General features: G+C 38.3%; 1 protein-coding gene across 1 annotated transcript; it reads left to right on the top strand.

The window, feature by feature from the left end:
- The first annotated feature begins 32,911 nt into the window (after positions 1-32,911).
- Positions 32,912-95,803, top strand: LOC139740345 (divergent protein kinase domain 2A-like). Its single transcript, XM_071650939.1, has 5 exons — positions 32,912-33,663; positions 68,055-68,199; positions 68,761-69,067; positions 84,664-84,894; positions 95,613-95,803. Exons 1-5 carry the CDS (start codon positions 32,912-32,914, stop codon positions 95,801-95,803), a joined length of 1,626 nt encoding a protein of 541 aa, XP_071507040.1.
- The last annotated feature ends 48,376 nt before the right edge of the window (positions 95,804-144,179 follow it).

The raw sequence follows: 144,179 nt of genomic DNA, 5'->3' as shown, positions 1-144,179 counted from the left end.
ACTGCCGATACCTTTATATACGGGTTCCTGGTCTCTGAATGCCGATTGGGGCACAGCTATTAGTTTGGATAGAATCCCCGAGCTTTGTCCGATGGTGACAATTTTACAAAGGAAAACAAGAAACTATCTGAGTGTTTGGACTGTGATTAAAAACAAGATTATTCATCGGCAGAGCTCGAGTGATTACTATAAGAGGATAGGCCTTATCTTGATATCCCAAGAGATCAGTATATTGAAAAGATAGGGATAAAGCGATTATATATACCTCCGTTGAGAGTTCACCAGCCTGTCAAGGTTAGCCCTTTATCTATAGTGTATACTGGCTGACATCTATACTTTGCTTTTCTTCCATCATTTTTTTCTTTCAACTATAAAACGTATGTATTTTATTCACATTCTAGATCGTTATATACATATTTTGACATCTAAAACAGACCCAATGATGAAACGAAATGTAAGCTCTTTTTGTCATAGCAATTAAAATTGGAGTGATTTCAAGAATGAGAATAAAAAATAATAACAATAACTTCTTTTATTCATTTCTGGAGATATTGTACGATTCCGGAGTGATTTTGTTGATGAATTTTAAGATAATATTGACATAACTTACTGCTAAAAACTACTCAAGATTACTAAATCCTCGATGCCATCTATAAACGTTATTGGTATCTTAAAAACCCTGTTTCATTATTCTATACAGTAACCTCATTGGGGTTATCCCACGAGAACTACACCCAAGAGTCATACTGCCCACGAGTTCGACTTAGAAAAAAAGTCCATGAGTTATACGGCCCATGAGCTCGACACTAGGCAAACAAGACCCACAAGTCTGACACTGGGCAAAAAAAAAAAAGGCTTACGAGTCAATGCAAGGCCCACGAGTTCGACACTATATGCAAAAATAGCCAACGAGACCGACTTTATAATAATTATCACGGGGCTTAATGTATCGGTCTTGTTGGCTTTTTTGCGTAGTGTCGGACTCATGGGTCTTATTTGCCTAATGGGCAGTTAGATATGACTCTTGGGCTGTATAATGAATCGTGGACTCAGTCACTCGTGGATGTCAAACTCGTGACGTGCACCTGCGTAATTACTTCTCAGACCGAAAAATAACAGGAAGATCTAGCGAATTCGGACAAAATATAATGTCCGGCTCTCCCTCTATCCCCTTTATTCCTTACAACAACTTACTCATTTTCTCTTTGAGATTTCTTTCTCTTGACATTTTTATTTTCTGCTAAACAAAAATACAGCTTTATAGGTTATACTCTACAATTTCCTGAATGTTATATTACTATAAGATTTCCTTTTTTTATATAGTATTTATAATTACACTTTACAACCACAGTTAGTTGATACTTCTATCTCGGCATTATACATCCTCACAACGCTATGAGATTGTTTTTCTTGCATTCTCTTCAATGTCCATGGTGTAAAACAACGACAAAGCAAGAATGATTCTCAGCATGAGAATTACACATACAAGTCTGTTAAAAAAGGAAGAAGAAGAAGAAAAGTTAAGGAAAAGAAAAAAGCCAACCGAAACGACATTCGAAAGTGTGACAGTCATTTTTGAAAATAAAATGATTATCAAAGGCTATTCCTGGAGACATAAAATGGTCTCCGCTGCTTCGGATTGAAGTGGTCAAAGAAAGAGTGCGAATGTCGGTTTGTCCTGATGAGTGAATTAAACTGAATGAATTGAATTCCATATCTCACAAAATGAGTACATAATGGACTTGATCAAACGCTAACTCTATTGCATGTTACAAAAGTCTTTACACTTCATAAGAATCTAACAGCGACTCTTTCCTCCTGCATGTCGCCAGCATGCTCTCAAGGGGCAAAGGTACTGAGATTTTCAGGTATTCTTCAAAACTTTTTATAGACAGTCACAAAGCCAATAGAGTATTTCAGCAAACATTCTTCAAGGTCAGGTGCTAAAGATCTTTCAACGTGTTCAAAACAAAGAGTGCGAGAAAATGAAGAAAATGAACAGAGAGGTATACAAGCTCTTCTTATAGCATAATGTGGTTGTTCCAGGACAAAGATTCTCCTGTAAAAGGGAGAAAAGGTATTTGTTGACCCCCTTTTGACGTCCATCCAAACCCTTTGGCCAGCTATTTTCAGGGTTTAGTTTGTATGCTCTCTCCAAACAACTATTGGTTGGAGTGTTATTGGGCTTATTGTGGCAAGACAAAGGGTCAGTGGTCTTTGATGTCACCTTTGACTATTTCGATGACATTTTGCCGTCTTATTCTCGATACTCCGGCTACTATTTACTATTCACTATACAGGAACACATTCGGATGCACGGTGTGGGGTCGGACGCATAATGCAGGCTTTCTCTTCTTCCCACCCCTCCCCTGAAAGGTACAGAAAATACTGTCTAAAACTCAAATTCCACTTTTGTTCGACAGCAGTTTGTTTTGTTCAGTGCTATTTTTTCTTCTTCTCCTTCAGTGTTGACTCTTGTTTGTTTGGTTAAAGGTTAGCCTACAATTCTGGTTTTCGAAGTTTGCAATTGTTCTACAGCTTAGGCCTACCAGAGTTGAGTTTATGGTATCAAACGCTCATCATTAGGGGATTACCCGATACATCCCACTTTGACTTTCCCTTCAACACCCCTCCACCATCATCGCAAGGGGGTCTACCTGTGATCCATGTACCCTAAGGTAAGGGGAATACCCTGCACGTGCAACCCTTCCGTCACTGATCATAGGGCCTATCTACAATAATTTAACCAGCTATCATAGACACTGTAGACAATGTTTTATGTGATTCTATTGCTGCGAAGATATCAACATATGACAGAAATGTCAATTATACCATTCACAGAAAAAAGGAAGTGATGGAATTATGAGGGACAAGGCGAAACACGGGGCGAAAAAAAAACCACCACAATATAGCATCAACATGGCAATAACAAAAACTTACAGGAGTGACAAAAGCAGACGACTTTCATACTAAGTACAATGTACTCGGTAATACTAGTAATAATAAACGTGCAATGACAAAACCAACGATATACTACTGGTAATCACTAGAACTGCGGTCGGTCTTAGTCAAAGAAGAAGCTATAGCGCTACTCTTTGGTCTTAGTGGTTACGAAGTGCATTGGTTAAGCCATGCATTGTTCATTCTGCCCATTGTGTCCATATGATATTCCTGTGTTTTCGATCCAGAACCGGCTTATGATACAATTTTTGTAACGATAGTACTGGTATACCTTGTGGTCCCACTATTCACATTCGCTGTATAGTCGCGCATAGGCCTTAATATTTTTCGATACTTCGACAATACCTACAATGTATCCGATCTGGACATACGACAGTAGGCCGGCTGCTGGGGGACATTGCGTTCATTGTGACCGAGCGGACACACCTCTTCTCCGGATCGACGAGGATACACACATGAAATTCAAAACCCAAAATCTTCTTTTTCAAAAGGCCGACTAGCTGTGTGTGGATCCCAGGTACCGTTTCAAGTACACTATCTCCCATCGTCCGCCATCCTTGTTGATGTTGATGTTTACTTCAGTCAAACATTGTGGGCGACGTTTTCTAGGGACGTTGTGTAAGGCTAGTTTTCGAATCACGTCGTGATGCCCAAGGGGCAGGCTTATTCTTTGCTTGTCCACCCCACTACAGCCTTGCTCTCTCCTGCTACTCTACCATCCGCACGGCATAAGGAGCATTACCAGTTCTCTTAACAGTACTGTCACTGAAGATTCATGAACTTCTCAAATCTGGAACGCAGAAGGTCAAGACATTGAACACTGGGCAAATGCTGATCTTTGAAAGTTTGATGATGTGGTAAGTATGCCCGCTGGTGTGCTTAATTAACCATTAATATACCGGTAGTCTACTAGTATCTTGCATTTAGCTATAGGACCTAGACAAGAATCTTTGTGATCTTATTGTGATCTAGGGTTAGCTTGGGAATTGCCCATCATATGCACTTTCATGTGATGCATAGGATTATATATTATATATCCCCCCCCCCAAAAAAAAAAAAAATAAATAAATAAATAATAATTCTAAATCTTGTTCATTTCACTTACTAGTAAATGACCAAAGGCAATGTAAATCTTTCTATGAGATTAACATTCCCTTATCCACCTTTCATGGCTTACTCATGGATCTCTACCATAAAAACTATTGCTCTTCTTGACTAGCAAACCAGTCCAAAACTAAAGCATGCCATTGAACAAAAAGGATGTATACATCAAGTTACAGGAGTACGACTGAGTTAGGGAACTGAGGGAGATGAATAATGTGAGTGTAAATCTATGAATTAAATGAGGTTTGATGTTACATCATGGATTAGTTGTCTGCCAGATTCAGAGAGAGAAAGAGCAAATTTGATCACAATAGCACATGCTTAGGAACTTGCCAGGCTGTCAGAGTGTCATGTGCTACCGATGATTGTACAATTGACACTTTTACTGGTTCTTAAGCCTGGAACACATTCAACTTCCTAATTTCAAGTGCCCTCTCCACCTAAACCCCTTCTGTAGTAATTAAAAAGGCTTTACAACTAGTCTCAATTATCCTACACTGTACAACCCATATGAGATATATTATACATATAACAAACAAGCTCGCTTTTAAGTAGGTTCCGTCATATTTCTTTAGCGTTATACATAGAACCAAACGTACGATGATTGACCACTATATGTTTTATATTCTTACATTAATTTACTGTACATCCAAGCTGGATATTATGATTCACTATGTTTTTATTATATTTGATGTACATTCCTTCATTGAGAAGTATGAAAATAAATTGAAATTGAAAAAAAATTGAAATATTAATTTGTATATTTTTCCTTAGAGCAATTACACTGTCCACTAAGTTGTGGCTATTTCCTAAAAGTAACAGAAGTTACTTACAGAATCACATTCTGCAATTGTAAATGTAAAGAGAGCTTGAGAGCACATGGGACATACATATTTATATTGATCTTTTTTCCATAGATTTGATGCTTGTAGCCCTCATCTTGCATGTTTGAATGCATTCTTTCATATATAATGCATTAATCCTTTATTGTCCTGTTTAGGCATTGTGAGCATGTTTATGTACTTATGGGAAAGATTTGCATACTACATCTATCCTTGCTTTAGACAACTGTATACCAGTTGCTTCTTTGAAGCCCCCCCCCCCCCCCCCCCCCATGCCATTTTACATTGTATAGTTGTACTAGATTTCCGGTTGCTTTCTGGGGATGTCACACTCTTCTGCGTTTATCCGCTCTAACTGATGTTGGTCAGAACAAGCAGCATGTAAAGACCCTGTCTTTTGTGTTTAGGCCAGCGGCTGTGACAAATCCATTCATAGCGGCCTTGTGGTCATGTGACAGCAGTCCATCTGCTTTTGTTTATTCCTGGCTAAATTGGGTTATTATGAATGGGTAAACCTATCATTAGGATTTGTTACAGCTATTTTACTCCATGTTATCATGGAATTGTCATAGTTTGTCTAAAGTGGATGTGTAGATGAATGGAACGTTTTGTCTGCTAACAATGCCACACTGGGGCTACAAGATGAGTGCCCAATAGGCATTCAGAAAAGTGTATTGTAAACAAAACCATAAAAAGACCAGACAAAAGAGGAAAAAGAATGAAGAGGAAATCTGGATGGATTTTCTCCTTTTAGGATTGGTACCAATTGAATCATTTGCATTTCAACCATTTAAAAGTATTAAAAAAACAAAAAGAAATACTTTGATAATACTTGCAAGGTATGTCAGTGAGCTATATATAACTGAACAGCTAGTGCAACTATCACATCTTCTTCAAAGCCTGCAGTGTCCAGGTTTTTTTTTTGTATCATAAAATAAAATATAGAATTACATGCTTATGTATTGAATTTGACTTTTCATAACCACAGGGATCAATCAATTTTTTGATTGACATTATGTGCAGCATTAAAAGGCAGAGAATGGTTGAACTGCCAATAGTTCTTATGTATTTCATGTGTGCTTTACAGTGCAGTTCTGAAGTAAATCCTCTTCAAGTAACAAATTGGAGGTGCTGGTACAGCTTCCAAATTTTTGTTGATAGCAAAAACTACTCCTAACTGTCCCTTCACATGTGTTTGTTACAATCTCATTGGTCAAGAGCTGTCAAACATAATTCATTTAGTATACTGCCATTTTTTTTCTCATTTGTAATCATTAATGACTGTGAGAGACCTTACTTGGCACTAATGGTCCAAAAGCATGTATGCACAACTATATTCATAGAAACTGAGGTTTGATATAATGTACCTACCATCAAACCACTACAGCTGTCATACGGAATCTTGCTGACAGTACATTATCAATATAAATCCATGGTGATTATGCACCCATGGAAGTGTTTTCTATATGGTTTGATATACACAGTTCAAAGCTTGTTTCTCATTAGAGGTAGACTAAATAAACTGTTGGAAAATTTGTCTTATAGCTTATATTGTGGGTACACTGTACTGTCATTACAGCTATTTGTATTGATCTGTGTTGGGTTTAACCCCCGATAAGGTATAATTGTCTGCAGAAGTTGTGCCACTCAATTGATTTGTGGTTGTTTGTTTTCATTGTACCAAATTCTGGTCTTTGCTCCGAGTAGAAGTCACCTTTTGGGGTTTAGCCATGCATCTACAGACATTATCCTCCATTGGTTTTCTCCATTTCTACCCCAAAGCATCTGTTTAGAAGATATTGATCAATACGTTTGACTATTAGGGATTGGCGATAGACAGATAACAAATGCTGTTCATTAAAGGCTAAAAGTCAATTTGTGTCTAGTTGTTGATGTAGTCCAGAAGCCCAAAGCTTGAATAGCTAGCTGTTGAAATTCACAGGAGACTTCCTTCACAGTAAGTGTGACTCAGTTCTTGTGAAGAACCAGTCTTCAAAGAACACGTACCAGTACACCAGTGGTGTGTTAGTATTTCAGTTCTCCTCCAAAGAGGATGGGAACCTTTAAATGAATGTGATATTTGTGTACAGTTATGCTAGTTTATCAACAAATTTTGCAAGGAGTTTCTCCAAACAACCATTAAGGTCCTTGAAATATTCAAGGAATGTTTATTGAAAATATGAGACTCATCTGAGACAGATTTGAACTGAAAATGTTTGCGGAATGATCTCTTGTATGATTTGGATGTCTACTGAATGCTTAAGAGTAGGAAAAAAGTGGTGAATATTGAAAAAAAATCCCTGACTTCCACATGATGTGCTTCACTGGAAACAGACGGAGGGTTCAAGAGGGTGATGTTGCATGGAGTCATGCTTACGCTTCTGCCCTGTTCTATACGTCCGGCTAAAATGGATTCATTTGGTGAGTGTGTCAAAAATGGTCAGAGGTAGATTGCTGTATTAAAGTGTAAGACTAGATCTCGATCTACTTAAGATTGATATGATAGGTCCAGTCCAACATGCGTACACCATACTTATGCCATTTACAGCGAAGCATGAACAGCTATAACTATTTATATTGTACTAAAGAGAGCGCACACAATTATGCACTCGTGATCTACTTACTTTGGTTGACAAGTAACTAGCTTTACGTCGTCCATCTTTGTAATAAAAATGCAGGCAATCATCATGTCATCCAGCAGTGCCCTCCTCTTGAACCCAGGGGGATTGCCTGCCTTTAAAGGGTGAATTGGAATATTGAGAGTATATGACAAGTTATAGCCAGTACAATTAACTCTTATTTCTCCTGATGGGAAACACAATGCACATCTTCAACCAGTTTTATTGTCTGATCCATTGGTTATGATATTTTGGTGAAGGCAAAAGTAAGACCCTGCAACACCCTTTCCTGTCATTTATAAGAGACTTATTAGAGGGTTTTAAGTTCGACATTGAAGATTTCCTGCATTTGTACAGAGACTAACCATACATTCATTATTCTGTTAATCATATTTTGAGAATTGACCATCAAAGGCCACTGCTGATAAGGTAGGTCCTGAAACTTACATTTCAGAGTAGTGAGCTGTCAATTGATCCATCAAAACAAAGTGGTCCTGGCTGTTCTAATTTTACAGGCAAGCTGTCTGCAATTCATATCTCACTATGTCATAATTCTTCCTTCCAGCATTTAATCTTACTCTCTAAAAAAAAAATCGAGTGAAAATATTCACTCTTAAAAGAGTGAATACAAAAAAGAGTGAATTTTGAGTGAAATTGGAGTGAATTTTGAGTGAAAATGTTCATTTTCACTCATTTTGGAGTGACCTCAGGGATCACTTGAAGATTTTGGAGTGATCCCTTAGGTCACTCAAAAACAAGTGAAAATGAACATTTTCACTCAAAATTCACTCCTATTTCACTCCAAATTCACTCTTTTTTGTATTCACTCTTTTAGAAGTGAATATTTTCAGTCAATTTTTTTTTAGAGAGTAGAATGTCTTCAAATTATCAATAGACAACAAGATTCAAAGAATTACAAGTCAGCACTAATCAGTAGAGAATGCTGGTAACTATTTGATCACTTTGAGATAGTGCATTAAACTCTAAAATTTGAATGATTACCCAATAAATATAAAGGATATGAAGTCCAGGGCACCGTTTCATAAAAAGCTGATAGATAGCAACTTTTGCTGGAATGGCAGTTGTCATGGTAATGATGAGAATGTGGCTTCCTGATTGACGGTTGCCATGGGAAGTTGACTTTCCAGCAAGAGTTGCTGTCTGAGAACATCGTTTATGAAATGGGACTCTGGACAATCACCTGCTTCCTCCAGTCTGGGCAGTGGATGCCATGTTGTAGTTCAGCTTTGTTGATAACCACTGACTCACTCAAGGGCTTTTTACACTTGTAAATTTTTGCTTAGCCCCGGACCAACAGTGGGGCTAAGGGGGGGCCTTAGCCCCACCGTTGGTATGGGACTATCCTTAGCCCACTTTCTGTTCACACTCGTTTTTGCCAAAGTGGGCTAGCCCCACCGATAGTACGGTACTATCTGGCCCTGCAAAATAGCAGGGGTTAGCACCGCAATTGCGGTGCCAAGCAAGTGAGTGTAAACAGAACGAAAAAATAATCCTGGGCTAAGCGACGGAGACGAAGTCCGACCCTCACTGACCAATCAGAAACGAGGTAATCAAGTGCTGCCGGTGCGTGCGTGTACGTGTACTGTACACAGCGTAATTATGAATATTCATGTGGTTTGGAAAGTCCGGGGCTAAGAAATACGAGTGTAAAAAGGTCAGTTTTCTCCTTAGCCCCGGACAAGAGATAGTACGGGACTAATTGGCGAGTGCAAAAAGCTGAAAAAATTGGTACGGGACTAACGATAGTCCTGGGTCAGAGAAAGTCCGGGGTTAAGAAACACAAGTGTAAAAAGCCCTTCAGGTGACCTGTCTTAACCTGAAACCTTTTGATCATGTTTCCTTTCTGTTGGCTGTTTTGAGGAGGGGTGGGAGGATTCCTTTTATATATATTTTTTCTATTGTAGAATGTAAAAAGAGTCGATCCCTTCAAAAGGTGGGTAAAATTGAAGAGGTCCAAAGAGGACTAGCTTCAAGGACACACAGCATGGATCACTTGTAGTTTCCTATGAAACATACACATGTATTTTTACAAGTAATTTGTGATTTCCTTCAAACTTATTAAGCTTTCCTTAATAATGCATCTCCTTCCGCTTCCTCCTCTTGTCACTCTTGAAGCAGTGCAGATGACAGCGGGATACTCCGGAGATGATTACATAACATTAATAGTCAATGCAGGAAGACACTGTTGTTCCCTCTCCTCCTACTGTTCACAGTTAAGCCCCCAACATGTCATAGCTTTCTGGAAGATCCCATGTTTCCTTATCCCTTCATATAATGAGCTCAGTCATTTGACAGGGTTCAGTTGTTACTTTCTGAGTGGATACCATTATCTCATTGCTAGTTTCATCATTTTGACCGTTATCACCAACATCATTATCATTTCATGCATACCAGCCTACATGCAGATGATTTTTCAGATGTGTTAATCTCTTGTACTGTCCTTGAGGAGCAAGTAGAAAATGTCATTTGTACCAAGCTCCTTTGACCATAATCCTGCAATATCCTCCCAGATACACTTTGAATCTTTCTTCTCAACCAGCAAAAAAAAAAAAAAATACAAATCAAAGTAAGGATGATGTCATCATGGTGGCATGTGTGCTTTAAAGATATTTATCTTATCCAAAAATTCACTGATTACTGCATTTAAGTTGATCAAGTTAGTAAATATTTTATTACTGCTGATGATACCTACAGTGTACCATGCATGATGCGAGCAGTACTTCAGTCATAATTCTTCATGTGCCATGGTGGAAACCCCCTTTGTGCCACGGTGGAAACCCCCTTTGTGCCACATTGTTCTGAGACACTAACGGTTTCATGCTTTGAGAAAACATTCTCTTTTTCAAGTCTATACTTCTTTAGATTTCTGTTGAGCTGGGCAAATAGTGAGTAAAGTTGTAGAGAAAATGCCAAGCTTTGCTTTGATGTATCATTGTATGACAAATCTATGATTGTTTGTCTTTCACATGACCAGTAGCTACATTACTGCAAAGGCATGACTTTTGCGCACAAAACAGTGACAAAAAATTGGAAATTACTCTCAAATCCAGTAGAGAACACCTCTTGATAGTCAATCACTACATAAAATGCAAGCTATATGTAAGAGGAACGAAAGCGCGAAAAAGGCTTTCATTGTACCGCATCATTTGGTGATTTACCAATCTGATTGGGCGGATTGGTGTGTTTGAGCAGAATATGCGAAGTTGGCACGCCGTCGACTGAGTTGGACATGCGAACGTGGCACATAAAGAGTTAAAAGAGCTAATCAATACTAAATGACTACATGGCGGCTAGAGTTTGATTCTTGATATTTATTTCTTTTTAAATGCTTTGTATCAATTGACAAAGCCCAGGGTTCTCAAAATTCATATTTATGGGTTTTCTGAGTGATTTCAAAACATGTACTAATCACATGTAAGTATCACACAGAAAGAGAAATGTCATCTGTTGTGATGTCACTTCATACTATAAGGGGACAGTTTCATCTCATCAACCTCACCTGAAAATCTTACACATAAAAGGCCGGCCCAATATGAAGTGGAGAGCTGACAGCAAATGACACATTTGGAGCAGTCACAGTCATGTTTATTTTGGCTGGTATTGCAAAATTGGGTCAGGCGATAAATTTGGATGACAGGAGAGAAAAGTGTGAGATTAGGAACTATGGAACCTAGATCTTTTGTGTCTTAACCTAGATAGAGAAGAAATCTTTTCCACACACGGTCTCATTTTCTGTAAATTGACACGCACCATTTTATGAGTCAGTGTGGCACCATTATTACTGCAAATTCCAGCTGGAATCTTATTCTCCGTAAGTTGCTTTGGGTACTATAGTGGGGTTTTTTTTTCACCTCAGATTTGCATTTGTCTGTGTGTAAATAAGAGATGTGTTCACTTCATTGTCAAATGTGCTATGAAAAGATTTAATAGAGTTTCAGTAGTCCGAATTAGGGTTTCTTCAATCACAAACATCCCACAGTTCTTGCCCAACAAAATATCACAGAGTTATACCAACAACAAGGAGACAGTGCATCTGATACACAGTAGCCACATAACATTCCAATCAAGAATTTAACAACTATCAATTCACCCTGAATAATTATTGCAATACATGACTTGAAGATCGATGGTGGCAGTTTCTATTTTGTGACATATTGATTTTTGCTATATACCATAATTCTTCTGTATATTTCAAAGGAATGATATAGTTTTGGTTGAGATGGGGTATCAGGTTTCCAACTTTTTTGTGTGTGAGATAATCAGAAAGCTCTTGTGAAATATGAAAGAACATACAATTCTAAGATGAATTTATAGTTTATTTGATAAAAATTGGTTTTGAAATGGCTTAAATATCCAAAATCAAAGAGGTCAGATGGTTGTACCCATTTTTTATTAAGATCACTTTGTTTTACTTTGTTTTTTGGATATCTCAGCCATTTAAAAACTGATTTTTATTAAATAAACATTTGAATCCTCTTTTAATTTTATGCTCTTTAATATTTCTTAAGTCATTTCTAATATATCTCACAAAAAGTTAAAATCTGAATCCCCATCTCACCCAAAATTATACTATCCATTTAAAACTGAACATGTCTTATAATTAACTGTCATTGTCATGGTGAGAATATTTGTATTAAAGAGAAAAATAATTGCCATTTGATTATATTGTAATGTTATCTCATTAACATACCTTGCTAATTTGTGTTCTGTAGAAGATGAAGTAGATTTTGAAATGAATTGAATTGAAACTGAATTAGATAAAGAACGTACAGATTAAACTTACCGTAAGTGGGATCAAATTTGTGGAACATTATTGATATGGTATTCGTGATAATTACTGCAAAGAAATTCCCATGTCCATTTGCTTGTACAGGATGAACAGTTTTTTATAGAGTCAAGAGGAATATAAAGACTTAAAATCTACAAAATCACTTACTTTATTTTGCATTATACAATACACACACACACACACACACACACACACACACACACACACACACACACAAATGGAGAACTTAAGAGAAGCATAACTCAATGATCATATAAAAATGTTTGCTCTACTTTTTATAAAAGCAGTGAAAGAGAAAAAAACAACAACAACAGCTCTGCAAATTAGTAAGTGTACAGTGTATGATACTGTCATTGATAATACTGTAAAGCAAGATATTTTCACAGCATGAAATTTTCATGAATTTCCACTGGCATTCAGTGCATTCGATATGGTATAGACAAACACTTTCCTGTGCATTTTAAAGGGATAGTACAGTATTGGAGATGAGAATTGGGCTTTTAAGTTTTTGCAAGATACCAAGAAAACACTTATGAAATAGTACAGAGCATACCATTTTAAGAGGAATTCAAAGTTTATTTCATGAAAATCGGGTTTGGAATGACTGAAACATCCAAAAACAAAGTAAATCAAAGTGATCGTAATAAAGTGTGGGTCCCACACTTTATTAGAATCACTCTGTTTTGGACATCTCAGCCATTTCAAAACCAATTTTCATCAAATAAACGTTGAATTTCTTATGGAATCACATGCTCTTTCATATTTTATAAGAGGTTTCTTAGTATCTCACCAAAAAATGTTAGAAACCTGAAATTAGGTCTCAACAAAAACTATACGATCCCTTTAAGTTTGCAAATCTTGGCTCTTGCAAACTTCAAGAAGTTAAAATCACAAAAACATTTCTGGTTTTACAGTATTAACATGTACTATGTCTTTGATGACATGTAGAGTATTGGTATCATAATATGTGTCTTAGACATATATCCAAGAATGAAGATGTGAAAACTAACTAAGTAGTATGGCTAGTTTAAGTGTATTGTTCGGTCATTGAGGATGAAGGAGAACTTGCCAAGGAACAATGAGAATGTAGTACTGAGCATATATATTTATTGTATTACAAACTTTTTTTAGTTCATACCAGGAAGCCTCGGTAGACTGCTGATGAAGGTACACTCAGTCTTTCTAGACTGATTAGCAATATGACCATTTTACTGTCTGGTTTATCTGTACCTCTTTAAATTGATAGGAAATGGGATACTTTAAATAGTGCCATTCACTTTGTTGAGTTGCCCCTATTTAAAATATCTCGGCTTCATCAAATGGGCAGGATTTCAACTCAGCAGGAATGCTGCCAATTACATGCTTGGTAATCAAGTGGAAAATTCTAAATTGTGAAGTTTCATTAGGACTTAGCTGCAACGGATGTCAATTGGACAATAAAAACTTCCGTTTTGCAGTTAAATTAAGCCCAATCCCTGGCATGGCATTGTAGCAACTTTTTTCATAGCATAGCCCCTGTACATTACAAGATAGTGTATTTGTGCTGTAAGTGCCCCAGTGCGTAGATTTTGAACAGCAATGTGTTTTGCGGAACTTTGCTAAGTACCCAGCTAACGGAGAATGAAGGGAAAAAAGAGCATACACTTATATTCCCAATTTCTAACAAATACATGATGCAGCTTCACGAAATATAATTATTAACAATGTCAAAGTTTGAGATAGAATCTATCATAAGATTATTCCTCTTGAATTTTTTCACCTGCCATGAAAGGATCATGTTCACCTGTGAAATCAAAATACTACAAAAGAAAACTTAGCTGAATTAAAAGATTGCGATGAAAAGCAACTGCTCAATGAAAATTATGCAAAATCTGACAATATCAAAGAGGTAAGGACTTTGAATTTACACTGACAAAGTCACTTATCTTGATGTCCTATGGTCTTAAAAAAAGAGCATTGTTTCTAGCTGAAAAGAAAAATCGATATTTTGCCTACAAATCATCTCTCTGAACAAGAGTACCTACGAGACATGTTGGTCATATTTATAAGCAAGACAGCTGTATTAATGGTCAAAAGTATAAATCACAAACGAATGTTAAAATGTTAATTGTTAATATCTTTAAACTGAGATCAGTTATCAGAGACACGCTAGAAAACAGCTTGGGGCAGCGAGATTATTCTTTATGGCGCTTTGAAAACATTTTGACAAGGAATATGCACAATGCGACTTCATACTTACCTTGTAATAGTGCCATGTGATGACAAAGGGTTTAAAAAAAAGAAAAATAGGTGGCAGTTTAAGCAGATGTATTGAATTATCATAGTTTTCATTAATTTCATATTTTTTAATGGCAATGATTGATTTAGGTACCATACCAAAGGAGTACAAAGCAGCGTCATATTGTGCTTTGATGGGAAGTAGTTTATCAGACAGAATTTACAATAATCAGTAATTTCAGTAATGGCAAGTAAAAGGAGGATCACACCAAGTGTAGGATTTCAAGCACAAGCTATGGCTGAAGATAGCAGAATAAATTTCTGAAATAATGCCTGTATACCCACAATGCTTTGGCAACTAGCAAGTAAAGTATACTTGTCTATCTTTAGATCAACCTTGTAATTTAAATGTGAGAAATTAGATCGTACTGGCCTATAACTTCACTGGTCATCATGTTTGGCAGCACTTTAGAGCCTGTCCAAGTCTGGGAGAGGAGACTGGTAGGATCGAGATAGGAATAACTTCTTCTTCTGATTAAGTCTGCCTCCTTCAATAGACTGAAGATTCTTGCAGACTGGTATGGTAGCAAGTATACAACTCATGAGAGACAGGATGAAATGCATGCAGGTTATGGTAAGCCCTGCTCTTAAATTTCATTTCTATAAGAGAAGTTGAATAAAACATTTCCACATTTTACATGAAATGGAAATCACTCCAAGTGTAGTCCCATATACTGATATTTTTGTTAGGAACATTGTAGAGTCAGTTCTTTTAGTTCCATGACAGCTTATATCATAAATTCCCGTGAGATGCTGAAATTTGCATACTGCACGGTCAACAATGTGCTTTTAAACACATCCTCTACCTTAAACCTTAGTGGGGCTGTAAATTACTGTGAATTTGGTTCAAAGGCCTGCTGTACTCCTCGTAAACAAGGGCTACTACCTTTTAGAGCAAACTTTTTCAAATTGAACAGGCGCTGCTTTGAAGTGTCCCTGTTATTGTTATACCTTTTTTATAGCCTGATTGTGTTTGGTTGAAAGAAGCTTTTAATCTCTACTGCCCAAACTGCCTCTGTGAAGTGTTCTTGACTGTGAATGAGCTTGGTGTTGGAAAGATGGGGGAATTGATTACTTGGTAGTAGCATGTGCAACGGGGTGAGGATGCTAATCTATCTGACAGTGTGAGTGAGGTATGGGAGAAATGCTAAATCCTTAGGAGTACAGAAGGAGAGCTTAAGGTCTTCCCATTTCAGAGGATCTGGAAAGGATTTCCACGGGTTAAAAAGGAATGAATGAACTGGCTCTTGAGTTCAGTAAAGTGGTTCAAGGATGAGTTGATTGATTATTTTTGAGAGATAAGATTATTTTTTCAAATACCCTTTTTAAATGCCCAGCCGCCTTAGCGCAATAAATCTTGCAACTCGGAATGGACTTGCAATTCCACTCTTTTCGGCATTTTGGTCTGCACAGGTTAGAAGAATAATCAGACAGTTGATTCAAAACCTTGTTTTGTTACTTTTAGAGTTAAATAAGTTAACCCATTGAAGACTAGTTGCGAGTATACTTAGGCAGGTGTCTATGGGAAACGTGTTATAGCAAAAACAGCTCATCCACAACAAGTTAGAGTCATGGGATGCAATCAAAATGTGTGCTTTAACATCTTTGTAGAGCTTACTTGTTGTTGCTGACATCCATGAACATCCATCCACATGAATTTCAATCAGTTCATACTGTAATAGACTTGTTTATCTTGATGGTAAGCACTCTCTCACTCAGTATGGAAGAGAAAAGCTCAGAAAAAGCTCAGAAAAGTCTGTTCTTGAATCATTTCTACTTCTTATTCAGGAGGAATGTGTCTTAATTAAAAATACAGTACATTCTGTATGAATCTAATGCAAAGAAATACAGATCATAGGTTGATAGGAATTGCCAGTCTGATAGCCCAACATGAAGCATATTCAGTTGGGGTTTTGGACAGAAATGTGTTCATTGTGTGTATGACAAGTTACTCTGTGCTAAATGATTAAATATGACAATGAAATATATGTCTTATATGATGGCATTTGTAGAGAGTTCAACAGAGACTGGAATACATCCAAATACTAATGATATATATGTTTTTTTGATAAGTGCTCTCAGAGAGGAAAACCCAGTTTAATGTCTTTATCACTCAAAAAAAAAGTTACCTTGCTTCAAACATTTAGCCAGGCTATTCTACCACTTGCTAACTTCACTAATGTTATGCTTCATATTTTCAACACATGCAAAAGTCTAGAAGAAGATGTCAAGAGAGAGAGAGAGAGTTGATACTGATTGCAAAGTGCACTAAAAGATTTATTGTGGCCCAGTGGTTTGAACAGCAGACTCTCAATCACAAAGTTCCTGGTTCAAGTTCCCTGGTAGCAGCAGTTGTGCCCCTTGGCACTTTATCCTCAGTGCGTAGTCCTGTGCAGGGGAATTAATGCCGTCGCTCCTGTGGGAGCTTGCTCATAAGCATATAAGTGCCTCTTTCGTAACCATTTTGAATAGCTAAATCCAAATGCTGCTCTGTGATGGTGAAATTTGTTAATCTCAAACTTTTGAGTCCTGCATGATGGACCACCAAGAAAATATCAAGGAGTAGTAGGGATAGATTATCAGCCTAGATCTTGGAAGCAGGTGAACTGACCATTCATAGTTGGCTCTATGAAGGTGAAAGTGCAAGGGCCATGATGAGTGATTTCCTCTCCTTGAAAAGGTCTAATCTGTGATTATTTTGACCTAATTACACCCTATTCATGTCACTCGATGATGAGCTGTTTAAGCTGCCATTAGTCGTCACATTGTGCAATATATTGAGGTCGTTTATCGCCTTGATGCTCCCTTTCAAGATGGTTACAATCCGTGGCTAAAGGACCAAAAGGCTGAACAGAAAGTGAGAGAGATGGAGGAAAGGACTAGAGGGCCATCTTCAAGTAGCTGCTCTATAAGTCAGTCAAGTCCATAAACAGTTTGACCTTTCACACTTTATTATTAGGAAGCTGAAAGGGCTCAGTGAAGTAGGATAACTTACACGCTACGTCTGTCTTGTGTCACTCACCGTGCACAGCTCTTTAGGTGTAAATAGAAGAGAATTACGCTGAACTGAATTTTATGTGGAACATTGAGAATGACAATTGTGTGCTCAAATCAAATCATATATATCAGATGCCTTTTGCAAGTTCTCTCAATGGTTATAGTGTTCCACTTCAAGATGATTTTGTCAGCAGATTGACACATGATGAAGTAAAACCAGTCTTGAATTGTGGAAGGGGTGAATTTAAGTCTTAATCACTTTATATCTTGTTATTTTCTTTCAATTACGAGCTGCTCATCTCCTACCTAGCCACTTTGAGGAAAAAATGTAGGACTCATAAAATATCAACCTCGTAAATATGAATGAAAGGCTGTGAAAAGTTATAGCATGAGTTGTAAACTTAGAATGCTCCAACGAGCTCAGTTTCAATTTGGTGACATGATCTTTGAGATGTCATATTCAGCAAAGGAAAAATGCTAACATCATAATCTCTACCACACACGCTGACAAAAGTCTTGAGCATCCAAATTAGGATAGGAACTATTGGGAACGGAAGAGGCTTGACAGGGAGTGACAACGTTGTCGACCTCTCGGAGGCAAGCCATGAATTTGAAGACCACCCAGAGAAGTTCGGTCCCTGCTTGATCCTAGACTTCACCCCTCGTGTCATCCAATCTCTTTATTTACCATCACAGAATGTAACCACATAACCCTGGCAATGGGTTCCTGAAGGTCTCCAAGTGTGCGTGTTGCTGGGGGTACGTGAGGTTTCTTGTGAGCTGGCTGTCTGTAGGCTACAGTCTCTGGATGAGCTTCATTCTAGACTTTAGTCGAATGCATGAAGGGAGATACCTAGTGCTGTTTTGTTTCGATTTTCTCTATTTTTATTGGGGGGGGGGTAGCTTCAGATGATTTTTGAAGCTCTTCTACTGCTCTTGAAAAGGGTCACTGGAGTTTGCCGCCATAGGATGTGAGATGGAGAACATGCTAGCGATGAGTACTGAGATACTCGGGGAAGACTTTTATCACCGCATTACCGGCTGTCTATGCCATCCCAGCTGAGGAGGGGAAAAAAGTGGCGGGTAATTTACTGCCTCTTCCAGTGCCTCCATAACCCTGCGTGCTACACTTGACAGCATATTCAGGATTTAATGCACTGTGAAACCTGGTTTTCAGGTGGGAATTTTTTTTCTCTTTCTCTGATTATTTGTTGGTTTAAATGTACACATTTCCTTTTCAGTTAAATTGTGGAGATCTCAGCTACTGATATTCCTGTCTTACCTAAACTGGTTTGACAAATTTGAAAAGACAACTCATAGTTAATTTGTTGAATTTGAATTATTATGAATATCATGATTGACTGATAATCAAATGTTGTAATGATATTGGCAATAGACAGACACTTAAAAAGATTATGATAGAAACTTAAAGTAGAGCAGTAATAATGGAAAGTGATTAAAACTATTGGATGGATTTTAAGATAATTTAGTAGTAATGGCTTACTCATTATCCATTATTATATCCCTCATGTGTAGTTCTTGGATTTTAATTGTCTGGAGCACAAAAATGGGGTAGATTTGCTAGAAATTTATGAGCAGGTGAAAGCAGGAGATGATCTATCGAGCATGATACATTACATTTGGGAATGTCATCTTCTGATGGCCTGATCAGGCAGCTAAAATTGAAAATGGATTTTTGTTTTTCCTTCATTTTGGTCCAACAATCTAAATTTTAATCCAGGATTGACTGATTTTGCTACAACACACATTTCCCATAGACAACTGCCTGATATACTTTGGACTAGTCTTTAACAGATTATGATTTAAGTGGCTTAAATGAGCAACCAGAGAGAGAGAAAAAAGAAATAGTGTCAAGCCTTCTCTAATTCAAAGTTGAAAAGCCATGTATGCCAGGTATTGTGTGATATTTTTTAGTGCAACTGAATTAGCTTCTCTCTCCACAAGTGACTAGCAAACAGAATGTAGGTCTTTCTTGAATGACAAAAGTCACTTAATCATGTGGAACATAAAACATTTTGGTAAAGTGTGAGCATGATGTGTACATAATGGTTCATTCATGAGTCATGAGTACATAGAAACATTTCTCATAGCAACATCAGTTAAACATAAAATGATGTTTAAGGTACCTGTCATCACACAGTACATGCATTTGGTTCAAAGATTGTCTGAAAACATACATTTTGGCAATCTCAAGGAATAATGTTGGATGTACTGGATATATTTAGGTGCTGATAAGACATTCAAAGGAAAATTAAAAAAAAAAACAACAAGGAAGCAGGGGAATATGTACTCAGTGCTAGTGTAGATGAACGTATCTTATATTGGTACAACTGCACACATATGCCAGATATACTAAAGATGCAAGTTCATAATTCACAAATGATATTTATGACTCTCAGCTGGAAAATTATGTATGTGCTATTGATTCCTGTGCTTTCAGAAATGAAGCATAAAATTGGGATGGATAAAAGTTGTCTGCTTTGAAATAACAAAGCAAAATTTCTTTTTTTTTCACATTTCAAACATTTTGAAATAGTGGCAAATAGCAAACATCAGTGCAGAGAAATTTATGATGATGCGAGGAAGCAAGGTACAAAGGCCTAGCGCGGATAGTAAATCTCCGCTGTTTGTTCGCATTTGTCATCATTTGTTAGTGAGCCGTTGCCTGAATAACTTGTTTTGCTACCTGAGAAAATCCATCTATTTTTCTCTCATTGCTCTGTATTTCTCTCTACCACTTTGCACACTTGCCTAGAGAAAAAATCCCTCGTGATCACTCACATAGTGTCTGATTTGCAGCTCAATAATAATGCCTTGCTTTTCAGAAAGAGGCAGACATTTAATGCAGCAGTCAGACTAATATTTGCCAAAACTCTGTTTCAACTCTGACTGCGTCGTGCGTGACATCTTTTGTGGGTGTTTTTTATGAGCTGTGCTCCAGTGATTATGTATGTATGCTCTAACCCCATGGCTGCCTATGATGATACATTAAAGTGTCAGCCAATGTAAGACTTAAATGAATTAGGTACAAGCATCACACTCTTTCGCTTACAAGGAGTATTTTTTCCAACTTAACCCTTTTCCTTCAAAAAACTATAGGATCATATGTCAGGTCTATGGAGATTTTAGAATATCATGGAGGACATGCAGGTTAAAGAATACCTTGAGAGGTGCCTCTTTTGTGCTACATAGCAAAATATTGTCCATTTTATTGAAAGATCTATCAATATTAGGATAAAAACAAACATCTTGTGAGGCTCATTGTCAAAGCCCTTCCATGTTTATGTGGAAAGCAATGAAAATCCATATTTTACAAGTTAGCATCTCTTTCACAATCACTGTCCCAGCCTGAGAGGTTCGATATAGGAGGTATTGAACGATATCACTTGATATCGCCTTGATATCGGCTATATGCGATATGGAGAATTGGAGGCGAAGGCCTTTTTTGCCATGTGAAACTTTCACGAAAGAATTATGAGGATACTACAAGTACTAAATAATATGGGGATTTATGAGCCTTTCATGTGCATTTTACTAAACAGATCTTGACTCCTCTCAATAATTTGTGAAATTTTCATGCATGCACAGAGCATAGGTGGGCCTAGTTGGGTGCATTTATAGGCATGCAGCACCTTTACCACATAGCAGCATCAAAGCATCTCTCTTCCTAAAGTCAGACCGTAAATTGTTGACAACACAAAGAATGGGATGGTTTACACTCATTGTTTGAGGACTGAGAGTAATCTTAAAGCTCAAGTCTAAGTCCTTCTTAAGGAGGAGAATAACAGAACAGAAAGAATTCAACAGAATGAATGGCCTTCCATACCTCCGTCAAGAGTCAATTGCTGGTGTTACACTTCATTACTTTGTACTCTGGTGAAATATTTTTACCCTTTAATTATTACCACAGGAGTCAAGCATGGTTATATGTACTCAGAGACACAGTAAAGAAGCTACAAACTGTAGTTTAGGAAAGTGCATAGAAAACCTGTCATGGAAAATCACTGATTAAAACAGTTCAATCCACGAGTAGTAACTTTCAGTGAGAAGTTGTATTTTACCTTAATTTTTTGTTGTAAATACATAAAAGTATTGGATCAACAAGCAAAGAATACATGACTCATTAGACTGTTTCAGTATTGTCAAGTAAATCTATAGATAACATGAAGAAAACACCATCACCGTGGGAAAAATATTCACAAGCAAACATATACTATAAGCCCCTCTGCTTTTGGAACATTTCTTCATGTTTACAATTATTGCAGTTTCCCCCATTACATTTATGCTTTGTGTTTTCTGCCTACATGTCTTCTGTTCTGTTCCAGTGTATACCATGTAGAGATCTTGGTAAACACAACACCAAATGGGAATAGTGATGGGTTTGCTGGAATTTTTTTGTGTTGTTTTGTTATATTTTCAACTGATGTGATATGAGAAACATCAAGGTGTATATCTTGCTTTTTTCTCTCTCATCAAACATAAAATTCTCTATGTTCCGAATAGAAAATTCTCTTTATAAGAACATGCAATATTTTCCTTGTATTTTATATCCATTAGTTCTTCAATGAGGTGTAACATCAGTGACACTCAGTCCATTGCTGCTGATGTGAGTGCACTGTTTGCCATACTACAATGTTATTGGACACAGAGTGGGAACTTACAACTAATTAGCATACCCAGATCACCAACTTCACATGTGATTGGCTGAACCCCTGCCCAGACTCAGTGACCGTTAGCCAATGGGAGGGCACTGTGCAACTGAGAAGCGTGCCAGCGTAGGCTCTCGCACAAGTCCACTGTGTGGCTGTATCATGTGGTAGTGTGTGTTCCTGTGAATTTGTGTGTGTGTGTGTGTGTACTAGTACAGTGTGATAGCTACTAGGGTTATCTTTACACCCCTCCCTCAGCTCGCTCAGCCAGCTGGATTGAGCCAATACAAGTTGTGAGTTCACAGCAGGGCCAGTGCAGTTGGTGTAGGCAGTGTTCTGCAAGCTGCTCTGGCGGACCCCTTCTCTCTCTCTATCAGTGATCTCACACTTCTGGAAATTAACTTTGGATTTATCGTTCATTTTTTATCATACTGTCTTCATCATCCCCCTGGTTGCATTTGATCACTGGATGTCAGTTTTACCACCTTATTTAAGAAACAATAAAAAAGGTATGATCATTTTTTTTTTTCCAAATCCAGCTATGAAACTTTTTTCTGTAATAAATAGCAAGGAATTTAAATGTTGAAGAACGTCAAAGCTGTAGACAAAATTTTTTTTTTTTCAGGAACCATTTTTCCTTGTTGTTTATTTGCTGAAAAATGCATTCTGATCAGTAAATCAATAATGCTGTTTATGGCAATATTACTGTGGGAGAGCAGGCTCACCTCCCTGGGGAGATTGTAACAGAAATCTTTGAATACATCTTGTTGCAAGTGATGTATTAAGTGAGTTTTATCATTTTAGACAGAGAAATACCTCAGTTCATTGTATTTGATATCAGCATTTATATAGTAGTGCCAGTAGTTAATTTTCTGGACTACCACTCATTTTCCGAAAATTTGGAGTGATTTGTATGATTTATTTTGCTATCCATTGATCTTTGTCTGATGTTCTCTGATGTCATTTTATTATCATCTGAGAGTCTGTAATTTTGCATTACACTTTGCTTTTGTCCTTGTTGGCATTCATGATAGTACTGTATAAACTGTTATTTTTGCGTACAGATATTTTCGCGAATGTGGAGGTCATGGTCATTTTCGCGAGATGTTGTTTTCGCGATTTGACACCGAGGCTATCGTAAATGCATTATTAGCCTAGCGGATGGCGACATTTTCGCATGTTGTTAAATTCGCGGTCCAACAATAATACGAAAAATTCGCGAAAATTAAATCCTCGTGAAAATAACAGCTTATGCAGTAACTGTTTGTTTTTTTTTGTTTTTTTTTTTTGGCAAGTGTTACTGCTTCAACATGTGAAGGAATGGTTCTCATCATAGCCAGAATGCACTGACAACTAATTTTACCTCACACAGCATCCATCCATGCACAACTGATTGCATGATTTATGCCAGTCGTTAGTTTCCTTCTTTTTCTTTTCTTTTTTTAGTCTGCTGCTTTCGGTCACGTTCTAAAACACTCCTCTGCTTATCTTTTAATCAGCCTTCTGTTTCGTCTCAACAGTCTGTTTAAGAAAATGTCACATTTGTAACAAATCATCCGAGTCAAGTTCAAGGAGTGTGTCATGTAGTACTAGAGGAAATTGTGTTTAGATATCTTGACACGAAACACTGAAAGTCATTTGCACATGCATTTAAGAGTCATATTGATATTTGTGGAGTTGCTTGCTTATCATTCTTTTGTGGTTAATTTCCTGTTTGTTTATATTTTGAAATATGATACGTTTGTTGGCAGTGGCAATAGTAGTTTGACCAAGTGAATTGGATGTTTTGTGGTTGGATTGAGATTTTTTGTTATTTCTGGACGAAAGGACCAACAGTTGTTAGGATCAACATTGCCCGTGAGGGGCAGTCAGCCATCAGGAGACAGCCGGAAAGAATGGATCACCTCCTCCTTTTGTTTGGGTGTGCAAAATATTGATTATTTATAATCGGCCCCTGGTGAGCGCTTTAAAGCGTGACTGAGTGCAAATACGTGGGGTAAAACCACTCTCTGCATCGTTGGGGATGGCTTGTTTGCTTGCACATTGCTGTGAAAAAAAAAGGGAAAAAATATGTCCTGTCTTTTGGTGCTGTTATCTTCACAGATTTTAGTAGAACCACCAGGAAGCTCTTTTCGTGCTGGAGTGGAAATATGCAGCAGGTGAATGGGTGAGATTAATTCGGGTAGAGGAAAATAACTGATGAGAGAGCATGGAGTTATTTTTTTTTCTTCTTTTTTTTTTTAGTATGGGATGAGTCATCAGAGTATGGAAATGATATTTATAGAGAAGGATGCCTATTGTCTATTGAAATTACGGTCTCGCTTTGTAGCTTCACAGTGGCTCCTTTCAGTTTCTTTGATTTTTACAGGCAGTTATCATATGGCATGAAATTTTGCATTGCATAAATGAGGGGACATCTTTTAGTTGCATTTTGATGAGGAAGGTGTTTGAAGGGAACAGGGTATTCTAATGTATTTTTGTAAAATACTTGCCTTGCATGTTACGGTCCAAATGAGACAGAGAAGAAAATATGTTTGTTTTTGTGGGGTTTTTTTCAGTATGCTTCATATCTATTACCTTGTGGTGTCACAAAATGCCTGTGGAAGGGATATCCAGACAAGTTTTTGGAAAATGGCCTATTTGTTCAAAATAGTTTGTTCAAGAAGGTAAAGTCTCCTGAGTACTGGTATGTCTTCAGATATCATTCCATGCCTTAATTCTCCGCAAACCTTGTAATGCTCCCTAACTAGGGTTGATATCATTCGCACAGCCATGGCCATGAACCATTGCCCATACAAAACTTAGGCATGATTAACCTATAATCATCTTGTTTGGCTTCTACTAGACAAGTATCAGCACATGTATGAAGGAAATGGGGAGCGAGAGGGAGAGAGAAAAGAGAAAGAACAGGTGAGAGACACATGATGGACAGGAAATGTCTGAGAAAAAGAAAGAACCTCTCCTTCAGATTGTGATGACAGGTATAATATAAGCCATGAACAAATAAGTCACATTCACCTCAACACCCCCCCCCCCCCCCCAATATGTAGGAAATGGAACAGTACGAGGTTCGTATACATCAGTTTTAAATCTTGGGTTATGATTCTAAGGGAAATGGTTGTTTTTTCCTTATGAAAAGTTACTTTCACATGAAGTTTGTATAGGATATACCATGGTTTGGATATATGGAAAAGTGGTGGTGTTAGGGGGGGGGGGGGGGGAGTTTAGCTTGCTCCATTACTACTGGCCTTCTTTGTACTTTTTAGAATGTTCGTGCGGGTGCACCATGAGTGAACTCTTCTCTTGGTTGTAACCTTCCAACCAGGGCAGTGATTATCACAAAGAGTACAAAGTTTACTTTGGAATGTTTCACTAACGTGTGACATTAATCACTATTTGAAGTGGATGTTCATAAAACAGATACCAGTACTCGTAGGATATACACATTAGCCATTATAGTATACTGTATACGCTATATATTTCGCGGGGGTTTTATTTTCGCGAATTTCGCGAGTCGGGAGCTGTTCGCGAAATTAACAACACGCGAAAATATTACCTTCCCAAATGAATCCCTTGCCTTGATGATACGGACATTACAGTACAATGTACTAGTATACCATGTCACGGCTTACCGAACAGACCATACTGGCTAAGCTTGTTTACGTACATATTATAGCACGTCCACGTCTACTTATTGTGCCACAACGTTACAAACGCGCAGAGTGTCACCCTTGATTACATGTACTAGTACTAGCTCTTGAGTTTGCATGCCGTTACGTCTCTTTACAAGTACTGTATGTCAACTTTAGGGGCCGGGGCTTCGTATGCTCCAGCTGGTTGCTGCTGAATTTACTCGTACCCCTCGTACCACTCGTCAGAAATCTAGCCCGATGGACTTAACCACTTCAAAAATGTTGAATTCTAACTTACAAGTTCGCAGAGTTTGATAAGTTTTTTTCATGCAGTGTATAACTAGTGTCATTCTTATTTGCTAGTAAGTTGAAAATTCACACTTTCTTTACCACTTCATATTTTCTCTGGTCCTCCAATCGCGAATTTAACCACTCGCGAAAATGTGTGACAGCAGCAATTCGCGAAAATTTATGTACGCGAAAATTATAGCGTATACAGTACTGTCCTGATACAGAAGTTGAGATTGAATATATCAAGACGAGACTTCAAAAAGAAAGATTGTTACCCTAATTGGTATGTATCAGCCTTCGTGATTTACAGTACTTAATTTACCTCAGTCAAATCCCAAACACAAATGTTGCACAGGGGTGTGAGGTAAACAGGAGGATTGTTGTGGCTGCCCACTGCAGACCGCTGCCTGGGAGGATTTGTCCATTCAATTTCCTGGCTCCTGCTGACCACTGGAAGTGACACATTCATCATCTCTTTGGCAAACATTGAAATGAAAAACTTGCACGCAGAGATGGTCATTCTCATCAAAAAGACAGCCTCGAGACCCCCCCCCCCCCCCCCCATAACAAACTTGGGCCTGTCCCCCTCTAAGGACTTTACAACCAGGCTGACATGGCTGACACTCTGCACACAATAATCAAAGGGAAGGAGTCTCTTGTGTTGGGTTTTGAGCTCTCTGGTATCTGTGGAATCCAGTTCATCCATTGACTTGCAATGTCTTAAACTGTAAAATCAGAAATTATCAAATGCGTGTAACTTTCATGAATTTTGTGCAGAGCCAGTGTTTTCAAAATATAAAATGGCCACATTTTTTTTTTTCTACACAAGGCATTGAAGGCCAGTGCCAATTCGTAAAAGTTTCATGCTGCAAAAAAGGCTGTCAGCCTCAATTTCTGAAAGAGGAAATGATGAAATTTTTATGTGCTATAAATGGCCTGGGTAGCTGGGCCTATACTGACAAATTTTATGCGTGTCACTCTGATATAGTGTCATGTAGGAAGAATTTCTTTTATTTCTAGGTGGGGGGGGGGGGGGGGGGGGAGGATATTAAAGTTGGGTCATCATTGGTTGATCTATTTCCTCTGAGATGGGTTAGATAGAGCCAGTTCATGCAAGATCAGCAATAGCTTAATCACATAGAAAATCATCTGTGGTCTATGACTGTCTACTAGCAGGATGTTGTGACTAGTCCTTTTCCCTGCTTCCATGAAAAAACAGACTATTATCCACCTTCACGACAGACGGACTTCCAACAGATGTGTTGACACTGTTCAGAATGTGTAGGATTGATTTGCCCAGTGATGCTTTATCCATGGTTCCAATTCCAGGGATGTGTGTGGGACATTCATTGTAGGTGCATTATTCTGATATAAATACTGACTCTGGATTAGAACGGTATAGTCAGAATCTATTGCCAGGGTCATTGAACACACATGGTACAGGTCAGTGAAAATTTGGTATTATTTCAAGTCAAGTTTGGTAGTGCTGACAAGTTGAAGTCTTATTCATATCAGCACAGATCGGAAGAAATTAAAGAACAAGTTCACCTTCATAGACATGTGGGTTGAGTGAATGCAGGAATATTAGTAGAACACATCAGTGAGAGTTTGAGCAAAATCGAACAAGCCATTCAAAAGTTATGAATTTTTGAAGTTTCTGCTCAGTCACGGCTAGATGAGAAGACTACTATAGCTTGTGATGTCACATGAGTACAACGATATAAAGAAAGAATAAAGAAAATTCAACATATTTCCATTTTTCTCGCATAACAAAAGAACACTCGACTTCTCTCTTTCAGAAGGCAGGGGGAATAATATTGCCCTTAACATACGGTACTTCAGGAGCAAGTCAAAGAAATGTGCACTTTATTCAAAAAGTAAAGTTTTGTGAAAGTCTCTTTTTATTTTCCTTAAATAGCTGTACGCATGTGACATCATACACTGTAGTAGTCTTCTCTTCCAGCACTGACTGTGCAGATACTTAAAATATTCGTAACTTTTGAACGGATTGTCCAATTTTCCTCAAACTTTCACTGATGTGTTCTAATAATATTGCTGCATTCTCTCAATCCTTATGTATATGAAGGTGGACTTGTCCTTTAATGATGATGTTGATATGTGGCGGTGTCGACGTCCATTACTAATACATGTTCTGTGTCTGTTAATGAAGCACAGAACACAATGGCCTGCCAGTTTGTTGGTGTTTCTTTTTCACCTCTTCAAAATGAGGATCATGTGACTCAAGCTTGGAATGAAGTCTACAAGTTTGAATGTGAACACTGGTTTCTCATGCCCCATTCAGACCAGGGAATTTTTACCGGGTGCATAAGACAATGGTCCCAAAAGCTGTTACTTGGAAACACAAATGAATTTGCACTTGCTGCCCAGAGGTATGGCTGCACCGGCAAACCATGCCTGTTGTTTAGGTGGTTCAGGCACATCTAGGTCTCGCTGACATCAATTTGAATTCATATTTGGAGACTGCAGATTTTCTTCACCCATCGTCATGCTTTGGTATGAAATGAAAGATGGAGAAATCTAGTCCTGATAGCAGGCATAATTCTTCCTATTGAGTCAATTGGAGTTCAACAGGTAAAAGGTGGTTGAAGTCACCCTGAAAAAAAAATTAAGGGGCGCATGAGTACATGTATGTGAATATCATTTGTGTCAATCCTTTGTATTTAAGTCAGTCAATTGTACAGTCTGTTGGTCAACAAAGAGGGTCACATGTACTTTAAGACTGAAACTCTACTGGGAAATGGAGTGTACAAAGTGTGCAGACATATTAAGATATTAGTCAAAACAATGAGAAGAATTAAGAAGGACCTACTGAAACGTTGTCAATCCTCAGAATCACCATAGATTGGTTTGATGAAATGAAGATGCTGCGCGTAAATCTCTCAGACAATAATCTCTGAGAGTAGAAAAGGAGGACATAGAAAGACATAATCAGCTTTTAAGTGTCTCCTAGTTATCTCTTTTGTTTGTCCTAGCTATTCCATAGGTCTGGCTTCTTTCATAGATATCTTGAGATGAATTCTATCAAATGAGTGAGTCATCATCGCACTGAATTGTGCCGTAATGGGATTTCTCCACCATAATTCTCCCTTTTTTCCTCTTTTTGATAATCAATGGATTAGATGGATTTTTTGTTCAATTCATAGGGCTTTAATAGTGTAAGATAATTCTTAAGGAGGATACTACCCAGCTTCTTATGCTCCATTATAATTGTCCATCAAGGATGTATCTAAGAATCTAGGAAGTTTCAGACAAGCTGTTGTGAAGGTTATCAGTCTAGCTTTATATCTTGAGAAAACCACAAGTTGTACAGTTGTATTGTGTCTTTTATCTGTTTCATTCCGTCTATTCCTGAAGATTTAAAGTTCCTTTGTTGTGCAGGAAATGACAACTATTTCTTTTTTTCTGGAGTTACTTCAAGGCAAGTGCGAAGATTAAAGGCCAAACTTTCATTGAGAAATATCCTCAAAGCAAAACGCTATGTTTCATCTTTCCATTGACATGGTAATTTTATTAAGCCCCCCAAAATGTCATGAAGACAGAAATACTACCAGTGAGTATTTTCATCACAAATGTTGTGGCAAACTTCAAGCAGAGTAGAACATTCACACTACAGTCTGGGATTTCTCAAATAGTCTCAGTAGCTCTTGGCACAGTTGCCTGGCAACTTTAGCCTAGCAACTTTTAAATCAACTACTATTTTCCTAGTGTTGCCATTTTTAATTGCAATGTCGTTTGCCCCTTAAAAGTGATTCAGCTCCCACATGCCCATTTACTTGCTGGAAGTACATGTAGATAAAGTGCATCTCTACTTGCCCAACTGGACATGACTTGGTAACCTTCATTCATTTTATGTACATGTATACATTGTTTCCCTGACAACAAACAACATATTCACACAGACAAACTTATACACTGGACAAGTTTGAAAATACCTGCTGAACTGACAAAAAAAAAATGTAGTGGGCATCTTACATGATTTTGTATGAAGCTTTGTCCTGTTTTTGCAAATAACATTTCAATTTCAGGCAGATAAGTATTTTTTAAAGAAAATCATTGTGATCATTTTTGAGGATGTCGGTAAAGACATCTTGCTACGCGTGCATAATAATTATTCTCTAAATACTGTATACGCCATATATTTAGCGAGTCTAAATTTTCGCGAATCGGGACTTCGCGACGATTTCGTGAGTGGTTAAATTCACGATCATGGCCTACTCTACAGAACAGAGAAATGTACACGTGTGTGTCACATTCATATCAGGATCTGAGTCATTATTTTCGTGTGTCTTTAATTTTACGATTAGCACCTGACTCGCGAAATACATGAAAATAAAAACCTCACAAAATATTTGGCGTATACAGTAAGTACTCCATTTTTGCCCTCTGTACATTTCAGACAACATCTGTATAATAGTCCAGCCTGCTGTGTCTCCACAATATGATGTTCCATCTTCATCTCCTTCTTGAGTTCAAAGAGATGCACATGAAGAGAAACAAAGCACATCAATGAAAAGCAAATTATAGCTGCATATACAGAACTGAAGTGATGATGTCACAGTCTTTTGTTTTAGCTTGGGTTGGAACCAGGTGTGAGCATGGTAAACAACAATAGTATTCAGTATAGGATATTCAGGCCTGGTGAGGTTGTTTAGAACCAGTTTCTATGGCGATGACCAGCTATGACATCACACATTGGTGCTCTATCATTACTGCATAGGAGAGAGCTGTTGGGTCAAATAACTCAGGTGTCAGTAAATTGCTATATTGGTAAATTTCTTGTTCATTTATACCGCAGGTAATTTCCCTCTTCTGTGCTCTTTGTTAATTGAAACCTTGCTTTCTTCCTCAGTTCCAGTTAGAGAGGTGTTTGGGACAGGGGAGAAGGGGAACTGTGTCAACAGTATTTAGCCTTCCCCTTTTGTTGGGACAAAAGAGGCATGTGCAGAAGAAGGATAAAGATAGGAGAAAGGAGCGGAAGCCCGGCAAAGTCTCTAAGATCCTCCCTTTTCATATATGGTGAACAGAAGATTGTCGACGATGATGCCAAGGCTTTGGAAATAGCAGCCTTGGCTTACATTTGCTTCCTCTGCTCAAGTCCTTGAGTAGAACTTCACAAAATTTTGGATGCTGTGTGGCAAAGACTTAATCTAACAATGCAAAGATGAATAGATTAATATTAAGAGAGATGCATCCATTCTGAGAATGTCCTTTGCCTCCACCATGGGAACTTTAAAACGAGGAACGTTGGCATGCATTTCAATTTTGTGAATTTCCTGAGGACCAAGATTAACAAAATCAAAATGCATGCAAAAATTCTTGTCTACACTATATGCATTGAATGCCAGTGGCATTTCATGAAAATTTCATGCCACGAAAAAGGCCATCGGCTCCAATTCGCAAACATGTCATGCCGGGAATATATCTTGTTTTACAGTATATTGTCTGAAGTAGCGCTCCTTGATCTGTGGGCAGGTAGAGACGAGATGAGATATGACCATTGAGACCTGAATGTCTAGGTGTAAAGGCACATGAATTCCTGAAGCATTTTTGCAATATTTGAAGCCCAATAGTCTCCCGCGATACTCAACTCGCTGGCATTGCCTATTTCTCAGAACTGCTCAAGGAATCACTGTCTTAAACTAGGCATGCTTCCCCACTTGAGAACCCTATGTCTCCATCACTACGCCTGGTATTTTAAGTGGAGGGCATCACTAATGCTGATTGAAATAGAGTGTTTGGAAGCAACCATCTCTGTCAGTGTCCACGCATCAATGAGAAGCTCCTCTTTCAGTGTGAAGATCCGTCTCCCGATCTGCCTTATTTATTTCTCTTGCCTCTAAGGACATCTCGGTGCCAAAGAACACAGACTGCAGGCAGACTGGTCAAGTTGGGGGGGGGGGGGAGTCGGGAGGGGGAGGAGTTCAAAATGTGATCTCATTTTGTGCAGACACTTTATTACATGGGTAGATGACATGCATTGTAATGATAAATTGGAACGGTTTATTCACTCATTTGACTAGGTATTTGATTGCATTACTATGGCCAAGATAAAATAAATATTTGGCTGTAATTGCATAATTTTCAAGTAAATATTTGAGTGTTATCAATTTAATCATTAGCATTGAAACGAGGAGTTTCCTATATTTGCATTACATTGTATCAATGTATGGAGTGCACAATAAAAGCAGAACACATTCCAGAAAATAATAAATTCCCCAAAAGTTAATTCAAATGTGTTATCTTGCAAATAGACAATAATATCTGTTCATCTTTCACTTTTTTCTACAGTATTTCCTCATGGCATTCTTTGCAGCAGTAACTGTATCAATTTTTTTATATAGGCCTATATGTGGAATTATGCACATGTTTGTTGAAGCACAGTTTGTAAACCAATATGAGCTGTAGCACAAAGCCATGAAATCATGTGAAGGCCATCGTCTGAGATAGAAGAGGAGAGGGAAAAAGTTATTTCAAAAGTTGAGGGGCTTGCTGGACTGAGTAACTAAACTGCTCACTTTTTCTCTGGTAAATGAATAATGCAAACTGCTTAATATGCCTTCTTTTATTTCTTCATCAGGTGCTCCTGTTGTCAGGGAAACCATACCGGATATGGTGTAATTCTTCTGCAAAGATGATGTAAGCTCGCCGTTGACACCATTCACAACTGGCTGCTAGAGAAGTGATCGAGATGGGTCCCCGACTACGCAAGAGAATCCTCATCTTCAGTGGCTCCCTGCTCTTCACAATATTTAGCTTCCAGCTGACAGGGTTCAATGCCCTCAGGGGAGACGAGGAGTCCCACAAGTTCACTAACAATGCCCTTCCCAGTACTAAGAACCATTTCAGAACATTTGTCCCCATCAGCAAGAAGGATGCAAACGGTGGGAAGTCCCTCCAAGCTGGAAGGCACTCGAAGGGAGGAATTAGAATTGACAGCAAAGACACTCGCAGGACACTGCAGGATGTGAGGACAGCTGATGATATCAAGGGACATCCTAGGTTACAGGAAGCAGAGCTGGCAGCAACAGGAGAGGCTGCCATGAAGAATGCCACGGTATCCATGACGACCAGGCTCCAGTTTGAGCAGCTATTTCCATCTCTCCTGGAGGAAGGAAAATGCCCTTTGTGCTATGGGACAGGAAACTGTGACCAGATTTACACAGGGAACATTTCGTTTCATATTGGGAAGGTGAATCTCAGTGAACCCCATGTGATAACGGGTGACTGGGGTGGCAGGAGGATCGTTGCAAAGAGGTTGGTGCGTCGGGAGACATTTCAGAGACTGGAGTCCATCGTGTGCCAAGAGATCCACTCGGATCCCCGGCGGCCCTGTGAGGTCAACATTGCGGCCACAAACAGTTGGATGTCCAAGAGCTCAGCCCTGGACAGGGTCCAACAGCTCCAACGAGATGTCTACAAAGAGAGCATCTTATCCTTGAGGTCAGTTGTGGTTGAGACAATGTTGGTCAATTTCCTTCATGTGTGATGTCAAACTTTAGGTAGCCAATAAATAATTTTTCCTGGATTCATGAATATTTTTGACACTAAAATAACAATGATTTGAAAAAAGCATTGGCAGTTTCCTAAGGATGTTGACAATCGTTATGTTTCTCTTAGATGCCATTGATATTCTATCTTTCTTCTCATATCTGTATATTTAAGATTAATGACTCTGATCTATTGTATGATGAAAAATGACAGATACAAAAGATAGATAGATAGATACATACATACATACATACATACATACATACATACATAGACAGATAGATAGATAGATGGATAGATACAAAAACTTTTTGTTCAATACATGACTCATTTGTGTGTTCGTGTCAAGTTTTTATTCTATGCTAAAAGGATTTTTCTTGACTTTCATGCATCAGTCAGTGAGCATTAGAGCAAATGAGTTTATGTGTAATAGTATGCATATATTTTTTGGTATTTTAATTTTGAGTTTTGACTTTCTGCTACCTGTTCCTGATGTCTGAGATCTCATTTTATGAGATTGGAAAAAAAAAACCAACCCAAAACAGCTTTATTGACGATCTGTGACTACATATGAATTAAATCCATTTGTTATGCTGAGGCATGAAAACATCTCCACACAAAGCTTGTTTCCTCTTTCAAACTGCTTTGATTTTATCAAGATGGGGGCGATGGAAGGGTAGGGGTATTTTGAGACGTATTTACAACATAATCTGCGACATAAACTTAACTGCCTCATCAAAGTGGTTACAGTGCTTCGACAGTCCTGGTAACCATAACATTTTATGATTGCCATAACTGTCCTCTTCCCTCTATCCTGCCAGTTTTCATTGTATATATGGGACCCCAAGCTCAAATGTGTGTTGTGTTAAGAAGCATATGAATGTTGATGGAGATCCTGCTACCTCTCACATGAGAAACGTTCTTGTGCAATGTAGTTGATTATTGCAGCAGTTACAGATTTCAGTCGCCACTCTGCAACCTGTGGCTCAAAATGCTAACCTTCATCTCAACACTCTTAAGATTAGAAAACTTTCTGTGCTTAATTTTCTCCATATTGCAGTGGTCCTTGAAGGTGCCAAATAAGGAGAAAGACAGTCAAAATATGTATATTTTTGGTTAAAAAGGAAAAGGACATTAAGCTGAAAGACACTTTTGCAATAACAGCACCTAGATCAAAGTATCCTAGGTGACCATATTCCGATTGGTTCAGTGGACTTTATTTTTTTATCTCTGAAGTAATCAATCTCTCCATATTGCTAAACAGACAAATGCATCTTTCAGTACGAGGATATGGATTTAAGTTTTTTCTGTGCAGTTTGAATTTAAATCTATTCATTCAAGGAGCTGTGATGTCCGTTCTTCTTGGTCGTAGCTTTGTTGCTTTGTAAATATCCTACATACCAGTACATTGTAGGCCTATACATACACTTGACTGTAGTGTAATCACAACTGTGAGCTTATTGCAATCATTGTATGCAATTACTACAGAGTTAGAGACGGAAAGAAGAAACAGCAAAGAGGTCAATCAATAGGCTATATTTCATATTTTAAATCATGTCTTTTACAGAAATTCTGAATTACTGAAATGACTTTAGTTGGAATGTACATTTAGTAAAGAATCAATATGTTTAGTTTTAAGCAAAAATTCTGATGGATCACCCAGAGGAAGAGTTTTCAGTTGTTTCTGATTAAAGATTATGAAGAGTCTAGATTTGGTTTTCTTTGGACTGTAAGAAATGCTGCCATCAATTATTATTTCATTTTATAACAAATTACATCCTACTGAACATCTAATTGAACCTTTTTCATGATGTGTAGCTTCTTTAACCGCCACATGGTAGAAGATGTTAAGTGTGAGGTAGGCCCTATATTCACCCTTTTGAGTGGCTCCCTGTTCACTTGTGTCCTTTGACCACCTTCAAGAAGAATGCGGTTTCTAAAACCCCCTCTGCCTTTGTTGTCATTATTGGTCTATTATTGGGCTTGTCATCCTCTGTGACTAGGCCCAGGTTCTGGTCTACAGGGATGAATGTAAGGGAATATTCTAACTTTTAATCCTTTGGCCCCCTCCTAGCCCATCAATCAATGCTGGTAACTGAGGAAGTGAGGGTGCTACTCTCTTCATATTCTATGTCTTTTCTTGTTAGAGGTGGCTTACTCAACCGGCATTCATCACGAGTATATAAACACCTAGCCAAATGCTGATTTAGTCAACCAAATCTAGATTCACAGGTACCGGCACATATCTAGAATAGAATAGAATGGAAAAGCAGTGTGAAGAATTCTCGAGAGTGTCTTTAAAGGAAAGTTACCTAACTTCTGTTTTGATGGAGTTGAGGTGGTCTTCACTCGGTTTTGATTCAAAATTTGCATCAAATCAGGATACTATGCAGAACTAATGGACTGAAGCCTTATACAACAATGTAATTGAATGTTTACCATGGTCTGGTGATTGACAGGCCAGAAAACTCATTATCCTGTTTCCTAATACTTCTTGAAGAGCGTGCGATGCAGTGGGATGTTTTAAATTAGGTTGTGAGCTTTTGTGAAACTGAAAGTGTGTGCGGGATTCACAGCAGCGGAGGGAGGATGGTGAGTTGAGTGAAATGGTGACTCACTGAGGAACCTGCTGTACAGTTGAGAATGTTTCATACTCGACAGATAGGAACAAAAGGGAACAGCTGTTAATGTTGTGTGCACTTTTAATGGAAATGCCCCTGCTTATCTCCAGAAAATGTGGTAATTTGGCAGTTATCTCCTAAATCTGATGCTGTACGCTGGCATTCTTGATTCTCACAGGATGTTTGTCACCATAGACTCATTTATCGTATTGTAACAGAGGGCTATTGGAGGAGACAAGCTAATAACATACAAATGGAATTGCCATGACTCACACATACAGCACTTGGAACATATGACTACATCACTCAGTAGCAACAAAATTCCTTTCCTCAAAGACATAGGCCTACTGGTATTTGAAGGCTGTGAGAATGATATGGGGATTTTAGTGCAGATGAATATGTAACTTCTGTCTTCATTGGCAGGGTGGATACTTGTATGGGGAAATGAGACCATTCTGAGGATTACAAACTGTTACTTGGCATCAACATGCCTATAAGTTCTAGCATGTTGTGATAAAGAAAAATTATCAGTACCTAGGATAGTCTCAGTCACCTATAAGATGACAGGTGGCAGTATCTTACATGTAGTGACTGAATTCATTCATTTTTATATAAAACAAGTCAACAACAATAATTCAATCTAGAGAATAGAAGTGAAATATAGAATGAAAAAAAGATACACCTGTATTGCCTAAACTCATATCACCATTTTGGTAGCATTTATTTACGTATACGTGCACACCCATTATAAACAAAGTCCTCGGGACTGGCGGTTTTAAATACAAAAGAGTTGGAACAGAGAAGTAATTTACATAAACTGTACAGCATGCATCATGTGTAACGAGACTAATGTGAAAAGCTCTCCTATCGCAACGCACTGACTTTAAGAACAAAATCTGATGCCTTAGCCAATCACAGCCATGATGATGATTCGGTTCTTGATTAGAGCAAACATGTTGACAAGTGTCTCAACTAATTCAATGTGCTCTAGCAGGTTCCTTACTGAAATGGACTACCTTGAATCTAACCCAATTTTTATGCTTTTTGCCTCAATTCTTGTGGTTCTCACCACAAATCTTACAAAATAAGGCTTTGACCATGATGGTATGCATACAGTGTCTTCCTTTACCACACCTGGCTATCCATAATTACACCTGTATAGTGTAGACCTCTCAGTTAGCATTATATCACCATTCACATCACTCTAAGCTCTAGTATTAGTTACTATTACAGGGGCGTGAATACTGTTCCAACTGGAGGTTCAGTTTGATTTTAGTAATCCCAAACACCACTATAGTGCCACAGTTACATTGACTATTTTCAGATACTGTTGAATGAGGAATGTTCTCGTGCATTTTAATTTCGCGAATTTCGTGAGCGCCAAGATTCGCGAAATTAAAATGCATGTGAAATTTCTTGTCTACACTATATGCACTGAATGCCAGTGGCAATTTGCGAAAATGTCGTGCCACGAAAAAGGCCGTCGGCTCCAGTTCGCGAAAATTTCGTGCCACGAATATATCATGTTTTACAGTATCAATAGTTTGCTTAGCTTGTTTGGGTTGTGAAATTTTATAGTAAAACTTTCTTCTGTCTTATCTTATTATTGATATTAGTGTGAATAGTTGTAGTTTTCACCCGGCTGTACCAGTGTTTACATTCAAAGTTTTGATAGTTTTGATAACTTTAGGCCAAAGAAGCATGTGGGAACTATTGATATGTAATGTGAATTTCTACTGCCCAGATAGCAAAGAAAAGGATTAATGAACAAGCACCAACCTTCAGATTTCAGCTGAGGTTTGTAAGGAATGATACAATCAGGTAACGTAGAGCACAAGAGAAAATCATGATGAATCCCAGCTGGCACAGACTGACAATTTACTTTATATTTACAATAACATTTTCTTCCCCTGACTTGATTTTTTTTAAGGGTTACCTTTTGTTTTCATAAGTGCTGTCAGTTCCATCAAACTGTATTACTTGAAAGAAAGTGAGGGAAAGACTTGAAATGTGAACACGTTCCAAAGACATTCATGTACCAGGAGTTTAGAGCATCATGTTATGACAATAACACACATAATATTTTCTAGGCAAAATACATGAATGAATCATCAATAAGCTTTCAGTATTCAAATTTGGTGGGTGATTTATGATGAAGATGTTGTAAAAGGCTCATAAAATCCATTTTATATTTGTGGCATGATGATGAGGATAACAGTTTGTTGATACTGTAAAATTCTGTTTGTCCCTCAGTGCAAGGTAAACTATCTCTAAAAACTGCTGTAAAATGAAAAGAAACAAGGGTTAGAGTTAGTATCCCACTCTTTTTTTTAATGGTAAAAAATATATGTTATGGCCAATACCACCCTAGTCGTGAGTGCCCCACATTGGATTGGATGATAACATTTAACCTTCCATACCCAGTTTTATCTTCAATATTCATTTCTAGACAGTGGTATACCGAAGGAGATAATCGGACAAACTGCCAGCCAGTGACAGGTTTAGACTGGCATGTGGATGGTGGTCCATCAAGCAATAGCAGCATTTTCAAAGCTAAAGCTGTCGATCAGATAGCAGTACAGAAGTTCAGATAGTTTTATGATTTACTATGCTACAGCTTAGCAGCATCCCTGGATTCTACATATCAGTTGAAGTGAAACAGAAGACCCTTCCATACACAAGTATTGGTTTTTACATTGCAATAGAAAAACTTGATTTTGTTTATTGTCATTCACAGATCAACAAAAAATTGTCACTTCAAGCAAAGTACATGTAATTTCTAGCTGCACATACCAAATGATAACCTTAGCATGACCCTGAGCACCCTCACTTAAGCTCAGTGCATTGACTTAGATAATGAGATCTTTTTTAAAGTACATTTTCTTTTTGTATAGGGCCTACTCTTCACACAAACTGCATGAGGCATATCATCATGGGGGTCTAAAAAATCAAGAGTGACTGTTTTTGTATTGTGATGCAATCATGATAACCAGTGATTTTTTTTTTTTTTTTTGCGGGGGGGGGGGGGGGGAGGTTAATATTCACACAAAAGAATTATCACTTTTGGCATCACATTTCAAAATGGTTTATGATTTTTTTTCCAGGTTTGTGTCGATGTTCCTATGAGGATATTAGTTTGAATGAGATAGTGTAAGATGTTTACAGGGAAAGAGAAAAAAATGGAAAGAAAGTTAAGAGAAAAAAAAAATGGGCAAGGGATAGAGGACTATGGCTGCATGTATGTGGGTGTGAGAATGTTTGCAGGTGAGTGCTGATTTGTGATTCAGACAAAAGACTCCCTAGATAACTGTAATACAAATATCTAGGGTATGTTCTACGGTGGGTGAGTTTCACGTTAGTTGCACATTCACATGCTGCATGCTTCATGTTTGCCTTCTTCTGTATTGCTGTTCATCATATCCACGTATATCAAGTGCCTTACCAAGTGCAAAAGTCATGTAAAATAAAAAAAGTGACATTGAAATTTATTAGGACATGACTTGATTTGATTGGGTTTGGTTTGATTTGTGATTGATATAGATGCTGTTTTTCTGTTGTCTTGTGTGTAGACTGATATGGCAAACTCAAATACATTTCTTTCTGAAAGATATGAACAGAATCAACAAAGTCATCTCAAACTTACTGGTGCTATGATGAGGGAGTCTGTATTTTACATATTGGAAATTTCAACTCCACAGCATAGAATTTACATTAAAAAAGGTTTTGTGGCTCCTTTAGTTTGTAAATGTGACCCATCAACATAGTAAAATGTGATAGCATTGCATCTGTCGATGCTGACAAACCTGCTGAATAAATTTAGAACAATTTTGAAGAAATATAAGAAATTCAACGTTTGTTACAAATCAAAAACTTCATACCTCCTGTGTGGATTTGAAAGTCTAGAAATGTTTTGATAGGGGAGACAATTTGGTATTAATGAATCCTTTCATTATAGCCATTTAAGTTATCACATAATGATAAAATGCTTAATCACTGCACACATGACTATGTCCAAACTTCAAATCTCAATTTCTTAAATTGTGTGCATGTTGTGGCCTGATTTGATCCTATAGTTTCTGTAGGATTTCTGTCTTCTTGTGGGTTTTTGAAACTAAAGTTGGGCTTAGAACAAGGAGAATTCAAACATGAAAATATCTTAAATCAATGTCAAGCAACTTTATCAGGTTTTAGTGATGATGGATCAGCTTAATCTCCCGATCTCAATTTTATATCATTTTCCGTGTAATATCAAATGTTACACTATTTTGCAGTCATAACATAGCATTGGATAATTCTTTACGTTCGATGTGGGAGTTGAATTCTTCTAGAGTGCTGTTTGTACAGTTTGTGTGGGGTTTTTTTTTATTCCATAAACCATTTGTTTTTTCAGTGGAGACATTGGGACTGAGTTTAGATGACGACTGTGTAGGTCAGCAGGAAACGGTGTAGAACAGAATAATATTTTTGAAAGGAAGGAAACTATCTTGGTCACGCTGTCTGAGTGAGGGTCATCTAGCCATGTAGCTTGCATGTCCGACTATGTCTTTACAGGATCATAGACAATATGTCAACAATTCTATGATTCTCGACAACTGCCATAATTGACAATCGATGCAAGCCTAATGGGCAGTAGTACAAAGAGTGGTTTGGGAAATGGGCGATAAATAAGTCTAGGCAAGGAATAACAAGTTTGTTACTGTTAACCATTCAGGACCAATGGCTTCCTATTGCAACGAAGTAATTGAGGTATACACAATGGAAGCATCATTAAAATACACTTTGATAACTGCTATAAAAATCATCCACACATACAATATGTTTGTCACAAACAGAATTCCAGCAGCAAAATACATCTTAAGTCGAGCAGTGACAACCAATAACGCTGTTAAAGAGGATGTTTACAAGTTTGTTGTGTATCAAGGAATTTCTTGACCCTGAGGCAAAGATAATTGACATTATATCTGAACATGTTATACTGGCTGAGTCTTACAGTCGCAGAGGATAATCCAAAATCTCCTATAACAAGTGTTGTCAGCGACTACAGAGAAAGCATTTTAAGACTGACGTTTTCAATATTTGTTAACATGAATTGAAGCACTTTCACTCCTGTTTCCTGTACTGATTTAATAACAAAGTTGCAGAGGTTCGATAATAAGATTCATCCCATCAACCCAGATTATCCCATCTCCCTAATTATTGCCGACACTGTGAGTAAGGTTTTCCATCCATTCCATGTGTCTGTCTATCAGTCTCTGTGATCATTGCTTCCTTGATCTAATGATGAAATGTAGCTTTAGTGGGGCTACTCTAACTAATAAGACCTTTAAAAGAATAGTTTAGCAGTGAATTAGATGGCACTTTCAGACGTGAAATCATGATTGGAGCTGAAACAGAGTAAAGTCAGATGATACTCAATAATGCAATTTAAAGGGAGTGTTGCATCTGTTAAAGGAGGTGGCAAAAACAAATGAAATATAGGATCATCCACTGAAGACTAAATCAAAGTCAGTGGTCCATGAAATGTTATACAAATGATGCACAGGATAGAGTGCATTAGTGAAGATGTAGCGCACTCGAGGGTATTTACAATTGTGAAACATGCACGAGGCGAAGCCGAGTGCATATTGCACTACATTGTAAATACCCGAGAGTGAGCTGCATCTCCACTAACGCCACGAAATAATCCTCTGCATCATTTGTTTCATAAAATGGGTCGAAAACTAACAGCATTTTTCACATACCTTTGTGGGTCAATACCAGTCAGCTACATGTAGCACTCGCTCAAGAGTCAAGATGTCCGAAGATGTTCGTCCCAAACATTTACGCACGTCACACTCGGAAATCCCGCACATTTAAGTACTGTACGTATAAGAGTATACGTACGCCACACATTAACCGTTATGCACACAAGAAAGGCCGGCCGGCAGCCCGAACTAGAAGTTGTTTACAGGATTGACAGCGCGTATAGTAGCGCGCGACGCACTTGTAACAACTGATTGAGTGCGCACTGCTAGTGTAAAGATTGTGACGTCAGGCCGTGCATGTTAGTGAGAAATTAATGCAAGCACACGTGACTCATTTCAGCGCTTCCAATTGGCTACATTCTTGAACCCATTATATAAAAGTATATTAAAGTTAGTAATCAGACCCATCAGTGACTATAATTGGACTTGTAAGAAATCAAATAGGAGTTGGATTACTCTGCAACAAGTTTCCCCACCATGCAGACATTCGTAGAATTACTGGTATTAGGTCTATGTTTATTAAGAATGCATTCTGTCATCAAATATTTTGAAGGAGATATGAGAAAAGAATCCACTCTCACCATACCCCTTTAATTTTGGTGTGAAATCCATGAGTCTCCTTGTTTATCGACTACTTCCACTTCAGCCAATGCATCAAATTCGACCCTGTCACAGAGTTCAAGTTACTATACAATGTCTGAGCTTCCAAAGTTAAACTGCTTTGCCAGATTTCTCTCTTTCTTTTCTATATCTCTCTCTCTGTCTGTTCCTGTTCTGTACTTTGACTTCTTATGGATTGATTTATTAATCATCAATGTATGATTTCCAGCAAATTGACGTCAGCGCCAAATGATACTTATTTTGAATGCAAATTTGAAAGAAATAACATGCCTACCAAATACTCCATAGTCGCAAGTCGCAAGTCATGATTGTATGGTAGAGCCAGCCCCCTTCCCCCAGTTAGAATTTCGCATTCTCAAGCTGGATTTTTGACAATTTCACACGGTCAGCTGAGGGAGACGTGTAACTATGGAAGAAACAGTAACAATGTCGAGGTTTACTCAGTAAACAGCACATGATCCCTAACCCCGGTGGGTTAAAATGATGAAAGGAGGTAAGAGAAATGACAGATGTCTGAGAGGGAGGATGTTATTTGTATGGGAGACAGCATTGGGGTAGGAAAAATGATTAATAAGTGGTAGGCCTAACACGCCAGTTCCAGCGAATGAAGGCAATTTCCTTGTGACATGAAGGCGAATTTCCTTGTGACACAAGACAGCCGAATTGAGAATAAGATCACTATGGGTTCGTAAACCATGATTTGTCAAACTCCCTAAAAGTACATTTGTGCAGCTGTTTTTATTAATTGAAAGAATACTGTTGTAAGTTATTATTATTTGGAGGTAAATAGATTTATACTCTTTAATCAATTAATTAATTTGAAAGGGTTTTCATTGTAGGGTTTCTTTTTTAATTCTTAGTGTTTAAAAGTGTTAACAGCCATTCAGTCATCTTGCTGGTATATAACTTCGGAATTGTCAAGAATAGTTACAATATCTTTGTTCTTGGCCAGACCTGACCCCTGTGCGTCAGTCTCCAGCAGACATCAAGATAACCAACCAGACTTGTATCTCTCTAGAGAGAGAGAGGAACCCTGAGACCGCTTGCTGATACGAGGGGTATTTTGTTCGGACCTGGGGGTAGGTTGAACAATTGGGTATCACCCCCAAGAAGGCGGTAGGATTTCTCACGACAGGGGGACTCCTTGGAAAACGGGGAGTCACTGTCCTGTGCAATTAAAGTGATGTGTCATTGATGCCAGTTTGACGGACATCGAATGCTCTGGGAGACAGCTGAATGTTGTCGCAGGTCGTTCACCCCAGATGACGATGTTCGTGGCACATGCTCTGACTGGAAGGGAAAGAGGTGATTGGAAATGGCAGTTTGTAATTGTCACCTACAGATTTTGATGGGTGAAACTGTAATTCGAGAGACACCATCAAACATTTTGATCTAACTGATTTAAGAAAAATTGCAGGAATGCAAATTCCAAAAAATTTTTCTTTTCTGCATCAAAATTTCATGGTTTCCCCTCACCAGATAACCATGAAGTCAAGTAGATTTTGTCGTACAAAGAGTTGAAGAAAACATTTTTTTGAGTTTCCTGTTTGCAATACTATCCCTTGGATATGTATAATAACTAGAATGCCTGGAATTGCCATTTCTAATAAGACTTAGAAATCAGACAACAGAATGCCAGAATAATGAATAGTTTTATTCTCTGATACAGTATGCATTAAATGGAACTTACCAGTCTTTAGTTTACAAGAATACTGTACACGCCATATATTCAGTGATTCTAATTTTTATTGAATCAAGACTTCCTGACAATTTCATGAGTGATTAAATTCCAGATCATGGAGTGTACATGTCACAGTCATATCGGGATCAAAGTAAATTTTTGTGTGTTTTTTTATATCACAAATAACACTTGACTTGCCAAGTTCTTGAATGATAAAAATTTCACAAAAATATTTGGTGTAGACGGTAGTGTGATTCTCTGTAATCAGTCCTGTCTCAAAGCATTTTTGTATAAATATCATCAAGTATGTACAGTTCTCACACAAGTGATTGGATAATCTGTACAAACAACTACACTAGACACAAACTGTCTTGCCATAAATATCAGAAATAATGTACGCTCTGACTATTTAAATTATCACACAATGATATTGATTAGATATTGTATAGATTCAGTTCATTCTTGGCTTATGTCATAATGAAAGTATTTGTCAAAATACACAGGTAGTAAGAAGCAGCAACTTCAGTCCTTCCATCAGCTTAAGTTCTTTCATATTTTTGCAAACTGTATGCAGTCCATGATTTACACAGCTGTAGAAAGTAGGGGCAGTCTCAATTTCACTGTGTTTCCCCTCATTTGATGGTCCATAAATCCAATCATTCTGATGGTCTCTGTGGATGTTTCCACCCAGAAAAAAAAAAAGAAAAAGAGAAATAACCAATGCTTAGAGGCTGAAAACAGTTTTCAAAGGCTTGGGGGGGGGGGGGGTTCCTTGCTATGACTTAAGGATCAGGTTAATATACAGTTCTCTTGACGATGATTGACCTAGTCTATAGTGCTAGAAGAATATTGGCTCATGACCAGTAAAAGGAATGGCTCAAAAACCCCAATCTGATATAAAGCAAAACCTTTTGCTGGCTTTCTTTATTATCAAAAAGACAAGTTGATGTTGACAAAATTTTGCAGTATTCTCACACTCAAGCATTTCACATTTTGAATGAAACTATAAGTTCTTAGAAGACATTAAGGACAAGGGCAGGGTCTTTTTTTTCTGTTTTCTTTGTCAGTGAGCATTGGAAGGACTTTTTTTTCAAATTACAGTTTAGTCTGTCATGTGGAAAGTTGAGTGAATTGAAAGAGGTTGTATGAGTAAATAAAGCCTTCTTAACATTTGTGTACATCGACACAAGGGGGGGGGGGGGGGACTCATTCTGAATAGGCATTTTTGCTCACTCAACTCCATGTTCCTTTTTCACATATAGTTCATTGTCTCCTAAGATCGTGTTTTGCTGCATGTTTACTGTGAAGGGGAGCCAGGGTGCAGAAGTTGAAAATCAACAATGCCAAGACACAGATGAGGATGAATTGTTTGTGATTGTAACCATATCTTTATAAGTTAGTGTAATCCTTTAAAAAAAATGCAGACTTTTGAGCTCACATCAGACATAGCAGAGGAGCATGAACAACTGCTTTTTATTACCAGAGTATTGCAGTTTTTCTAAGAGGTCATGTAATAAGTAAACAAGATGAAATACATTGTCAGCTCAGCTGTAGGATTATGACTCAGAATAGACTAAAGCTTCACGCTGGCTTTGACCTAGTGGAAGTTAACCCACTAAGCTGTGCATGCCATTTTACAGTTTTGTGGTATTAAGTATAATTGCAAGTCCATCAACATCACTACATGCTGCTGTTTTGTGGCTATTTCTCCAGTCTGGTAGCACCATTTCCATTAATGGAGAGGAAAATGTGATTTGTCAGATGACTGCTTGATATCATAATTTCATGGACCAACAGGGCTTAAAGAGTTTCATATCCTGTCTAATTGTGAGCCTGTATCATAAAAGGAGAACTTTCTGACATGGTGAATGCATGTATGGTGGTACACAGAACAGGGAGGTTTAGACCTACTTGCCAGCAGGCCGTGAAGCGGAAGCATTTGAGACAGCATTAATCTTATCTATGAGATGCAGTCTGAATGTTGTAGGAGGAGGGGTTTAGCGCCTATCGAGGTTGTGATCCGATAGAATCACATTCCAAATGACTTCAAAACTCTTCCTTTGACTAACGAATGAGTGTTGCTATCTTTTATTGTGGCTGTTCATTTGCAGTACCCTCCCACTCAATCAAGATAATTACTTCCACTAACCTGCTTTGTCAGTGTTATAGAGATGCAATGACAGTAGACAAGAGGTTATTATTTGTTCAGAATTTATGACAAATGTACCTATTTTGAAGATAAGATTACATGTACAGTCAACATTTTTATATGAATTGTAGATGTGAGATTCTTTATTCATTCATATTTTAATGTGTCAGCATAGAGTGTAATCGGAAAACATATGATGGCAATTTATCACTAATCCATATAAGCATGTCATGCCCTGTAGCTTTTGCCACTTAAAAGTATAAAAGGGGAAAGAATATTTTGGTGTTTCTCATTAGCTTGCCTGCCTAACCCCTCTCCACACAACCCGTAAATATGTTCTCCATTTATTCATCTTTTCGTCCACGTTCCTAATTCTATCTCTCCATCCATCCATCCATCCATCCATATCTCCCCCATTTCCTTCTCTCTCAGCTAACAAACATTATTTGTCGGCTTATCGTTTGCTCTTCTCTTTTTCTTTTTCTTTTTGACTTTACCCCTGTGGCACAGAGTGTACAGATCAATCTTTATAACCAAATACATGATTAGCGAATAATAAGGGTTCTTTTGGTACCGGCCAAGCTCAAAGTGCCTTGCCTCGCCCCATTTGCTCCATTCATCTTGTTGGGAAAAAAAAGAGAGGGAATATATATATCACACTTCTTCACAGGGCATCGACCTGTGCAACACCTCCCGATCAAGTTTAGTTGATTATTATTTTTGTCTGGCACACCTCTGCGATGTCTTGTTACAGTTCCTTTCATGCTTGGTTGCTGATTCTGCAAGTTTTTATGCTTTCTGTTCTTTCCAAGATACATACCCAAGTGCATTCCAAAGATTTCATGGTTGTGTATGTACTCTTTCAATATTTTTGCACAAATATGTTTACATACCAAAAGACCAACAGAGTTATTGTTGGGTGGAAAAAGAAACATACTTATTGCTTTCTCCTTGCTAAGCGTTAGTGTGAAATTAACTGTAAGTAAGCACAATAAACACAATTGGCTTTGAAACAGAATGTCATATAATTGCATGTATTGTGCTTCATTCTTATACTGTCCATACTTATGTAGTTTACGTAGTGGAATACTTTGTGGTAAAAGTTCTCACCGTGTAGTAAAAGTTCATATTCTGAACATCTGAGACTTTGGATTATTATGTTATTCCTTTGTTGCTCTCAAAAAACCCACCAAGCCCCACAATCAAATGGCCAATTACACAGTTACTTGGGCGATTAACCACCACAAGAACTGAAAACGTTGATGAGGTCATATGGAGGTTGCCATGAGAGATGAAAGAAAATGTATTGAAAGGTTTATTTCAACTTCCATCACCCCTGGTTCCTGGAGTCATTAACACTCAGCAGGTTTGGTCAAATGTGTCACTGTTGAGTAGACCATGATTGGATATTATTCTAAATTTAATCTAATCTTAATTTGTTTGATCCATTTTGTATTTGAGTTGGATTTGCTGTTAGCCAAAAACCCATAAGATCATCTTAGAGTTGCCATAAGAAGTATAAAGGGAAAGTTTAGCATTGGTTTACGTTGGTTTGGTCTCAAGTAATATAGTTGGCGCATATTTTGTGACAATGTTGAATATAAACATGTAAGCAAAACTGTATTTCATGCGTTTTTTCTCTATGAAGTGAAGTGGTGGGGGGGGGGGGGGGTGTTTCATAAAGCTGTTCTTAAAGTTACGAACGACCTAAGAACGACTGGTGATCAGTCCTGATGTGCTATACTTCTCAGAATTTCAATAATTCAGCACAAGAACTGATCACCAGTCATTCTTAAGTCATTCATAAGTTTAAGAACAGCTTTATGAAACACCCCCAGGGTTATTCTGTGCTCGATGGCATATTTATTTGTTTACTCATTTGTTTGTTTGCAATTTAGACAGCTTTGTGTTTAGCACACATAGACAATGAATCAAATAGTCGTGAACCTGTCTCTGTCGAGAGCCAATCGCAGACGGAGCGTGAACTCTGAAATTGGCATTTATTGATGTGGCATGGTTGATTTACTGAAAACCAATGCCAATTGACACAAGAGGACCATTAAACTAGAACTTAACCTTTAGGCCCACAGAGAAATTAACCTCTAGCCCACCCAGTTCCTAGACCTGATCTCAGCTAGTATATATGTGAAGGACTTTTTCATTGATAAAAATTAATCAGCTGTCGAAGGGTGACAAGCCAGGAGTATTGGGTCAGTTTTACAGGACTCAGAGGTTTGCAAGATGGGAAAGATCGTGATAAAAGTATTTTATGGAAAAAAGTGTATTTAGCCTTTTGTGAGCCCTCTATCCAGAAAGGAATATTCTGTTTTAGTTTTACTGTAGATGAAATGTAAAGTTTACAGAGTGAGAAAGGTTAGACAGTGTAGCTAAGGTGATCGAAGCAAGAAGATAAACACAGCCCAGTAGAAATAAAGGCCTGCTGAACTGTGTGCAACTGATGATTGAAATTTCAAACATTTTGTTTTGCTGTGAACCAACATAATTCCTTCTTTTTTTGAAAGCACAATCACTTGAACTTTCCATGGCCCTGATCTATTTTAGAAACATTTATTTGCCGTAAAAGTACCTTTGCTTTGTCTAAAATCTACCCGTTATTTCTTAGCAAGCCAGCCTATCTTTCATTCGTTCACAGTGGGCAAGCCGAGAGCGACTTAATGCTGTGTTGTTTCCTTCATCAATCAACCACCAACGTCTTTTTAAGCAACTGACACTACAATGTCAGGAAATTCTGTAAATCAGAATGACTAATGGGCATTGACAAGCCAAAATTCTCTCCCAAGTAAAATGAATTTGATTTTGATATTTCTATTTTGGTTAGTTTCATTCTTTACCTGGCCCAGAATCATATCAGCCCTAGGCTCAATGGTTAGTGGTTCTCTTTGAGTTAAGTTTATTTAAGAGTATTCAGGTGAAACCCAAGCAAAACTGACCTTCATCTGTGTGATTGATAACACGTGGATTGGGGCAGCATTGATTATTTGTTTGTCATTGAACTACAGGCCAGAAGGCATGTCACTGAGGGACAAATCAAGTGTCAAAGTTGAATTGTCACACTTCTCTTTATCTGTGGGAAAGTTCTATTGATGGAATGATAGAAGCATATTCTTGATTGAACTTCTGATATCTGAAGTATTACATAGAAGTAACCAATCAATATATGCTTCGTTTGATGTATGGCAATCTTATTCTGTTTGTGAACAATAGATTGAAAGTAGGTGAACAATAGATTGAAAGTAGGTGAACTATAAACTTATCGAGTGCATTTTTCTTACTCCTATGCCTTCGTAATCATCATGCTATTTGTTGCTTTTTTCAATATTCATCATCCCAGAAATGTTAAACAACCGTTCAGGCGAAGGTGATGCCACTGTTCTAAATGAAACATAAACTTTTGAATACCAGTCCTTTTTTATTCATGTTGTTTGCATTGTTAATCATTCACAAGGAATATCAGTATGACATTAACATAATGCAGTGATTAAAACAACATTTCTTTGCGTAATTCAAAACTTGTACTGTGTCAGAATAAGGTTGGAATTTTACCAAGTTTGAAATGAATGTGGAAGCCATTCTTAACCCCCCAAAAAATGGCAAAAAAATTAACTGGGGGAGGGGAATGCAAATTAAAACTTCATTCTTTCTGAATTATCAAAAGTAAGATTTGGTATAGGAATGGCAATTTGTTGATGTGCATTTATTAAGGGTAGTCAGTAAGTTTTTCAGTGCAGTCATCTTTTTTTTTTTTTAGCTTCCCTTGGAGAGCGTTCCCTTTCAACACTTCGCAACATAAGGGGAGTAATTATTCAGTGTTGTAACTGGAAGCGCAAAATCACTTCCTGTTTTGGTGGCGGGTAGGACTGAGTGATGGATCTTACACAAAGTATTTCTGGCACAAGATGTAACACTCAGACAGGCGTAGAAGATCTTATTAAGATTTTAATGAAAACAAGTCCCTTCTTTATCCCAAGGGAAGTTTAATGTTCTTTCAAGACTTTTTGCCGTAGATATCACATTGGATTACACATGAAAGATGTTTTCTTCGTGTTCACTGTGAATTATTATGAGATTCTGATGGCAGAGGCGCCCACATGCAAAACAGGGTAGTTGGTCGCAAACAAAAATGTTTTTATGGGAGAGGGTTGTTCATTATGGATGAGGTTTTCCAAGAAGGCAGAATTCATTTGATGTCACGCAATGTTGATTCCTTAAGGAAAAGTGATATGTTGATTTCTTCTGCTGGCCTGGATCAAGATGGGTTTGACTTTGCCTGGTCAGTCTTATACTTGTGTTTCACAGTCATTTGGTTTTTGAAAGTTGTGATTATTTGTTAACTGAGAGTCATAGGAAACATGTCACATACATTGTAGCGATATTGTCAATAGCTTATTGTCATTATCAAAACAGTAGGGGACGACAAGTGGAGGCCCATTATGTGTTGCACTTACGTTCTTGTTTCATTTTGTTTTGTTTTATTTTTGTTGTATTCTGTTTTGTTTTGTTTTGTTTGTTTTGTTTTGTTTTTGCTCTCATCAGCATACCGATGTAGAGATCTATGGTCTACTAGTTAGCAGATGATTAACTCTCAGTCTCCATCTTAATAGGTTCATTATGACTTTATGCATATCGGGGTTCAAGCAAGAGTACTCGCTCAGTGAAACTATTGTAATGATTGATTGTGAGTTTTATCATGGGAACAAGTTGCTATCCACTTGCTATTTTAAGGCTTTTAAGGTACTTCTTCCTTAATGGTGATTTAATTCTAGTTACTCGTGAAGACTTAGAGTGTGCTGGGCAAAGAATATTTTGGTAGTTTTGTATTCAGTATCAATGTCATGAAGTGGTTAAATTAGGAAAACTCTCGTGACTTAAATGATGCTTCCTGTTTATCATGTTCATTTGCTGGAATTATTGCAACTTTATAAAACATCCTTGGACAGCATCTGTGAATCAGGTATGCAGAATTTGATCCTGGCAATCGTTCGGACTCTACTTCTATACATTCAATACCCAGCATAAATGAACCATTCAGGATGCATATACTTGAAAAATAGCCATCTGAGTCATCGGCAGTCTAAATGCAGGAGGGGACTTTGACAGAGAAATAGATTCCTGGCAGAACATTTATGCAACAACAACAAAAATATTATATCTTCCTTCATAAAGTGTTGTTCATTAAATAATGCACATATCCCATTCATTAGGACAAATACATATATAAACATATATATTTCTTTACATAATGTTAGGAATGTCTTTTCTGAACATGTAAGCCAATAATGATCTTGTTCAAATTAATAAAACTTGATTTTGTGTGTGTGTGTGTGTGTGGATTTGTGTGTGTGTCTTTTTTATTGCAACTGATCAACGAATTGCCCTACATCAACATAGATAAGCAATGAATTGATCAGTATTTATCAGAAGCCATGATAAAAAATCATGGACCTGTGCGAGTATGTATGCCCATGATTTTTTATCATTGCTTCTACTAAACGCTGATCAGTTCATTGCTTATTTATGTTGATGTAGGGCAATTTGTCAATCAGTTGCAATTAAAAAGGATAAAAATAAAAAACGACCTTCCTGGTTGAAAGGCAGCTAAGTCTGAGCCTCTGCTTCTGCCTATTGCTTGTGTCCCTCTTGTAATCTTTGACAGTCATTAAATGCATTCAATGAGAATGAGAACATCTCTTCCTTACACAACACTGGATTTTTTTTTTTTTTCAGAAGGGGACAGGGTCTAGCGTTTAAGGTCCAGATATAGGTTTCAAGGGTCTAGGATCAAGTTTTCCAGAGGGCTGCCACTTTAACTGATGAAGTTCAAGAGGGTCAGGGGTGAAGGGTTTGAAACCACTCTGGAGTGTGATTGATGTTCCATTAAATTCATTTTCCTGTGAGATCTGTCCCCAACTTTGATCTACCTCTCATCAACCATTATCTTATCAGATACCACCATCTTTACCATTCATTTGTACCAAAGGCCAAAGTATATTCAGCATCCCTTTCCCCATATATGCTTTCAATATTTGGGATGGGTTTTTTCTTTTTTTAAGTTTTGTTCTTCATCCTTCTTTTCCAGTCTTTGATTTTCCTCTGTACTATCACTACTGACCTACTGTTTCTTATTCCTTTTCTTTGTTGTTGTTGTTGAGCTTCAGGCACAGTTTATATATAGAAAGTATAAAATATACATTCCTGGGTAGTTAATTGTGTACTTTGCAAATATTTTTGTTCATGCTTGTGTTTGGTATGCAGAGGAAATATATTCCCAGAACATGCAGAACTGCTAGTGCCTATGGCTATGTTGGCCATCATTACAGCTTCATTTCAGTAAAGAAGAATGTATGAAACATACGTTTTCATTTCAAACTGCAATCACCAGAAAGTGAAGCAGCATGGAGTTCGACCCAAGAGAATCAGATGAAATACAACATCATGCATCTCTATTGTTTTAATAGTGACAGACATGGCGGATACCATGCTTTCATCTTCCAGAATGTTTTACAGTTATGTTCTCCCCCCCCCCCACTTCCCTTTCCCTTTGTCTCTCTCTCTCTAGAGACTCTGTGTGAAACGTGTCGGTGCCTTTTGAAGGAACTTGATTTTGACATGTTTACTGCATCCTTGGGGATTACTTGCAAACCCAATAAATATGCATGATGTCTTTTTCTCCTTGGCAGTAACTTTTCCATGTGCCGCATTGAAGATTGATATCAATACAGAAGTAGCTGCTAAAAGTGTGACTCGTTCATCTTTTGGCTGCAACTGTTTTGAGGAACAGGAAATGAATTTTGTGCCTACATTTGTAGTTCTTTTTCTAGAACCTGGACCAATTCAGTAGATTGCATGGCTGCGAGCCAAAATAGGTTCAGTTATGTAACATATTTTAGGATGAAGTCATCTATGCACACCTGACTTTATGAAGGACATTTTGGTCAAACATTTCTCGCCTGTCTCCTGCTGTTTAGTGCATGAATTAATGATGCCAAGAAGTTTGGGAGTATTCACAGCAAATAAAAATGCTTCCCCTCTCTTTGTCTTCTCAAAAAGTCACATTTTGTTTCTTTTTTCCATTAGATGTGAGCCAAACTTTGTTGGAATCCTCCCACAGAATGATGTCATTCCATTGTCTTTTAAAAAGAGCTCTTTTTTATATAATAAGAAAATGGAGGAATTTTCCAAATGCTTTTTCCCCTTTGTGTGCGTATTTATTGGCAAGTTGGTGTAATATATGAATAAATTGGTACGTAAATATTAGAAGCTTATGTGTATGACCTCAGGGTTGTTCTTGGATAGTCTCTGGCCTATATTTTCATAGGTAACAATTTGCTTTTTCCAAGTGACAGAGAAATGTAGAACACTCAATTGTGCAATCAGTTTAAAGATAAAGTCATTTGTTTACATTATTGCTGTATTACTTGTGTTACTCTCCAGAAGTTGGAATCATAGTACTTAATATGAAATTTGCTACATATGCTTTATTTCAAATCTAATCTAATTCAGTCTAATTTTATATCATTTCATCTGGTCTAATATAATCTTATCAATATCCAGTGAGATCATACCAGGTCAAATGAAATAAAATATGAAATCATAAATCAAATCACATATCAAATTAAATTCAATTACTTTACATCAATATCAAATTAAATCAAATCACATCAAATCAGTTGTAAAGCACAAAAGTGACCCCCTCCCTCCCCCCCCAAAAAAAAAAGAAAAGAAAAAGGAATTACATCCAGAGATACTTGAGGTGATAGCGGAATCACATGCCGTGCCGAGAACCAGTTGAGTGAGGTATCCTGTCTGTTAGTGCCTCACAGGAGAGAGAGGATCCTCCAGGCAGGATGTATGAAGCTCCCAAGACTAAACTATTATTTCTTTATTGATTGGAGGACAGGTGGATGATGTTTCCTCTTCAGGGGAAAATGACAGCATCACCTCAGTCAGATTGGGAAGACCGCTTACTTGTGATGAGATGTTTCATTTCCAGTCCATCAATTATCAATTAGCACCCTTACAGTTATTTTAGTACGTCTACTGTGTCTGGCCTTGAGGATCTACTTCTCATCTCTGTATCTTTTCCTTTTTTCTCTTACTTTCAATGTAGTAATAGATAAGTTCTTTTAGCTTAGTATATTTCATGCTATCTCACTGTATACCTCAAGATATATTTTCTCTCAACTGTCCTGAAAGTCAATCAGCTATTACTATGTCAAATCCTGCAGCACCCCTATTTCATATTCCCAGATATTTTTTTGTTTTGTTTTTCATCGCGATAGCTTTACCACATCATACTTCATGAGCGAGAGCCTGTATATTTTGTTCCATCCCTTCAACAGCTCCTCAACTAACATTCTTCACATCATTTTGGCCATGAAACTGCCCTTTCACATTCTTCCCATGGCATTCTGTTTTCCTGTCTGCCTAACTTTCTCTGCTTTTCTCACACACCCACACATTTCATCGGGCATTTTTTGTCTCTGATTGCATGCTATGTCTGCGGCTGTTCATTCATCTGTTTGTCTCTGTGTCTGTCAGTCTGTCTGTCTGTTTCCTTTTGTTCTGCATCTCTTCTCCCTCCCTCCTCCCTCCCTTTGGCATGATACATTGATAGCCTTATTTCCATACTCCAGAGACTAGAATCTCGAGCTACATCTATTCACCGATTAGGTCAATACCAGTGTTGACGGCATCTTTCATGCGTGGGGTCCAGGGATTAAATGCAGCTTCAAAATTACAGTGCCCCCTTAACCACCCCTCCCTTAATTCTTTATTCTTTCTTTGTCCTTCTTTTTTATTTTCCTAGCGTATCAGGAAAATCTATGTTGTGTGTGTTCCTACATATTTACCTGTTTTTCTAGTTTGTGGAAGTAGGGTGTTTTTTTTTTGGGGGGGGGGGGGAGGGGGGCATCATTTTTATAGATACAGTGAAGGAGTGAATTCATCAGTATTGAACATCGGCACAGTTCAGAAAGTCCTGGAGAGTAAGAATATATATTGTACCTTTAATCTTTACTGACCTCATTTTTTACTATTTTTACACTTTTGTAAAATAGTTTGAATTTGCATCCCATGGTAGTACAGACCCCTGGCTTTCCATTTGGTCCGTAGATGGCAAAATGACATAAAAAGGGATTTAATCCATACAAGTGTTCTTCAATATTCTCTGAACTTCAACACATTAACTTTAATCTCTATGAAATACTTTAATGTCACAAGATTTTCCCTTCTTTCTGATAATAAGTGGGGAAAGTCAAACCAAAATAAGGTAGAGTTCAGAGTGAAATCAAGCCAAGATTGCGTCTGCCTCAACTCACTTCCTTTCCCTCCCATCCCTCTTCCTCCTAGTAAATCATTTTTTTCTGTGTTCCTCAATCTTGTCATCTTCCTCTGTCCCCCTTTAAAGTAAAAACCAAGGTATGATCCAGGGATCTGCCCTGCCATGTCATTATTCATTATTTGGGGGCTGTCGTGGCCTTCGCTGAATGAGCTGCTCTAATTCCCTCTCTTTCCCCGAATGATGGGAGTAATTTCCTAACAATTCATCACCAATTAGTGCAGGAGGAAGAGCTCACTTTGTGCTCCAATGCTGTTGAAGAACTCCCACGTTTATAGGATTTGTTTCGCTTTGTTTTTACGAGAAAACGTTGCTCTTTGAAGGAGCAGTTGTTTAGTCTCCCGAGTCTTGATGTGATTTTGTTCTCAAATTGCTGTTTGATTGCACAGCCTCACACATTTCCTCATCTCTTTTACAGGGAGAAAAAATCTTGTGATCATCACTTTGGCAAAGAATTTATCTCTAATTTATGTCTAATCTATACACATTATTTCACATCTGTTAATGATACTAAAACATGTTGATGTAATGCTGCGATGACCTCAAAACTGTCACTATCACTGTTAGTGCATGACTACCTTGTTTCAGATGCTGAATGAGACTTTATTTTCCTTTTGGAGAAATTCTGGTTAGCTACAGCTGTTTTGCATTTGCATTCTTTTAAGGAGATTATTTTTTTCTCTAGTTAAAAGCAGTGACATCATGATATTGTGGTAGAATAATGAGAAAAAAATGAAAGAGAATTCTCTCAAAATGTATTGGGTTTTTAGTGATTTATCAGACTAGAGAACTGGACAGTGTCACAATGAAACTGGCAGCAAAAAAAAAAATAAATAAATGAATAAATAAATGAAAATAAAAATATGATATCTCCATTTTCCCTTAAGAATAATCCAGTGAACAGTTCAATATCATTTCTAGGGAGTGTTTCCCCTGCTTGAATTTTCACAAGCACAATCTGAACTTCCTCTAACCCTTTACAGCGATGAATGAAATGATTCATGAAATGAGATTTTGATGAGAAAAGGGGTCCACTGACCTGAAATCCAGTCTTGATTAATCTTGGTGCAGAAAGGTTATGGCCGTTGGCTATCTTGACCAATTGACCATTACAATAGATACCAGGTTCTGTGGTCTGACAGAGCAAGTTTTCTTTGTCTTCGTCCCTCTCCCCTCAAACTTGGGTCTGTGCTTGTAATGTGATATAGGCTAGTGTATCAATCAAGCTTGGCTGCATCTAAGTTCTTAAAAACACAATCATTATAGTTTAAAGGTCCTGTTTACCTTTGGGAGCAGTGATTCAAAAAATGTTCGAGATGTCACTTATGATGCATGTAGTGTAGGTCAGTTGTATCACAAAACATCCTACCTGCAAAAAAAAATCCTATATAAAATTTCTGCAATAAAGCCTAAAATATGAATAAGGAGGTAACACTATTTTTCTCATTAAACCATAACTGTAGATGGTTTAGTCTTTAGACATTTTTATTACAACTATTTTTCACATTTTGTATATTTAACAATACTTCAATTATACTGCTTCAAATTTTTACATTGGTTGTTTGTATCCCTAAATCACATTTTATAACTATTGTTGTTTCATCTGCAAATGGTAAATTATGCCTTTAACTGTAAAAGAAGCAAAAAAAACAAAAACAAAATATGTTGGATGGATGTGTGTTTCAACACCCTTCTGTCCACAAATCACTGCTGTGGACAGGCATGATGCAAATTACTATTTGATTGTACAAACAAACATGAGCATTCATGCATGAGTACAGTAACCAAAAGTGTTGTAGAATTGCCCCCAGAATGGATGTATTACTACTTGAGAGCACTGATGAACTTTTAGCCCTTTTTTTTCACGTATATGAAAACATCATGATGAAATGATGACAAGATCATCACAATCTGGATCCCGTTTCATAAAACTTGTTGTCAGTGACAAGTTGTCATAGTTGTTATAAGCTACTGAAATCCCTGCAACTGGTTGGCGAAGAGCAAATTTGTCACAGAAATGAAGCAGTTGTCACTGATAACAAGTTTTATGAAATGGGGCCCTGATCTCAGTTATAGAATCTACAAATTTAGACTCTTCCTGTCTTTCAGAGATTCTTACCATCATTCTCTCCTTCTTTGAGCGATCATTTTCATTTTTTCATGTTCATTTTTTCATGTTCAACTCTCCAGTCTCAGACACTAGAGAAATATGATCAATAGCAGCATTTGAATGATATTATTTTTTCTCAAACTGAAGGAAACCAAACGTGAAAAAAAAAGTGTTGGCTAAGCCTTAGCCCAGATCTTTAATCACATCCATCTTCGTCTGCAAAGTACATTTACGGAAGAGATGCTGAAATTCAATCAGAAGTATGAAACCAAATTGGAGCACAGCCTCTCAGGGAAGAAAAATGAGAGAGAAAAAAAAAATGGGAGGCTCACAGTCATCATGAACAGCATCTGTTGGAGGGTGCATCCTCTGTGATGAGAATTGGATGTGATGACAAATGACTTTGTAGAGCGGCTCTCTCTGGTTTTGACATTAATTTCAGACCCTTGGCCTCTTTGCTTCCTTTCACCAGCTCTTGGCCTCCCATTGCCCCCCCCCCCCCCCCTCCATATACTCGAGTAGTGCACTTGCTAGAGTTGAATCAAGGTATTCTCTGCTCTCTTCTTTTTTTTTTGGGGGGGGGGGCATATGCCATTTGCACTCAGATCGTATTGATAGCACAGCATCACCCAGGCTGTTGAACTTGAAGCGATGATGATCTGTTAAAAGTTCTTGGGATGACAGTTTCTCTCTGCCCTCGCTGTGAATGATATAACAGCAATGATGCACCATGGGGATGGATGATTTGCCAAAGTTTGCTGTAGGGCTGTGGGGGAAAAGTGAGCATTATTTTGTTATCTCTGTGATAAAAATGATGATGTTATTATTGATGACAACTACATGGGAATCCAAATATTAAGTATAATGATGTTAATGGTAATGATGAGCATAATCATGATAATGAAAAGGAGAAACACATGAAAGAGTGAATGTACTACCATCAACATAGATGTAGTAGGACCTACCTGAATAGTTCTATTCATTACTTAAAAGGCACTGTCAAATTGATATCAAAAGAATTGCATAGATATAACATAAAATGGGCAAAAATCATTCCTAGTCCCATGTCAGTTGACAGCATCAGCTTTATACATTCAATATGTTCATTATTATTGAATATCCAGTAATTCAATAGTTTCATCTGCACATGTCATTTACCATTCTTTGCTAAGTCTTCAGACAGTGTCTCTAAATCTTTGCTATGTTACAAGCCACGAGATCTGAGCATGTAACTTTCATTTTCATATAACCTGTCTACACAGGTTTAAAAAAAAAAAAAAAATCATCAACCCCTCCACTATCTGACCCCACCCCCAAACCCACTCCCATCATGTTACTCTAGCATGCTCCAAAAGCAGCTGCACGGAAGGGGTGGACACCTGCCTTATGTTTCCTGTAGGTCTGCTTTATGCCTCTGCCAAGATTTTCTCTTCTACATCTGCACCAGATGTAGACCAAGTTATGTATCACTGTTTTTGTGATAAACCTAATGGAAACCAGTTTCTATTTGCCAGTGGATATTAGTGGAAACCTACATCTTTCATATGTTCTGTTGGCATGGCCCAATTCTTTTTATTTCTCCATTATCCTGGGAATATTCCTTGAGGTTCAGGAAATGTGTTCCTGGACTGAAAAGAATCTTAACATTTTTTGCCAGGTGCCAAGCTTACTGCTATCGCTTAAAACTCCACTGATGCCACTTTCACTGGAGCAACTGAAAGGGATCTTTCCAAACTCTGAAAGGTTCATGCAAATTGCATTTAATTGCTCCTGCCGGTAACTTTGGATGGGCACATTATCTGCTTCATTGTACTCTCTAAAAAAAATTGAGTGAAAATATTCACTCTTTAAGGAGTGAATACCAAAAAGAGTGAATTTAGAGTGAATTTTGAGTGAAAATGTTCATTTTCACTCATTTAGGAGTGACCTCAGGGATCACTCGTAAAATGAACATTTTCACTCAAAATTCACTCCAATTTCACTCTAAATTCACTCTTTTTTTTGTATTCACTCCTTTAAGAGTGAATATTTTCACTTGATCTTTTTTAGAGAGTAATAATGCTAGAAATGTCCAAACAAGGAGATTTAAGCCGAAATTGGTGCTTTCATCACCATGGCAACTAGGAAGAAACAGTGCCAGTGACTAAAGCTTTGACTCAGGGCCAATTCAAGGCAATTGAAGGCACCCCTGGAGAAGGATTAATATGTCAAATCAAATCCTGGAAAACAAGGATTAGGGTGGATTCTACCAGCATAGCTCTAATGACTACCACTGTACATGCATGAATGATGTCATGCCTATAAATGTGGTGGGTCTTGATGTTACCGGAAATAACATTTCAGGACATTTTCTCTTCTTATTATTTGCCCAACAAAAGGAAGAGAAAAATGTTCTGCCGTACCCTTTAAAATCCTGTTTTGAAACATTTTCTCCAACAACATGTGCCTCCTTCTAGCCTACATCCACACTTTTGGCAATGCTTTTCTTAACTTGTCTACAGGCTTGTCATGTCCGATTATAAGACACATATGCAACAAGCAATACTTAAATGCTCCATCCTTTAAAGGGAATGTCTTACTAGGAGAAACAAGCATTCCTTCCTTTGTGTGAAAAGTTGCAAATTTGTCAACTTATTTTCTCAAAGTTCTCCCATCTTTATGCATCATTTCAAGGAATTGTACTTTATTTACATTTTAATTGGACATGAGACTCTGATGTGCACACATCACTCAGAAAAACAACAAAATCCACAGATTTTTTTATGTTGGCAGAGATCGTGGCATTCTGGGATGAGCTCTCTTAGTTATATGACCAAGAGAGTTGCATGAAATCATCCAGGGGGCGTTACTTTGCTGTTTTTGCTTTCGTTTAAATACTCATCTGAGTTTGTTATAACTCTTATCGTTCTGTCAATGTGCTTTCACAGAAATCATTTATGGCTAGTTTGTCTTATAAACAAACTGCACCAAGTTTCAAAAACATTTAAACCAACCTTGTAGTGTCTGTAGCTTCCATTGACAGAGGCGAGGAAATGTTGTTTTCATTGAGGGTATTCCCAGTCAAACTGGTGTGCTCCTTTAAAGACCATAACTCCCACCCCAATTTAAATGAAAAACATATCCATAGCACCCAAAGGACGCCCAGGCTGAACCGCCCTACCACAAACATAAAAGACCAGGCAAACCAGACCTTGGAGTTTGGGATGTTTTTGGTCGGAGGGCGTCTTTTGAAGTGCTACTGTAACACTATCCCAAGAATAATAGTCCCCTGCCCTTGCACTTGGCTAACTCTTACTGCCATTGCTGGCACCAGACAAAAAAGAAAGAAAGAAAAGAAATGAAAAAAGATGAAAGGGGCACACAAAGGTAAGAATTTGACAACATTTCAATGAAATTTTCTATTGACTGATTCTTTTCTTTTTTCCTCAACCCATTTTATATGGTTTTGCTAGGTAGGTTATTGTAAACTGAATAATGGATGCCTGCATCGAAACCCCATCCTCAACCATTTATTTTTCTCTTTTCTGTTCCTTTGAATGGTGTCTCAAATTTAACCATCTTTACAAAGTCTTGTTTGAACTGTCAAGTTGCTGCAGTCAAGCAAAAAGGTGGCTTGGCCCCTGTAACTGTGTGATCTTTAGTTTTGAATGTTAGACATTGTTTTGTGATCCTAGTTATTTTTACCTCATTTCCATTAAGCTAAATGGATATATATCAAAAAGCATTGTTTAGTAGGATTGTGTCCAGAAATAAGAAAAAATATATATGTACAATTACAATTCATACTACTGCACAAGTACAACTCAAAATATGGACTTCATCTTTTTTTGTGTGTGTGAGGGAAACACTTTTATTACTTTATGGCATTATAAGGCCCTAAAAAGGTGCATATCACAGAACCCATTGCAGCAAAAATGCATATACTTTGTGTGATCATTGACACACACATAATTTAGTAAAAGTAGATTCTAACCTTTCAGTTGTTTCTGTACTCATACAAACTTCCTTTGTTTGTTGTTGTGTGTTGTTTTTAAGAGTGGCAAGTATCAGATTCCAAGTCCAATTTACGCACGTCCAAAACTAAAAGTTTTTGAAAATTGATTTCTGCAAAGTGGTTCAAAACCATCCGTTCTTACCTGTAGACACAGACTAATCATTAACTATTGCAATCACCATCACCTTGAAAAACATCTATCCATCTCAATTTTTTTCTAAGATAAGAAAAATGAATGAGAACAGAAATTATAATGCTATTTATGTGTAAAACATTGCAATGGTGAGAATGATAGAGGTTCAATTCTTTCCACCGTATGATTCCTCTGCATGCTGAGGTAACCACTGTAAGCTTACTTCTTTATAATGACATTGATTGTTTAAGTCCACAGGCAAACCATTACTATAAACCAAGACATTTTCAGGGCATGAAACTTTTGCTCCTTGCTTCTGGCATTCAGTGCATATAGTGTAAACAAGAACTTTCGCATACATTTTAATATCAGGAATCATGGTTCTCACGAAATCAGCAAAATTGAAATGCGCACGAACATTTCTGGTTTTACAGTATGATAAAGACCATCAATCTCAGATTCAACTTTGACATGCTACTGTAGGAACATGAGGAATATAGTAAACTAGGACCCCATTTACAGTGCAGGGCTGGGCTGAGCCCGGCCTCAATTGCAGTACTTGGCCCCGCAATTCTGTCCTTTTACAATGCAGGGCTCTGCCCGAGCTTTTGATTCAAACCTTTCAATATTTTGTTGTATTGGCATTCTGCTTGTAAACAAACGATTATTACGCGGGCCGAGCCCGCACCAAGCCTCGGCCGAGACTACCTTCAGAGCTTGGCCAAATGCGTGGCCGATTTTGGTACCGCATTTGGCCTTTTGCGCATTTACAGTAAAATGAAGGCCGGGCTCGGCCACGGCCAAGCCCGGCCCTTTCACTCACTGTAAACGGAGTCTAGGTAAAAGAGCAGAGAAATATCAACAAAATATTTCAGTGACTCAACGTGAATTTTTTTTTGCCTTTCTCTCTCGTTTTTCTTGTATTCTAGACCAAAATAACATTGCTATTGTGATTCAGGTCATGAAATCCAGGAAGCTGACAAAGCTCAGACACAGCTTTAAAGGGATTCATCATGAAAATGGCAAAAGATACAAGTTGAAATTGCAGGGGTCAAGAATGTAAATCGTAGCTGTCAGTCAGCTTGCAGAGAAGAAAAGAATATCTTCAGTTGATTTTGTTGTATACTTTTTCTCATAAATTCACTGATATGTTCTAATACTTCAGTAGTCAGTAAAGCCACACATTAATGTTAGATAGGTGAATTTCTCTTTAATTTGTTAGACCATATTTCCAGGCCAGCTGAATTCAGAAACTGGGTCACTAAAAGGTGCTCTCTACAACTAGTGGCTACACATATGGAGTAGCCCTATTAAAGGACAAGTTCACCTTCATATACATGTGGGTTGAGTGAATGCAAGAATGTTAGTAGAATACATCAGTGAAAGTTTGGGGAAAATCCGACAATCCGTTCAAAAGTTATGAATTTTTAAGATATCAGTACAATCACTGCTGGAGGAGAAGACTACTACAGTGTATGATGTCACATGCGTACAACGATATAAGGAGAATAAAAAGAGAATTTCACAAAACTTGACTTTTTGAATAAAGTGCACATTTCCTCGACTTGTTACTGACTTATGTTAGGGGTAATATTATTCCCCCTGACTTCTGAAAGAGAGAAGTCGAGTGTTCTTTTATTATGTGAGAAAAGTGAGAATATCTTGAATTTTCTTTATACTTTCTCTATATAGTTGTACTCACATGACATCACAAGCTATAGTAGTCTTCTCATCCAGCCGTGACTGAGCAGAAACTTCAAAAATTCATAGCTTTTGAACGGATTGTCCGATTTTCCTCAAACTCTCATTGATGTGTTCTACTAATATTGCTGCATTTACTCAACCCACATGTCTATGAAAGTGAACTTGTCCTTTAAGTTTAGTGCATTCAGATTTTGACATTGTTCACCTGTTGAAATAAGCAGAAAACAATTGCCGTGGTAGAGTTCACCCTTTGTTGGAAGTGGCTTGAAACCACAGCTTTATTGAAGTGACAGAAGACTGATTGGATTAGGAATTGAAATTGAAACTGCCAGGGAACATTTCTTGAAGAAACGGACCACTTCAATCTACATCACAGCATTGCTTTGAGCCCTTAATTCTGCACCTGGCTTGAAGAAATATGTGATTTTGTAAGCTGGCTACTTCATCTAGAGGAGAGTTGTACTTCTCGATGCTATAATAAATGAGTCACATTACCAGATTTGAGATACACGGATTTATATCTTTTCTGTGCAACTTGATTAGGCTTGACAGCTACGCTTGCACAACTTTGTATCTGTCCACCCTTCCTCACGTTTTTCTCATATAACATTAGCTGCTAATGAGAGGGGAAAAAACCCCAGGATGATTACACATTGTGAACAGGTGGCTGATCTGTATTTTGGAGAGTGTTTCGTCTTCCCTCTGTCATGAATGAGTCTCGACCTCATGTAGCATTGTGGGCAGAGAGGGGAAAGCATGCACACTTATAAAAGGAAGTAAAATCCAAGTCAGTGTGGTCTTAAAAGGGGAAGAGGATGTGGATGTTTATTTTGAATGCCCTTGTCTCGGTATATTTGCACATCATGCGCACATGTGTATTTGTTGTAAAGGGGGGGGGGGTTATCGGGATGCTAATATGGGTCTGTTTGATTTCTAGACTTAAAGGTATATTGTATAGTTGTGAAGGTTGACATCATGCCTGGTACTCACACTGTCACATCTCACCTAGACAATAAGGACTGAGGGTTAAGGGAAGGACACTCCTAGGCCTCCTATTGTGTGTCCGCTCCGGGGAATCTTTGGATGAAAGATACAAAGATTGTAAGGCAGACATTAAAAAAAAAAAATCTGCAAATGGAAGGATGATCAGGTACCACAAAGCCTAGATCAATTTAATATCATCTTTAAAGGACTGTTTTACCAATGACACATGCTATGCAAACAATAACAGGAAAGACTTTAATTGTGAGAGCTGTCAAAAAAGGGAAAATTTTCATTGGGAATGTGTGACTGGGTCCAGTCAGTCTGTACATGCAAATTATCATGGCTCATATAGGTGTCGGAAATATATCCGTCATTGGGTGATGGAGGTATGCACAAACAGGATTTTCTCAATGGATTGACAAGGGGAAAAAAAGGTGTACCTTGAAGTTGAAGCTCTTGTTAGGTAAATAGATTGATCACGTTCAGCAAACAAGTCAAGCATCGCGGTGGTTCCAACCTCCATATGTGGAGCACGGAGATGTTTGCTCAGGGTCATATGTTCCAGTTAAGATTTCAAGAGACCCGAAGGATGGCCTCAAAATACTTCATATAAATGGATTTCAAGCGCAAATAGAAAACTGAGAACAAATATACAAACCTTTCCTGTTCAGCAAAAATATTCACTTCAAAGTAGTTGGCCTCCATTTATAGAGAGTAAAAGAGTTGGTAAAAAGCATAGATCAATATACCGCCATAATATCATTATGTCCTCACAGGAAACATACCTCAGGTTATCGTTACTGTTTAACCTATCCATCCTTAAAGATGAGTGAAACATAAAACATGATATGGGTACCTCAAATTTCTCATCCGATGGGGGAATGGCACACCTAGGGAAGCTGCAAGGATTCTGCAAATGGTGTCATGGGCCATCTGCAGGATTAGCCTGAGGCTTACACACAGGTGCTGTGTGGTTGAAGTCACGAAATCTTATACTTCCAAGAGGTACGCTGTGGGCTCTGTGGAATCCTGTGGCTTCTTATGTAGCTACCACACAGTCCTCATCCATACCTCTAATTTTAGAAATCTCCTGTGTGAATAAAAAGAAAAAAAATGCCCATATTCCGATGACTATATGGCTGTAATTCAGGGGAAAAGGTCAACTGTGAGCATGACGTGTTGGTCATTTTCAAAATTCTACTCATAGCTTTCTTTGTCATGAATATTCTTGAATCATTCCATGGCATTGTGCCGCCATTAGCATGAATTTTGTTTGACACAAACTTGTATGCTGTGATTGAATGTCCACATGCAATTTGTACTTGGAGATTTGGGACTACAATGTAGGCCTAAACACTGCTCATATCATCAGGTCTCGAAATTGTGTCCCAATTTGAAGTCTTGTTTTGTTTTGGTTTGGGTTTTTTTAAAGCAAGGAACAATCTTTCGAATGTTAGCTAGATGCTAGGATGTTTGCCTTAAATGGCCCATTCCAGATGAGGTCAGTTTATGAATTATTCAAACATAAAGAAAAAATGAAATTATACTTAACACAGTTTATCATCACAATTCCCTCTTGAGGATTCAGAATGATATCTTACTCAAAATTTTTTGAATTCAGAAGTTAGAATTTATTTTATCTTTCATCCCAAAAGTAATAGATTGGTATAGGATTTGTTTGATACTTGTAAATGATGTATAGTATGTATTGTATTGCTTGTTGTGATTGAATAGTGGAATCAGATGAAACAAGAGTGGGACTTGAATTTGAAGCAAGTCCCATGCGTGAGTTTTGGTGTTAGGTTAGGTGTTAGATCAATGCTACGCTCTGGCACCGGTTCAATGGTCCCTGACCTGTAAAAATCATTGTCGTACCAGTGACCTTTTCAGGAATGGACCAGTAAAAGATGGAAAGACTGCGCACCTACTGGTCCAACAGATAGGTTGGACCAATAGAAAAAAAAAATGTGTTAGTGTACAGCCCTGGTTAAAACTTAATGCACTGAAATATATGCTTTTGCTACACATTAATATGCAATTATCAACTCCGTTCTCATTGACTGCCACTGCAGTGATTCAAAATAGGTTGTTTTTTTAATTTCTGTTGAAGTGATTGTATTTTTTTAACTTCACTAGGGGTACGTATTCACAAACACCACACCATTTTTACTAGTGAAAATGAAAAAAAAATCAACATCTAACTAAGATAACAACCTCCATGACTGAAGATTTTTCCTGACTACTTGTTCACTTAAGGAACTCCCATTTGATGCTGCACTGATCACTATCTGTATGAGATCCCTACAGTGCCTCAATGTGCAATAAAAGTGATGGCAAGCAGCAAGTTAGGCAAAAAAAAAAAAAATTGTTGTATTGGCGTAACTCGCCTGACCCTAAAAATTCCGCCGACCCTATGTTTTTTTATTATTTTTTTGCTATCGATATCAAGTATCTTGTTGACTGCGATCGCGATCGTAAAAAAAACGGAAGTGGAAACAGCTCTGGGGATATCGGATGTACGAGGTGGCTCCCGAGAGATCTCGCTAGCGCCTCGCATAGCCTCGCTTGATCAGTACGTCATCTGTTTCCAACACGGACGCGTACTCTATCAAGATTTATACAGTGTATACTTAGCATTAAGACTGCAATGTATTGTGCACAGTTTTGCCATAGGTTTCTTGTGTGGAGAACTTACATGAATCTGTATATGTGGGACTGTAATAGAGATCGCCGTGTGCGATGAAAAGATCGTACATATGGGTCAATTTGCATCTATCTTATCTAAGTCAAAATAGTAAAATATGAAGCGAAAACATTCAGGATAGGGATTTCAACATCTTTAAATTCTGTGAAGGGGTATAATTCGAGTAATATCGGCCTCATAAATGATTTGTAGAATAGATGAACACAGCACATACGATGCAGCAGTTGTAACTGTTTACTGAGCACGAGTTTTACACGTAAAATGCAGGTAGCAACAACAACAACAACAACAAATCCGCCCGACCGACCCTATTTGAAAATCTCATGTTATGCCAATACAACCTTCTTTTTTTTTTGGCATTAGCGTCACGTATAGATGAATCCCTATCACTTCAATTATTTTCAAATTCATGGAGATAACTAAGTGAAATGGAAAGTCATTTAGCAGCAATGTTATATCAGTACTTGGTTTGATTTCTATGACAAGTGTCATAAGCACAAGATGAGAATGAAATGCAATGTTCTGATGATTTTTGTACAGTGCCACCACCTGCGCCAGTCCAGACTTCTTTGAGCTGATGAAGCACCTGTATGGAGTGACTAGGAGGAAATCTGGGCTGGAGTCTATGGAGATGGCTTTCCTGGCCACAACATTGGCTGTCGATCCTGAACCAGCCTTACTAAAGGTAGACAGGCCCACGGTTCTTCTGTCTTCTCAAACTATATAGCCTCTGTCATCTTGTTTTCCACTGTACCTGTACCTGTGCATTGAATTCAGTCAAGACTATATTGGAACTTTAGAGCTGCTTTCCTTTAAGTTTGCAGATGTTCTAGACTTCATCCCTGATTTGACTGCTTTTGCAGAAGAAAAGTGAAAGGATCAAAAACATGACATCCTCTTATCTTTCAGACATTTCTGGTACACATTGATGCTAAGCATGAATTGATGCAGATATTTTTTCAAACACTGCCAAATTCTTCATATTTGAAGAATTCTATTTGTTTTCATTTGTAGATAGGCATTGTTGAATAAATACTTATAAGTGTTACATTAATTCACTCAAATAAGAGCAGAGACTTGTCTCAGCCATGTTTGTTAGCTGTAGTTGTCATCATCTTCATCATCATCATCATCTTCACCATCTTCATCAACATCAACACATCTTTGGGGTCAAAGTCTTTCTCTTTCCTCTCTTACAAATATATGTCTTTCATACTCTAATATGTGTCCCTCTTCATCTGTCCAGTTTTTTAGAACCGTGCCATCACTTCAGCCGTACTTCCCGGAATACCTTGGTGAGTGTGGCCGAGTGATCCTGACGGAGACCAGCGGTTCGCCACTGGCTGCCTACCTCCCTGCATCCTGGAAGGACAGGGTGGGCGTGGCCATTAAAGTCCTCCAGATGGTGGAGGACTTCTATTCCTCCAGTGACAAATGGCTCATCTTCCTCTGGGACTTCCAGTATGAGAACTTTGCAGTGACTCCACAGGGCAAGCTCAGGGTGGTCAACCTTGGGAGCATCGTGGTGGTGGACAAGGAACTCGTCTCAACCAGTAAGTTCTCTTCATCTGAAGTATTGCAAACTTTTGAGGTCATCCTTACCTTATGCAAAATATCACCAAGTTTACATTTAGAATGATTGTCTTCTGTAGTATCAATTTACATTAATGATGAATATTCCAGTCAACCTAGCATCTAATTGTTTAATACCACCATAAATCTGGGACTGCCCAATCCAAATTTTTGGTTAGCTAATTGGTGGCATCAAGTATTTTCAAAACTTAGTGTTTGGAGAATATGTTGTGTACCAGTAATAGCAGTTGTAAGGATATGATCATAATGTGTTGTTGCCACGTCAAGGTCATTTCCTACAGTGGCAATAGACTTTAAAGCTCTTGAAGTGTTTTTTTTGCATGCCTTGCCATTGTTGATACATCGTTGATACAGCTCAAACTGTACATGACAAATGGAATTAGAAAGATTTGGTTTCAGAAATTAAGGTCAGTTTGTATGCATGGGGGTTTTGGTGATGGGGTATTGGGAATGAGAAAAGTCCTATTATTGCATTTTAGACACTTAACAAGGAAGGATAAGTTGTTTCATTTTTATATTAAAATAAATTTGTGATCTGTGAGTGACTGACGAGATGTGTTTTAAAGAGAATTGTAGCTTTTAGCTACTAAAAATGATGAGTGGTATACCCTCTGGATTCTTCTAAGCACATCCACATGCTCTCTTCCATGGTGACTGGAACTATCCCAAGATCTGAGTTGATGGCCTCTAAACAAATACACCCAAAGCCTCGCACCAAACAGCCAAGTCAATCATTAACCACATTCACACCCATACACACACACACACACACACACACACACACACACACACAAACATTCTAAGACATAGTGAAAGATCACACCTGAGTATTTAGTAAAATGAAGACTGTAAAAATATTGCAATACTGGTCAATTTGCTTAAATTTCTCCTAATTCTCTTCATAGTAATCATCTTCCAATGTTTTCTCTCTTTTTTTCTTCATGGTCTATTTTAGACTTTGACATTCTTCAAATTCATGATTCTTGCATAAAGTTGGTTTTACTGCAATTGACTGACAAATTGCCCTTCATTGACATAAATGCAACATTCTTGTCTTTGATATTATTTGTTTCTCACCACCACTGTTTCCTGATTTTCAAAGTCCTAAATGTGACTATATGTTCATAGTCCTACAGTGATATTGAAAACTATGAAGTAATGTTTATTAATACCAAAACAGTCATTATCCAAAATTAGCAACAGTTTCATTTTCTAAAATTTCTATGTTATATGGGGGTAGAAGTTCTATATTTCATGTGATACATGGACTTTACAATATACTAGTATTCAGTTTAGGCCATCATGATATTTGATCAGCACATTTACAGTGTGAGAAATATTAAGCAAGCTGAGTTTAACAAGCAAGTACTCAAAATAGCCATCAAAGTGAAGATTGCTATGAATGAATCCATACACATTGTTGAAGTAGGATATCATTTCCTGCATACTGTAGTTAACTAGAATTTTTAACTAAGATGAAATTCCAACATCAGATGACAGTCATACTCAATTGAATACATGATAACTTCTTTCCATAAGCATGGTAGAAGCAAGGCAGTTTTCATGTTGAATTTTTGTGAAATAGCCTACACAGATATCAAATGCTTTGTGACAATACATTTAAGTTAACTTGCTGGTTTAACAATTCATAATGACTGTAAAGACATAAAAGAGTCAATGACCACAGCAAAGAAAATCCTTTGTGCCATAGTAAGAAGATTAACTTTTGTTTTACAAGATTTCATGTTGTGTTCACAGACAACAAAAGGGATGCATATATGCACACTGTCTCTTCTTGAATAAAACTTGTCATCATTTTGATTGCGTAAGAGGCTTTAGCCTTGTGTAAGCCGTTTCCCAAACATGCTAGCATGTTAGTGATCTGCCAAAAGCAAGGAAATTCAAATTTGAAAATCCCATCTGAAGAAAAAAAAAATAGATTGAATAAAAATCTGTTCTTTCCAAACTGTAGCATTACATCCACAGATGAAAAGGTTGTGAGCAAAGATAACAATACATCAGTTTTAAACATGACTTTAGCCAAATTAACAGTTTCCATGGTCAGTATGTTATGCCATTTAGAATCTGTGTGTATGTGATGAATGCAATAAGAATTGCCTCGTGGTTGAAAAATAGAAATTTATACTGCAATGTATGCCCACTAGTGAAGAAAGTAGATAGTATTTCTATGTGGAGAAATGTTGAGGCTTGAACATATTTTTCCTCACAGTGCCATGGCTGGTATTGTCACAAATGATGGAGATTAAAGAGCAATGCTGTGCATGTTACAGAATCAAAAGAGCCTCTAGAGATACACATCAGTTTATCTCTACTGTGTTTAGTCTGGCCATCACGAATGTGTCCACTGGTCTCCTAGCGCCAACTCAAATAACCAAGGAGACAGTGTGTTTGGCTAAGCACTGGACATTCCTAAGATGACATACAGATAGGAGTGGGTATAATGTGTTTGTATTTGTAAGCTAGACTCTTTGTTCTTCCCTCGGATCTGATCAAAAATGTAATATTTGCGCTGTCTGTTAGTTGTATGTAACGCCAGGATTCCACACATGTTTAGAGGGAACAGACTGGGGCGTGGAGACATTCCCCACTTTAAAGGTCCACATATGGTCTTGTTGTCCCACGTAATATTGACCTTATTTTTTGTACAGGAAAGTCAGTTACAGTGTAAGTTTGTGTGTCATTTGGATGTCACATCCATGATAAACTAGTTGCGAAGTATGAAATCTTGTTTTACATCTAACACAGATGCCAAATCCCGTAAGAGAAATCATGATACATCATGGAAATCTGTGAGACAGAATACTAGGGTGTAAGTCAAATTGTGAGAATAACAATGATGACGTCGACACATTTCAGCCTTTACGCAAACATTTGTCATGTTCCCGTTGGATTAGTTTTGAAACCCACAAATAAAGACTAGAAAATACTTGGCTTTTCTTCTCATGAAAACTTAATAACAACTGCAAACAGTGCTGAAAAAAGGACAGGAATATTTTGCTGCAATTATTCAAGGGAAATTAAAATGTATGATATTAATTATGCATGTCTTTATTACTACATCAGCCCAAGTACACTCTAGGTCATTTCCTGAATAGTTCAAAGTATACGACAAGAGGAACGTGACAGGTATATCCTGAAACATCGTTTATAAAGGATGATGCAAATAGACCTCCAGAGTCTAAAACTGGGAAGTTTTTTTAGTTAAAGGGATCGTATAGTTTTGGTTGAGACCAAATTTCAGGTTTCTAACATTTTTTGGTGAGATAATGAGAAACCTCTTATGAAACATGAAAGAACATGTAACTCTATGAGGAATTCAACATTTATTTGATGAAAATTGGTTTTGAAATGGCTGAGATATCCAAAAAAGAGCGATTCTAATAAAGTGTGGGACCCACACTTTATTACAATCGCTTTGTTTTACTTTGTTTTTGGATGTTTCAGTCATTCCAAACCCGATTTTCATCAAATAAACTTTGAATTCCTCTTAAAATGGTATGCTCTGTACTATATCACAAGTGTTTTCTTGGTATCTCGCAAAAAGTTAGAAGCCCGATTCTCACCTCCACCAATACTGTACTATCCCTTTAAAGTGGAATTACTACATTATGTTGATTAAGTGAATGCACAAAGAGTAATAGAGCACATCAGGGAAGTTTGAGGAAAATCCAACAATCCATTCAAAAGCAATGCAGTTATTGAAGTTTTGATTAAATCCATGTGCTGTTTTTGCTCAGTATAAAGAAGGCTACAACAGGCTGTGATGTCACAGGAGCAGAATGATAAAGAGAAAATACACAGAGAATTCTACATGTTCACATTTCTAGCACACTGCATCTTCAGCAGGCAGGGAGAATGTTACCCTTACTCCATGTCCATAGCAAGTTAACGAAATGTGTATTTGTCATAACATATGAAATTTTGTGGAATTCTCTTTATATTTCAATAGTATATCATTCCACACCTGTGACATCATAAATTGTAGCCATCTTATTGAGTGATGATGGCGCTTAGATTTACCTAAAACTTTAGAATCAGAACTTTTGTACAGATCATCTGATTTTTCTCATAAATTCACTGATATGTTCTAATACTTCAGTAGTCAGTAAAGCCACACATTAATGTTAGATAGGTGAATTTCTCTTTAATTTGTTAGACCATATTTCCAGGCCAGCTGAATTCAGAAACTGGGTCACTAAAAGGTGCTCTCTACAACTAGTGGCTACACATATGGAGTAGCCCTATTAAAGGACAAGTTCACCTTCATAGACATGTGGGTTGAGTGAATGCAAGAATATTAGTAGAACACATCAGTGAGAGTTTGAGCAAAATCGGACAAGCCATTCAAAAGTTATGAATTTTTGAAGTTTCTGCTCAGTCACGGCTGGATGAGAAGACTACTATAGCTTGTGATGTCACATGAGTATAACGATATAAAGAAAGAATAAAGAAAATTCAACATATTTCCATTTTTCTTGCATTACAAAAGTACACTCGACTTCTCTCTTTCAGAAGGCAGGGGGAATAATATTGCCCTTAACATACGTCAGTAGCAAGTTGAAGAAATGTGCACTTTATTCAAAAAGTAAAGTTTTGTGAAATTCTCTTTTCATTTTCCTTATATAGTTGTACGCATGTGACATCATACACTGTAGTAGTCTTCTCTTCCAGCAGTGACTGCGCAGATACTTAAAATATTCATAACTTTTGAACGGATTGTCAAATTTTCCTCAAATTTTCACTGATGTGTTCTACTAATGTTGCTGCATTCTCTCAATCCTTATGTATATGAAGGTGGACTTGTCCTTTAACAGATTCCAGTACCATGTGAGTTGTGAGCTGTGACTTGTATTTGCCCTACTTCCCCTTTCCTTTCCTATTCAAATGTGTACCATTCGTTCGTTCATTCATTCATTCATTCATTAGTTCATTTATATTTTGGTTTTCGTTTCCAACAGAAACGTATAAATATTTTACAGAAATTGAATACTTAAATTACATGACAATGCATGATAGAAGATAAGTTTACAGAATTTTACGTATATGGAAATGCTAAAAAGCAGTGCTTGTAGGGTGCATTCCCCTCACATGTAATACAACAAATCATTTGATTGATATAGGCCTACTGTTACATATAAGAAGCAGAATTACAAAAGAAACTTAGATATGGAAACCTAAGTAACTCGAAACAAACACTTTGGACAAATCCTTACACTATCCCGATGGAGTGACTAGAAAAAAAAAATGCAGTGACTTGCAATGTAAGGCTCATTAACTCACTTTCAAGTGCACAGACAAAACAATAACCATCTCATTAGCGTAATCAGTGCTTATTTTCAGATTTGTGTGAGGACCGGATATATATTTGGCCTTTTGTGATATGCATAATTTCCTCCGATGTCTGCAGCAGTAAGTGATTTGTAACCCAGAGATTTTATTTTCATCATGATTTGGCACCTTGAGACCATGACTGAGGATTTCCACACCTGGTCTGGTCTACCTAGAAAGGCACACACCTTGTTATGCCATGACTCATGTGAATCCAGGGACGTTGTTTCGCCTACCTGTTTACACACATTACACCATCCGTAACCCCTTACCTGCAAGCTGTAGTTCATCCTTCTAGCTGCAGTGTATGCCTGGTTTTAGTCATGAATGGGTTAACTTCGTTGGGCCTCTTTACCATTACCTGTCAGTTCTTTCAGGTGCTTTATTATAATGGGCCACTTTATCTTCACAATGGAATGTCTGTTCAGCATAAATGCACTTCACATTGTTCCATTGAATGAAAGCTCTCATGCATCAAAATCTTCTCTCACACACACACACACACACACACACACACACACACACACACTAAAAATAACTTGAAAGTTGGCTTGACAAAGAAGTATAGGACAATTTGTTCCAGATGAGGATTTCGTGATAAAAACAATGCACAAAAAAAGGAATAGAGCCGTGTCAATTCAGGGAAATCCAACAAAAGTAAAAGAAGTTATGGCTCAGAAAGTTTAGTGACTGTCGGATATTTTTAACACTGTATTAATCATTGCTTGCTGATCATCACTTATACATCATTCACTTCATGTTCTTTTACATCGTGAAGACAAAGGGTAATAACCCTTCTATTGTAATGGAAGAACGATTTTTGGGCTTATGGTTAATTTTGGGGTTAAACTAAGTATAAACATATATATTTTTGTTTCACTGTTTTAAAGGCAACTTATTAATGAATGGTCACATGGATCAACAGTTCTGCATAGCATATTCTAAAAAGAAACATTAATAAATGTAATGGTACAAGAATGCTTGGTTATTTTCTGCCTTCAAATTCCTCTTGCAAAACATACATGAATGATACATGCAGTTGCAAACAAACTCTAGAAACTGTAGGAACATGCAATTTTTAATACATAAACATACATTCATTACATTTTCCATTCATAAGACTTTTCTAGCTGGATTGATAAGAAAACAAGCAAATTAAAGGGGAGACTGTTTTGTGCATTTCAGTCCTGCAGACTATTAACTGATTTCTCAGATATCTGTTCAGGATTGGTTTACCGTGTGAAATGTCAGAAAAGCATGGCCAGCCAGCCAAGGCTGATCCTTGCTTAACTTTCACATCCACCTGGGATTAATTTCTTGCTGCATTACTCAGTTTGAAATTTGAGCACATTTTACTGATTTTTGGACAAGAAAAGTGGTTCTCCATGCAGTCTTGGACACGATGGGGCCCTCCAGTAGGGCAAACACACGGTCCTAATGATGTGCTTCATGCACCAAATGATTCACGTGTCTTGGCGAGGACACTTTCTTCTTCATATACATGTGCTGGTCATCATGCAACTTGGGGGGGGGGGAGCACACCTTCCCTCCTATCCACTCTCTCTCTCCTCAAACAAAAATCTTTGGTTTCATATCAAAGATAATAGTCTCTTTTTGCTAGTTTCTTCATTATAAACCCACCCCTCCCAAAAAGTAGACTGGTCCATTGAAGTTCTGAATAATTAGTTAAGACAAGATGTTAATAATTCACTTTACCACCTATAAGACTAAGATGACATAACTGCTACAAATGCTTTGCCATATTCTCTAATAAGGTATCCTGATATTCTTTATAAAAAAACAAGAATAAGGGACTTTACACACATCATTTACAATCAATATAAGTAACTGCTGGAATGGAAAGTAAGTTACAGTCATGATAGTGTTTTAAATCCCTGTACAAGTCACTCTTTAGTGAGATAAATTGTTTCCCTTAATTTTTCTTTGACTTATGCATCTCTTCTCACTTCCCAGAAAAGAAAAACGAAGAGAACTAAATAGATACTTGTGTGAATACATATACATAATACAGTAAGTACTGCATCCATGGAGAAAAACTACCATCCTGTTGGACTTATAAAGAAGTAACAAAAGGCATATTGGAAATGGGTTCAAGGGAGGACGTATGAGAAGGAAGGAATGAATGAGACACCAGTATGCCTCAGCCTCAGCCCTCCCATCGGACAAAGATCAGCGGACATTGACAGCCAAAGATTTTATCAGTCCCAGTAACGACTCGGTAAGACAGACGAGGGCAGCAGATAAAGAATGGCAAGGGCTGCGCTAGAAGAAAGAAGTGGAGAAGTGCAGTCTTTCAGTGGAAAACAAATATGACAGGAGATATTGTCCTCAACTTTGGTAGTTCTCGGTGACTTACAGGCTGTCAAAGGTGCACTACACAGATGTTGGTGTCTGTGATATTAAAAAAAAAAAGATAAAACATTTGATTTACTCATCTGGGCCTGCATCCAACACAAAACACAAAGGAAGAGTGATTTCTATAGAGAGTAACAACACCCACATATCTTCCCTGAATACACAATCCTATTGATATCTTATCAGTTTCATCACATATATTATTTGATTAAAGTCACCTTCAGTGCAGCTAGATCAAGGTTAGTCCATATCCCATTAATGCATTTGTCTGGAGGTGGTTCTTGTGTTACACCGGCACGCAGGTTCAATCATGGGGCAGCTATGGGTTGCTCTTCGTCATGGCTCTGGTCTTTGTGCCTGAATGGAGAGACAGAAATTGCAGCACCACATTGTGTTCAAGTTGTCTTTAATGAATAGAAGTAAATGCCAAAAGAATGCTCAAAATTTCACCAAATTCAGACCTTAAAAAGGAAGGTATAGAATTGTTGAATTTCACCATGTTTCACACGAAAGGAGCTTAGAAACTTCACATATGTGACTTAGATTACGTAATGATGACATTTCCTCACGAACCTCACATCGCCATGCATACAATTCTGCACTAAATTTTTCATATTTTCACATGAAATCAAAAAGGCACAAATTGTATTCCTCACATCAAACTTATTAGATATTTCAGTAGGCTAGGAATGATGACTTTTATGGGAAAGAGGGTTTTAGTTGCTGCATTATCAACCCTAAACATTGCTTTTATGATTTTTTTTTTCATAAACTAATGGAAAGTTGTGTTGATGATATCACTACTTCAGCTAATTAGCATATTGTGATCAATACCACTTTGGTATGAATATAATTATATGACAACCTAAAATTCCATAACTTTATCAGAATGTATGATTTTGCTGAAGCTTCTGCTACTCTGTCAATCTGAAATTTATTGGGGTTTTTTAAATATCAACTTAATGTGGTATGGATTTATACATTAAAGCATGTCTTTTCTTATTACATGATGGTGTCCCATGGCACAAAAACTTGATTGAGAGTTGCTCTAACCTAATCTATCCTCATGCCTACCCCAGACCACCTCCAGAGGCTGTGTACAAAAATGGAGCCTGCCAAGATGCCACTACTCCTCCTTTGTGGTTGGCGTAGACCTATTTTGAGGCTGGCTCCAGCCACGCCTTAGGCAGACCTTAAGTGGGTGATGCATGGGTCTTTCTCGGTCTCCCTGCCTCCTGCTGCTTTTGAATAGAATAAGTATACTACCAACTGCAAGTATGAATGTCGGGTTGAGGACGACATCATTCATAGTCAGATTGACATAGAGTATCCAAAAAATCTGCTCTGTCAAAGGGAAAGTCCATCCTGACATAGTGTTGCTTTGTATGAAAAAAAAAAATCAGAGAAGATAGGTGAATTTTTTTGGGGGAAAAATAAGATACACAAATAAGTTATGAACTGCTAAAGTTAAGAGAGTAAGGCAAATTGGCAACTCTGTGTGATGTAGGTGTTGAGCAACTCTTCGTTTGTTTTGTACACAAAATATCACAAACTGTCATTTCACTCAAATATTTTTGCACAGATGGAACATATTTTCAGAGGAGGGCATGTAAAGAAAAACTTTATTGCTCTTATTATGTAGGCACCTACCAAGAATAAATCTGAAGAAAATGTTTCTTATTAGAAAAGTGAAAAATTGTTACTTTTGTATACAAACAGAATGGAGAGCCAGCTCAACATCTGTGTCACACAGATTTACCAATTTGTCTTGCTTTCTAAACTTTAAAGGACAAGTTCACTTTCATAGACATGTGGGTTGAGTGGATGCAGCAATATTAGTAGAACACATCAGTGAGAGTTTGAGGAAAATCGGACAATCCATTCAAAAGTTATGAGTTTTTGAAGTTTTTGCTCAGTCAAGGCTGGATGAGAAGACTACTATAGCTTGTGATGTCACATGTGTACAACAATAATAAAGACAGAATAAAGAAAATTCAACATATTTTCAGTTTTCTCACATATCAAAAGAACACTCAACTTCTTTCTTTCAGAAGGCAGGGGGAATGATATTACCCTTAAGATACATCAGTAACAAGTCGAAGAAATGTGCACTTTATTCAAAAAATAAAGTTTTGTGAAATTCTCTTTTCATTTTCCTTATATCGTTGTACATATGTGACATCATGCACTGTAGTAGTCTTTTCATCCAGCAGTGACTGCGCAGATACTTTAAAAATTCATTATTTTGGAACGGATCGTCGGATTTCCTGCAAACTTTCACTGCTGTGTTCTACTAATATTGTTGCATTCACTCAATCCACATGTATATGAAGGTGGACTTGTCTTTTAACAATTCATAATTTTTTGTGCACCTTATTTTTTCCCAAAATCTTCACTGATCTTCTTTTCTGATTTTTCTGTGTTTATACCAAGCAACATATTCAGGATGGAATGCCCCTTTAATCCCCCATTACAATGCACTTATAAAGAAAAGATATGATAACCTTCATAATGATATGGCAATTTTTACTGCAAGAGTGCCATGGAATTGGCAAGCATGAAAAATTTAAACTTGACTTGACAGAGTGCCAACTCTGTGCGATACATCTTCATCACTGTGACCATGGAGCTACTAAGTGACCAAGCATGGAAACCTAGGGGTTGCACCCAACCAGCGTGCCCCCTCGGTACCCGTGGGTGATTTCGGTCACCCTTCCCCTCGCAGGAAATGCGGTCACTCAGACCTGGACAGCTGATCCCTGACCGATCTAACTAAAAGCCTGTAGATCTGGTTTATATTTAAATGATGGAACGTGACAGTTTGAAGATGCGCAGACTGTCTGTCCAGACAAACACCGTTGGGTGGCTTTGTTGTTGTGATCTCGCTCTGAAGGGACTTACTCAGATAAATGACATCAGTAGGGAGGTTACATCCATTCATTCTTCAATTATCACGCCTTAGGAGTAGGGTGATTGACCTCTCCGTGAATAAGACTACTGTATATATATAACCTCGTGAAAAAAAGGAGGAGTTATCCTTTGATGGTAAATCTTCATATCCTCTTATGAAGTAAACATCTGAGACTCGAGACTTAAACAAGCGGTATAGAAACATTTGGGATAGTCAGTTGCAACACAGCTTAACTCACACTGCACAATAACTGTTGTTGTTAGTGTTTTTATTCTGTATTTACTGAGAAATATGTTACAGGAGGTTAAATGGTTTAAATTGTGGTTGGTCTGCTCAAAAATCAAAAACATCAAACTAAGAAGTATTTACTGTACTGTAAATGTAGAAACACGAAGACAGATATCACACTAAAAGAGTTATGAGTATATCTCCAGATGGAAGGCAGAGTAAGAAAGAAAAAAAAAAGATATCAAGGATAGTTGTCAGGAATTTCAAGATGCTGTGAAATCTATTTTGGCCACTCCAAATCATCCTCAGGCCTTGGTGTCAGATGTGTTTCCTGTGTTGACTGCCTTGCTCACAAGGCCTGCTGTTTGACTTATGGATGATATCATAGCCATGAATTGCAGCAGCGAAACTGACGATTCCGCTGCCTTTTCTTCCGTTATATTCATAATTCAAATGGTGTGATCATATGATGAGACTCTTCAAGGCAAAATCTGTCAATTCTGCTCTGAAGCTACTTCAAAAAATATGTAATCTCAAGGCAAGGATAACCAAAGTTGTTATGAATAAACACCAGAAACTGTGTCTTCTTTTTCTCCCAGACATTGGATAGTCTGTTTGCTACTAAGTATTTGTTTATTTTGATCTAGATACAATTCTGAATCAGGACCAGAAATTCTTATCATGTATACTGAATAAATTTAACTCCACATTAACCAAGCGCCAGCGGGTATGCATGCACATTTATTGAACAAAGACAATTTACGAGACTGCAATTGAACAATGAACAAAATGCAATCCAAGATTCCTGGGACATCTGAGCCTTGGTCAAAACAGGAGAAAGGATATATCATGGTCCTCTTGTTTAAGCAAACTTTCTTTGCTATTCTTTGGTAATTTTGAACAGCATTTCTGTTGTCTGTCCTTCCTCTAAATTGTGGATTGTCTGTTATTTTCATAAGCTGTCACACCCATTTCGTAGGCCTCTCCCTACAAGAGAAGAAGCTCCATACAAAAACTATGATGCATTTGCATCTTTGCTGATTTGCAATAACAAGAAGGAGAAACGAGTGTCTTGTCTGTCTTGAGAGCATACCAGTCTGGTGACGACTGACTATCAAATTGCAAATTCAGTTTCACATTCTTACCATTGTATTCACTTAATTGGCAATTTAGGTTTTAATCTCTCAGCAAGGTCTGAGCACATAATCCTGAGACAAAATGTTTGTTTGCTTCTTGTCCCCTTTTGTTTGTATCGTGTATTTGTGTGTGTCTTGAATGCATCTGTCACATTTTGTTGAGGTTGGTGTAAACAGTGCATTCAACCTTGTAACATTATTTGGTGTGAATTTATGTGTTCCTGATGTACGGCTTCCACGTTGAGAGAATCCTTTAACTTCAAGGGGGCTTCTGATTAGTAGAAGGTGCATTTTATTTTCTCATCCATACACAACCAGGCACGCTACTCTGTAGGATCAATACCTTAAGCGGTAATTTTCGTTACCTTTCAGTTAAAGTGATGAGTTCTGTATGTGTGCCATCATACAAGCCAGTCACTGTCTGAAATTCTGTATTTTGTTTAATACCACATACCTTTGTCTGGGATGATCAGACCTTGTCTGATAAAAACAGTGGCATGATACCAGTTTAAGCTAGCAGTTAAAGGGAACGTAAACCCAAAGAGCAATGTGGATTGAGTGAAAGCAATAATATTAGTAGAACACATCAGTGAAAGTTTGAGGAAAATTGGGCAATCGATGCAAAAGTTATGAATTTTTAAAGTTTTGGTGTTGGAACTGCTGGGTAAGGAGACTACTAGAGGTTATGACGTATGAGTGGACTACAATATAAAGAAAATATAAAGGGAATTCGATAAAAATTCATTTTTCATGAAAATTACATATTCCATCAACTTGATACTGACATATGTTAGGGGTAGCACTTATTCCCCCTGCTTTCTAAGAGCGGCTAGTCAAGTACTCTTTCATTTTGCTAGAAAAGTGAATTTTTGTGGAATTCCTTTTATATTTTCTTTATATTATTGTCCACTCATACGTCATAACCTCTCGTAGTCTCCTCATCCAGCGGTTCCAACACCAAAACTTTAAAAATTCATAACTTTTGCATCGACTGTCTGATTTTCCTCAAACTTTCACTGATGTGTTCTACTAATATTACTGCTTTTACTCGATCCACATTGCTCTTTGGGTTTGTGTTCCCTTTAAAGCTATATAGTTATGGCAGTACTTGGCTCACATCCTTCTGAAGCAGTGAGACCAAGACACCAGTTACTGTGGTCAAGTGGTTTTATGCTATCCCTTTTCCACAGAGTTCTTAGATGCAACACCACTGTAGACTTATTCAAAACATAATATTAGGGTAGGAGTATCTTGTTCTGTCTTTTTGGCTCATTTTTTGGCAGTGTTGCGACAATTCTCTCAGTATGTAGTTTCATGGCATGTATGATAATTTTCAGAATTTCTCTTCTGTATCATCATTAATGCAAGTTGGCTACACAATCTAGTGGCTTTTGTTTCTGATCATTGCAAGGATGGCAGCCATGAGTGAGAGTTGGAGGTAGGGAAGGGGGAGGGGTGGGGCTGGTGATGAAGGTAGGTGTTACCCCCTTCCCCCCCCCCCAAAAAAAAAAAAAAAAAAAAAAAAAAAAAAACAACCAACCAACCAACCAAATAAACAAACAAACAAAAACAACAAACAATTTGACAATTTTCAATCTGGTTCAGCATGAAATTTATTTATCAAAGTGAGTCAGTTAGAATTGGGTGAATTGCGAGCATGAGAATAGGCAGCCCTGTCATTAGTAGTTCAGTTCAATTACATATTCTGGTCATTTTTAGCAGAGCCCTAAGTAAGTTTATATGAGAGTTGGTCCCAACCTTACATGATCAGATGAAGCTTTCATCAAATCATTTGTGGAGTAATGTGAGCAGGTGGTGTGCAATTTCACCATGTTTGTCATCAGTCAAAGACATTGCATTCTAACATCATTACATGTCAAGAGTCAGAAAAAAAAACATGTTGATCTTATGACATTTATTTTTTCACAGTAGAAATCATGAGGCTATAGATTGTATCATGATTCATATATACTGTCTTACATTAAGAAGAAAATAGCATTTATATTCAAGGTCAGAATTTCAGTGCATTTTCAGTATATATTGCATGACGTTTGGGAGGAGAAAGATATTTTCAGAAAGTTGGAATTACAAGCATTGACATTTTTAGACTTTCATTAACTAGTATCTTTTAGTGTGTTCTATCTGTTGTTCCTCCATCAACAAACACACTTCATAATATCCTACATTTTCATAAAACTGGTATTGCTTCATATGCCCAGTAATAATCACATTCTCTTTGATATGACTTCGCTCACAAGATGGGAACATATTTCTTTCCAAATCATTTTTGAAGTCGGAGGAAATTCTCACCTTATAAACTGCAGCAAAGTGATACTTGTAATCGAAAGTACGGAACGAATGAAGACTTTTGCCCATGACCATCAAAGTTGTCGTTAGGTTCAAATTCCGATCTGATCCTACATTGGGTGATTTAGTAACATTCTTTTGAATTGTAGTAATATTCATTTAAAAATTAACTCCATTCAGAGCAAATTTTCAATGCTTCACAATCTTGTAATTTTTGTTTATTAGCACTAAAAAGCTATGGAAAATTGCAGGTAAGGTAATTTATAATTTGGATCATCTATTCCTTAATGGTATGATCAGAATATACTGTTCAAATTTCTTGTCGGCTTTCAAGTTTTTTGAAGACTTTATTTTAAATCATATGGGTTGATTGATGATGATAGTTAACATTCTAGAATTTGAATACTTCTTGCCTACAGGGCTGCAAATCCCTGATGATAGAAATGGTACATTTCTAATCCTTTGTCATCCCTGAGGTCAAAGGTCAAGAAAGTAATGATGGATGTGGACAGATTACATGATAAAGAGGAACAAATTGAGGGTAATGAAGGGGGATAATGGACTCTTAATAGCTGCTTACTTAGCCTGTGTATCTCAAATTCAGTACTGCTCAAGCATGCAATGATTGTGAAGACAGCAATCCAGGTTCCTTAATGAGTAATAAATGACTAGGTTAGGCTGCTTTGATTGAGAAAAGGTCGTCAGATTAGGGGTAGGAGAGCATTCAACCAAGGAAACAGAATCCTTGTAGTACAGTTTGTCAGCAAACTTGGTTCCGAGCAGCAACACAATGAACAGACTTTCTACTGTTCTGCCCAAACCAAACTTTGCTACTTAAAAAGGTAGTGATTGATAACCCTTAGATCAGTCCATCTAATGTATTTCAGGCTGACAAGGAGGGACTATTGATTAACATCAATTTTTACCCCCTCCCTCCCCCAAATTTCAACATCGGGAGGTACTTTCAAAATGTGTAAAGTACTTGTTAGATTTTTAGCTGACCCTCAATCACCTGACTATTTTCTAACTCCTAGAAAAGATTAGCAATTTGTTCACATTCTGGGAGAAAGAAGTATCCATTCTGTATACATTTCTGGAGGAAGTCAAAATTCTGTAGTCTTACAATGGAACAGTAGATTGATTTTTTTTTGACAGTTCCCTTAGCAGTAATTTACATTGAAGTGAATCTAGATGATTTTGAAGGTGACCTCTTTGGATTGTTCCTTCCTTGGTATTACCTCTACCTCAGCCCCAGACACCCAGCCTCACCTTCACAACCGCACCGATGTATGCAACGAGGACTGCCTCAACAGCTTTGCCAAGAAACTCCAGACCGATCCTGCAGCCACGTGCAGCGAGGTCCCACTCCACGTCGAGTTCATGTACATGATGGCCTGCCACTCTCTCCTCTCTGATCTCTTCACTACTAAGTACGAGAGTTTCTTCCGGCCAGCCAACACCCCAAAGCAGCAACATATAGGTTAGTCCTTTATTTTTGGTATATCTAAGGTGTGGACTACACGAACAGTGAATCCATAATCAATGCTGCACACAAGCACTGGTCCAAAATCACTATCAGACCAGTAACTTTTTCAGGAATGAACTAGTAAAAAATGGAAAGACTGGGTACTTACAGGTCCGATGGACAGGCCGGACCAGTAGAAAAAAATGGGTTAGTGTGCAGCCCTGCCATAATGCGTGATAATGGTGCTGAAGTGACACATATATGCTCCTTCAGTAAAAGGTGGAAAAGCATAAAAATTATGCATCAACCCATAAAGTCATTTTCTTCTCAAGCTTATTCTTATTAAGTCATGGTTAGTATTTAACAGGGCAGAATACAGATTCTTCTTTTATCTGAACCCTATTTTGGACATTTTACATCATGTTTTCAGGTTGCAGAAATATCACAAGCCTCTAGATCACTTAATTTATAACCTATCCTTAAATTGGCAGCACATGATCAAGTTCAAGTAAATCTCTTATCTCTAATTGGTAAATCTTTGTATTTTTTCCCTCTGTGCACAAATATCAAATTTAACCATTTTGTCTCATCTATCTCCAACATAGCATAGGCCAGTAAAATTCAGACTTACCAAGTTATGCGGGCAAGAAGAGGATTTCTGTAGCAAAATTTTCTCAGGATTTGATGTATTAAGTCAGGCATAAGACCTTTTCATTTACAAGCATGAATTTTTGTGAACGAGTTGACTAGAAAGCTTAGTTCAAAGACTTCTACAACTAATGTTAGTATGTTTGTTTGTATGGTCTATTTCCAGTAGTACAAGCTTGTTTTCTGACATAGGTACAAATTCAGAAGTTTATAAATGTGTGTGTGCATGTGTATAACTGACAATCCTTCGCAACTACCTCCAATGTCTCTGTTTCCCTCTGTGCACAAATATCAAATTTAACCATTTTGTCTCATCTATCTCCAACATAGCATAGGCCAGTAAAATTCAGACTTACCAAGTTATGCGGGCAAGAAGAGGATTTCTGTAGCAAAATTTTCTCAGGATTTGATGTATTAAGTCAGGCATAAGACCTTTTCATTTACGAGCATGAATTTTTGTGAACGAGTTGACTAGAAAGCTTAGTTCAAAGACTTCTACAACTAATGTTAGTATGTTTGTTTGTATGGTCTATTTCCAGTAGTACAAGCTTGTTTTCTGACATAGGTACAAATTCAGAAGTTTATAAATGTGTGTGTGCATGTGTATAACTGACAATCCTTCGCAACTACCTCCAATGTCTTGAAAAACTGTTTGAAATCACAATCCACACAAACTCCTGTGAACTCTGGTTTACCTGTGAGTACAACAGGTGGATTCGTATCTAGCTAAGATAACCCACCAGGATTTGCAGGTCATTCTTTTTGTTCCCCCCCCCCCCCCCATCCCCACCCTTCAGTGCATTTCCAAAGCTGTAAAAGTTTGTGCCCCTCCAGAGGAGGTGCATTCCATAATAAACTGTACATCATAAACGCATTTGATCATGTGTTTCTGATTGTTGAATCTAAGGCACACAGCTCTTTCTGGATCTAAAGTGTACTTTCTTTGCTTCCAAATAACATGTGAAAGCACAGCATCTGTGGAGCTCAAGGATGGTATATATTTGTTGAAGGGAATATCTGTGGGATAAAAAACAAAGTGCAAGAACACCCACAAAGATTTAGAGAAATTCGACAAAACAAAAAATGCTTCTTGATATTTTTAAGTAGACATCCTCGGGGATTTTCTGATAGTGGGACAAATCTTTCTGTCGTCTTGAAACATTCTCATATGGTTTGCAGGACGGAAAAACAAGAGAATTGGGGATTTTGGCAACTTTATCTTTGGTGTGTCGCGGCTCCAATAGCAGAATACCGGTTCGCCGAGGGAGGATGTTGATCTTAACACAGGCCGCAATGTGGTTCCAATCAGCAACACCGCTTCAAACAGCTTGTATTTCGAATCCTACTTCCCCCTCCCTCCCCCCCCCCCCCCACACACACACAAACACACTTTTCTGCAGCAGGAATATTGATATCCATACTGTGGAGAGATAGAGAAAAGTGGCAAGAGATGGTATAGGGTTGACTTCCCTTCAACATTTCATGTGAAATGACCATACTACCAAGAAAGTATCAATGCTTATCTTAAGATATCTCTCCATCAGTATTTGAACTGCAAGCTATAGAAATCATACCCTTACACATCAATCTCAATTCATCTGACATAGATTTAAAGACAGAGTGATGATGATCATTCGTATCATTTCTATAAATAGATGCAAAGGTGTTCTTATCCTTCCTCTGCTTGTTCTTCATCTCCTCCTCCTCCTCTTCCCCCTCCTCTGTCTTCACCTCATCTGTTCATCCTCCTACCATTTCTTAACCCGTTGAGGATGAGTCCTGAGCGTACTTGGGCAGGTGTCTATGGGAAATGTGTGTTGTAGCAAAATCAGTCCGTCCTCAACGGGTTAAAATGCATCTGCTGCCTTCAGTTTGGAGGCATCTTCCAAGACTTTCATTGTCAAACCAGGGAGGTGGGAAGAGACTACTCCCACATCCTTGGTCAAACTAAAAGAGGTTTCAAACTTATTCACATTTTTCATGTGTGTCAAAAGGAAGCTGGAATTAACTTTTTAGCCGTCTTATATGAAGACTTGATTGTAATTTACATAATTGCAGCAAAAAATGATGACAACCTCAGTTCTGTCAGCTCTCATTTGATTGATTGCCACATAAAGTTGCATCCATGATGACTTGCAAATATTCTGAGGAATTGGGAAGATCATGTGATATCTGATGGAAAAGAGAGCAGATTAGTGACTGTGAAGTTTACATTTTATTGTGTCATATTAAGTATATTCAATAACAACCACTTTAAACACCCAAACTGTCCCCTTGGGCAACAAAAAATGACACCTTGACACGATCCCAAAATGAGGACCTCATTCTGGGGGAGAAAAGTGGGTTATGTCCCTACAGGTGTTTGGAAGTGGAGCTCACAAATCAATTCCACCTGCTTAATGGCTCATTCACTGTTTTGGCAGCTTGTCACAGCCCCATCTAGAGGCAGTACTTTCCGTAAGCTTAAATCCATAAACAGAAAACTTTGAGAAGTGATGAAAAAGAAAGGGCAGCAAGCCATCCCTATATTTCTGAATCCCCATCAGACTGCCTGAAGATTTTTGTTTTGTTTTTTGTTTTGTTTTGTAAAAAAACTGCCTTGAAAACAGCTTTCTATATTTATGACATTTTTAGTGCAGATACAAATAAACAAGCTGTAAGGCATATGAGGGGTGTATGTGTGAATTTATGTGCTTGTCTCTAACATTGATGTGCCAATCGATTAACTTCCAGTATACATCCCCGTAAGCTATGAATAATTTCCGTATCTGAGTCAGGATTTCAGATATTTCGGGAGCATGAAAATGAAACACAGCATCTGTTAGGTTTATTATTGTCTTGATAGCGCCACATATACATTTGAATGCCAATTATTTTAAAGTGGCATTGCAGGAACTATTTCAAAATTGGAGGTTTTCCAGTATTTTGATCTTTTTGGAAAACAAAATGAAATGCTGAATGCTGAAAATGCTGGTTTGTCAAAGCAAAAACATTCTTTTAGTTTTACCACATGAATTAAGTAATGTTTAATTTCCTGAAATCAACAAGTTTCCCCATCTTTTTTTTTTTTTACATTTTTGAGTGATGCATTGTCTCGTTTGATACCAAAACAACAGCAGTAAGCACTATTGGCATCATTCCAGCATAGTATTCATTATAGCTGTTGTTTTCATCAAGTTGATGTATTGATAACTGATTTCTCCTTAGGAAGACAAAATGTAAATAGAAGCATCCAAAAATAAAAGCAAAAAGTATGGCACTAGACATAAAGGAAGTTAGAATTAAGCTATTCTTGGTGTATGGGAGGTTTAGCCTAATTTTTCCATAATAGGGAGATTTGCAAATTCCATTAAAGGATATTGAAGGGCAAATAAGCTTTTATCCCTAACCAGCTCCCATTCAAGTTTGTTGCACTCTGTCAAATCAAAAATAGAATAGAAAGTGATGTGTGATACCATGGACAAGGTATTTAAGCCTCCCCTTGTGGAAGCGCATTGTTGACTGCACCTGGGACAGGCATAGCACCATAACCTAATTCTTCCCTGCATATCACAAAAATTAAGTGTTAATTCCCCTCAAGAATTCCTTTCATCCCACGGCGGAATTTAACTCTGGAAGGTGCATCCAAACTGCACTTTTCCATGGCAACCGTCTCTCGAACGCATCTTTCAACGTATTAAGGAATTGAACTCCAAGTTGAACCTGTTTATAGAAGAAATTGTGCGTGGTTACGTGGAACCTCACCCTCTCATTTTTTTTTTCTTTCTTTCTTTGCTAGCCCCTGCCTGAGAGTTTTCTGCCATTCTACTTACAGATGGGTGTTTAGACTCTCTCTTTCATGTTCTGGAAGCTAGACTTGTTCTTTCCTTCACCGCAATCAGCCCCAAGAGTACAGCTCACCCTTTGTGGATGAAAAAAAAAAAAGTGAACTTCAGGCATGTCAGTGCCAATCGATATCCAGACATTCCTTATCATGTTGTCAAATAGTATACTTCATGATCACTCAGGCAACAATGTTGAGTCTCTTTGCTAGGTACTTGATGGCAGTTGATGGCTGATATTGAAGCCAGTTATTGCAGACTTTCCCCAATATGCAAACTGGCTGGCATGATATTTTTGACATTTGTCCACATGAAATGGAAATTCAACATGCAGACTTCAAATGATGAAAGCAGTAATGGGTTAGTCGTCATCGCTTGAGACAGTATCTCCGCTGTGCTCTATGACAATAAAGGATAGAATAGCTGCATCCAGCCATGTAGTCGCTGATTGGGAAAACTGAACTACTGAAGATGTTAACCATTGATATCAATATCGGATCGACAAATCAAGCTTGCACAATGCATCTCAATAGCTAATGAGCTTCAAACTCCTTGCTCTATCAAGGCAGTGTCACCTCTTTGCTGTTTGTTAGCCCATAGTCACAAGCCTCTGCTATAAACCATGCAGACTGAATCACTAACTGACCATATATTTTCACAACCTCCCATCCCCCCCCCCCCCTATCTAAACTTGACTTATTATGACTTATTGGTGCCTTTCTTCAATGTGTGACTTTTCCTGTGTGACTTCTCCTGGGTAACGCTATAGGGCTTTTTACACTTGTAAAATTTTGCTTAGCCCCGGACCAACGGTGGGGCTAAGGGGGGGCCTTAGCCCCACCGTTGGTACGGGACTATCCTTAGCCCACTTTCTGTTTACACTCGTTTTTGCCAAAGTGGGCTAGCCCCACCGATAGTACGGTACTATCTGGCCCTGCAAAATAGCAGGGGTTAGCACCGCAATTGCGGTGCCAAGCAAGTAAGTGTAAACAGAACGAAAAAATAATCCTGGGCTAAGCGACGGAGACGAAGTCCGACCCTCACTGACCAATCAGAAACGAGGTAATCAAGTGCTGCCGGTGCGTGCGTGTACGTGTACAGTACACAGCGTAATTATGAATATTCATGTGGTTTGGAAAGTCCGGGGCTAAGAAATACGAGTGTAAAAAGGTAAGTTTTCTCCTTAGCCCCGGACAAGAGATAGTACGGGACTAACTGGCGAGTGTAAAAAGCTGAAAAAATTGGTACGGGACTAACGATAGTCCTGGGTCAGAGAAAGTCCGGGGTTAAGAAACACAAGTGTAAAAAGCCCTTAAGTCACTCTCGATCCTACTCACCTCCCTCGCCAGATTGTGCAGCCGTACAGCTTGGGTGCTGTGATGCATCTGGCGCCAAATGATTTATACATTGGAGACAGATTTCAGTTTACTTCTGAGCCGCTTTGTGTAAGTGGTCATGGCAGCTGGGTGAAGATTTTGACACTTGGATTGGCGGTGACATAAATCATACTAGGCCTAATCAGCCATATACCCTGGCTTTGTTGCCTACTATGCCAGAGTTTCTATTCAGGTTGCAAAGAATAAAAAACTTAGTGAAAAATATATGCCCAGACTCTGCTACATCAGTATGGATCTGTATAACCATGCAAAATGTAATCTATGGACACCTGAGAAACTCTTCATCTTCATACAGCGTCAGGACCCTATAGCATTAGAATTAGTGGATTATTTTCTTTTATGAATCAGAGAAATCTATTTCTGTTCCACATGGACTGATCAGAAATGAGCATGTAGTGGTAAGTGATTAAATGTTTAAAAGACTAGAAAGTTTTGTAATTGGAGCCACTGACCATGTTTCCAGCAAGAAATTATAGCATGATTGATTATGTTGCGTCTTTTTTTTTTTACCAAACGTGAATACATTTCTCACCAAAATGAGAAACAGAAGGTGCTTTGAATTATTACGTTACAGATAACTGTGACTTAATTTTCATTTTGCCGTATGAAATATCAAGCAGTTTAGTTCCAAGTTTTTAAAATTCTTGGCTATGTTGTAGCAGGAAGGTGAGACTCACCTCCCTGATTGTAGCAAGCTTCTCAGTTAGACTTATCCCATGCCCACAAAAGCATTATACTGTAAGCCATCATGGTTCTATGAACCGTACTGTCTCACAGACAAAAAGCTGCAGATATCAGGTTATCAGTGACAAGTTGCGATAGTCGTTACAAGCTACTGAAATCCTTGCGTCTGATGAGCTCAGAGCAAATTTGTCACAGAAATGTGGCAGTTGTCACTGATAACAAGTTATATGAAATGGGATCCAGGTCTGTACTCCAAGTTCACAGACCCATGCGATCTCTGATCAGTACCACCGATAATGATAAGAAAACAGAACAGTCCCACATATGTCTGTCAGCGCTGTAGCAGATGGTTTGCACAGAAAACTTGTGTGCTCCCATATGTCATTACTGGATTACTCTGCAAGCAACATTTGATACGGGGTCAGTCTTGGCCCAGGTTAGTTTCAATTCGACAATCCTCTAGTTTATGAAAAGTTACATAATTCTCTCAGAAATCCCATAAGTACCTCAGTTGGGTGCTGTTGAGAAGGAGGATATAGCATTTCATCTGTACGGAGCATTGTGCTTTCCAGTCGTGATTCTAATTCAGGAATGCTTGACATATTTGGTGTCAAAACTTCTTTCTTTTTAAGAAGTTTAGTGCACAATGTAGAAGCAGCAGCAGATGGACCTCCAATATACTGTGGGAGTGCAGTGGTGGATCCAGGGGGAGCGCCCCCTTTAGTTTTTGTTAAAATAGAATAAATAAAAAGAAAAAAACGTGGGGCACATGCGCCCCCTTTAATCTTATAAAGGCGCCCCCTCTTTACGGCATTCCTGGATCCGCCCCTGCAGTGGAAACTGTCAATTTCTTGGATTCTTAAGGCCTGATCACATTCCTCTGCCATGGCTGTGCAAACTGTATGCAATGGCACATATAATCTATGTCAGGGTGTGCCATCACATGCGTTTTTGATTCTGTTGCCGAAGGAATCCCAAGGACTTTAATTTTTCTTTTCTGAGGATCTCTATAGTCTGCCATTCCAAGAGGAGAAATGCTCATTCTCTGCATGAAATGTAAAAATCCACTCCAGCACCTTTTCTATCATACAAACTTTTTTTTTAAATCAGATAAATCATGCAATAATATACCTGTTAATATCAGCTTTCTTTAAAGCTGTCAGAAAGAAGATACGTGATGAAGATACACTTTATCAGTAAGTTTAAATTTGTAACCACACTTCTTGAGCACATTTCTGATAATGTTTAGAGTAACAGTGTGTGGACATCTGATGAGTCTATCTAGTGACTGCAAGAGCAAACAACATGTGAGTAAAGTTTACTTTTAGAATTCTGAAAATTCACTCAGTTAGCATGAAACATGCTTCCAAACCTGTTTGAAAACAACTTCTTTTTCTAATCTGAAATGCCCTTTGCCTTCTGGATGGTAGAATTCCCAAGATATGATTATTTGCCCCAGAGAAAAGAAATATGGAATGACATGTAACAGCTCTGCTCTGTTGTTTTTTGGTCACCTGCCCACCATCAATTTGATATATGAAAATTGACTCATCAGGTTAATCACAGTGGACATGGCTGGTGTATACTCATACAAAGTTGTAGATTGTTATATTGATATTATGATCTACTTTCAGTTTCAGTATTCAATGAGCTTTGTAGGCTTCTAAACACCTTCTTTATAGATATTCACACATGGAGGAGTTACTAGAGGACAGTATAGTGGCAATTCAGACAAAAGGTTGAGAGGTTTGGGACTTTTTCTGCTGAATCTAGTGCCTTCTGGCTCCTGAAATCTCTATCAGTTGTCCCAGGACAGGCCCAGGACAGTCCCAGGACAGTCCCCCGAGCTGCACCTGCCAGGAGAAAAGATGGATGATTTCCTACTGAGGAACCCTCATCAGACGTGCTCCAGAGATTTTAGCAGAGCATCGGGGACAAACGATTGAGGAAGTCAGAAAGCTGACCTTGAATTTCAACCCCACACAAAATATCTATGATTCATGATTGTCTACCACAAGAAATGACAAGTCTACTGCTTCGATCCCCACTCCATCAGTTGTCCGCAGACTGCTGAATTTTCCAAACCTCAACATCTGTACTCCTTTCCATCAATAACACATATATAAAAGATGAGAGCTGGAGATCAGTAATGTATTATGTCCAACGTATCACATGTCTTCTTCAGGGTTACAGACAGTCATATCATCAGCTGAGAACGAGAAGGGTTCTATCGCATTCTAAAATTTGAGTGTAAATGAAAATGAAGCAATCAATTTTCATGAAGTAAAAAAGTTTATTTAATCAAAGGTAGGTAGATTGTTCCAAACGTAGGGTTAGTGTTAAAAATTAAAATCTTGCAGTTTTAATTTTTAACATTTTACCGAAAATCAGAATAATTTAGAATGTCGATACCATAGGAGCTAAAGCTGTACAACATGATACCAATAACTTAAGATGCCACCCCCCCCCCCCCCAATTGTGATAAATCCCTTTCTGTTCTCAGCCAACGATATCATTATTATTATATAAGCTGTGTTTTCACTCCCATTTGTCCTGCTTCAGTGAACATATGTGCTCTCCCTTTCTCCCTTGAAACTCGGCTGAAATGCATGCCATAAACTCCAAGGTTTGTGATTTTGTATCTCAGGACAAGTGTGCACTGCAGATTTAGAAAATGCTGTAATTCCTTCCAAAAATGTGCTGATTACTCTTGACTGCCGTGCAAATTAGTTCCCCCATGTTATGCATTTCCCAGCCTTTTTTTTTCATACAATGCAAGGCTCTGTGCTGTTTCTGGCACCCTGCTAACCACAAATTAGTTGTAGTCGTCCATCTGGAGGAATGTGAGTTATATGTCAAAGGGTGACTGTTCAGACTCCTCCGATGAATGTTTTTGCACTCAATCTTTGATTTCATTCACTCGGTCTGTAACTAAGTAATGCTCGCAATGAGATTGTGATGTTGCAGCTCCAAGGATCAGCTGGAATGCAATTCTTGCAAGATTTGATAAATGCAGAGTCTGTGTGAAGTGTTCCAACTGCACATGTGCTGCAAAAATCTCTTCCCATGTGGGGTGCGATGATGCAAACCATATTTGGCTGAACAGGAACGAGACATTAGCTTTGTGTTTACACGAATACATTGGAATTATGGATCTTTTCTGCTATTGAAATACAGACAATGGTTAGATTTATCTGTGATGTAGTAAGCACCATTTTTGTTGTCACCTGGTAACTAACATTTTGCAGTAAATTTCAGGGGCGGATCCAGGAATTCCGTAAAGGGGGCGCATGCGCCCCCCACCATTTTTCCTTTTTATTTCTTTTCTTTAAAGGGATAGTACAGTATTGGTGGAGATGAGAATTTGGCTTTTAACTTTTTGCGAGATACCAAGAAAACACTTATGATACAGTACAGAGCATACCATTTTAAGAGTAATTCAAAGTTTATTTGATGAAAATCGGGTGAGGAATGAATGAAACATCCAAAAACAAAGTAAAACAAAGCGATCGTAATAAAGTGTGGGTCCCACACTTTATTAGAATCGCTCTTTTTTGGATATCTCAGCCATTTCAAAACCAATTTTCATCAAATAAACGTTGAATTCCTCATAGAATTACATGCTCTTTCATATTTCATAAGAGGTTTCTCATTATCTCACCAAAAAATGTTAGAAACCTGAAATTAGGTCTCAACCAAAACTGTACGATTCCTTTAAGCAAAAAAAAAAAAAGAGGGAGCGTGCGCCCGGTGTACCCCCCTCTGGATCCACCACTGAATTTAGTGATGAACACGATTTTATCATTCTGGTGATATGTGTGCCATTATATCAAAAATGTTATAGACATTTTAAAAAGGTATCAAATTACATGTCAGAATAGAATGATGTCACTTGGAATGCTAATCTTATGCTTCAGTTACAGAGATACAGGACATGAAATTTTGTTAGGATGAAGTAAAAGTCAGGTCCTAGTATTATCATCACTAACATCTATGCAAAATTCCCTTTGGCTTTTAAAAAAAAGTCTAAAATGAAAGAAAACTGCTGATCCCGAGGATTTCATTATAATGTAAGTCTCCTATATAACAATGGGAATGCAAAAGTAGTTTATTTTTTTTGCTACATTCCCAAACTTTTCATCTGTTTGTGTGTTGTTGTTTTTTTTCCTTTTGCATTACATAGGTGGTCTGCTGCATGATGCTCCCTACGATGTGGACGGGAAACTGTCTGAGCTCCTCTATGAGTGTGTCTACGAGAGCCAGCCGGGGAGCAGGATGCAATCCGTCAGGATCCTAAAACGACTGCTGCACATCCTCCAGAGAGGCTTCACCTACCAGAGCAACACTGCCAGAGATGGGGAGAAGTCGCTATGACGACAACATCACTGATGCAATCTCCATCGCTTATTCTGGCTTACATTTTTGACAGCAATAAACTTTTCTTTTTAATCTGCTCGTGATATCTTCACATACATGTACATCATCACATACTTGATCTGGTGCAATAACTGCATGGTAGTTTTGGGCTTGATGTGTGTGGTGACAAGTGCACATCGAGTTTACTCACCAACTGCAATTCCTCACTTTTTTGTTTCCCCTGAAATAAATACTAGTGTCCTCTTTGATGGTAAGTTTCTTTCCTCACCATAAGGATGAATTCTTATGGCAGTTTGAATTGATATGCCATGATCAATTGGATATTTTGAATGGTAGTAATCACTTGGTATGGGGGGAAATGATGGACTGGAGTGTTACTTTTCAGTGCTTCAAATACAGGATGTCTATGCACTTATGGATCCAAGTCATCGCAATGAAAATCCCTTCAAGAATGTATCAGTCCATAAACATAGAGTTAGGACTATTCCACCTTCAAAACTTCAAAAACTTCAAAAATTCAAGGCACTGGTTCCAGGACATGCAGCCAAAGAGAAGCTGTTCAAAAAGTCTCCTGAGAGTGTTGTCAAGTGAACTCTGTAATATGCCAAGTGAAAATAAATCAATTCACTGCGTCGTCATGAATGATAGCATTTGTACAATGCAAGCAGTGTGTGACATCCTGTAGACTGAACATTAATTGTGTGCACTGCTAGTTTCCAATTGCATCTGTATTTAAGCTTAACCTAAGAATCCTAAAAGTGAACTACAAATGATCAAACTTCTAATATGTCAGCGCATAGTTGGCTACAATTTTCAGTCGAGCAACAATTTCATCATTATGTATTAAATCTAAACCAAGATATGGTAGAATATGCCCTATCTTTAATGTGTATCATAGATTTCTGCTAAGGCAACTTTCTGTCATGGCAAGAAACTTGGTTTTAGCCAGTTCCATTCAGCAGAGATCATCTTGAAAGATAATCTAAATTAAGTTTGTTCAATGACAGATGAGCGCTCCCTGCTCAGACAGCAAAGCGTATGCAAGTTACATAATGAGCGGAATCTTTAATTTTGTATGTTGTCATCATTTTCCATCCGTAAACTCATGATGCAATTCCTTTGAATAAGTGGATGAATCCTTGTGAAAAGAAGATGCAAGAACTCTCTTGGATTGCCCTTCAAGCAAAGTAGATCCTTCTAATATGATTATGCAGTGGCTAGCTCCCATCTCTCTTTAAATAGATCTCTATTTCTCAGAGGTCATGTATGACCTTCACCGACTACAAAAGGTTCCAGTCAGACGTAAAAATTGGAAGCGAAGATTGCCCTTACTCTTTAGCCGAGTGATAGTAAGTACTACAGTGTCAAATTCTAATGTCCTCCTGTTCGAAGGGGGCAGAGAGTGTTCTGTAGAAATAGATTGAGTGGTGCAGTCACAAAGTGTCATCAGAGATGATTGAATATGGCATATTTACCCTTCCATTCTGACTCGTAGATCATTTTACATTTTGTATATTGCCTTCAGTTGTCAGTAAGCCAACTTTTCAGAAGCCATGCCATGGGCCTCGTGATGTCACCAAATATAAGCGCTGTAACAGGAAATCTTGCCGCCTGCTTAATGTCTACATCAGATAGCATTTTGTGCACATTTAAAGGCCATGTGCCACTTAGAAATGTTCAGATCTTTAGGGAGAAGCTCATTAACGTTGCCTTTATGGAGACGGATGCAAATGAGAATAAATGTCCCATCGTCAGTTGAGTACCAGAAGGCTGCTATCGCGTTCCGAGATGTGAGCGTAAATAAAAACAAAACAATCAATTTTCATGAAATGAAAAGTTTATTGAACCTAAAGTAGGTAAATTTATGAGCATTTTTCCAAATATATCGTGAAATAGCACCCTTGTGGTTGTAATTTTGGACATCTTACAGATAATGAAAATTATTTGAAATTGACACCATAATGTAGAAGAGATTGATCTCTTTACAACATAATACAAATAACTCAGTGCCCCCAAAACTGTGATAGAGCCCTTCTGGCTCTCTGCAGATGCCATGTAGGTCTACTTTGTATTTTTACACTAAAGCAAACTTAAAACAAAAGTTTGGGAACTCATTCTGAACACCATGCATGCAAGCATCAATCAAAGTTAATGACATGAACATGATAATATGGAAAAACTGTGGGTTCTTTATTAAGATGCCACATTTGTTCTATTCACTGTATGCTGAAAGTATGACTATTCTTAGATTGATGCAAAGAAAATGCCTTTCTTTGTTTTTGTCATAACCGGAGTTATGGATAATTGATTCCTACTACAACATTGGAAATGAGATACAATTCTTGTGAGAAAAATAAAAATGAATAAAAGTCCTTTTCAGACAGCATCACTTTTTTATTCCAGTAACTAACAACTTTTCTCCTCTGCTTAAACACCTTTAAACATTTTATTTTCAACCATGCGTTATAATGTGCACATAAATGTTTGTCATTTTGAACTAATCAGGAAACGGATGTTATCACTTTGAGAAGTGTCATGCTTCATTTGTTTGATTTTAGCCTTGATGATTGATTATTTTTACAGCAATTTGTCAGGAATTAGTTATCTGTGGTTATGGAAACAGACTAAGTTTAATTACCATCAAACTGTTGTGTCTTCCAAGTTCCACATGTACAGAGTGAGGAACGTATGCTGAATTAATCTATGTATAACTAAAGGGAAATGATGTATATTTTTATCTGCATTTTGTATTGATTTTCTACATCCTTGTTCTTGAAATGATCATTTCCAAATGTCATATGAAAGGAAAGAGAGAGGTCAGTACTCATGACTGTTACGTCTTCCCTGAGATTCCAGGTAGTATTTAAAACACATTTAACAACAGATCAAGTGATGTTGTTAAGATCCAAAACATGTTAATGTGTAGGTAGGAAATAAATGTATATTGTCTTCTCTGCTTGTTTGTTGGACTTTTTTTATTACAAGAGTGTAAATATTATCATCTGGCATGAAGCCAGTCAAATTTCTAGCATCCTCTTGGCTGCCATGTGGTGCCAGAAACAGTGCAATGTATAAAAAATGATTTTAATCTTTTCATGAGATTGTGTGAATGCCCCACACAAGCTCTGTGATATATCCTGTAGCAATGCCCAGCCCCTTATTCATTCATATCACATTAGTCTGTGACAAGAAGAAATTACATGTAGTTTAGTGCAAATCAAAGTTTTGCCGATCATTTTCTTCTTGAAGTGTTCCCTGTCATCATAATGCCAGCCTTAACTTGCTGATGCCACATTATTCTGAGTATAGTACTTGCCAGTGAATAGAGTTGTACTTTTTTTGTGTAGATTTATCATAAAAGATGCACATTGGATCATTGTCTTTATGTTTGCATTCCTTCTTTTGTTTCTTACATCTGTTTTTAGCACACATCATTTAAACATCGACATAGAGACAACAAAAACAGAAGTGCCAGCAGACTAAACTTCAACAGCAGTGCACTTTCATCATCTCATCGAACACACTATTTGAATACTGTAGCTGCATTTTTGTTTTCTTTTACACCTCCTCACATAGAAATTAAGGATCATGCAGCATCCTAACTCGGTTTCTACTCTCGATGAAAAGAAAGCAATCATATTATGTTCATCACTGTTTCTCTGTCACCAATTGAAGTAATATTCCTGATATTCTAATCTTTCTTTGGTAAATGATGTGTTTTTTTCCTATTTATCTTTTATAGCCATTTGCAAATTGAGAACAACTTGTGTGTATATAGTCGGAGCCACAGATTTTTAAGTAATGATTTATTTATTAGAGACAGAAGATATGAGAATGTATAGGAGACATGATTGTAGAGAACATGAATATTCTTTTTTCTACCAGAATTGTGGTAGTTGAATGGGGTTGTGTACATGTGTGTATATCTATTGTACATGTTTGATATTCACTTTGATTTTAGATGATTTAAGTTATGTGTACTTTGTGTCCCTTTTGATATGTTCATGTATTTTTCACTCTACAATTTATGTGATTTATACTTGTGGTGCTTTTTGTATATTTGATTTGAAATAAACATTACAAAATCTTATACATTTTGGATGTCTTCAGTTTTGTATACGAGTTCATGGTCAGATAACATGATTTTCTGTTGTCATTTTGGGCCCTGAAATTAGTCCTTAAAATGTGTTGCTTTTGTAACACTTTTAGAAGACATGGCTCAACTTCCAGTGAAGATAGATAGATAAAGACAGGATCATAATTTTTAAAAATCACATGAAACAGCATTTAACTAATGTCTTTCCAATACATGTAACTTGTGGATGGTTTAGATAGCATATCCTCATATCATGTGAAATATTTTCTTTTGAAATGAATATAGTTGAAACGGCTCACACGTAAAAGAATAAAAAGGTGTACTTTTTTCAAAAGTAGCTATAGATGACTTGCAGGAGATGAGAGTGATAGTGACTGTTGGTTTGCAATGCAGATATGCTTGAGATGGAAATGGTGCGTGAGTTCTATTTATAAACTCTGAAATTCACCCCCAAATTGAAATTTTGATCTTTAAAGTAAACCAGGCAATTCAACATTCCATATTTGGAAGTTTGTTTGTTCATGAATAATGACATATTTTTTATAACCTCTTCAGTGTTACCACTGCTCTATCAGGATAACCTGCAATTATCATTAACCTTTTAGAATATCCAGGTACCTATTTATAGATGTGGGTCAAGATTTTTTTCATCTTGTCTATACTCACTGCAGACTGAACTTCTACAGTGTTGCACATTTTAGCATTTCATTGTACAATGTTGCAGGTCAAGTGTATTTTCTAATATACCCCTACAGTTACACTTGTTTAACAAATTCAATTTCAAAATGTTCACAAATATTTAACAGTTTGTTCCACATTCACATATCAAAGGGATGGTACAGTATTGGTGGAGCTGAGGATTTGGCGTTTAACTTTTTGCGAGATACCAAGAAACCATTTATGAAATGGTACAGAGCATGCCATTTTAAGAGGAATTCAAAGTTTTCTTGATGAAAATCGGTTTTGGAATGGCTGAGACATCCAAAAACAAAGAAAACAAAGCAAACATAATAAAGTGTGGGTCCCACATTTTAATAGTATTGCTCTGTTTTGGGTATCTCAGCCATTTCACAACCAATTTTCATCAAATAAACGTTGAATTCCTCTTGGAATTACATGTTCTTTCATATTTCATAAGAGGTTTCTCATTATCTCAACCAAAATGTTAAAAACCTGAAGTTAGGTCTCAACCAAAACTATACGAGCCCTTTAATAGCTTTGTACTATCAACACTTTGGTGTTACACTATCATTTCAATGACTGAAATTACCAACCATGAATATCACATGTTTACATTATATACTTTCCAAAGACAACTAAGCGGTAGAAGCACCTCGGCACAATCATATTCTTGGTATCTGTCAATCAATATCACAAGAATAAATCCATCCATCAAGTGATAATGTATGTAGCAAAGAAATCTTCATTGAACCCTCAGTTGTGCCACATTCTTTGCTCTTTACTGGGTCGTCCTAGGGTTAGACATAGAAAGGGTATGAATCCATAGACTAGTCATTGTTTCGTCACGAGCAGACCAGAGGACTAGCGCCTCCATTGGTCATAAGTTTCATTGTTACGTAATTTGTACGCAACCTGTTCTGCATCCGACAGCTGGCAACGCGCTCCCATTGGTCACAAGTTGGATTGTGACGTATCTCCACCGTCTAATCTCGCGCGCTGCTGTGTTTGCGTTGCTACGTATCTTCGCAACCCCCGGCACATTACAGAGGATGTATACCATTTCGTAAAGACGTGTTAGCATATCCTGAAAGCTCTGTAATTTCATCGAGCTTTTCAATTGATTGAAGAAAAGTTTATCAACGTTCGAGGTAGGAGTTTCCATGTTTGAGAAACAATTCCATATTTGAGTGACAATAGTCTAACATTCCATTTTCCAATCACAATTCAATATGATTTACATCCGTATATGAATAGCGTTAGGTGCACGCTCAAAAAGAGGTGTTCTTTAGGTCACCTGGATTGGTGTTTATATAAAGTCAGCTTGATATAGATATACTTGGCCCGAATTCACGAAGATGGTACAAATAAAACCACGGTTTAAACCATGGACAAAAACCATGGAGCGCCAAGTGTCGCATGGAATATTTCGTTACGAAATCGGTCATTTCGTCGATGAAATGATTATTTTGTAACGAAAGGACAACATTTTGTAACTAAATGAACCTTTGGTCCACGAAATCATAATTTCGTTAGCGAAACGGTCATTTTGTCGACGAAATGACCAATTTCGTAACGAAATATTTCGTGCGACACTTGGCGCTCCATGGTTTTTGTCCATGGTTTAAACCATGGTTTCATTTGTACCACCTTCGTGAATTCGGGCCAAAATGTTCACATGATTTTCGTTACCTTCTTGCTCAGAATGAGTATCAGACTCAGCGATAAGACCACATTGCCTCCCTTGGGAGGCGGGCCGATGGCCCGGGCACACAGTCACCAGATGCCCGCCTTGAAGGAGCCGGCGGTACCACGGTCTGTAGACACATTCAAGACCAAGAAAATCCGAAAGGAGGTGAGAAATACAAAAATACATCAAAGACAGGAAATCAAGAACACAGTAGACGACGACAGATGAGAATGTCCTTAAATAGATAATATAGTTATGGATGACATGGGGCTTCAGGTTTCCATTTTTTATGAGATAATGAGAAACTTCATATGAAACACGAAAGAATATACAATTCTAAGAGGAATTCAAATTTTATTTGACGAAAATAGGTTTTTAAATGACTGAGATATCCAGAAACACAGAAGTCCTAATAAAAGGTTGGGCCCACCTTTTATCAGGACCACTTTATTTTACTTTGTTTTTTGATATCTCAGCCATTTCAAAACCGAATTTCATCAAATAAACTTTTAATTCCTCCTAAAATTGTATGCTCTTTAATATTCATAAATGGTCCTAATCATCTCACAAAAATTCTGAATCCCTTATCCGAAACAAAACTATAATATCCCTTTAAGACGCAATCATAATGAATGAATAATGAATCAATTGAAGTAAGTAATGTAATAATCGATGAATAAAACTGACTCAAAAGAAATAAGAAATGAACAGAGGATGAAGCTTTGGGTATTTACTGACAAGACGAAATGTGAAACAAGAGACACGGAGCAGGAGGAGTCAAGTGAGGAAGATGGCGAAACTTGAAGATTTCTCCTATTTTGTAAGTTTCCTTATGGGTGTCTCAGAAAAGTAAAACTTGAATCACAACCCATCTAAATCCTTGATTGGCGTATTAGCGATACCATCCCAATAATTGAAATAAAGGTGACGATAGATGTTCGCAAAATCATTATTCTACTCAGGGATGTCAAATCTCATTTACAAATGTGCAGATCATCTTGTAGCTGACTCCAAAAACTGGAGACTAACTTTTCAAAAGAAAGCACATAAAAATTGTGCTGTCAAAGTGACTATTCTCAATTCACAATGATAACAACTGCAAAAAAAAGAAGCTACAAACAAATAATGAAACCTCAAGCCCCGCAATTTCAAAGAATAATAATAATGACAAGAAAAAACATTAGCTTACAATAAGTAGAGATAGTACGTGAAAGAAGAAAGCAAAATAAAATGAAATTTGCAAATGTTCAGAAATTACGAGAAATGTTAGGATTCACATTGCCACAAATAAGTAGATCTCAAAGGGGAATACTTGTGGTCAAAAGACCATCATTTTCGGATAGTTTTAGAAAATTGATTTCAAAGATATGAGAGAGAGCATATTGGAATTATAAAATTAATGTTTTAGCAAAGTATGGTGAGGTTTTTTTTTAAAGGACAAGTTCACCTTCATAAACATAAGGATTGAGAGAGTGCAACAATATTAGTAGAACACATCAGTGAAAGTTTGAGGAAAATTGGACAATCGATGCAAAAGTTATGAATTTTTAAAATTTTTGTGTTTGAACCGCTGGATGAGGAGACTACTACAGCTTGTGAGTCATATGCGTACAACAGTATAAAGAAAATGTAAAAGAAAATTCAACATATTTTCACTTTTTTCGCATAATAAAAGAGCACTTAACTTGCCTCTTTCTAAAGGCAGGGGGAATAATATTACCCATAACATTTGTCGGTAACGAGTCAGGGGAATGTGTACTTTTTTCAAAAGATTGAATTTTGTGAAATTCTCTTTATATTTTCCTTATATTGTTGTACGCATGTGACATCTAAGTTATTCATACACTGCAGTAGTCTTCTCATCCAGCGGTTACTGCACAAAAACTTCAAAAATTCATAACTTTTGAACGGATTGTCTGATTTTCCTCAAACTTTTAATGATGTGTTCTACTAATATTGCTACATTCTCTCAAACCTTATGTTTATGAAGGTGAACTTGTCCTTTAACGTAACTGTACATCTCCGACTCCGTCCTTGTCTTCTGCTGTTCACATCCGTTCAATTTAAGTTTCCCTATCATACGTCATAATAACGGTCATTGGCGGTATTAGGAACCAAGCAATCCACCGATACCAATGACATTCGTTGTTGACTTGTTAGGACGTTCAGATACTGCTGAAATTCCTTCGCGAAACCTGCGATCTTGGCCTAACCACCACCCCGGCCGACACGGTCTGCAAGCTGCAGCACAGGATGGCTGCCGCAGACTTCAAGATCAAGCGGATGAAACAACAACTTCTGGTAAGATTATTGTTAGGTCTACAATTTACAGGTTCATTGTATTTCATTCAAGATGATGATATTGGAAAGGATCACTTTGGGAATGAGACCTGCGTTTGGAAATATTTGTAGTGTATGTACCAATCAACGTGATGACAAGACACATGAACCTGATTTGGTTATGAAAGTGAACTGAATAGATAAATATTTTCGCTTTTTAATCAAAATGATGTTTCATTTTTGTCCGTCTGCCTGGCAGTGTTTCTAATGGATAGCGGTCGTTTACGCTCTTGAACGCTGCCGGATGCCAATAGATCCTACACTATGTGAACATGATGACGGCGCTTTCAAAATAAGTTTCAAAGACTTAAGCCAAACCACCCGCGGACCCAGTTGCAATTGAGGCATGTCGATAAGTCTGTTGCATCCTCGTATTATAGGGACTGTGTAACTGGCAACAAATAGATACCAAAAGTTCACGAACTTAAGCTTGGTGAAGTCTTGCTTTGTGTGTTCATATATCACTTTCACTGCACCTCCCACCACTTTCTTTGAAGGACCACGATGTTCTCTTGTTTGCCGCACAAGAGGCACTCGACCTGGGTCCGGAAGTGAATCCTGTACAGGTTAGCCACGCCCTCCACAGTCACATGAAGACTTCACGATTTCTCCGCCCGAAGACTTCCACCAAGGTATCTCGCTGAAATGAAAGTGAGACAACATCAAATCCATCACCACAGTGGCCATTAACGTTCATTTCTCATACTTCTACTAACTTAGTTACCGCTATATGACACCATCATTGTTCAGAACACCGAGGACCAACTTTTACCTTCGTTAATTTCCGGTAAACAGTATCTGAACATGATTTGTCACTCTATTGCATCAGCCATGAAATTATGAATTCTACCTTACTCTTCCCACCATTGATATCTTAAATTGAATGCGTTGCCAGGGTGACGACACACTTCTCCAGGTTTGCAAGGAGATAGCCGGCGTCTCGGGCCACCACACTCCGGAGGGCATCGCTAACTTCCTCCGCTCCAGCTGGAGCAAGAAGCAGCTCACCATCTCACGTCTCCAGGCAACCATTCAGGTACTGAATGCAAGAAGGTCGGACAGTTGAGATGGAGGGGGTGAATACAGATGGGATTAAAAGACAAGTTCAACAAAATGCAGTATGTGCGTTGATTGAGTGAATATTAAGAGAACACATCAGTGAAAGTTTGAGGAAAATCAGACAATCCGTTCAAAAGTTGTGAATTTTCGAAATGTCAGTGCCGAACTATCAGAACTATCAGAGAAAAAAAAAAGATCACAAGTGATATATAGAGCGAAATGCAACATTCCTAGGGAGTTATAGGTATAAACTTTCGATGTGAACAGAATTAATGCCAGATAGGTTTGTCTGGAGAAGCCAAATATATATCAACCACACATGTATATCTATGTAAACAAAATATACATATAGTGGAAAAGTTTACAACTTGTTCAAAGTTGTGATAATGTCTTCATTTGTTTGTACTTCATACCATGATTTACAGAAGCTTAGAGAAGATCTATCTCAAGCAGAAAAGGACTCTAGATCTCAGCAAGAGTCGCTGTTGGTAAGAGCGTCGTTAGTGTCTTTTTGCGCTAAAATTCATTTGAATACCAGTCATCAATCATAACTGCAAATTTTCGTACCCTCTGGCACGACCTCTCTTCCCATGGTTGATAAACTTTGAAAACACACTACGTTATTCCTTCTTACTCTAATCACCAACACTTGTAGAGAGTTATTTGATAAGAGAAAGTGACGTGTAAGAGCAATCTTGTGTCACATTTGATGCCGTTAACAAATAGAATAGTTTCGAGAACAGTTGGTACAGCCGATGGACAGAGCTCGCCTGTGATCAGCGACCTCGAGGATACCTGCAGAGCTCTGAAAGCCGACATCGACAACCTCAATGATATCGTCGAGACCAGAAATGATCTCATAAAGGTGCCCTCAGTTTGGCAAAACGAAACTAAAGGACAGCTAATGGTTTTGCGTTACCACAGATTCTTAAAGCTTCAAACTACCATACCTTTAACACACTTATTTTATCAAATAAGCGACATCAATTGTAATGAGCAGACGTGATAACATTCCATATCCACCATATCCTATGTAATACGTGGCTAAGCTTTGCTTTGATATACTGAAAATAACATTTCTTTCTTTCTTTCTTTCTTTCTTCATTTTGTCGCCTCGAGATTTAGAAACTTGGAACATACTAATACAAAGAAATAAGTCTTTCATTAAGTTTCATGATCTATGCCAATGACGCCAATGCACTCGACAATCGTGTGCGCAACTGTCTCTTAAAAATTTCATGATTAATCGTGTTTGTTATTGTCATTTTTACAAAGGATCTTGAGTTTCGTGAGAAAGATCAGAGCAAACGCATCCACGAGCTGCAGAGCGAGACCGCCGATCTCAATACCAAGGTCCTGGATCTGACTCTTGACCTCGAGGTGACCTTTTTATCGTCTTTCTAGCATTATCTATTTCTTCAAACTGCTTTGTGAAAAAAAAACTAAAATGAAAAGAACAGTTTTTCAGAGTAACGTTTGATAGAAGATCAGGGAATTTTTTAACCTTATTTTCCATCAGATTAATAATAGGATAAGTACCTGTAAATATTTTAGCAGTGGATTTTTCTTTTCTTTTTGCAGTTGATTTCCTGTCTTAATATTCATGTACGAGAGAATGTAGTCTGAACTTTGTATGATTCGAAAGGTGTAATTAAGTATCCCAAACAAAATTTCTCCAAAACAAAACAAAGCTAAACAAATCAAAGACCGTATTTAGCCGGTTGGAATCATAGTGACTTATTCATATTCAGTTTATCTGATTTGCAAAGAACAACACTTTGTACAGAAAAAAAAAACAAAGTGCACAAACTTTCAAACAGTGTTTGTTCGTCCTACTTTTAGCGACATTTCTTAGCAGACTTAACAAACTGTCAATGAGAGAAAGGTCTGTGTTGATATTTAGTTGTCAACTTGTTTAGTCATAATTTCCTGGTTTTCCTTGGTCTTTGGTTATGTGTCGTTAGGAAGCTCGCAGTCAGCAGCAGGAGGATGCCAACAACCGCATCTCGGAGCTTCAGGTCAAAGGTGTTGACCTCGAGAAGACCAATGTCAAGTTGCCGAACGAGATTGAGGTGAGTGAAGACTTTATAGCAAAAAACAAACAAACAAACAAAAGTCATTCTGCTCGAGGCCATTGTGATTCAGGTTTGCACGTGTAAGCGGACATCTCTGATACCCTTTCTTGTTCTGGAGAGGTCCACAATGAAATATCGTACAAGATGAGTCTCTATAACATGGTGTGATGAGACAAGATGTATAAAAGCACGTAAACGCTGCGGACGAATTGAGATGTGTTGCCGACAGTTCTTTTTGTATAAATGATGCAAGTGTACCCCACCAACATTTCTTTTTGTTTGAAGAGAAAAATAGAAATAGCGGAGGTTGACTTTGTCAGTGGTAATATGACCTTGAGCTCTATAACTGTCTACGTTCTTTGTTGTAATAACTGATGGTTACTGTGCAGTTATTGAGCACAAATTGACGTTTGACGCGTAGTGCTGCTGGAAGTGGTCGACCTTGTATGAGTTGAATGTTTTCTCTTCGTGGTCGATCGGAATGTTTACATGTAAAGCAGGGAGGTGGGAAGAGAGATTCCACTCCTTCTCTTCCCACCTCCCTGTGTAAAGTGAATGGCGAAACCCGGAAGAAGCAAAATACCAACGAATATTGACTGCTGACCTTTTGACCCTGCAAAATACCAACTGCAATTGCCTTGCAAAACTACCTCGCATAGGTAATAATCATCAATATTCACCAAAAACTTTCACTCGTCTATTTTTTTTCTTTCATTACCTTGATTTCAAATGCAGTTCTCTCGAGAGTACAGTATATTCTCCCTAAGCATAGATATTATCCCAAATGATCTTTGTTTTTGTTTTTGTGTTTTGTTTTTTGTTTTCCAGGCAGGGTTAATCGTGGTAAACACATGACATATCATATCATACACTTCTCTCCTATAAACAGCGTCTGCGGACCAGCGACAACAAGGCGGAAGAGAGTGTCGTGAAACTTGAGGACGAAGTTGCAGACTCGCTGCAATCGAGCAACAACCTCGAGTCCGAACTGAAAGTAAAGTTACGGGTCACATGACCCAACTAGACATCAGTCGTCGATATTCTGCGACACAGTTTGATTCAAATCAGGATAGTCATTTCACTTTAGGAGCCATATATTAGCCAGAATAAAGTATGTAGTCACAGTTCTAATTCGGTCGACCAAACATAAACCGATCAGTGCTTTTGTCGGAATCATACGTTCCAAAAACTAACGATGTAGGCCTACTTGAGAATGATTTCAATAGATTTTGTGCCATGTAAATGCTATTTGTGCATACTGCACTTAAAACTTATAATTTATGTGTTATTAGCACTTTACATTGTCATGGATGGATGTTGTAAACACAACACTGTATGATTTGTGTGGAAACGGAATAAAATTAATGAAATGAAATGAAATGAAATGAAATGAAATGAAATGAAATGAAATGAAATGAAATGAAATGAAATTACTCCTGCTCAAGTGATCCGTATATTGAAGTTGAGAAGTCAGGTCCTTAGATAGTGTATTTTTGGCAACTTCGACTAGACCTTAGGCGTGATCCCGTTCTTCATGAAAATGCATGAGACAACAATGTAATCCCAGTGAATTGCAAAGTTGACTTACTTTATGTCTCCCTATATGATAAATTATGAGGCCTAGCTGTAATTCACTAATGAATGATATGTTGGGGAGGGGTTATGATAAACAGCACTAAAGATCGTCATTAAACTTCTTCTTGTGCGAACCACAGTGCTAGCTAGTAAACTGGCTGACCTTGTTTTCGATATCCTTTTTGTTTTACCCAGATCCTCAAAGAGACAAATCCAAGGACTGCAGAACGGGTGTCGAATTTTGAGAAGAAGTTGACAGACCTCCAGCAAGCCAACTCATACAGAGAGTCCCAACTAAAGGTTAGACCCTTCACACTTTGGAGTAAAACCCATTCGTCATTAATGTCTGTTTAGATCACACAGTGGGAGAGACTAATAATGTATTCCTTTATTCCTTGTGAATAATCATTAAAATGTTTCTTGAACGGTAATCTAGCAAAACGAACATGTTTATAAATATGTCGGCAATCTAACATAACCAACGCAGATGTTTATTTTTGCGATGTAAACGATTTTTCCGTTTGTATTTTACTCTTCATTTCTTCATTTTGCGTGTTTACAGACGATGAGCCAAGATAAGATCATAGCAGATCAGCGGATCCTGGAACTGGACGATGTTGTTGCCGATTTGCAGAAGCAGAATGCGAGTCTTGAGTCGCAATTTCAGGTGGTGCATGTGTATAAAACTCTTTACTTGCTCTTTTATTGTAGATTTTCATCTCATCAGGCTTTTTTTTTTCCTACCATAGGAAATGGAAACGAAGTTGGGTGCTGCCACCCATCAAACTGAGAGTCTTGAAATAGACACTGTTACTTTGAAGAATGATAGGGATGTCGTCATCGAACAACATCAAATGAGCCGCAAGGAAGTGCAGGTACTGACTGATGGAGTCGAAAAAGGACGCTGTTTTAACATTCGTTTGTGAATGCTGAATGACAGAACGTGTTGAGGAGACATGATTAGACAAGCTGCGGCAAGCAAAGACAGACAAACAGATCAATTAGCAGAAAGATACATGAATATTACACATTTGAATGGATTTTAAGTATCTAATGATATATTATGATCGATGTTTTAACACACACACACACACACACACACACACACACACACACACATACCCATGCCCTTTCTTAAAGTGTAGCTCAAAAAGTCACAATAGGATTGGTAATCCATGTTCAATCGACAGGAGCTCGAGCACAAGGCCGCAGCGAAGGCTCGGGAAAACGAGGAACTGCAGAACGCAGTCAACAACTTGAGTCGGGAGGGGGCGCTACTCTCGAAGAAACTCGACAGCAGTCAATCAGAAGTTCGTGTAAGTCCGTACTTGCTTTTTCTCATTGGGAATGTCACTTCTGTTAATTCTGCAAATACTCATGTGCAATCTCATCTTTATTATATCTTAATTTGATACGCTTCAGCAAGCAATCCAATGTCTTAACCACACATGATTAAGAGTACGTCGAATTTAACTTTCTCCCTCATATTATGACGATAAGACTGCAGAAACACGTATAAGGTTCAACTGACCAATAAAATTGTCCTTTCCGGGAGCATGGATATGCCAAGTATCAAATCATTTCAACTCCATAAATTAATGTGAAAATGTTGAGGTTAATGGGAGGGGATTTCAACATCCTAGAAATTGATTTTGCAATGCAATATTTCAATGAAATCGATTATATCTATGGTTCTTGTAATAGCTAAGCAGTGATTTTATCGTCATCTTCTTCCTTACAGGACAGCGATGCCAAATTGAGTGCCAATTCGCAACTCTTCGAAAAGCAGAAGGCCCAAGTTGCTGAGATGGAGATAGAGCGAGAGGGATTCCAGAAACAAATCCGAGACGAGAAGCGGGGTCGTCTGGTATGCTACTTCTAAAATATACTGATCAAACTCAACTTCAGTTCTTCTCTAACGATATTGTAATTATCATGTGACCGAGCACAATGTTGAGTTCAGATTTTTCCTCTGCATTGATTATGTAATATTCACCAACATGTAAAAATTAGCATAAGTATAGAACGAAGAACGCATGTCGTCTGAATCCTTTATTCTTTGGTAAAAAATGTACCACAAAATGATTTGCTGCAGAGTATCATATTTTATAACTTCATGTTGATACATAGAAATGCATTTACAGGCAACGTGGCGCAGTAAAAGTAACTTCTTGTAAATTGACTCTTTGTTTGTTCTCGGAGTAAGGAACCTCACTTCTTGGTGATTATTTTCCTTTGATTCTCACGCAAGCTTCTGCAAGAAAAACTTGCTGGCTCCATGGCGCAGGTCGAAAGGTACAAGACCAAACTTGCAGAGCTGAAGGCGGAAAACGAAGAGTGGAAGAAGGAAGTGGAATGCAGAATTACAACTTGTGAGGTAAATACCTATCTTAAAAGAAGGCCACAGCGTGTTTCTTTGCATAAACCAGGATATGTCAACTTGCATCGTACTTGTAGACGCCAATTTTTGAAATGGACCCAAAAGAAGACGCGTTTCCTTTGTATGTTTAAGTTAACCTGTTCCTTCATCCGCAATTCTCTGAGTGCTTTTAATGCCCCCAAACGAGATTCTTTTCGCCCGTCGACAGAGAGGCACACAGGTTGGTAATCCAGCTGTGTGAAGGCAGTCGAGCGGTTCATTGTGTCCCCCTTTCTATGGTCAACTACATGTGCCCGTGAACAATGGAAATATCGATTGGGTGCGAGGTATGAATAGAGCGTGCGCTGATGAGCTCTCAGAATCTTTTGTTCTACACAAAACCAGGTACCTGAATGAGGTGACTGGGGTCAGCGAACCCGCATTTCTAACTGATCTCAGCCTTGATCAGTATGTACATGTTCGTACGAGTTTACAGCAGAACAAGCAAGAAACTAAATCAAGAAAAGGTATATAATACTGTAAAACCCCCTTTTTTTTAACAGCAGGAGAACGAATCCTGATAGAATAAACTCTGATCTTTTTATCAAACCCACTTTTCTGAGCATTTTAACACAAAGAAACATGAATTTAGGCCACTGAATCAGGCACCCTTGTCTTCATTTTGGGAACCTGGTAAACCAGGTTCCCGTATATCAGTTGCTCCCACGGGAACCTGGTAAACCAGGTTCCCGTAAGGAACGGGTTAAGAAGTGGTAAAATCGAGTCCGAAACTATTCTCTCCATCGCATAAAGTTTGGCCTCTGTGCTCAATCTGTTTTGCGCTAGATTGCCATGCCTATTGATGCTAATCCCTTTCTTGCAAGATCGTTGCGTATCCGTTGTGTCAAGCTTCAGTTTCCAGTTGTGAGATATCTTCTAAATATTTCGCCTTTGCTTCTACCGTTGCCTTTGTTACAGCATGGAGCTAGGGTGCTTGGCACCATGGTTACATTCTGGCAATAGGAGCATACCAAGAGCTTCACATTAATCTTCTCCCATCTGCCATCATTATCTAGGCATCTAGCATAAAAATTCTCTGGTAGGTTATACACGAGATCGAGTGAAAACACATTTCAGTTAACTTCTGTCTCCTCATTGTTTTTTCATCAAGAACATATATCTCCCCCCCCCCCTCCTCCCTGTTTCGCTCCTTCCTCTCCATATCTCTCCCCCACCTCTTTATCAATCCCATACTCTATATCCTCTAAAACCCAGGTGATGGAGGAGAATGTGAATAAGTTCCAGGAGCTCACCGACACTCTCGAGGCCCAGGCTGAGGAGGCCGAGACAAGGGAGATGGAAGTGGCGGAAGAACTCGAGGTACCCACAACGAAGTAAAACTATTATACGAAGCTTGCGCGCACACAAAACAGACAAATAACAAAATAAATGGCACCACCAAACGCCATTTTGATTCCGTCTCTGAAGGCAATTTCAAAGCACTTTTTTGGCAATCCGCTCGTTTTGGTCGAAGTTGTAAAAGCGGCGGATGGAGGGCATAACAAATTGGCTGATTTTACGCGCGCTGTTTGATAGGCACAAGGTTGTCTGTGTTTATAGCCGAAGAGCCTCATGAAATGTTATTTCAGTTCGTATGCATTTAGTCTCATAAAATAAATGTCTTCAAGGTTTTGTCATGAATTCTAGTATTCTGTAGTATCTTCTGGATGTGTTTTTATCATGACTTTTATCATCTTCGTTGATGAATAGCAGTGAGCCATTATGCGCAAATTACATTTTACAATGATACACTTTGAAAAGAAATTTGGCCGCAAACTTCTGGATAATCTCCACGTGACATGTGACAATAAACTCCAAGTGTGAGATGCGCGTATATGTAGCCAAAGTCATTCAAAAGCGACGAGAGATACATCCAAATGATTGATCTCCACATTGTCCCATAACATAAAATCATGACAGTCAATCTTTTTTTTTCTTGTTTTAAAGTTTAGACTTAAACGCAGATGAATAACCTTGAAGTTCTTGATCATGCTTACCCAGGTAAAGATAAGAATCAAATCAAGTTGGTATTCACCTGCATGTACACCATTAGAGTCGTACTAATAATGAAAAGGCAGTATAATGGTAGCTGAGAAACTTGCCGTATTGTAAGCACAATAATCATAATATGGTCGAATCTTCCGTTGCAGCACATGAAAGCCTCACTGACGGAGGCCGCGGTCCAGTTCGGCCTGGTGTCGGTAGAGGGCGACGAGGTGACCCCTGGAGGCTTGTGCCAGGAGTTTGGAGAAATGAAGCAGCGCTACACCCTACTCCAGAGTGAGATGGACGACTTAAAGAGGGCTAAGACTCTCTTTGAGGACATGGTTAGTTCTCAATAATTTCTTCCCCAGTCATGATTTTGATTTCCTCTGATCATGACAATGCTTTTTTTTTTCGTTATGCTGAATCTGAATCTGAATAATTGATATGACTTCTATTCTGTCAGTTCAACTGAGAAGTGGCAGTAGATTTCATTGTTTTGACTGAGTCAGTAAATGAATATTTCTGTATCATATTAAGCATAATTGACCTACCGGTAACATAATATGTAAAGGTAATACCTATCAGCGCGAAATATCATGCTTTCTGCACTACAGATGTGATGTATGCTTGTTTATTCACTCCACAAGCTAAGGGTGGTCTTTGATTTGAAGTGACGCAGTACTAGCAGGAAGATGTATAGGGAGCCCTCTATATTTTGGAAATCGACAGTGATGTCGCTGTGTTATCGTCTGGACGGACGGCCATGAGTATAATTGAATACTTGACGCCATTACTGGTGAAATCTGTCAATCATCTTCACACTTCTACTGAAACTACTTCATCACGTGATCACTGGATCTATACGTCATCGTCACATTGGCCTGTGCCTTGCCGTGTCTGGCTGCAATCCATGTCATCCTACAAGAGTCAAGCCTACTATCCTCTCTTTCTTCCCTTTCTCTTTATATCAAGGTGAAATTTTGTGCTCCTGACATCGACGGCACAGATGATATCAAAAGCTACGACGGGTAAGGAAGATAATGACTCTTTTGACTGGTTACTGCTGATGATGAAAAAAAAAATGTTCTAGTTTGATTTAATGTCACTGAATTTGCATGTTATAGTTTGAATCTAGGAGTCACTTGCAATTAAAATGTATTAGTAAATAGCTGAATTTATTTTGTGTGTGTATTTTCCTTGTATACTTAGTAAAGTAATGGTGCCATTTAAGTTCTTCTGATATGATACAAGGGAAGAATCACGTTTACACAATAAGTAGTATGATTTAAAGTATCTGATCATGTATTCCGTGGAAGAGCATTATTTCTTCAAATTGGAAAGATATTTAAAGTAGAGAAATCAGAGTATTTGATGTTTTTATCATCTATCCGTGCAGAGATCCTGAATCGCAGGGAACGAACTTTGTGAAGGACCTGATCAACTCTCTGAGGTTCAGAAACTATCGACAGGAAGTGATGATAAAAACACTGCGCTACCACCTGACTGTGTAAGTAGAACTCGGTTGTTTCATCCTGATCGCTGACCCCTGCCACTTCTCATCACACTGTGCATCGCTTTGCTATCTCCTGTTTGACGAAATTTAATTTGATTTAATGTAGATGACGTCACTACCAGTAAGCTTGTCCATCTACTGAGTGGTAGGAGAGGTTGAGTACCCACACCAGATAGAAAACATGAATAAAACCAGGCAATGTCTACATCACGAAGATGAGGAGATATAAAACTTCAACCATGAAAAGCAACGAACATCTACTTTTTGAACGGGAAGAAAAGAGCTATTCACTTTCTGATTAGCAAGTGTCTTTGTTTAGTTGGCGTCTATATACATTATCCTCGTTGATATCTTGAATTGTAGAGAAGGATGTCCTCATCTTATGAAGATATCATTTCTATTTCTGTTCCTGCAGTTTCCACAAGGACATCCTGGTACAGCGAGGTTCCCTGTACACGGACATGAGCTATGTCGACAGGGCCGTGGTGGAAAAACTTAGCTCTCTTGGAGACATCGCTACCATCCACTCTGATGAACTCTTACCCTGGATCGGAAAGTCAGCCAACGATGAGGGCGGCCTCCTCCTTGGGCAGGGTTCGTTTGGGAAGGTCTTCATAAAGCGCTATCAAGGAGCTGCAGTGGCGGTCAAGGTACCGTACTGCAAACCCGTCGACAGGAAGGACGATGACGAGGATGACGAGAAAATACGAGCGCGGACAAAGATGAACCACGCCCGCACAGCCATGGAGGCCCAAGTTCATCTCTTCTTTGACGATCACCCGTCTTTCCCAAAGCTACACGGCATCGTTGATATCTGCGGCTCTCCGTCACTCGTAATCGAGTTCCTGGGCGATAAGTCCACTGCGGAGGTTCATTCCCTCAGTCATGCCGTCAGACTTAAAACGCCTTCGCTCTCACCTGATGCTTGGTTTGACATCGTCTCAGACATCACCAATGGGGTTAAAGCCCTGCATGAGAAGGGACTGCTTCACAATGATCTGAAATCCAACAACATTCTCCTGCAGTGGGACCAAGATGAGGATCGCTGGCGGGGAGTCACCATCGACTTGGGCCGAGTTTCCACCACCATTCTGCCACTCAGGCACCGCAGCGTGCCCAAAGAAGAGCAGGAGGCGTACCGGAAGGGCGCCCTCTATCAGCATCTGGCGCCGGAACACATTTTGGACTTGGAGCCCACCACTATCCTTACCGACATCTTCTCCCTTGGCAAGCTGGTGGGTCAGATCGCTGGTGTTGTCCGCAGCAAAGTCTTGCTGGATCTGGCAGCGGAAATGACGTCATCAAAACCAAGTCTACGACCCTCTTGGAAGCAAATCGACAAGGGCATAAAGAAGGCTAAACAAAAAATTCGCACTCAAGTTTAATTCTACGAAGAACAAGACTCATTAATCTTAGTCAATGATTCACATTTGCGAGCTCGCTTCTGTGAGAAAACAAAAATTCAGATTAAAACTCAAGACTTCAAAGAGCGAGTAAGCGTGTAAGGCACGTGATCAGAAATTATGATACACCAAACCATTTCGATGTCTCCTTACATGAGATTATCTCGCTGGTGATAATTTTGCATAATGTTGAATCTTTAATAAAAAAAAAAAGCAGGGTCGGGCATCCAAAACTGCAAACTTCTTAAAATTCACATTTGAAAAGAAAGAAGGAACGAAAACAAGAATTCATCCAGAATATCACAATATCAGATGATAGTTACAATTTGCGAATATCAGAATGATTGCGGAAAGACATATTACTGTAACCAAAGATCATACGTATAGTGTGTAGGATCTTTGCTGTAACCAGTTAGAGGTAGTTTTCAAATTCCATAGAGGCGATATTATCGATGAGGTATTGTGAAGATTTTGCACCCGTAACATGAGTAAGTAGAGAAGAGGGCAATGATTTGACCACCCGAATCGGGAAATTTCCGAACTCCCGACTTCGAATTTCAGGCGGGAAGGGAGCTGGGGGGTCACGTGGTCAGAGGTTCTGACTGTTTGCATTAAAGCGCGACTTCTGCTCACGAAGAGAACGAAAGAGTGTTTAAAAAGAAAGAGACAAAAATTTTCAACAAAAATATATATCGGCAGACAAGGGCCCAGCCGGCCGAACGTTTTTTTTTTTTTCGCTCTTTACTCATGATATTGTGATATTTGGGCTATTCAGTGACGCAAAGTGTTCACTGTATTTCACTTGTACAGTACCACTTCCGAAATACGGAATACTTGTTCCATGCTGATACTTTTACTACTATATTCAAAAGGCTGGCTTTCTTTCAGAGAGGAGTGCTCTGACACCTCCGTAATGGGAAAGTGACCTGCCGATTCCTCTAGTACCGTATAAGAATCCATGTTTCGACTGAGAAATCTGGGTTCCAGGCGTGAAGGGAGTCGGTAGGTCTCGTGGTCAGAGATCCTGATGCACTCAACGATTCGATTCGACTTGCATCAGGACGTTGGACGGGTCATTAAAGTTGAGACAAAAAGTAATTAGTTTACTCGTGGAAAGATGAGGGCGTAAAAACCGTGCTTAATCATTGTGGTCCCTACCGCTTTATTGAGGTGAATAAGTGCATTCCAGATTCTGGTGTTACCTGTTTTCATGGAAATAACTATATAGAATGTACGCATAAATAAATTTGTATGAATAATACTCTTACTTGTTATGCTTTCTGTGGTATTCCTTTTGTGTGTACGTGTGCAAATGTGTGGGTTTGTGTGTTGTTATAAAAAGAAATGGTCTTTACAGAGGCATACATGCCCACAATTTTGTTGTTTGTTTGTTCTTATTTACAAAGTCATATAGATTGCAACACAGTAACAGTAAATTCGCACGAACACAAATACACTTCTACTGAGAAACCCTTTGCTACGTAATAGTCTATTGATAATATTGCGTGTTCATGTCAGTGACACTCTGACAGAACTCTCATCAATGCACTTCGCTATTCATTTTTCAAAAGCGCCATCTTGCGGTTTGTTCTATTTATCGTTTCTCTTTGAAATTAATATATCTGTTGAAAGTGTTATCACACTGCACTTCGCGTGCACTTAGCACATTTGCAGGCAGCTTTAGTGGCCAGATTATGGTTAATCATAGAGGATTTTGTGCATTGCAGGCGATGTTGTCAACGGGTTTAGAATTACATTATTCATTTTATACACATTTTGTGGTAGATTACATGAGCTTTATCTAAATCCATAGAGCGCATGGACATAATCAGGAATATTGTATGAGCAAAGTTTATGTCTTACGTATATGACAAGCCATGTATGACAAGTTAAAATAAACATGACGAGGCGAGTCCTCTGCAGCATGTCCCTTGCACAGTTATTAAAAGCTTAATATACCCTTCATAACCAACCACTCTATAATCATCAACTTAAACTCAAATAAAGCTATGCATGCCCGCTTGAATATAAAATAGGACGTATGGTTTTATGTGAGCGCTATCAACAATTGTGATTGAATTTTTATAAGAACACCGTTTTGGGTTTTTTTAAACGTCTGACTACGGATGCATGCATTTTGCCGTAGAGTTGCCTCTGAGTAAATGCATTGCCCACTCGTACACATAGCTGCCTGCATTGTGCACTCACCATTAGAGAGTGCAATCTCAATGAGTCATAAAAGTAGGCTGGAGCCAAGGAACAAAATGGCATGTAAATCATTGTCATTGTTGTACTCCAACTCATGCACAATATTCCTCTGAAACTTGGGCAATAGATACTACTTAACCCTATAAAATAAAAACGTCATTCGTCATCTGCAGATACCAGACGCTGGTTTACTGGTTTGTGATCCTCTCGTGTTCAGAGACGGAGGTATAGAATGAAACACATTATACTGAATCACGTTGCAGACGCTTTATGCGCTTAAAGAATTGTCCTTGATAAAACACTAACGATAACATGATGTAAAGTGTATAAACCGCAGCACTAGCTATGAAGCCACGAGGTTCTCTCCAAAATAATCAAAGAGTAATCAAGGTAAGTGACAATTCACCTGTGTGGAAATCAAACAAGTACCGTCATGAGCATTTGATAGGAGCTGGCGGCAGTGCAGTACAATTTAGTCAACCTGCACACTGGGCATACACGTCATGTCAAACCGGCACACCGTCACGCAAGGGGTGCGGCTTCGAGAAAATAGAGTGCGGAATGTTGAATAAATAAAGCTAGCGGATACAGAGTGATTGTATAAAAGGGATATGCTCTATGCAATGAATACCAATGTAAGCAGTGCGTGAGCACATGGAATTCCAGACCTACGCCCCTGAAACAGTTATATTACAAACGCAAAATTCCACCATTGTCAAACCCTGAATGGTCCCACACGGTAGGATGCGCGTATTGTTATTACAATGTGCTTGTCCAAAGTTTACTAGCTTTTTGAAGTTCACTGTAGATTACACACCAATCTGACCTTGGTCCCTGAATATCTCCTCTCTCTCTCTCTCTCTCTCTCTCTCTCTCTCTCTCTCAACATTATGTTCAGACTTTGAGACACGCGTTGTACAATACAGTTTTTTTTCCATGAGAAAACTACAGAAATATGTAATAGTGAGAATGAATACAATGTCAGCAAAGAACTCACAGTTGACAATCATTAATTCCGCTGTTTCCATCATAAATTTGGCACTTTAATTTCTCAAAGGTAAAATAGACATTCTTGACATAAAAGACAACTACATTTACATAATGTAGGTCCAGTATTATGTAGTGTTGCTATGTTATAGCCATGTAAAATTGATAGTTGTCAATCTACATGTATTTACGCACAAGGCCTAGTATCATATCAGGGCTCGACACTAGTATTTTTGTCCCATGGCCCATTCGGGCCATTAAAATCTCTAAATATGAAATTTCATGGTGGCCCGAAACAGAAGTGTATTGGTTCGAAATGAATTGAAACATAACAATCCATTTTGAATGATGAATCTATCCAACTGACCCATCAGGACGTCAAGAGATAATCTTTCTTGAAATTTGGTGGCCCGATGTAATGTTAAGTAGACCCGGGCCTCCAGGCTACAGCTCATGTTGAACCCTGCATGCATACACACGCATACACACACCCAAATATAAATACTCAACCACTAACACGCACACTACCTGGTTTAATGTCACAACCCCTTACGCTCAGGAGGCTCTGTTCGTTATACTTTGTGATCTGCGACCATCCAATATCCACCACAAAATAGGTGGACATCCCTTTTTTATAGTCTGGTCTGCTCAGCAACGTGCGCCCCTACGCTCACGTTACTTTGTACATACCCTTCACCCTATCTTCTTTACATAGGATTACCCTTTGAAATACACAGGTGGTGGTTTAGTTTAGCACATTCGACGTTGTTTCTTCGCTTTTGACTTCCGTATTATTCAAGAGATACATCACTGGGCTTATTGTCCTGACACTCCGGTAAATAGTGCTATCGTTTGTCGACACACACGCCTCGTTTCGGCCTGTCGCCAGACTTCGGGCAGCAGCTCTTTGAGATTTTCTAGAAGACTTGCACGGGGTCGAAGTCTGCATTTTAAGGTTGTGTTAGTTTTTCATTTCAAACTTCGGCGACAACATGGAGTGTCTGTACAAACATAGTTATCCATCATTTGTTTGCTTTTCATCTTTTTTTAGCAATTATTATTTTTTTTCTCTCTCTCTCTTATATCCCTCCGTTAATGCTTCCGACATGATTCTACCATGGAAAATATAATGAAGATTTGTATGAAAGAAATAAAAAAGATCTCATGTGATTGATATCTCACTCACATAATGTAGCTATATACATAAACCTATGGAAAAACACTCACACATACACACACACATCTATGTGTATATGTATGTATATATATATATATATATATATATATATATATATATATATCCATGTGAGTGGGAAATGATTGTAGCAATGGCAGAATTAACTTTTCTTGCCTCAAATTCATTCACTCGATTCCCTCCTCCTTGTGGCGATGGCTTATCAATTTATCCTTCGTTAATCATGGCCTTCTCACACTCTCTAGCTTACAATTCTCTCACCTCACCAGTTTCTCCGCCCTCTCATTTTGTTCGGGGCCTAGAAAGTAACCTTTTCAACATTTACGTCATTTCCTCCCCCGTTTTGTCTTCTGTCTGGCTGTGTATCTCTTCTGGAAATCAATATCTTTTAATCTTCTCTCTGTATTCATCTATGGTACCCAATGGTATTATATTTGGTAGCCCCTCTCCTCCCCCCCCCCCCCCACCCCTCCCCCATTTGAGTTTTTGTTTTTGTCACGAGACACAATTCTCTGACAAGAGCACAGTCAGTAAAAGGGCACCATGCCGGCGGATTAGAGTGTTCAATTAGCCCCTAGGAATGCTTCCTCGCAGCTTGTCAGGCGCAGGCCAGTGGGATATTCACTCCGCGCGAGAAAGACGTGAATTCGAATTGGATTATTGGAGAGCGAAATCCGATTATTGAGGGATGAAAAGCATTCAGCTGCTGTGACCCAAGGTAATGATAACCAAATACGAAGTGATTCCACAAGGTTATCTAAACAAATTGAAATAAAACTCCAAAAATTGTTGTCTCTTTTCTGTGTTAGGCTATATTTATCTCTGTACACACACACAAACAAATATATACATATACATACATAATATCATATATACATATATATACTATATATATATAGGTTATATATATAATATATATATAGAGAGAGAGATTATATATATATAATATATATATATGTTGATAAGGTAGTCCACGTGTTGGCAAGATAAAAAGATAAGTAACAAAGCTGCAACAAAGTTCATGCTGTATTCACCAACTGTTTATTTCTTCACACAAATTTTCGGGCGTCTCGCCGCCCTTTCTCAAGTGTTGATACTGAGAGAACCTCAGTATCAACACTTGAGAAAGGGCGGCGAGACGCCCGAAAATTTGTGTGAAGAAATAAACCGTTGGTGAATACAGCATGAACTTTGTTGCAGCTTTGTTACTTATCTAATATATATATATATATATATATATATAGATTATATATATATATATATATATGAATATATAATCTTTCATACATTATGTGGATATATGGGGAGAGATAGATAGATAGATAGATATATAGATATAGATGAATAGACAGATACAAGGAAAATGCTGATAAAGATATTACAGCGTCAACCTCGGCAGTCGCTATGTCTTCGCGTTTTCACATCTACCGATTTTTTCTGATCTCTACAGGGAAGAATGAGGAATCACAGCATTACGTAACATTGTACGGCAGAAGAACATTACGAGGGGACCTTTGCTATCAACGCCTGATATTGACGTGGCGCATAAATGACGCTAACCCTTCTCGACAATCACCACTCTGATTTAACCGAGTGAGGGGCTAAGTGGAAGCTGGTAATAGTCCAGTTATCATGAATTTGCTGAGGCCACCAGCAGTAGTGATGTACTGTAAACACGCGCTTTGGAAATAGTGGCCCCGTTTTGTCATTGAGCTCTCTAATAAATGAATTTTCAAGACGACATCACTGTTGACAGCGATTCCATTAAAGCTCCATGTTAGTCAGCGGAGCGGACTCTTGCCTTTCTTTTCTCTCCGTCACCGACTCATAATTTGTATTCTAGTTTCCAACACGTTTCGCGATGCCTTGGGCGAGATTATGCGTGGAAATGGCGCGAAAGGGAAGTCGGCTGTCGTTCGTAATATTGAAGACTGATAGTTCCGAATAATAAGCATAGTGTGGGAAGAATGCTGATGCCTTGACTTGGCTCTCCTATGACGCTGGGTCTGCGGTGTCCAAGGATAGGTACTCGCAAATGCGAACGCACTTTCCTAAATTTCCTACTTTCATTCTAAGTATATGATACCAAAAATTCGTCAGAGTTTTTGGAGAAGAGAAACGATAGAATAACAAATGGAACATCTTGATAATAACAAAAACAGGACGGGATAATGATAGACCATGTTCAGAAGGTAGCCAAGAATGTTGTCATGGCTGGAAATATCAGTGTAATCACGTGTGATGAAGAAGGAGATGAAGTAAATCAAGTGGGCTGTTTGCAGAGTTCGTGTGACGGCAAACGATGAGCGATAGCGACAGAGATTGCGGTGATCCTTGTCTTCGGAGTAGCGGCAATAAGCGGTAATAGTAAAAATAGGAGCAGCGAAAGACAAGTAAATGCAACAGCAACAGCAGATATGGTAGAAGCAGAATAACACCCATGTGCTTGGTTCTTACACAGACAAAAGCGCCCCGTTTGCTTCCTATCTAGTTTGTCAAAGGTAGCGAAAAGTTCGATCTCCAATTTGTTAATGTCAGCCATCTTTGGCAAGTCATTTCACCCTTTCGGAAGGTATTTCATCTTTTTCATTTCATTTATTTATGAATATGAAGATATGACTCTTGTCATAGTATTACTTAGCCCGAGGTGTGGAGATGGCGAATTATGTACCAGCTCTCAGCGCAGCTTCTCATACATTTTGCAGATCTTGGCAGTGCAGGCCATCAATTCCTTCTGTCTTACTCGGTGGTTCCCTGCCAAACTTGTCAAACTGAATTGTGACGCAGGTAAAGGGCCCTCTAAAAGGATTTGATTTTCCACCCATGAATAGCGCGGAATATTCATGGCTGCTTTGAGACGAATAAAGATATCTGGTTATAGGATTCGGGAGAGGGGCCGCAAGGGGTCAGGTAAAGTGGTTTTGGTTCAAGGTCGAGCCTCAGCCGATGGCGCCATTTCTGGGGAGACAGTCGTAACCCAGGCGGGTTTACTGCTCACCGCTGCCATCCCGACCGACTTCAAATCAAGCTCACTACAGTTGACACATTACCTGGCACGTCCAGACTGCAGAGATGGGACAGGCGCTTGTCTGGGTAGCTGATACCACTTAAGTCAATTCGCAATTTATAAACTACACTTAGTGGTCCTTGTCTTATCGTTTATGCAGCCTCCCGCGAATACAGTCACGCGAAAAACTCAAGAGATCACAAATGAATCTCTGTGTATTTTATTTTGTGAAACATTTTGCGCAGCAGTGTAACATCCTTTCGTTGATGACTGCAAAATCGCTATCTTGAATGTTTATGTTGAGCCACCTTCGGGGCAAAACTCGTCCATTACAATATTGCATTGCCTAAATGCGATTGCTTTCATACTAATTACACTCGATTATCTGTAACGGTGCAACAACGTGACGTTCTACGACTCGAGACGATTGCATCGCAGCGAAACTTATCCATCGGTCCAGTGATGATTGTGACGTAGAGAAACGTAGAATGGGTTGACGAGACCTTTCTGTCCTTTTATTCTTGTTTTTGTTTGTAGTGTGTGCGTAGTATTTGTTGTTTTTGTTTTTTGTGCGCGTGTGTTGGGGGATTAAGGGAGGGGACTGCATAATATTGCAACAAGCATTCACACATATTACACTATCCCTGTCTGCGATGGCTAAGGCAGAACTCCAATATTGCATCAAAGTCACTTTAAGAAGAGAGAAAGACGAAGAGAGGGGGAAATGAGAGGAGTATTACAACTGAATAAGAACTATCTTGATAGAGGAGGTTCATGGGAATGGTGTCGCTGTGGTCCTTCAAGGTGGAAGACAGAATGCATCCTATAGAAACATACAAGACTCGTAAACACCCGTAAAAACTAGAATTTACACAAACACACAAAAAAAACACAACACACACACAAACACACACACACACACACACACTTAACATACACGAGCATGCACACTGAAGTCCCATTCACAAACTTGTTACAACAAAGTCAATCCAGGTTTATGCAGACTCTCTTCCTTTAAGACATTGGTATTTATGGAGACAAAATAATTGTACACGGAGATTTGAAGTTCTTCCTACAATATCTCAATCCTATTCTTTGATGGAATGAGCAGATATCGTCTTTTCTGCATAAAGGTTTAAAGCTGAAAATTGTCGAAACAGATAATCCAGACCACGACATTCTAGCTGATAACATTCAGTGGAAGCATTGAAGGTTTCATAAAACTTAACAGGGCATAATACAAAGGGGAACTTTATAGATGAAATGATCGATGGATAGGCGAACCACTACATTAGGAGACCCAGCTCTTCTTATTTGACGAGATGATGATGTAGTCTTCAGTCCATGGCCTCATAGATCATTTTAAAATCATTGGTAGTGACATTCCGAATTCGGGCGAAAACCTCGGCATCTGGTGCATCACTTAGAAGTTCATTTTCCAAAACCATGCGTAATAACCGATGGAGCCTCAAAATTATCTACGCGTGGTGCGCGCTAATGAAGAGCCGAAAGCTCGACCACGCAAGATGGACAATGTGTCTATTCATATCAGTCCAAATATCTGCGTCGTTACCGAATGGAGATCACCATGTGCGTGTATGAAATCCACCGTGTGTCACATTGGACCTGTAATGCATGGCAGGAGCGAGTGACGGTTCTTGAATAATTGACCGTGGTCATTCCACGATATTTCCTGTCCAGTGCATCTCCCTTTGATCTCGCGGGTCAATGTCATTTATCGCAATCGACCTCAAAGAAATTTTGAAATCGAGCTTGGTATTCTCGTGATGACGGGCCAGCAGACAGGGGCGCTTCGCTTCTTTCACAACCGATGGAGCCATCAGGTCCGTTCTAGCGTAAAAAGGCGCCATGACAAGAACGGAACAGGCGTTTCCCTATATCTATATTACGTCTAGCCTTGTGACGCTTGGCACATTGGCCTACAAAAAAAGAGGACCAAGTCTGAGTAATAAAACTATAACAACAAAACAGAAGAAGGCAAGGCCAAATCTGACGAAGAAATTAAGCAAGACAGGAGTTTCTGAAATATGAAATCATGCCAGTTCTGAAATTTTTGATATCCCCTCTTGGTAATGGCTTATTAGACTGTTATGATGAGATATATGTAGCATCCACTGAACCGAACCGTCGAGTGTGGTGCTATTGCTACCAAATCATAAAAAAGTCGATACACTGAATTACCGATATGATTACAGGACTCTTTGCATTAACTGATGACGACGTCATTTCCATGATCCTGTTGTCGAATATAGATATGAAAACATGGTAATCCGATTATTACTATGTGTTTTATTCAAAACTTTTGAACCAACGTCCTCACAGCGGTAGTGACGGATTTTCAAGGCCATTCACTGATTACGCTTTTGCATTTTCATACAATCATGAACCATAATACATCAAACTTGCTTGAACCTGGCTGGCTTCAGGTATCCATTCGTCGAATGTGAATAAGTTGAATGGATGTTTGAATAACACACTGAAATGGGAACATTGCATGACATGCGGTATGTTTATGTTAGAAATATATTTAGAATACAAAGAAAATAATTCATCTATTTCGCGGTGCATGGCATCGCAAACAAGTCCGCAGATAGACATAATTTATAAGGATATAAATTATAGGAATTGCAGAAGTGCACATATTAATACTATAAGAATGTGTGAGTGTGTGTGTGTGTGTCTTTGTCCATCAGAACGAGTATATCATTATATAGATGATTACTGGCGGGGGAGGGAACATACCGAATGTTCCACCCGAAGGGTTTGAAATGCTATTGAGGGAGGTTATAGTTGTCCCGAGACGAAGTCGAGGGACTTATAGCCTCCCGAAATAGCATTTCAAACTCTGAGGGCGAACATAAGGAATTTACCTCCATCACGTGACTCTGTTTAGCCAATCACTAACCGGTATTTGACTAACCCATTTAATATAATGTCATAATGATAAGATTGACATATTTCTGTACAGTGTTTGTGTATAATGTTGCTTGTGAATGTGAGTGTGAATTTTGTGGCACTGAACGAAATTAGAATGAAGAATAAAAATGACGAAAATGTGTTCGGACACTGATTTTATATAGTGTATATTTTCAAACTCCAAACGTTCATACATATCTCTTTGCAAAGTTTGTGCAAGCCAGTAATTCACCACTTCTAATCGCTTCTGGCCATTGCAGCTGTACACGTTAAAAACATGCTTTGTCTCTCCATTACGTCGTACCAGTGTACAGTACTCAATTACAGAACCTCCACAAACATGCCATTTTCAGTGTGAAAAGACCACGGATTCATGGGATTCATGGGATAGGGAGGTGGAAGAGATATCTCTTCCACCTCCCTGATTTGATGTACCGAATTTAGAAAACTTGACACAAAGGAAAAGTACTACGTTTATTCAATAGACCACAGAGTAGAAGCTCACAGTGCCTCATTGCTTCATGCAATTTTCAGCCTTGTGTATTTTGTGGTGCAATTGATTACTATCGTACGGTCAAGTCACTCAATACATGGTTAATGTGCGAGTAAGTTAACGATCAACGTAGCAGTGGGAGTTATGAAAGTGTGTTGTTTATCATATTTGTATGTGTGCGTGCGTTATGCTTGTTGACAAAGAGAAAGGGGGATGAGCTATAGTCCACAAGGCCATGAAATCATTGATCTGTTGATTGTCCAAGTCTTTTAACCAGAGGTGTCCACAATATATCCATTATTCATCTTCACCCATGTCTGTATACTAGTGCTTTCACTGCGCCGATCCATGGAGGTTGACCGGTCTGAATATTATGCGGAGACCTGGGGCTAAACAGACATCAGTCGTTTCGCTGCACTCTCTCGTGCGCCGAATGCGATATGCATACAATCAAATAACATCCGGGGGCTTTTAGTGACGGCCGCGCACTTTCTACTCGACACCCTCCGGAAGGCCCACGGAGCGAATATCATACGGTGGGCTAGAGAGCAATTACGTCATAATCTTGTATATGAAATGGAAGGGGAGGGGGGGGGGGGGGGGTGGGGAGTAAGGAGCACACGAAATGTTACATCCGTAGGGTTTGATGACTACCTTTTCAAAATAACATTTGAAATCATGACGTTAGAAGTCTATATGCACTTATTCCCGTAAAGAAATCTCATTATCCGTACCTTTAAAGGGACTGTACAGTACTTGTTGAGGTGGGGATTTATGTTTGAACATTCCTAAGTGAGATAATGAGAATCCTCTTATGAAATATGAAAGAGCATGTAATTTTAAGAAGGATTCAACATTTATTTGATGAAAATTGGTTTTCAAATGGCTGAGATATCCAAAAAAAGTGATAATAATAAAAGGCGACAGGCCACGCCTTTTATTAGAATATCTTTGTTTCACCTTGTTTTTGGATATCTCAGCCATTTCAAAACCGATTTTCATCAAATAAACTTTTGACACCCCTTAGAACTGCATGCTCTTTGACATCTCATATAGTGGCTTCTGAATATCTCGCAAAACGTTATAAGCTAAATCCTCACCTCGACCAGTTACTGTACACACCCTTTAATGTTCAATCTCCGTGATAGCTGTTGGCGGAGCATCACTGTCAAGCCGAGAGCACGCCACGCGCAGCACTGCATGTTTTGTGCCTCATTCACTCGGTGCGCACGAAATTTTATTACGCGCTTCTCACAATAGCGAGCTTTAGATCCGCGACGCGAACGTTAAGACGACGCCATAAGCCCCCCCCCCCCCCCTCGAAAAAAAGAAAAGAAATGGTGTTCGGCACATACACGAGTCGACTGTTTCCATTGTCCAACCAGGGCGGAGGCATTGTCTTAGCGTTCGCGTCGCAGATCTAAAGCTCACTATTTTCGTAGGCGGCGCAAACTGGCTGTCGCTCAGGGTTTGATAGTGTGTCGAATATAAAAAATTTATACCATTGACTATATGTGAGGGTACTGTGACATAGTTAAGTGCCTACTTCCTTGGACAAGGTGTTTATGCCACTATGTCCCTCTCTAGCCAGGTGTATAACTGGCGACCTGGCGACGCTAGGGTAATTATAATGGCAGGACCCTCTGGAAGAGCGGTGGTAACAATGAAGAGGCTACCCTGGATGAAGAAAACCCATGCATTATTATCGTCATTATCGTTCCATCATTTTGATATGTTTTTTCCCATTTGTTAACACGAAAATGCCCTCCAAGTGGAGATAATCCGAGACTGTTCTGCCTCACGGGAAAACATACAAATTGTCCACTATCACGAGATCACCATCCAATCGCCTACTATAGCATTTGACCAACTCCTATAAATGTCATGTAATGTACATCACATTTATGTTGAGCCAAAGATACTCCAACACACACAATTATGTCCGAAACATATCTTATGTTTACATGTTACTTGGCTATTGTGGTGCTTCGCTTTTGGAATTCGAATGCAAGGGATATGACTTCCTCAGAACATGCAGTTGACCAGATTAGTATCAGCTCGTTTGGGGTCTTTATAAGGATATGAAGGATGGGGGTTTGATCGTCATGCAACGAATAAATAACCAGTAAGCCTAGAGAGTACTTACTCTGAACAGCCATGATATTACAAGCCAAGCGCGATTACATCGTTCACGTTGTGCATGAATTGCAAAACAAAAGAATCTCTTTATGGGTTATCAGGAAAATCGTTTTTCAACCAAATTAGGAAGAAATACATCGATTTACCATGAATTCAATGATTAGCAAGCAGAAAGCATTTAGGAGGGTACCTGACGTAACAGCGTAATATGTATACTGGACACCAAGTATTAACATGAACTGAACACAATCATACAAGTGAGTTAAAGAGCTCATAGCTCCTAAAGAGAGAAATATCCATAGCTGTGAATACAGTAGTAAACCGGCCTATCTAAAATCTCATTGGTTCCTCTCATTAACCAAAATGCCACTTTTTGCTGCATTTGGACTTAGAAAATGCTTTGATATGGAAAAAAAGTGTGTGTGTGTTTGAACAATCAATACTTGAAGGGAGCAACACTCATGTTACATTTCTTTCATTGTGTAAAGCGCGCATGCGTCCAGATTCTTTTTTTTTTTTGGGGGGGGGATGGACAGGTGGCTGGCTTGTCACGTGATCAAAATAAATTGATAATATACACTACATTTATTTGTTTCTTCAGAGCTTTTCCTTGCGATCAAACACGAAGTGTGCATGCAGCGAGCACTGAAAATTGGATAGCGGGATGATGCGGGAAATTTGTGAGCTGTGAAATATTGCAGAAATGATTATAATTGTTCTAATGACGCATACAAGTCATGATTAATGCCTAAAATTGTAATGCTGAACATTCAATCCGTTAGCAATTAAACTGGCGCTTTAAACTGAACATAATGAAAACACTTTGTACACACATACACCAACATACACCAATCATGGCTGATATAGCTTTCAGCTGTTCTTGCTGAAAAAAAGGAAAGAAAGCTGAATACTCAGACAAAGTACCAAAATGTATTTAGTAAGATAAAAGTAACTCATAGCCTGAAATCGCTTTCTTCGGTATCTATACTGTGTGTATGCATGTGTGTGTGCGTGTATGTGTGTATGGATGGTATTGTGCGTTCATGTATAAAGCACGACTGCTGATATTGTGTGGGGATGTAACTTATTTCTTCAAATGTGGTGTATTTAAAAACATTCATTAATGTATATAGTTTCTTGGCAGTTCTTGCACGATAAATAAAATGTTGCATGGCGTGCTGTTTGTTCTTGATGTATCTGAATCGTCATGAGTTGAATGAAAACGAGAGTATCAGATCAAATTTCACTCTGATTTTGGCTACAAAATAGTTTTGTTTCATACACAGGAAGTTGCCGACTTATGTTCGTTGGCACACCGCGGCACATTTTCAATGATATAAATCGTATCGAGTTTCCTGCGTGCGCATGATATCACTTTTCATAACACGTGATGCACATCAGGTAATGTTCGGGCCATCCCATATACATGACGTGTTTACCCAAGTAGATTTCGTGGGCTACGAATTGCTTCACGTTTCAACGTTTTATTACTTCACAACCCCTAAAAGGGCAGAAACAAAGCCAAATGAAACAAACACTCGCATCAAACGAAAACTCACGCTATCAAGAGCTGTTTGTAAAAATCGATATCTGTCCAAAGTCGGCAATATTATTACAGATTTGAACGTCAATATATTGCATCTTTGAAGGAGAATCTGTCCAATTTTCAAAGGACTTTATTGCAATTTCGTGAGGCCCTCTTCAAAGATGATTTATTGTTGGCCGCCAAAAATCCTCCGGCTGTATTAATATCATCCGCGTTCGAGGTGTAAACTCACTGATGTTGCCCACAGCACTGCCTAACACGTCGGCGGGGTTTCTTCACCCGTTCCGGCTATGGGGTGATGCGCTCAAAATAAAAGAGTGCCTTATATTTACAATAACACAATACGCTTGATCTCCAAGGCCTTTACTAGTGAAAGCGAGTGTCGCTGTTGATAAGTACAAGAGGCAATACGAGGGTTTGATATTCATTCCTCATCATATCGTAACACGTTATACAGCGTTATTCTACCAAAACAAACGTGATAATCATAGATAAGCACGATGTTTAATTCTCAACACAAAATGATAATGAAAAATTATATGATATTGAAAAGTTTGTTTAAAAACATTGAAAATAGCTTTGAATAATACGTTGTCCCACATACTGATTATTTTCTAGGTGTATAATACGAGAGGAAATTTACTGTCCTTAAAATTGCTATAATGATAAACATGGTTAGATGCTGAAAGAATTATAAAATAGTTCTTGTCTTGCAGAATTATTAGGTCATAATAATCATTGTGTACAGAAAATCTTACCCTCACTAGATTTGCATACTAAGGAATGGATTGGTTATTTCAGTGTAAACAATGTAAGGTTAATTGCTGATGTGATATTATGACCGTGGAGTGTTAAGCGTGGCAGCCCTTATGAATCGGTGGGAAATGAGATATCAGGTGATAGCCATGAGCATGAAGTAATGCAGAGATAAAGAAGAGATAATTATCAACGGAAAACGAAGTTTCATTTTTCAGGAAAAGAGCAATTAAAATCGATTTCCATTTCTATCTGATCCTTTTACCCTAAATTATGCTCATATATTCCAAAAGAGGACGAGGAGCAGGTTCGTAAAAGCCATTTCGTAAGTAGCTCATGTACAGAATTTTGTACAGATTTTCTTTCTTTTTTCGCAGTTTACTCATTTTCAAAGCTACATACATGCGTAAAGAAAGAAAGAAAAAAAAAGGAGAAGACCAGGTGACCCAAATTGTCCTGCAATTAAGACTTAACATCGATTTCGATGTTTTGCCATGAATGCAATCATACAAACTCTTTCTATCAATATTACCAAATGGTAAAGGCTTGAACACTTTTGGTGCTGTAAGGTAGCTGTGCTCTCAAACACCAAGGGTCATTATATCACAGATGTTTATTTCATGCATTTAAAAGCTAACTTGCCTGTTAGTGCAAAGTGATGACCCTTTACTTCTCATGGGTAAAGTGGATCTTTGCACGAACTTGCTTATTCCTTGCGGGGTATAGTACAACCATCAACCTAAGCTTTATAAGAAGGTAATGTCTGATCATCAATGGTCACTGTCAGTCCTTCGATGTCAGAGCCGTGACAAGATCAATAGTGTAGCTGTCGGTATAAACCGCACATTAGCCCACAGCACTGAGAAATAAAATCTGAAATGACCCCAAACCGTTATTGTGCGATCTGCGGCTGTATTTCAACCAGTGACGTCTATTCAATATTCAGGTTCATTTGTGGTCCAAATCACATGCCCAGGTGAGCCCTGTGTTTCTTCACAATGAAACACATGCTGCCAAGTGGCCCCAACCTATTTTGCGTATATTCTATTCGGCATCGTGCCCCGCTGGTTGTTGTACAGCGCAGCGACGACAGTGAGCATGCAGGCATTGGAGACACGCCTGGTGCTATGCCATATGGCCCCGGTGTGAGTGCGGTTTTCATTAGATCGACTGAAGACGGTTAGGAGAGAATTACACTCGCGTTAAACAACATTAAGAGATTAGAAGGATAGAGAAAGAGGAAAGCAAATACAGAAACAAGCAACCAGGTAGTTAGAGAGCATGTTAACCATGTCGAATTAGGAAATTTGCGCTTACATAAAACACTTGACGATACTGCTAGTACTATTTATCCACGCTATATTATAGACTACGCTTCTATACTGTGATCAGGAAATTCCCAGACTTTTACGATAATATCAACTTTTACCTCTGAACATGGAGACACAGAGCTCCGTGCCCTTACGATGCTAACACTGCAAAGTCTGAGTACAACCACAATTGTGCAAAATTTGTCAAATTGTCACGAATTGAGAAGGGATAAATAGTTGCGATTAAAATAATGATTTCGTCACTAAATGCCTTGCGCATGGAGAAAATAATGGCACTGATTGGGATCATAACTTTTCGTACAAACGACCACAACCTAAATATATCCTTTGTCCAGTACGGTTATTTACGGTCAAGTCTGCCTATTTACGAAAGTAATGATTCCTTTTCAAGTCATCTCGTTGTTGTTGTTGGTTTTTTTTTCGATCTAATTTTGTTTGGTACTTTGAAGAGGAAGCAGCAAATCGACCCGAACGTGACGGAAGTAAATGATTTGACGTATATCTCCGAGTTTATTCCAGTTCTGCAAACTGAAAGCTTTGATTACTTACATCTGACGCAGTGTATCCAATGGGTATTTGGATACAGCTATTATCGTCATACCCTTTGATTAATACTTTGACATCACGCAATTAGCCAAATTAACCCAGCCATTGTAGGGTTATCGAGCTCTCAGTGAAACGTCAAAGGAATCTCATTTCGTTCTTGAAGCCATCAAGAAATGCGATGGGATTAAATGCGATAACAAATCATACAAATTGAAGAGCCGGCCAACTGCGTTTCGGGCACACTAACAGGGAGATGAAATAGAAAGGGATATCCATGTATTTGTAGCTTGCTTGGTCCCGTATATTGTAATTGGCGTTTTATGATGGGTTGCCTGCGCATCAATCACGCATCGTTTATAACCCGTGATGTTGACAATAATTTCCATCGGCATTGATGCGAGACTAATTGCATTTCCTCCACCAGCATATCGAACTCTCGCCGCTTAAAGTGACCATGTTGGTCAACCTCCCAGTATCTCCCTCTCCCCCCTCTCTCCCTCTGTCTCTTCTGTCCGCGACAATGGTTGAAAACTTGTTTTCTCCTCGAAGAAACTGAAAAGATATCGAACAATTAGCAAAGAGAGATTCAACCATGCAAAGGTTACAAGGATTTCAATACTTTTATTTCATTGATGTCGGCAAGAAACTGCAATTTCAGATTTTACCAAGTTCGCGAAATGAAACGTTATGTTCTTATGAACATGATCATTATCATTTTATGTAATGTGCCTTCGATGCGAAAGAGAAGGCCTAGTGTAGAAAACAACATAGCAGGCGAACAACATTCCAGTGTTGATTGTAACATAGGTGATTTGTGGTTAACCATCTGAGTTATATTGTTTGAGTAGCACACAAAAAAAGAAGTCTGCTGAAATAGCTTTCCTCGAGTGAAAAGTAATAAGCAAATTTAAACTCTTGTGAAAAACGCCGTCGAGAATGAGAAATTGTAATACTATTGTTATTGACCACCACAAGGGCGTGTAACGATTAAAACAGCCCCTGTGGCTTATTGGATGACAATCGGAGGGATAATTTCAAAGGGGAGAGAGAGAGAGAGAGGGGGGGGGGGAGGCAGATAGACAAACAGAAAGAGTGGCAAACTTCCCACAGGTGGGGTTGTCCGTCGGGTGACTTGATTTACCCCTCCCCGTTCCCCTCTCAAACGCCTTAACACATCTCAGTGTGATCACACTTCCGACAACCAACACGACATTACTCCGAGAAGACAAGTGTATCACCAGCAAACATGTACTAAGAGAGAGAGAAAGGGGAGGAGGAAAGGGAGGGGGAGGGGGAGAGATGATAGTACGCCGTTGGCAAAAACGAAAAGCAAGTCACAGAGTCCCCCACTTGGGACAATGTATCTTTAAACAAGACCGGATGCGCAACGCTGCACATCTGATGGGATGGGCATCCTGCGCGCATCTTTCTCTCATCTCCGTCCATGCCATTGTAATATTTGCGCGGGAGCCCCTGTGGATCACCTAATTGGTCCCCTCGTTTCTCAGTGTCGTCTGCCCCCGACAGGATTCCCGTTCATACATGCAAAAAAAAAAAATGTCTTGCTCTGATAGATATCTGACGAATCACGCTGAAATTTAGGACTTTTTCGACAAACAACACGAATGCAAGCAGCACTGACATCGTTGACACCAAGCAAATTATTATGGTTATCATGATTATTACAGTACATAATAAAGTTAATATTGCATTAGTTCATCATCATTGTTGTTATTAAAGCTGTCATTATACTTTTCCTTCACAAGCAATAGTAAGGCTTTACAGCAATAGTACTAGGAGTAGCAGGAACAGTAATCGTAGGAATTTCGAAGGGAGCGGAGCACCATGCTAATTACTGCCGTTATTCATACAATAGCCATTGTTATTCTGAATCATTTTTTTTTTTGCCTTGGGCATAATATAGTCACCATAACTATCATCATTTTATTCATGCAAGTCTATTACTAATCAAGTAATTCTCTTCTTTTTTTTTTTGCATATCGATTAAATAGATGGAATGTGTTTTGCTATCTATCACAGATATGAATTAACTATAATGTCGCAGCCATTCTTATTAAGACAACTCACCATTCTAAAAATGACAATTTAAGAATATTTGTCTTTATAAAGAGAAAGCAAAGCAAACAAAGGGAATTTAAGATTTGAAATGCTGATCGACAAAATGACAATGTAGCAACACAACGGACAGTGACCTGACTTAAGGTCGGCAACCGCAAGGAATTTGACGATAAAATTTCAAGTTTATGAAATGTTGGGTTCTCCAACGGAATAGTATACTATTAGTATACGGCATCGAATGCAATTCATATCAACGGTTGTTACACGTCCTTGTTCAGACTAAAGGGTCTCGAAAATTGTAGATGATGATGATCACATCTTAAATTGGCCGGTCATTTTGTAGCTGTGTCAAGTACTTACTGACCTGCTAAAAGCACATAAGGTGTACTGTAACATGACTGGTATACTAGACACCCTATTCACTGCAGTGAAATGAAAGGAAATTCGAGAAAATATCATACTCTTCTTTCATTACATGTCTTCTAGACAAGTATATTGCTAAAAGTTTCATGCTATTCTGATATTGAATGTTATAATTTCCGAAAATAAATTATGGTAAAAATTGAGAGCGATATACAGCGATAAAGTACTAGTGACTTTGAAGGCTTTATACGATAAACAGTAAATTAAGATTGGCATGTGTAATTTGACAACAAAATGGAAGCAAGATTACAGATCAGTTCCCAAATGTGAGTTACAGTGGACGAAACGCCCGGACATCCACTTGTTATTACGGTTTGATATGATGGATCGGCTCAGTTTAGTTCGGATGTTGATTCAAGAGCGACGTGGCGTGAAGATGAGAAAGTCTTTACTTCATTTTATGAAAAAGAGAGGGTAGCTGATGATATGTCCCAGACATAAAAGTGAGGCAATTCTGAACAAGATTTCATGGATGAGGTACATCCGAATTCGTCGAGATGAGTCCCAAAAAAGATATGACAAAATTTAGGGCGAGGCTTGTGGGATTCAGGTTATATTGAAACAAAGTATGAAATCTGTAAATGCTATAATCTGTTCTTGAATTTTAACTATTATATGGACCCTTATTGGACAAAATTACCTCCATCCAATAAATCTTGCAGATAAGCAAATGAAATATCAATGAATTCTGGTCCAAACGAAATACCGAACAATAAGAGAGTAATCTTCATCAGCAGTCACGTTTGCGATGCACTTAAACTGAGTAATTCTTAACAGGGCACTCGTCCTGCGAGCTTAACTTGATAGCGTTATCAATGTGCGTCCGCGCATCATCAAGGCCACGTAGACTTGGTAAATGTTTAAAACTGGGCGGCAAATAATGTGTCTTCCGTGCGCTGGAAGAAATGGTCTGCATTACTGGCTCCCACTCTCACTCGTGGTCATTCATGTTTAAACTTGATTGATGGTATCCTGGCTTCATTTACTCCTTCATCAATCTCATGTCTTGCCAAGCTGCGGGCAACAGTTTGCCGAGTAATTGGGTGGAAATGTATCGTCAATCAAACGGGGGGAAAATTTCGGTCTCGAAACATTCATATATCGTCAAAGATTGAGTCATAATTCAGCATCCGGCATTCAGGCCGGAATTCTCCCGTTTCCGCCTAATGACACGACGCTGATCTAATTCCGTCTCACGACCGAGTATCCGATGTGACGAACCGAGCCGGTATGGATGTAACATCTTCGGTAATGATAATGCTTCATGAGTTCTTGAAAATGACTGAAACGACAAAATGTAAATCACGTATATGCAGTGAGTTTGTAAGACCCTAATGACTCGAGAATTCCCATTTCAAAATGAAAAAAAGAAAGAAAGAAAAAACTAACAAACTCTACCAGGCAGTAGACTGAAAACACAACCACAACCACTTATTCATACGAGAACAGGAAGTATCGATGATTCCGTCAGGTACGCTAAATTTTCGTTATATGCCCATCACTATTCCCTGGTACCGGAGCAGAGTTTCTGCCGTGAATTCCCGAAACGGAAAACTTCTTCAAATATGAAATGAAAATGAAACTAATTATTACACATCAATAATCATACGACGAAATATGATGTCAGATGGTCGGACATAGCTATATTAACTATCATTCACATCAAACTGTGCACTGTGAGCAGGGTTAAAAGGAAATGACACAAACTGTTCACCCACTGTGGTCTTTTTTCGTCTTGTCTAATTACATAAAAAAGCCCCAGGTGACACCTGTGTCAATCAAACTCTACTAGACCAAAGGTGTGCCCTTTCTGAGTATTTGACTTGACCAATCAGGGGGCATTTCATGAAGCGCTTTGGTCGGATATTTTTTTCTGACAAACTGTTAACACTGTAAAAACATCGGTGTTAGATTTAACACCACGGGAGTTAAATCTAACACCGATCAAACTTCAATAAAGGACCACACCCACAAGTGTTAAAAATGCACTGTGATGGTGTTGAATAGTGTTCACTTGACACTTCGTGGTGTTAATTTGACACTGTACTGGTGTTAACACTGTACTGGTGTTTAAAAAATGACACCACATGGTGTTGATTTGATATTTGTTGGTGTTAATATCAATGGTTTAACACCCGTCCAGCTTCAATAAGAGACCACACCAGCTGGTGTTACTTTGGTAACATTTGTTCAAAAATCTAGTATTTTAATGTAAAATTCTTGATCGTCTTGTTTAAATTAAAAATCAACAAGAAGTGCAGTTACTAAGAAACTCTTCAAAAAACAGTTTAAAATTTGGAAATGACACCTGGAGGTGTTAACTTAACACCATAAATGAGCACCGAAAATTTAACACCAGCTCGGTGTTCACTATTTAACACCGGACTTTTTGCAGTGTACAAGCTACTGAAATCCTTGCATCTGATTGGCTGAGAGCAAATTTGTCCGACAACTTTGTCAAACAAAATGCTTCATGAAATATGCCCCCAGAGCGTCACTTTGTTTTTGACTTCCTTTTTTTTTTTTGTTATTTGTTTTTTCTCCTTGAGGTTCTGAGGAATGAAACAATTATTTTTGCATAGTCTACATGAGCAACTAATGAACATAATTACAAACGACACTGATAAAGCATTACACATATCTTTCTTAGACCACGAAGGGCGTCTGCAGAGAGATCAATGTTTTATCTGGCTGCGGTTTCACACGTCTTTTCATGAAAACCAAGATTGTTATTTCTCTCGACATGTGTAAAAACATCGACGGCCATGAAAACTGAAGTGGCATATCAGATGTGGCGTTACAGGGACGGGTGAAAGAGACCCTTACGTTCACTGGTTGCCAGTCATTTCAGTGGTATTCTTTACACAATGTGTTCAAGTGGTAATGATACGACAAATCATTCAGAGAACGGGATTTATGATAAGTGACTGAAAGTGTGACTACGTGGTGATCTTGTTGAAAGCATGGAATTCTCAAGAAAATTGTAGTTTGTCAGTTTTGATAAGCTGATCACAATAAGATGAACTAACTTATATGATATTCTCTTGACTTAGAATCGAATGAAAGTTGGAGTGTAGGCTTCAGAGCCAAGATAATCATGTCATTTGTGACTGTCTTTAGAATCATCTCTTAGGGTTTTCAGGGAGAAGAGGCACTAGGTGATTTAGGAAGATTTTAGTTACACTAAAGTGACTGTACTGCCTGACTGGAAAGATGCAGGTGAAAAGCGAAGAATAAAGAATGAAAGCAAAGTTTTACGCCACTCTCACAGTGGATTCAGAAGGCAAGGCTTCCTTCGTTCGCCATTACACACAGAACAAAATTTCTTGCACTTTTATTTTATGCCTTGTGTGTGAAGAGTATTGTTGCCCTGATATTTCAGAATTCTATGTTGATCACTGGCTTACAGCCTAAGGGTATTCCGAGAAGTGAACAATCTCCTGAAGACGAAGCTTCTCTTTCTCATACTGATATTATTTTTTTTCTCACCTTTGCAACCCGTGGTATCAGATCCCACTGCTGAAGTGCCGTCAGGAGTATAGATGCAGAAAATGTGAAACATTGTAAGGGAGAATTTGAATGGCGATTACACCTTCACATTCTCTTTCTCTCCCCCTCTCTCTCACACATATGAACACACACACACATACACACACACATACATATACATACACACACACACACACAAACACAAATATACAAAAGAAAGTCATGTGTTTCACTCTAGGAAGAAGAAAGCTTGAAAAAAAAAAAACGTGATCGAGAGAAGAGGCGGGGTAACCCCAGCGATGAAACTATCTTCCGTTCGGTTCATCACCAGAGAACGGTCCACGTCGTGAGTGATGGTCTAATATTCTTCGAGAGCGACACACTCTCCATCAACGTCAGAGTAGCTTGCCGAGGGGTTTTAGCCGTACCAATCCACTGCCGTCCACCCATTTCCTTCATGGAGTGGCGTGCTAGTTCTAATGACCACGTTACATCAGAACCGTGCCGAACATGTGTTGAACTCTTAAGCAAGGGAATTAACTTTAAAGGGGCCCTGAAATCCAAATGCATGTTGATTTGTGTTGATTTATGATACCCTCAACATCACTTTTGCGGTGACGAATATCTAGAAACATTCCATATATTTTTAAAGATTTTTCTTCTATTTTTCTTCAGATTACTCGGGAACGCCCACAAAAAATCCTTCCAATATTCTTGAGATGAGTCATCCGTCGATCATTGCTCAAGTACTGAAATGTCTAACAAAAGACATTGGAATGCACCTTCCCTTCAACTCAGCATAACTTGCATGTGTCTGTGATATTAATGTGACTAACAAAAGACATGGAGAGGGAACATGCAAGTTATGCTGAGTCGAGGGGAAGGTGCATTCCAATGTTTTTGCAGAGGTAAGGGTCAATTTAGAATGTGATTAAAGCATAAAAAGAAAAAGCACCTAAAGAAGAAGGAAAAACTCAGTATCATTATTTTTTTCCTGCTCGTTGAAAATGAAACTTTTAGCGATCTTTTTTCTTTTTTCTTTCCCACAAACCGTATAAATATAAATATTTTTACATATAAGTAAGTAAATAAATAAATAAATAAACAAATGAATGAATAAATAAACAAATAAATAAATAAATTAAAAAAACATATAATATATATATATTACATATTATACACAATGTATTATAATCATATATATCATATACTAAGCTGTGGCATGACTTTTTAATAGCCATGAATTTATATTCCTGCGTCAATTCAAATAAAACCAGCCTCCACAATTTCATTCTCTCCAAACAAAGAACTGTATAACTTCTCCTTCGAGCTACTAAAATTTGCCTGCCATGAATGAGGAAGGTAGATCAGATTAATCAAAAATAAAAATCACAGGGCGGGAAAAAAACAAAAAGTCATAAAAAAGAACGAGATGTCGTTATCCGCTATCTCACATTCCACAATATCATGTCGTAAAAGCCAATTGTTGAGCATGTGCATGGTATACAATTATACTATGTAGAGAGACAGAGATCTAGGTTGATTATATACGTGGCGAAGATAAGAATCCGGTCCACTTTCCTTTTTTTCTCCTTCTGACAATCTTCCCTATTTTTCTGTCAGCAGTTTCAAGTGACAAAGTGAAGATGTCCCACTTGAGCAGATGAAAGGCCCTAAGCCGTGATGGACAAGGGCAAATAGAGCATTTCAGAATCTAGGGTAGATGAAGCATGTGTAACAATCCGAGGCGCATTCTCTTGTCATATCTCACACCTGATCTCGAGTTTAGTGTCCGTTTTTGGTGAATCGTGTAGATCTTGTGCTGGTTACATCACGCATCACAAATTTTTGTCCGTCCATTTCATCTCATTTTTGGGAGTAGACGACCACTATCTATCGATCTCTTCTTTCAGTATTCGGTATCATTGAGAAATTCTCATCCGTCAATGTCTCAATAAGGTGTTCACCTTTTCGTCACAGTCAAAATGGCGTGTGTGTGTGTGTGTGTGTGTGTGTGTGTGTGATATCTTGGTGGAATGAAGGGCTGTATGATTTAAATTCATACATGAGGAAACATGAAAGCACGGAGAAAAAATAAACACCTGTCAAGTGAGATCACCATGAAGGGATGAGTACAAAGTAATCCTCTCTACAAATTTAAAAACGAGACAGAAAAAAATAAGAAAGACAGGATGGTAACGTCCGATTATGAAAAAAAAAAGAAAAGTATCTTGTGAATATTAGCTGATCCTGTCACCAATTTCATCTTTCGTTCCGTCAGCAGAAGGGAACATGCTCATTAAACAACTTTTTTTTCTTTTCTTTAGTCTGATCACATGACGTAGTGTGTCGGCTTCCTCGTGATCTTCCCTTTCTTCGTTGTTGTCATCATTGTCATCATCAAAGGATCCCCATTTCAGAGCAGAGTATATAGGCAATAACCAGTTAGAAGCGAATGTTACTGGCTAAACACCTGGGAGGCATTTCATGAAGCATTTTGTCCGACAAAGTTGTTGGACAAATTTGCTCTCAGCCAATCAGATGTAAGGATTACAGTAGCTTGTAACAGTTTGTCAGAAAAATATCCGACCAAAATGCTTCATGAAATATCCCCCTGATGTCAAGTTTCGCTTGGCGTGACGTATTCACAGGATTCCTTTGCTCTTTCAGAGGTCCTGTTGTAAACCATGTCGCGCTGAATTCAGATACGCATAATGTTATGTACATTAGAAAAAAAAGGTATAATTTACTTCTCTCAAATGGGTGGTTCTTTCACATCATTTATGTTTTTTTTTATACCCGTACAGCTTGTAACCTCTAAAACAATATGTGTAAGCAGATTATTGATTTTCATATTACGCGGTCAAACACACAAAGAGGTATTTTATTGAGACTGAGATTATTGAGTTTTTAATGAGATGAAAATAGTAAATACTTGTTTTGCCTTATTCCTCACTACAGAGTACAGACAGCTCCTTTTGATTCGCCTCTAAAGGGGCTATACCCGTCCTTCGTAAGTGCCAAAACACCCCCTTAACTCTGTGGGTATTTTGAGCGCCATTCCACTTGAGTGAGCTTCAGGACAGACAAGAGAGTTCGGTCGTTGCCAAGTCCTATTAGATTAAGTTCGGCCATACACGCGAGCGACGAGACAGTTTGCTTGCCCTGAGCAAGGTCTCAAGCCTCCATCAAACTCAATCAAAGTCCAGAAACATTTTGTTCACCTTTATATACCCTTCATCCATTCACCCTTTCAGTAGTGAGTCAACTTCTACTGGAACAAGAAAAGAATTACATGGGTGACCTAGGAGTATTGAAATGGAAAGTTCATAATTAACGGTTATCTAAAAATGGAAAGGGATTACTGGGCTACCCTGAACTATTAATTTTGCATCATCGCGGATGTATACAAATCGTTGATGTTCATAAAGCCAACAGCTTGGCGTTGATAAGTGGGCTTAAAGGACAGGGCCGGACTGGTAATCATTTTGTCTCACTAAATCCTACGAGGGCTGTTTCATCAACAATAGGATAAAAATGGATCACCACGATTTCTTTCATAAACGAACAGACAGGTGATGACAAGGCACTAAAAGCACCCCTCTTGAAAAGCATAGAAACAACAACAAATAACAGGAAGTAGAGGTGGAGGATGAGGCCAGAGAGAGAGAGAGAGGGAGTGAGAAAGTCATAGATAGAAAGTTACTGATCATCGTGATAATAACGATGATTATAATGACGACGATGATTGATAATAATTATAATGATAATTATAACAAAGCTACTGATCATCGTGATGATGAAGATGATGATAATGACGATGATGATGATGATATGATAACAATAATAATAATAATAATAATGATAATAATAATGATAATAGTAATAATAATAATGATAATAATAATAATAATAATAATAATAATAATAATAATAATGATATTAATAATAATAATAATAACAATAATACAATTATTATTATAATAATGCATTGACAAGGTAGGCCTATTCCATGCTACTTTGATTACTCTTTTGGGGAATTTATGAATTATGACGTTGATTTTTGATATCGCATTCCAATCATCGTTTCTAGTACATTTCCAACGATTGCGTCACCTCAGATCAAATGGCCCTGGTGCATGGTGTCCCCACATGGTTCAGTTAGCTCGCCACTAAAGTTCTCCACCTTCACCTTACGAACCCATTCGCGGACACAGGGTAGGTCGTAACTACGATGAATGCGGATGACCGGCAACTGTTTCCGTCCTTCGTTCAATATCCGTCAATGACAAATTTCCGATCCGTGATCAAGGATGAGGTTGTAGTCTATGTTCAACTTGGATGTCAGCCAAAAACCTGAACGTTGTAGGGTAACGAGCCGGAAGTCCTGCTGACAGGGTCAA

The sequence above is a fragment of the Diadema antillarum genome, unplaced genomic scaffold (genome assembly GCF_040938485.1).
Source record: "Diadema antillarum isolate AM-2024a unplaced genomic scaffold, OU_Dant_1.0 seq00000847_RagTag, whole genome shotgun sequence".
NCBI lineage: Eukaryota > Metazoa > Echinodermata > Echinoidea > Diadematoida > Diadematidae > Diadema > Diadema antillarum.
This window is presented reverse-complemented; position numbering and strand designations above follow the sequence as displayed.

Bases quoted from the DNA above. Each gene is read 5' to 3' on its own strand.
- LOC139740345 (XM_071650939.1), top strand. From the start codon at position 32,912: ATGGGTCCCCGACTACGCAAGAGAATCCTCATCTTCAGTGGCTCCCTG. The intron at 68,200-68,760 runs GTAGACAGGCCC...TCATCTGTCCAG, and splicing joins CTGAACCAGCCTTACTAAAG to TTTTTTAGAACCGTGCCATC. The intron at 84,895-95,612 runs GTTAGTCCTTTA...TGCATTACATAG, and splicing joins CCCAAAGCAGCAACATATAG to GTGGTCTGCTGCATGATGCT.